Source organism: Chenopodium quinoa, unplaced genomic scaffold, assembly GCF_001683475.1.
Source record: "Chenopodium quinoa cultivar QQ74 unplaced genomic scaffold, ASM168347v1, whole genome shotgun sequence".
NCBI lineage: Eukaryota > Viridiplantae > Streptophyta > Magnoliopsida > Caryophyllales > Amaranthaceae > Chenopodium > Chenopodium quinoa.
In genome coordinates this window covers 2,771,159-2,915,337 of record NW_018744301.1, presented here as the reverse complement: position 1 = coordinate 2,915,337, position 144,179 = coordinate 2,771,159, and positions in this window count along the sequence as shown.

The window sequence follows — 144,179 nt, the reverse complement described above, 5'->3', positions numbered from 1 at the left end:
AACAAGCTTATCTCAGACGACATGAAAAAGAAAATTGAAAAAGCCGGTGGCTTATGGGCAGAAGAGCTTATTCATGTCTTATGGGCCATCCGGACAACTACCAAAGGGGAAACTGGTGAAACCCCATTTCTTATGCTATACGGTGCCGAAGCCGTCTTGCCCATTGAACATTACGAGCCGACTCTCAAAGTCATGCTTTATGATGAAAGAGACAAATTGGGAGGCTATGCGGCTAGCATTGGACTCCTCCCGGAACGTAGGGGCAATGCTGCCTTGCGCCATGAGATATACCGTTTGAGAATGACGAGAGCCTATAACAAGAAAGTACACAAGCGTCCTTTGAAAGTTGGCGTCTTTGTGTTACGAAAAATGGTGGCAACCGGTAGGGATAATGAGGCTGAAAACTAACTCCTAATTGGGAAGGCCCATACCGGATCTATGAAGAAGTCAGGGATGGCACCTACCGTCTTGAAATTCCAATCGGCAGACGTCTACCTCGAACTTGGAATAGTCCATCTAAGAAATGTAATTTTTTTGTAAACAATGAGTCCATCAATGAGAAATCAGGCTTTGTTTGCAAAATTGTTTTGTTATTTTTATGATTACTTATCCGTCTAGGTTATACTCACACGGAACTTTTGTTTAGCTGTCTAAGTTTGATACTTAGTGTAATTTAATGTTATAATTACTTGTCCGACTAGGTAATACTCAGATGGACTATTTGTTTAACCAACTAAGTTTGATACTTAGTGTAATTTAATGTTATGATTACCCATCCTCCTGGGTAATACTCAGACGGACTAATTGCTAAACCAACTAAATTCAACATTTAGTGTAAATTCAATGTTACAATAACGCGTGACCAATGGCCTGATTGAAAAAATTAAGCACAAAAACGCTTAGTGGCTATACAACCGATCGAAAACAAGACCAAAGGGCAATGGCCGGATGGTTGCTTATTTTATAAAACCGCCTGTCCCAACATGGACAATGGCGTCCGGCGACACCCCTCCGGGTGCAATCGTCGCAGAGAGCAAACTCTTCGTCAGTTCTAAGTACTTATGCAGACGGCAAAGATTGAACGACCAAATTGGTCAACTCATAGCCGTCTGACCAGAATAATCTACAAGAACGATTAAGTTTTCGAATACCGGATGCCTTGAGGCATCAGTCGGTTGCCGGCTGAAGTTTTCATTTAGATTATTTATTCCAAAGTTACACTCCCTCTCCCAATTAGGGCAAAAGAGTTTGTGTAATGGCTATGAAATAATCCAAGACGGAATATTACCGCCTGGGTAAGAGGCTAGAAGCACCTGTTCTAATGGCCGAATGTGCACTTAGTTTGGGGCAATCAACATTGTGATTGATTTTCCTAAAAATACTTCATACTTGTAATACCCCTCATTATTGCTTTAAAAAGGATTTGATATACTACTCATATCAACAAGGTGCATCTTCTTTTTAGGGAGCTCATTTGCTAAGATACTCCACAGTTAAGCGTGATTGGCTGGGAGTAGTTTTGGGATGGGTGACCTCCTGGGAAGTTTTCCTAGGGCGTGCATGAGTGAGGAAAAAATGTGCCGAAAGGACTCGTGTTGGTTTGTGAGGACAGTTGTTGGCCCTTGATGTGCATTTCGTGGCAAAAGGCCCCTCCCTAATTTGTTTGGGGTCGGGGTATTACAATACTTCTCCAAGTATCATGTGTTTTCAAGCCATTCAATCTATTTGGAATAAAACCAATTACACAGCCGTCCAGGGGCAAGAGTAGTCGGAATACAAATTGCTGCATGCTTTTTAAAGTTAGGCAAAATATTAAAGAATTGCAGTATGTACGTAAAATTCAAATTGAAAAAATTCAAACACAAATGTATATAACATATATATATATATAAACAACCGATTGAGTCGTATTACTTCATTAATATTTGAAATGGCACAAAGGCCAGAATAATTGTTAGCTGAAGTCACGTCCAGTGAAGAAGCAAAAGAAATAAATTTTTTACCCAACTCCATAGTTGGTAAAAATACAACATTACTCGGCATACAAGCCGATTAAGAAAAGAAGTTGGCATACTGCTGCTAAATTTGGGGAGGCTGATTCAAGGCTGAGGGGGAAGCTTCTGCTCCGGCTGGTTCTAACAGGTTGGGAGGGCTTCTGGTTGGCCGTCAGCCACTTGAGGCTGGTTTCCTTCATTTTCCTCTTCCTCTGCCGGCTCCTCATTATGTGAGACTTCATATCCCAACTCTGCAACCCAATCTTGAAAACGAGGCGGAGCTGCCTCTCCCAGCACTTGGGCATCATAAACCGTAGTGGCGTAATCATACCTAAGTTTGTAGACTTCAAAGTCCACATCTGGGCAGAGGATCCCCCACGCTATCTTCAGGCGGGCTGCATTGTCCCGCTCATTCTATTCCATTAGCTGCTTCTGCTTTTGGGCGATCTCATCCGACTGCTTGTTCTGCATATTGGTGATCTCCACCCCCAGTCGGAGACGTCTGCCCGGAGCTTTGTGTTATCCTTGTTAGCATCCTATAATGCCTTGAGTTAAGATTGAGCATCCTTCAGTTTTTGCTCAAGGTCATTAGCCCGGCTGGTGGCTTCATCATTTGCAGCCATCAAGCTCCGGATCAGCTCCTCCTGTTTCAACTCTAGTGCTTTAATCTCTAAATCACACATATAATTAGCATATTCAACAGAGTTGAGGTTTTCTAGGGCCCTCCATTTGGCGTCATTTACCTCTTCTTGCTTCCGCCTGAAGGGACCTCGGAGCCCATCCACCTTCAGCATTACATGAGAAAAGAGCAGCCGGATTATGACATACTTTAAAAATGAAGAAAGGAGAATTAAGTTAAGGATTCTTTACCTCAGCTAGTTGGCCCATTATCCGGTCAAATTCCACTACCTGCAGATCAGGTATGGAATTTTTCTCCGATCGAGTGAGGGTCCACAACATCCGTTTGGAAAACCCTACAAGATCCGGCTTGTCGGATGTTAGATCTGCACCAAAAGAAGTAGCATAGTTGGCATTCATCCATTGCCGGCTGCTGACTGAACCCCCGGAGGGGTCTACCTTAGTCTTGGCTCTCATGAAGTGAAGTGGCCAAGGTATTTCAATGTTGCCCTTACCTTAGGTGTCCGGATGGGGCGTAGGAATCTCCTCCCCAGTTGTTGCCTCACCGGCAGCAACATTAAGTGGCTGGCCACCCTTCGATGCCGTAGAGACATCCGGCGCATTCTTTTGTGAGCGTTCGGAGCTTTCGCTCAAAATTTTCATTGCAGAAGGCGATTTGCCATCAGTCGTGGGACGATCGGTTTCGATAGTAGAAGTTGACTGGGGGGGTCCCTCCTGGCGGCCTTGGAAGCCGGGGCCTTTTCCAGATCCTCCCCTTGCCTTTTAAAAAGCTTGGAGAAGGAGCGTGGAACGCGTTTAATAGAGTCCTGTAAATTAAGAAGTTAAATATACCCAACCGGCAAAATGCCTTTGCAAGAAATGTAAAGAAAAATGCTCAAGTCAGGCGGTCTTACCCCGCCTTTCTTGGGCTCCTTGGCTTCGACGGCTGCTCTCTTTGCGAGAGCAGCTTCTTTGCGCAGCAGCGCTGCTGACTTAGCCGGAGTTTTGGCTGGGTCAACCATTTTCAAAGCGTCGGCTGCATGAAGAAAATAAAAGTTAGAAAAAATCATGAAAAGTTTGTAGTACAAAATAAAAATTACAAACATGCCGGATGCAAGTGGATCTACCCTTGGGAAACATGGGACTTAACCCACAGGCGGACAAAATGCATTCTTCTTTGAAGTATTCCGGGTGGGGGATCCAGTTTTTTAGAACAATGATATGAGTCCCATCCCCCATGGGCTCCGAAGTTGATTCAGAGAAACCCAGCTCCATTATCTGCTCCCGGGCCGTAGTAGAGAGTGCCGGGAGGGGGAATTTCCTGCCCAGAAGAACCGATTCCTAATTGTATTGACGCAGTGTCCGGTTGTGTCTTAGGGTTGGAGAAGAAATCAAATAAAAATTATCTTTCCACCCTGACCACTTGGACAACTTGTCCAAACTCATTAAGTACTGGGGCAAGGTGGAGAGAGTGTACCGTGCCCCATGATCGCCTGGTGCCTTGCTCAAGTAATGCATATGAGCAAAGGCGGAGAAGTTGGGAGCTATGTTCTGGAGCTTGCAAGCGGCAATGTAGCTTAGGATGTTCACCCATGAGTTGGGGGTGAGCTGTCAAACTCCCAGACCATACACCTTTAGGATTTTCCTTATCCCGGTATGGAGGGGGAACCGGAGGCCGGCCTCTATTACCGCCTCGTAGCAGACAAAATAATTGTGTGCATTCTCTATGTTGTCATCCCATGCCATCACTGCATCAGCAGGCGGGATGATAATGTCCCACCCCTTTCCAAAGGGGTGCTTTTCCTTGAAGGCCCTGAAGCTACTTTTCAGCAGGGCAATGTCACCCGGAAGCATCCTAATTTTCTTTGGGTTGGGGTTGTCAGCAACTTTCGCCGGCTGCTGGTAATCAGCCGCGAAATTATCTTAATCGGAGCCAAAAGCCTCAGCCCCCGATCTTTCAGCTGCCTCAGTACTGCCGGATCCTTCCCCGGATCCATTAGAGGAGGCAGCCTCTTCTCCGGCTACCTCCCGCACGCTAGAGCTCCCGGAAGAAGAGGGAGCCTCTGCATCAGAGTTTCCGCTCTCCTCCAAATCCTCATGTTCCCCATCTGGATCAACCACATCGGCTGACACTTCCATAGTGCGCCGACTCTTAGATTTTCTGGCCGTCTGTTTGACTCTTGCCATTGTGTCCTGCACAGACACAGAGAGGGAGGAATTTAGAGATGAGCACAGCAGTTCCGACAGTCCAGAAAAGGCACCCCCTATTCTAGACTCAGCCATTCCGGGAGACCGGCTGAGTATCCTAGGCAGTGTCGAGTGTGTGGATTGAGAACTCATTTTATTTCTAATACTATGTATACAGGCGGAAAAAGAATGTATACAAGTTAAAAAAGAAAAACTAATTTAAAAATGGTACAGGCGGTTACCTTGCTTTTAACTCTGAAAAATATGAAAACAACTACAGACGGTGACCGGGCGTTGCAAGGTTAGCACACGGAAATCCTGAAAACTCTGATGCATACGGAAGCAGAGAATCTCTCTCTAAAAATCTCCTTTTTCTCTATCTAGAAAAGTCAAATGAAAATGAAGTGAGAAAAAGGGGGGGGGGGGTAAACTTCTATTTATAAAAGGTGAAAACGGGGGCATCCCCGTTTGAATTTCAAATTTTCCTATCCATTATTACTGTTCACCCTTGATAGGTGGACACGTGTCACAAGCGTCACGTGACATGCACGTGACCCCTGTGAGGGGCAAATGTTTAGGGTAAAAATACCCTAGACATGGGACCAATGAGAGGAGGCCACGTGGCAAGTCCAGGATGGCCCAAGTGGCCCGATGCCCTTTTGACACGTGGCCCCTTCATATAAGCTCCTGAAATGGCGGCCTTCAAGGGCCCAAATCCCAAGAAGCGCCGTAAAACGGCGCAGCCCACTAAAATCTAGGTCAAGTGACCTAGATAGGGGCATACTTTCCAATGACCTTATAAATAGGGAGATATTTCCCCATTTTAGGGAAACAATTGAATCATATTACACCTACTTTCTCTCTCATCAGAGAAACACCTGAGCTTGGAATCCAAGCAGATCCCCACCTAAATTTCCGCACTCTTTATTCTCTTTCAACTTACTTTCTTGATCGTTAGAGGCGGAGCTCCATCAACCGGAGTCTCCGTTGTTTTTGCAGGTACAGCTCAGCCGGACCAATCTTTGTGACGTAACTCTCCCGAGGGACAAATACACCCAAAACAATATATGTATATATGTATGTATGTATATATATATATATATATGTATATATATATATATATACATATATATATATATACATATATACATATACAATTACTACTTAAAAGTATCCAAATATATGGTTAAGTATTTAGGAAACTTTAAAAAGAAATAACTTAAGGTTGAGTATTTAGGAAAACTTAAAAAAAAGTAAAATAAATAATTAAGCTAAAAATAAATAAAACGTCATGATATATATATCAAGTGTAAATATTACGTAAGTATGAATAGTGTTCCTTTTGTGTTAGATGAATTTTATTTTGTACGGAATTGTCAAGTAACATTTTCCGGTTTCCAGTTTGCCGGTTTTCAGTTAAATATTATGGTATATTGTACTTATTTGGCCGGTTTTTAATTCCAATGTTTATTTTCGGTTTGTGTTTCCATGTACAACATTTAAATTAAGCTTGTGCTTTTTCCTGACCTTACTTGATTGATTTGTATTATTTACTTCCATAACAAATATTTAAATGCAACGCCTCTACGTTTAACTTGTACAATTACTAATATCGGAATATTTAATATTCATAACTGTGTTTGTAAAAAAATAACGGTATCTAAAACTGCCTTTGTTGGACACAATGTTTTATACGCGGATATCATAAATTTATGTAATGGGGATTCATTAATCAATTCAATTGTTGTAGACTGTTCACCCCTAGTGATTTGACAATCAATTCAATAAGTACATAAGCTTCATTGTACTTTCATCAAACTTCGAACCATCAAACTTCAAAATTCAAACTGTGAGGAAAGAGAAAATTTCAAGGGTTGCGAAGCGATGCGAATGTCGTGGTTTGCCAGCAACAAAGAGGACGAGTTGGACTCATGACAAACCGGGAAGGAAATTTCTAGCTTGCAAGTTCTACAATTTTGAAACAGACGCAAAGGGCTGCGATTTTTTTGAGTGGGTTAACGAGGATGTAGTTGATTGGCAAAGAGACGTAACCAACATCCTGCTCGCTAAGAAACACAAGCTAACTACTGATATCAGCATAATGAAGGGAAGATTGGAATGTATGGATGCAAAAAATGATAGGCTTTCAAGGGAAATCCGAAGATTAAATCAAAACCAAAACAGTGCAACCAACGACTAAACCTTAATCCCACTCCGCGTTTTCTTATCTGTTGTGGTTAGTGTAAGTGTTATGAAGTTCCCATTAGTGTACATGTTATTAAGTGGTTAGTGTAAGTGTTATGTAGATCCTTAGCTTTATTATGTATTAAAGGTTATGTAATGAAGTTCCTATTGTATGAATAAATTATTGGTTATCAGTTTCAAACACAGTCCTCTGTGTCTATCATATACAAATATTCCTAAACTATATACAGTTAATCCTAATGTATATAGAGTTATTATATGATCCGACAATAACTACAATAACAATACAATACTACACTCTTAGATGTACTGAAATACAATCTTAGATGTAATAATCACGGTTATTTCTTATCTATATACAGTTTACAATAACATGATACAATACTATGGTGTTAGATGTAATATAAAAGTTTCAAATACATTCATAATGCTAATCAGAACTGTTATTCCATATTTTTATACAGTTTTTCCTAAACTATATACAGTTATTTTATAGTCCTAGAATAACATGACTTAATTATATGAAATCCTACAATAACATGATACAATACTATTATGCAATCCTACAATAACATAATACAATACTATGATATTACATGTAATTCAAAATTTTCATATACAGTCTTAAGTCTAATCAAAACTGTGGTTCTTTATCTATATATTGTTATTATATAATTAAAACTGTTATTATATAATTCTAATCCATAATATTTATTTATGGTCTTATCTATGTAGATGTAATCAAATACAATCTTAATGCTAATTAAACTTGTTATTCTCAATCTATATACTGTTATTCTCTATCTATATAAAGTTATTTTTTTTATCTATATACTATTATTATATAATTCTATAATAATATGATACAATAGTAAGAGTCGTTATTCTAATCAAAACTATTATTCCTGATTTAAATACAGATATTATATGCAGTTAATATATAATCCTACAGTCAATCAAAAAGTTTCACATACAGTCTTATTATTAGTCAAAATTATTATTCCATATCTATATACTGTTATTTCCTATCGATAAACTGTGTTAGATGTAATCAAATACAATGTTTAAGCGTTTGAGTTCATTTATAATATTCGAAAAATTCAATTAAAGAAAATCTTTACGCTTAAATCATATATTTAAATTAAATAAAAATAATATTTAAATAAATAAAGAAATTAAAAAAAATATTAATATTTGGTCTAGAAATGTATTTTCTGTAAGAAATTTTTTGATTGTCATATAATCCGTTTAGATTTCTTGTTAATTCGAAGTTTTTATTCCATTCCATTTTTTTTATCTCGATAATAAGCACTCCTAAAAAAATATTAATGGGGGTGCTTATCGAGTAAGTCGATCACGAGCTGAGTGAGGGGTGCTCGACTCAACTCGAAAACTTTTTACATGTGCTCAACTCTGTCGCTAAAATTTCGAGCAAATAAAACCTACTCGACTCATGCTCGGTAAAGTTTTTGTACTTCTATTATTATATGCCTTTATTTAATTTTGTTCAATTTATATTGTTTTCCTTATTATATATATAAATATTATTAAATATTTACTCTTTCTTTTTTTATGTTATAAATTAAGACTTAATAAGTGTCAAATTTGTTTAAAAATAGTTACTTTAGTTGCAAATTCTATATTAATATTATATTATCAAGTTGCTCAGGAGCATATCGAGTTGAGTTAGAGATTACTGAACTCGTGCTCGTTAACATCTCGATTCGAGTCGAATTTTGATTGAGCGTTGATCGAGTCGATTAGCACCCCTTTACATAACATATCTATTTCTTTTTTGGGTTGCTAACACAATGGTAGAGTACTCAGCTTTTAAGTGCGACTATAACCTTTTACATATTTGGATGAAAAAAGAGCATGTCGAATCATTATAAAATTCAGAGACTTCCAAAAAGATGTTTAATTTCATTTTAATCATTTAATTTTAAAATAATAAGCCTAAAACATCTTTCATTTTTTTTTAAATTTTCCTTCAAGGATTTGTCTAATGAATTAATTTTGATTCCTGAATAATGAATCTTTTTCATTTTTTCTCTTGATTCATGTTTTAAATTTTTATATATTGTTAATCCATAGTTTTTTACTGTAAATTCGTAGGTATATACAGTTATTATATTTTATTCATCTCATTATCATATTCAGCATCTTTTAAACCATAATTACAATAAAATTGCATTTACTTATATTTCTTACAAACATTCAGTACAGAAATAGTTGTCCATAATTAACTTACTACCAATACACATACAAAAGTAAGCAACGACCGTGCACATGACTACCTAAAGCAACACCTCCTTTAGTTTCTACTGTTGTTGAACATAAGATGCTCCACTAATACTCATAGTTGCACCACCACTAGTGAAAGGGAAAACATCCTGGGCAAACCACTCAGGACAAGATGAAATGACCTGGTAAAGTACCTAAGCTTAGCATAAGCTGGACCATACCTAATCCCTCCAACCCACATCGTAGGGATTGTTGTTCCATGTTCCACCTACATATGACCCTGCAATAAAATCGGGAACAAACCAATCACAACAATGACAAGTCTTTATTTTATCTTAAGTTTGAATTTTAACAACATAATGACATACAACCATATCACTTGCAGGCCCTTGCTGTTTCTGCTTGGCCTTTCTTGGCCTTCCTCATATTTTGGTAGCCTTGAGTTTAGGAACACTCACACCACAATTTCCCTACAATATCATTACACCCCTCTGCAAATCAATGAGTTTTAAAACGGTTTACAAAATGATTAAATAATTAAAGAGACATAGTTTTACCACATTTTTTGTTTTAGTACGAGCAAAAACTATTTTTTGGCATATTTCTTTACAAATAAAAGGTAACTCTTAGCCTTGGCTCTATGCGGTTTTTTCCGAGATACAAGTTCACCAACAGACAAGGGCTTGTGCACTGACATGTCCCCTGAAATGTTCTCATTCACATAACTTCCCAAATACAAACCCCTCTCTTGTGGCACTAACTCCACGGGACTTAGAGTGTTATCTTACTAGGTCTATGGATATATCCTCAAGGCCCAATGCAGAGCTCTCATTGACACAAGAATCACCAAAATCAGAATTCAGGATCAAACTCGGCTCCTCTGCTACAGAAGTCATATTCACTAACGGACATGATTCCATGGCAGTGTTCTCACATTGAGTATTTGGATTTCCCTTTTGGACAGCATCAGTATTAGCAATTTCCTATGAATAGCATCATCCAAGGATTTCTCAAGATTGCTTATTGCATCAAATGCAAGTTGAATATACTCTGGACGACTAGCTTCCTTGAGACACACATTCTCAAACATCACCATTATTCTATCATACCTGTAAGAAAGTCTAGTTAAGTCTCATTTGATTTGATTTAATAAGATTAAGAAATAATGTTCCTGGAATAAGGTGTGTTACAATATAACACCAATAGGTGTATTATTAGGATACTTTATATCATACCTGTTTACTTCATCGGTTTTGGTTGGATCATGGTATGCAACCTTAACCCGCGTGTGACGCCTATGCACGTCTTTACGCCACCGCTGCAATATATATTTTAAACGCACTTCTTTTATCCCATTATCATCAAACACTTTAAACTAATGGCTACACATGATTCCATGACATTTGAAAAGCTTGCACTCACAAAATTCATCGTTTATTTCTGAGTTTAAAGTTACTGTGTACACTATCTTCCTATCCATAGGAATTTCCTTTTTCAATACCTTATCGAAGAACCAGACCCTAACTTGTACCAAATGTTCGATAACCTTGTCAAACACCTCCCTTTTCCCAACAACGCCCAAGTACATAAGCCTGGTACATTGTTCCTGTATCTCAACGAACTTCGCATCAGATTAGACTTTCTGAAAGGTTTTCTTATATGGAAAACCAGTGACGGCATGCCTCAATCTCATTGCGCTGTTTGCATCGGCTTCTTTCTCCGCGTTTGCCCTGTTTTCCATGGCATCATAGTACCTCTCTGCAAACTGATATAAACGAGTGTCACTCTTCACGTACTTGTCAAAGAAGTTATTAATGCTCTCTTACCGCTGCGTGGTCTTCATCCCTACCCAAAACAGGTTTTTCATGTACGCTGGGATCCACATATGCCTCTCCTCATACAGACCTATTCACAACAATACATCAACAATAATCTCAACATCACTGCCTATTCAAAAAGGGATGGAAAAACATGACTGATTGAAAGCAAAATGGGAAATTGCAAATTAATACGAGAATGATTGAAAACAAAAAGGCTATTGATAAGTGTCATTTATGACACGTTTTAGGGCATCTTTCTACCTTTGTTCTAGATTTATTTTGTTCTTTCGCGTTTATTTCTTGTCCTTTTAGTCTCGTTTTGGTTAATAATGCTTTAGTCTTTGTTTTTAGGCCTTAGCTTGCAATAATATGCATTTTTCTCGGTTTCTAGCTTGGTTTGCGTGCTTTTGTATATGATATTTCATTCGTTCTCTCTTTTTTTATTTTTGTCTAGGTACTTTTGGTGTTCCTCGTCGTTGATGACCCGAGAAAAGGATGGGGATTTGGTGAAAGAATGCTTTGAAGCAAAGAGAGCTATGAAGCAAGCAACGTGCATCATCGAAGCAAGCACGAGCACCTCCCAAATCTACAGCAAGTGTGTGCAGCCATGAGCAGCCTCGAGCAGCAGCCAAGAGTAGCTAACAGCGCGCCTCCCAGCAAGCCAAACGGTCGCGGGCACGGACTTTTAACTCTCAAGCGCGGGGAAGCCAGCCGCGGGCGCGGATTTCTGTGCTCCTAGTCCTTCTACTTTTCGGTAGATGGCTGGGAGATGCCTACCCGCATACGCGGGCTGTGACCCCACGGGCGCGGCCCTTGTTTTGCAGGCACGGATTTCTGGTTTTACTTCGCGTTTTAAGTTCATTTTTGCTCGATTTTTGGGGAGAGGTAGATGTGCGACCTCTTCAATGAGGGAATGATGAAATTTCTTAGTTTTTCTTACAATTTCTCTATCATCTTATTAGGATTAGGTCTTAGATTACGTTAATCTAGAGAAAAAAAGTAGTGAAGATTCTGATTTTCCTCCATTGTTGCATGCACTTGGATTCTCTTCAAGTTTTGTTAATTCAACTCTTCATTTAGTAATCTTTTCTTCCCTATATCTTTACTTTAAGTTTATTTCTTTTCATTTGGGTTGATTATAGTTTTTTTGATTCATTATTACTTGCTTATTTGTTCTTGTTAGTTTGATTTTCATGTTCAATCTTGTTATTTGTGTTTCCTTACTTTGTTTAGTTTTCATGATTATTCTCCCTTCTCTAGGCTAATTTCTTAGCTAGGGGAAAGGGTGGAAAATATATGTAGATATTGGATGAATGATGATGGTTAGATTGAACCCATGCCATAAATTGACGAAATGTATGATTTTTGGATAGTTTGAGATTATTGTGTCACTTTATTTGATGTTCTCTAGTTTGAATGCATGAAAGTGATCTGGATTAGATTAAGATCATCTCTATTTTGATGATTGCATGAGAATGAGTTGTTAAAGTATATGGATTGTGCACCTTTAATCTCTTTCTTTGATTGTAACTAATAGGATGCATTAGAATGATCCTAATTAGTAAAGACCTATTTCATTGATTTGCCTAGACTATTGCATGAGTATGAATTGTTCAGGTAGAATTTAGTGTTTTTTGGCATGTTCATCATGATAACCATCGTTGTTCCCCTCTTTCTAATCATGTTTGACACCCCCCGTATCCCTAGTGTCGTTCTCGCTTGATTTAATCTATTTTATCTTTCTTGTTTGTAGCTTTAGTGATTTCAATCTAAAAATCAACAAAAATATACTTTCCTTGACTCTTGCATAGTGAATTTGATGTCTAGCTTGCATGCTTCCTTTTGGGTTCGACCCTATGCTTACCCCTATATTTGTATTAGGGTAGTCTAGGTTTAAAAATGATTAATTTGATTAGGGAAGTAAACCAACAACCTATCTCATCCCGATCAGCCATGAATTGATACAATATATTCAATATACTTATTCAACACAAAGAATTCATTGCATATCAAATTCAAGACAAAGTATTCATTCCATATCATATGATAACACATACTCAATGTCAAAGCAACCAAAAACTTCAATTTCAGACCATTAAGTGGTCACACCATTAAGTAGAGGCACCCATATATATTAAGTAGACCTTCTGATCATTCAAGCTATAAAGGTCCTAGAAGTAGAGTTGTCAATGTGATAACTTAAATAAGAAAAATAATTTTCTCTTCAATATAACTTAAAGATTAACTCTTTATAAAAAAGATAAGTACTACAAAAGAATTACAAAATTTCAAAGGGATTAGGAGAGAGAAATAAATATCACCTGAAAGCCACTCATCCAATCCTAGCCCATAAGCCTCCAAATCTAATGTCCAATTCAGCCCCAACTCATCCTCGCTTAAGCTGTCGTAAATAACATTCAGCAAAACATCATGAAATTCCTTGTACTTTGAATAGCTTCTAAGCTTGGCACCAAACTTAATCACAATATGCCATAAACACCACCTATGCCTGGCATTTGGTATAGCACTACTCAGAGTTGTCCTCATTGCAACACATTGATCTTTCAAGAAACCAACATGTTCTTTCCCACCCATGCAATCAAGCCAATTGCTAAACAACCACTCAAATGTTTTTGTGCTCTCATGGGAAACTAGAGCACAACCAAAAATAATGGTCTGTCCATGGTGGTTTACACCCACAAAGTTTGCAAATGGAAGTTCGTATTGATTGGTAACATATGTCGAGTCAAGGCACATGACATCCCCAAACTCTTCATAAGCTACCCTACTGCGAGCATCCACCCACATCACATCAGTTAGCCGCCCCTCTTCATGTAATATGTACTTGTGAAAAAAAATTATGATTATCTGAACACATCTTGTCAAAATAGGCAAGCATGGCATTAGCATCACCACCTAACATCTTCAGCTCTTCTCCTGAGCTAATACATTCCTCAAGTCCCTCTCCGTAAGGGCCATATTCCCAACACACCCCGCTCCTTTGCTAAACTACGATGGACTTGTGTTACCTTAGTACCAGCACTACAATCATTAAACAACCTCATCCTAACCGCATTAGTAATTTCTTTCTGCCGGTACATTGAAACATATCGAGACTATCTAGGAGTTGGATTATGATATTGATGTTCTATGATTGCCTTCTTCACTTCCTAACAACCATCAGGTTTACACACAACCCTCATTTCCATAGGAAACCAAAACTTCTTTGTCTTCCTCCTATTTAATTCCAAAGATAAGCCACCACCATACACCCTTTTCCCATTAAATCTTCTACGCAGGTCTGGCTTACCGGCATATTCACACGCCAAATGTAGCTCCTCCTCTTACTCTTATTTGTTTTCCCATTCTCTGTCGTGAAATTCCCAGTATCTCTGTATACTCCAAATCCCCTTTGTTTACCATATTTCCTATAAAATTTATCATCATCCTCCCGAGTACTAAACACCATACCCACTTGAGGATGTTCCAGCAACTCTTCATAAACCCCTTCATCACTCTCAACAACACACCAAACCGGTGTTGCTGCATTTAGACCATCCTTAAAAACATCACACCCCAACACATCATTCAATGGGGTGTCCTTCACAACAACCTGTAACAATCATATATCAATGGGGTAGCAACTTTAGCTATGTAAACACCCTAAACCATGGTGTAGCAACTTTAGCTATGTATTATAACTTCACCAACATTTAAACACATCACACACCAAATTCATCAAAATGTCACTGTTATAGCTAAACCACACTAGTAGAAAAAATGCTATTTGTAACTGACATAGATAGTGCTGGTTAAAAGTAAAATAGTATTAGTAACTGACATTACATAGTTCAATTACAAGTAGTAGGTTAATGATAGGCTAACCAACTATTAGTAATGGACTCAAAGAAGGCCAGTTACAAATAATAAGTCAAACTTTGTTGACGTTATTACTTGTAATGGACTTATTTAGGTCGGTTACTAATTTCACTCTTTTTATTTTGGAAATTATTAGAAGTAGTCCGCGGCTCCGCGCTTCCTCCTTCACCTTTATTTTTTTCCATCTTTTTGACATAAATTACAACTTCTCTCCTCTGAAACTGCTCTCGATCAAAGAACATCAAGAATATCATCAAGGTATGGCGGTATGCTCTCGATCTCCATCTAATTTGTAGATTTTTGATTAAATTCACGTGATTATTTGATAAAAGAACTAAAATATTTATAGGGTTTGTACTTTTGTTTGTTTAAAATTAATTTAATGGAAGTTTTGGGGTTTTATTAAATGATGCATGGTTGCAACTCGCGTTTCAGAGTAAATTGGAATCAAAGAACATCTATTCTTGAGAAGCTGGGTGGCGATAGTTTCGAGGGCTAGAGATCAAGAAATTGAAACTTGTAATTTCTAAACCACTTATTCTCAACCTCATAGCCGATACCTCCTACATCATCATCACCACCGCCTTAACACCTCTGGCCGTCGTCGCCTTTCTCCGACCATCCTGCATCATTCTTCACATTTGTCTCTCTCAAGGTTACTTTTCTCTTTTTTACATTTTCCTATTTAGAGTAATATAGTTTTAGGGTTTTTTGATTTCATAATGTTAGAATTCATTTGTTGATATTCGATGTTGAATTTTGTTGAAATGTAGACTGATTTTGCCCAAATTAAGGCATTTTATGCAATTTAAGGATTTTTTTTTTCAAGTAGTAAGCTATTACGGAAATATAGAGTATTAGTTTCTTTGCACTATGTTTCTGGAAATTTGATTATATATTTTTTTTAATTTTCTATTAGGATCATGAAAGTGAAATGAGTAACTAAGTATTGGAATTTTGACTAGTAATCTGGAAATCGATGTATATTTTTCTAGCAATTGTATATGAGACAATTATTTTGATGTAGAAAATAGGAAAACTGTAAGAAGATTATGAGAATTTGTATGTGATACAAAATAAGAAGAGTCGTTGCTCTACCTATGCGTATCTCGCCGCTCACATCTAGAAATGTATGAACTTTGTTTTCAATGTTTCATCTCTCTTTGGATTTTGTAAACCTTGATCATTTTTTGGTTTTTTCTAAGAAAATTGGTTAAGATTTGAACTAGGTTTTATTATTTGGGTATGGCTAGATCTTGATTATTTTGCTAGGAATTTATTTTTGTGTTGTACTTTGATTAGTGTGTATGTTATTTGGCCGGTTAGTGATTAAATAATTGTTAATATTTATCAAGTTTATGTTGATTTATTATTTCATTAATATGGGTTATTTTCTATGTTTGAAACTTGCATTATTGTTGAATGATTTTCTATATTATTGGGATTGATATAGACCCACTTGTACTTGCAATTGGCGGCCACAATTTCTGGTTATTGTCTTGGTTGATTTCCTTATAGTTTTTCATGGCATGAGTATTAGCTTCTTATAATCAAGTTGTGCCATGTTAATTGATTAACTTTGTTTTGCTTTGATTGATTGTTTAATTGCTGGAGCTTATATTGATATGTGGCGTTTTGGGGGAGTTTAGATAACTGTAGTTAGAAGGCAATCATAGTGGTTAATATGGATACTTCAAGCATCTAACTCCCCTTTGGCATCTTTAAAGTGTTTAACTAGCCTTTTTAATTATTATTTTTTTTTTAGAATTTGGAGATATTGTACATTTGTATTGTGATAAGAATGGTACACTAGTTAAATGATCGATGAGATTATTATTAGTTCAAAAAGAATTATTTTGTAATAGGATTTTGTATATACATAGTTTCGATTCTTTTTTATTACCTTTTTGTATATACATATATAGTATAGATTAAGAGAAATTAGTTCTTATTATACACAGGATTTACAATTTACACTTAATGAAAGATAACTTCTTTTGGTTCTTGTACAATACTTGCTTTCAATGTGATTATCTTAGCTGCATTCAATAAGAAAAACTTGGTAAGGAACACATCTAGACTGTTCTACTTTTCACCTATTGAACTTCAAATTAAAGGCCTACCTATAATAAATAGTCTTGTTGAACATTTACTAGTTGAGCTAAATAAGCTTGTGAATCTTATAGAATTGTAGGAATATCCTTTAGATACTTATATTATTCATTTAAAAATTGTTTTTTTTATTATTTTTTTTAATTTACTTTCGGAAACGTTGCCCCTTTTAAATTGTATTTTACTTAGTTGTCAGTAAGATAAGTAATAATAATTTCAACAGGGAGAAAGTTGAATTTACAAGATGTAAGTATTCTACTTTAATATTTGTTGAATTGCAATTTGTATGGTGATATCTTTAAAGTTACTTGAATTTGTTTATTTGCCTACAAATTCAAGCTAGTGGTTTTGAAGGACCAATACTATTTTGAATACAACAAACTATGGAGTGGCTACAACTCTCTTATGGTGAATCAATTATTTGGTCCAATTTCGAAGTTTATTGGGAACATCATAGCAACTCACTTGTTTGTATAACTCTTGTGAGAGACATGTTTGTATTTTACAAGTATGTACTTCATATATCATTTTCTATATTATAGATTAGATGATTTATTTGTAGATGTCATTTAACTTGTGCCTTATATGGTTCATAACTTCAGATTGGTAATCATTATTGTATTTAGTATAAAGTTGATAAATAAATTATACTGCTTCACATACAAAAAAAAAATGCATTGTAGGGGTGGTGGCAGTAGGGCATTTGCTACTGCTGCCATTTTTTTTAATAATATACAAGGTTATTCGTAACCGGCGTTAGGATATGCCAGTTACAAATAATACCCTATTTGTAACCCGCATAACTTAATGCCAGTTACAAATAGTATGCTTTCTAACTTGGAAATCGAATTTTTGTAACTGGCGTTAGGTTAAGCCAGTTACGAATAGTACATTATTTGTAACTAACATAAGCCGGTTACGAATAATTTTCACTAGATGTAACGGTGGCATTCGCAACCAACAATGCCAGTTACAAAAAGTCAATGTCGCCAGTTACAAATAGCACTTTTTCTACTAGTTCCATTCAAACACATCAACATTTCAAACACATAAGACGATAATAAATTCTTTAAAAACATAAATTCAAACACAACAAACACTAAATAAGTGGTTTAACTGAAACATTCAAACAATTATACCAGTGCTTCACTTAACACTCCAATAGAATACAACAATAGAATACAACAACAGCTACATGCTTTCGAAGACCATTAATTCATTAGTTAATTACCTAATAAACAAATACGCTAGTTCATTACTTCATTAACTAAGTAATACAATTAATTAATACCTCAACAACTTCCACATCCAACACCTCTATTTCATGGTCAGCGACTTCCTCGCAACTTCCACCATTTCCTTCATTCACTTGCATTGCCAATTCTTCCTATAAAAAACATAAATCCAACAAATTAATTATTTCCCAAACCCTAACTTTCAACTTTTACAAAAATTGGAAACAAAACAGCTGAAAATCGACACCTGCTTCAAGGGTAATTGTTCCAGCTTTTCCCGACAAATTCCATAGTAATTCACCACAAATGACGCGGCACATCCTATCTCTCTCTTCCTGCGGCACCAGAGTTTGATTTCGCGGGAAAATGAACTAAAAAAGGGGGAAAGTAACTTCATTCATAATAGAGAAGGTCTCCAACACAATTGTCACCATTGAATCTTCAATCTCTCAATCACCATTGAAATTCCTCACTTTCTCTCTAAACAATCTACTCCTAGACTAACCCTAAAACTAGAGAGAGAAGCTCTCAACTAAGCTAAGAAAAATGATAAAAAAAATGTGAAATGAAGCTTATTCTAAACTTGCCCCAAAAATCGGGTTTACAAAGGTATTTATAGAGGTGCGAAAACAAAAACTGAGCAAACAAATACCCAGGAAGGCGCGCCCGCGCTACAGGGGTGGCACGCTTGCGCCAAGGGGTGGCGCGCCCGTGCCCGTGCCTTGCGCGTCTGCACATCTCTAGGTTTCTTCGATCTTCTCGCGGCTTCGTGCGTTTGCTACGGTCTTCGAATGAACGCACAATCATGATGATGATGAATACTAAGTAAGGCTGTCCCAAAAGCACTTGATTGTGGGTTCAACACCCCATATTCATGAGAGCACGGCTTGAGAGCACAAGGGCTAGAACTTGGAGAACCCACTTCCTTGCATCTTGGGCTTTCCAATTGCCATGAGCTTGCTCCAAAAGCTTCCTCCACCTTAGTAAATCACCAATATCAAGACCCGAGCCTCGTACAATACCTACAACCACGAAAATAGAGAAAACAAAGGAGAAAGGAGTAGAAAAACATAGAAAAGCATAAAAGCTACAAAATAAGAGAGGAAAGGTAACACTAAGACCAAATACATAAAACTAAGTATTTATTAAGCATGAAATCTCTGAAAATAAGGTAAAAACAACCTAAATGCTCATCAAATGGGTGCCATTTACGACACCCATCAAATACCCCCAAGCTTACCTTTTGCTCGTCCTCAAGTAAAACAAAACCAAGGGAGAAATGATGAGCTTATCCAAGCAAACAAAAAGAAGAGAAGAGATAAGAATATACACTAACTCACTTTCGTAGGAATCACGGTCAATTTTAGCAACTAAAGACAATCCATTTAAACCCTAGATCGCTCTAGAGGACGAGTGATGCTCTCATAAAGGTTTCCTAAGAGGTTAACCTATAACTCTCGTAATAATACAAACAAGGCAAAGCATGAAGAAGAAACCAAAATACAATAAAAGCAAACAAATGTTCATGAACGGACTTTTCAAAATGTACAAGCACAAATGAATGCAAATCTTCCTAAACAAGTAAGGGAGTGCACGTTTCAAGATACCCAAGGTTGATTGAAACATAAATATGCTAAGCATAGGAACTAGAGAAACGCAATCCACTTTCATCCCAAATGGTCTTACTGCATTCTCCTTACTAGTCTCATATCTTTCCCTAGTGAGCATCTAAAACGTTCCACGAAGGAACCGAAAAAATTTATAATTTTTGGCTACTCGACATCTTGACAATGCATCCCCTTTCCTTTGGAATTAACTCATAATGCCCTCCCCCGATATATGACTCAACCTCTAGGTCGAAAGATCTTTCCAAATGGTTGTAACGTAAGGGCAAAAAGGGTGAGGGTAGGCTTAAAATTTTAAAATTTGGCGGTATTCCTAATTAGTGAAGCAAAGGGTGATCAAACCTTCTCCTCATAACCAAGCAATCGCCAAACAAAAACAAACTAACTCCCCCAAGCTTATTCAAAGCTATAACCACAATCATATTTACAAAGAGCGTAAACGCTTCTCCCCCAAGCTTAAAGGAAGCATTGTCCTCAATGCTTGAAAGGGGGAAAAGAATCACATCAATTTTTTTTTTCTTATTTTCCACTCGTTTTTTTTTTTTGTATTTTCATTTCTTTCAAAGCAATTGTCCATGCCTCTTTAACTTAGGACGGCTTTTACAATTTTTGCATTTGCATTGTCCTTGCCTTTTTTACTTTGGACGACTTTTTTAATTTATTCATTTTCCATTATTCACACAGATATCACAACATAAACTTGCTTTCAAGAGAACCAAATATCCAAACTCCTCCACCACAAACTTCAACAATAATGATCAATTGCTTCACAAATACCAAGAACAGAAACGAAAATGAAACAAAAGACTCAAGATCTAAGGATGTGGCTTGAAAAGAAGGGAAAGGGCTCAAATTGTTAGCAAGAAGGCAAATGTAAACCCAATGAACTAAAATAAAGAAGATTAAACCTAGGAAAAGAAAAATTACCACCCCAAAAAGATGCCTTTGTCCTCTATAGATGGTCCGGTCTCAAGTTTTAAAATTATGAGTCAAGATTCTAGATTAGGTCCACAATAGTCAAGGATCCATGCCGCTCATGCAAATATATGTTGAAGGCTTGAAAAATAATGAAACTCACATGGATGTAGCAAAAACTCACTATTGGTGTCAATTTGACTATAGGAAGCAACTACCAACATGCCACAAACAAGTATAACCCGGTTTCATGGTCCCACTAGTTCTAACCAACTACCTTCGCATGCTTTATCCTATAATCAACCAAGCGTACTCTCAACCGTGCACACCGTTACCATTTAAGAAGAAAAGCATTCATCTATACAAGTCCAAAAGTATTACGTACAAAGCAAGAACAAAACAAAGATACATTGCAAATTTTCCTTGATAGAAACAAAAATCTTTTTGGAGTTTTTCAAAATATAAGAACATGGAAAAACATATACAAAGGTGCATAGAATATGTGAATCAACATCCCATCAAACATGATAGAATACCCTCCCCCAAGCTTGAATGAGACAATACACTCAAACTTAAATCATAGAAACCATGGGAGGAGAAAACAAGGAGATCAATCCAACAAACCAACATATATCCAACAAGTCATCATTCACTTGAGAAAGAGCAAGGAAGGATATTACCGGATATTAGGTGGGTGTAAATACCCGCAAATGACCCAATTAAACCTTTCAAAGCTAATTTCCTCAAGAATTGAACCTTGCCTTCCATATGCTAGCAAAAATAGGAGTCAAACTTCCTTGATTCTTGATCCAAATCGAAGCACCAAAGTATCAAGTCATGTGCCTAACAAAAGGCACACAAATATTTCTATGAGAGAAAATCTATTCTAAAAAGAAAATAAAATGAAAGCAATAAAACACGAGTTACTTCCTTAGAAAGGCTTGCTTAAGGTCCAAGCTTGACCGCTCTAGTAAAATAGTAATTCAACGCACTCAAGAGCTTGTCAAATGCACTACTACACATTTCATAAGAAATTAAGCGTACACATGACAAAAATAAGGCATGCAACAAGCTTAGTTCACACTATGAGTAGAGAGATGCCAAGAGAAGGAAGAAGAATCAAAAGGAAATTCAACAAAATAGAAAAGGAAAAAGAAGAAGAAGGCAAACTCTCCTCTCAATATTTTTGGGTGGAAACATCACTCGTTTCCTCAATTGGGGACAAATGAGCCACATACAAATCATCATAGACAAGAAGGTCCCCAATAGGCTTATGGAAAAAAGAAGGGAAGGAAATAGGAATGTAAGGGATATGGTTGAATCTCCTTGAAAAAGGGACATGAGAAGAATGAATGGGGGCTATGGTCTCACAAATGAACTCTTCATCACCACCATACCTCAAATCACCAATAAGAGCATGGAAATCAATTATAGAATCCTCAAAAGAAGAACACTCATTATCTCCATCTCCCTCAAACATACAACTTGTAAGAGGAACTACATAATCCCCTCCATCACAGCTATGAACACCAATTCCCTCAACAACTTTAAAGCCCAAGGTCTCAAAACCATGCATGAATGGATGCAAATTCATTTCGAACTCATCACTCTCCCATGAAGCATCCTCAATGAACTCATTTAAAAGGCTATGGATTTTCTTTTGACTATCAAAGAACGCATTAAACATAACCTCAAACGAGTCTAAATACTCCTAGATAGAAAAATCACAATCATGCACAAGAGACTAATCAAGATGGGAAGGAAGGTTAGGATAATCAAATTCAACACTCACTTGGTTTTCAAATCCTTCACCATCAAATGCTCACCAAAGGGATCCTCACCCTCTCTTGGTTGCTTAAAATCATTATAATCATCCTCAAAACACACATTGGATAGGGATTTTTCACATACAAGCATCAAGGATGACAATTAATTTTCCAACTCTTCTTCTCTTTTCAATTCTTCATTAAAAGATCCTCTCCCTCTCTAATAATCTTTAATTGTCTCCTTAAAGTTTCCATCATTTGTCTCTCTAAGGGCCTAAGATTAGGATTCATCTCTAACTCCCTCAAAGATTCATCAATTTGGCTTTAGGGGACTAGAGACTTATCACAAGAGTTTGGAGAATGAAAAGGCAAAGAGGGTTGATCAATAGTATAAAAAAAGAGTCACAATCAAAGGTAGGACCATGCACATTAAAATCATGATCATTTTCGTTAAATAAGGTAGAGGGGGCACAATTAAGCATATGAGTTACGTTATTAAGGGAACGAACTACATCACAAGAAGACATGGCAAATAATGAAGAAAATTGAAACACACCATTAGCATCCACTTGAGCATGTACTTCATCATCATGAACAAGAGAGGAAATAGAATCGAAAGCACTTGTTCTAGGTTCACTCATGGGATCATTTGACAATTCATGGGAATTCATGCTAATAGAAGAAGAATAAAGACATTGCACATCAATATTAGGATCATGAATTCCCCTATTATAAACATCCCTAGCTAACCAAACATAAAAATCCCAAGCAACATCAATTGACAATGCTCTAAATCTACCATTATGCATCCATTCAATTTTATTCCTAGTTGTTCATTTAAACCAAAATAATAAATCTCACAAGTCTCCCACAGACTACAACAATGATAGTTAAGAAATTCCTCAAGTCTATGGAAATATTCACAAAAAGGCTCATTATCATATTGAGGAAAAGATAGACATGCCATTTTTTTCACAAAACAAACAAAAATCAAATAAAAGAAAACTATATATAGAAAAATAAACTCAAGCAATCAAAAACACTGAAACATAGACAACGTTCCCCAGCAACGACGCCATTTCGACGAGGGGTGGAACTAGGTCGTTAAAACTAATCCTCCCTCGGTCAAACTAAATTTATAAACACTTAACACACCTATATATTATTATAGAGGTAAGTTAAGGATCAAACCCAAAGGAACGATAATGTTTAAGCACTCTCAATTATGCGCCTAAGCTAGGTCGAAGACAAAGATAAAGAGAGAACACTAACAACTAATAAACAAATAAACCAAACAAATAAAGCACTAGGAATGGGGATAAAAAAGGAATCATGAAAATTATAGCAACTCGGGAAAAATATGTAAATCAATGGTTGTGAAGACTAATGGCAAGCTCAATCAAAAGAGTCTACAAGCTATCTCCTAGAGGTCAAACTAGCGCCAACTACGAGAGACTCTAACTAGGAGCATCACTAATCAAGCTCAATCGACAATGGCAATTCCTAAATCAATTGTCCGTATCATTAGAAATTACAATGCAATTTAGCATAATTCTCAAGGCCTAATCGAATTACACACATGCAAACTTCCATTAATCACTTTAATCTCAACAAATAATTAACACGATCCCCAAATTAAGCACAATCAATCAATCATACAAGTTTCATCCAATTCCTAGCAAACAACTACTCTAACATCATCATCAAATCAACTCACAACTAAAGAAATTAAGAATCAAAAATTTATGAAGAACCACTACACTAATCAACAATCAAACATCAAAATCAAACCAAACAAATATGAAATCAAACAAAGCAATAAAATGGGATAGAGTTAAGAATGCTCATTGATAATAGAGAAGATCTCCAACACAATTGTCACCATTGAATCTTCAATATCTCAATCAATACTGAAATTCCTCACTTTCTCTCTCTAAAATCTACTCGTAATCTAACCCTAAAACTACAGAGAGAAGCTCTCAACTAAGTTAAGAAAAATGAACAAAAATGTGAAATGAAGCTTATTCTAAACTTGCCCCAAAAATCGGGTTTACAAAGGTATTTATAGAGGCGCGAAAACAAAAACCGAGCAAACAAATACCCAGGAAGGCGCGCCCGCGCTGCAGGGGAGGCGCGCTCGTGCCTTGCTTGCCCGCGCATCTCTGGGTTTCTTCGATCTTTTCGTGGCTTCGTGCGTTCGCTAAGGTCTTCGAATGAACGCACAATCATGATGATGATGAACACTAAGTGAGGCAGTCCCAAAAGCACATGATTGTAGGTTCAACACTCCATATTCATGAGAGCACGGCTTGAGAGCGCAAGAGCTAGAATTTAGAGAATCCACTTCCTTGCATCTTGAGCTTCCCAATTGCCATGAGCTTGCTCAAAAAGCTTCCTCCACCTTAGTAAATCACCAATATCAAGACTCGAACCTTGTAAAATACCTACAACCACAAAAAATTGAGCAAATAAACGAGAAATGACTAGAAAAACCATAAAAATGCACAAAAGCTACAAATTAAGAGAGGAAAGGTAAGACTAAGACCAAAAGCATAAAACTAAGCATTTATTAAGCATGAAAGCCATGAAAAGAAGGTAAAACAACCTACATGCTCATTAACGGGTAAGCCCCTGAGCTTCCTTGACAGTGCGAGGTGACTTAATGTCAATCACCGCCTGTATATTCTCGGGGTTAGCCTCTATCCCCCTTTGATCATTCAAGAATCTGAGAAACTTCCGAGACTCAACACCAAAAACACACTTTTTGGGATTTAACATGACATTATGCCTCCTGAGTGTGGTGAAGGTTTCTCGGAGATAAGCAAGGTGATCAGTCTGTAGCTTGGATTTGACTATCATGTCATCAACATACGACTCTACATTCCTCCAAATCTGATTAATGGAATGTTTATTAATCATCAGTTGGAAAGTAGGTGGCGCATTCTTCAAGCCAAACGGCATCACATTATAACAAATAACCCCTGATCAGTGACGAAGGCCGTCTTTTCTTGGTCTTTTTTCCACAGGGGTATCTAATGGAAGCCGGAATAGCATCCACAAAGCTCATCAAGGCATGACCAGCTGTGGAATCGACCAGACTTTTAATCTTTAGGAGCGGATAACTGTCCTTTGGACATGCCTTGTTGAGGTCTGTGTAACCAACACACATACGCCAGGTACTATTTGACTTCCTTACAAGAACAGAATTCGCAATCCAGTTGGAGAAGTTACATGGCCGAATGAACCTAGTGTCCAACAACTTTTTTACTTTGGCAGCTACTGCCTGACTACTTTCCTCGCCATGGTTTCTTTTCTTTTGTCGGATGGGCTTCTTTTTTTGATCCATGGCGAGTTTGTGGACTGCGAGATCCGGGCTGATGCCGTGCATCTTTTCCACTTCAAAGGCTAAAATGTCTTTGAATTCTTTCGGTAGATGGTGCAAGTCTGCAACAAGCCTTTCAAAGGCAGCCATCCCCACCTTAACCATTCACTCTGGACGACTGTCGCCCAGAGGGATATCAATGTGCTCACCAACCGGCTAGGGACGGAGATCATCTAACTGTTCCACGACCAGTGATTGCTATTTCTTTTCCTTCTTCACCTCTACCAGCTTTTCAGTTTTCCTCTTCTTTGCGATTGCTAGAGGGGATGAATCAGGATCCTTGACATCGTCAAGGTCTATTGGCTCCTTCAGCTGACCGGCTGCTGCAGCAGTCGGCTTGACGTCTAAGAGATATCACTCCCTTGCCGTCTCCTTATCCCCGTTTAGGGAGCCAATAGTGCCATCATACCATTCATATTTGAGAAGCATGAGAGTTGGGATGATGACGGCCTTACACTCGTTAAGAGTAGGTCGTCCAAGAATGATTTGTAGGCACTCAACTCTTTAACCACTAGGAACCGGACAACCATGTGTCGCCCTTGCCCCTTCTCTCCCATCCGGAAAGGAATGTTAATTTGTTCGACTGGGTGCACGACCCCTCCCCTAAAGCCAACTAATGGGTGAGAGACGTCGCGTAGACCTTCCCGCTTGTAATTAAGCCAGGACAAACACTTGTAGTTGATTAAATTAGAGAAGCTACCCGTGTCTAAGGATCCGGCCAACCAGCTGGTTGGCGACCTTGCACTCAATGACGACTGGGTCGTCATGCGGTCGACAAACTTTTCCCCAATCCTTCTCAGTGATGAGGACGTTTGGGAATGTTCCACTTGAGGACCCCTTTCTATCATCAACTGAGTGGATCGTCCTCTTTAGATGATTCTTGGTGCCCGTATGGTCGGCCCACCGCTTGTGAATCCACCTGCTATGGTGTAGACCGGATCCTTGTTGGTATCTGAAGTACTAGTAGGCTAGACAGTTTTTGACGACTGCCCCGGATTTGTCTTAGAAGTCGCTTTGGACTTCAAGACATAGGACTTCAACAAGCCCTTGTCAGCCAGACAGTCCAACGTCCACTTGAGACTATATCAATCATTGGTGTCATAGCCCACCTCCTGATGGAAATGGCAGAATTTATTCTTGTTCCGCAACTAAACGGAACTCTTCATAGGATTTGGTTTCTCAATAGTCAGACGGTCCTTCACCTCTGCAAAGATGGTGTAACAATCTTTATTGAATTCGTACCGCGAGACATACGGTTTGAACTCTTTCATCTTTTTCTTGGACGGTTGATCATGTTCCTCAACCGCCCAAACTTCTTTTCTCTTTTTGCTCTCTTCATCTTTCTAAGCCGGCTGAGCAGACCGACTCTCCTTTAGCTTGTCGGACTTCTTGGAGTCCGACTAATGATTGGATGAGCAGAGGTCGGTAGCCTGAATTAAGCTCTTTGCCTCTATTAGCACCTCTTGAAGGGTGAAAATCCTCTTTTGGACAAGGTCAAAATTAAACATGGACCCGTCCTTCAAACCTGTAAAGAAGTCTGTATAAGCTACTTCGTCAGTCAGCCCCTGGATTTGAATTCTCACCAGGTTTAATCGCCTGACATTGGAGCAAAGCCCTTCTCTATCTCCCTGTCGGATGGTGCTCAAATCGAGACTTGTCTTTTTGGCAGGGATGTTCATCGAGAAGTTGGAGGCAAATAGGAAGGCAAGCTTCCTGAAGCTATCAATGTACTCGGCTGGCAGGTTGCCAAACCATTGTTGGGAAATGCCCTTCAATGTAGCAGGGAAGTACCGGCACCACATGACATCCTCCAACCTTTGCATGTGCATGAAATTATAATAGGAAATGAGGTGATCCTCCGAGTCGGTGGTACCATCATAAGCACCTATCACCACATTCTTAAACTTGGCTTGATGTACGGACTCGGTTATCTCCTTGGTGAACGCAAGAGTTTGTTACCCAAGTTTTCGCAGTCGGAGCTGCCAATCCAATGGTTGGGCGTTATATGCCGCCTGACCCCTAAAGAGGGCCAGCTACATGAAATGAGGGGAATACATAATGTAGACCATAGGGGTACATACGGTGCATTCCCGATCATCTGAGGGCTAGAATGGACAGTATTAACGCCTGTATGGCTCTCATGCATGGATTAAGTATTCCCTGCTGATGTATTCTTGAAGCTGTCTGGAAAGCTCGAAGTAGAGGCTGACTCAAACAGCTGCTGACTTCTCCTACGGGTGATGATTTTCCGGGCGTCAGGAGTAGATTTTTTGTTTCCCACCGGCTGTTCACCCCAGCGGGGGTTTCTTGTATTCTTCTAGGGCAGAAGAATCTTTGACCAGTCAAGGGTCCCAGCTTCCTTGTCCTTTGGATGCGGAGTGGGCTGCCTGTCCCTGATTGGCTTTCTCCTCTCTAGGGGAGTCTTCCTTGCCGACTGACCCTTGCTTGGGCCAGCCGTGCTCTTGGTGATCAGATCCTTGATTTCACTTTAAGAGTGAATTAATCAGGGGCACATTTTCCAATGACCCTATAAATATGGAGATTTCCCCCATTTTTAGAACATCTACAATTATTACATCATACCCTACATTCTCTTACATTTGAGAATCACCCGATCTCGAAATTTGAGAAGATCTCATCTCTTTTTTCGCGCTTTCTCCCATTTATACTCAAGTACTAACTTGATCGACGGAGGTGGAGCTCCAACCACTCGGAGTCTCCGTTGTTTTGCAGGTACAGGCCGCGCGCAACCAGTCTCTGAGTTGTAACTCTCCCGAGGGACAAAAATACCTAAAACATTAGGCGCCGTCTTTAGGGAGATTACCTCAATGATGGTTCAAGAGTCTGTACCACCTCCTGAACACCAGGTTAATAAGCCAGAGGTCTTTATTGACCATGAGGATGATGATCCTCAAGTCGAAACCTACATAGCCAAGGATGGCTCTCTGATCATTAAGCGCATCCATCCTAGAGACACTCTGGAACGGAGTGCAAGCCAGGCGGGTACAAGCAGACCCCCTGGTCAGCCGGTAGGGGGAACCCACACGGCAGGTGGATCCGCCCCAGTGACCCGGGACGAACTCATGAAATTTACGGCTTTTTCTGGATTTGGGCCATTGAAGGTCGCATTTTTCTCCTAAGTTCTAGGAAGGACACGTGTCGAATAGAGGTTGGCCAATTCGGACCAACCAGGGTATGACACGCGTCGAGGTTTGATTAGACCACGTGGCATAGGTAAAATTACCCAACCCATTGCCCGATCGGGCGCGCCTTTATACCTAGGTTTACTTGTTCTTTAATCCCCCTTTTATTTTCACTTTCCTCCTTTTCCACCTCTTTCATTCACTCTTTCTCTCCCTAAACTCCGTTAAAACACCTTCAACCTCACTTTTCGAATCAAGATCTTCCCAAATTCTCCCATCAAAACTCAAAATTTTTTACATATTCTTTATCTCTCACTTTCCTCTACATTTTTCATCTAGTTTTCACTATTTTTTCTCAAATTTTTAGGAAACCCTAAAAATAGAAAGCTTCAATTTGTCAAGAAATCAAATCAAATGGCATTCAAGAGATCAAGGACTCAAAGGGGTGAGCAATCAAGGCAACAACAAACACCCACGGTCGACCCGGAGCTTTAAATTTCAAGATGGAGCGAGGTGGCGGTAACAAGCATTGAGCAAAAGACTAAAATGCTCAATCTCATCGAGAGGAAGGTAATTTCTAGTCGTTTGTTCATCACCAAACCTTGTCTAGATTAGGAATTGACAAGAATGTGGAAAAATGGTTTAAAGGAATTGGAATGAGTGGTTTATTCAACTTGCATTATGATACTTATGATACTTGACTATGGAATTTATTTCAAAATTTAATTTTATGAAGTCTAGTGCGTCTGTGTATCATGTTCAATTCCGTTTTCTTAACAATGATGTTATATTGTCGTTGAAAGACTTTGGTAAAATATTTGAGCTAAAATCCGACAGGCCAACGAAACCACCTAGGCACTATTATGCCGAAATCTACTTGGCTTTGACAGGAAATGTGCTAGAAAACCTCCAACTTGCCAAGGGAACTTGGATTCAACAACCCGTGCCAAAATTTTTGCAACGCTTTTTTGGCCTCACCATCTTTGGGAGGCATGAGCCGAAAAACGTGAGGAGGGATGAGTTAGAATTGTTAGCCACCTACTTGATCCCTAGGAGTGAAAAGCTAAACAACCCACTTAGGATGGCTCAACACTTCAAAAGGAGTGCTAATCAAGGGTTGGAACTAGGTCGTTGAAACTAATCCTCCCTCGATCAAACTAAATTTATAAACACTTAACAAACCTATATCAAAGTATAGAGGCAAGTCAAGGGTTGAACCTAAAGGAACGGTAATGTTCAAGCGCTCTCAATTATGTGCCTAAGCTTGGTCAAAGACAAAGATAAAGAGAGAACACTAACTAATTACCAAATAAAGAAACCTAACAAATAATGCACTAGGGACGGGGATCAACAAGTAATCATGAAAATTATAGCAACTCGGAAATACATGAAAGCCAATGGTTGTGAAGACTAATATGGCAAGCTCAATTAAAAGAGTCAACAAGTTATCTCCTAGAGGTCAAACTAGCGCCAACTACGATAGACTCTAAATAGGAGCATCACTAATTAAGCTCAATCGACAATTGCAATTCCTAAATCAATGGTCCTTATCATTAGAAACTACAATGCAATCTTGCATAATTTTCAGGGCCTAATCGAATTACACACATGCAAAATTCTATTAATCACTTTAATCTTAAAAATTAATCATCATAATCCCCAAATTAAGCATAATCAATAAATCATACAAGTTTCACCTTATACCTAGCCAAACAACTACTTAAACATCATCATCTAATCACAAACAACTAAAGAAAACAAGAATTAACAATCTATGAAGAACAATTACACTAATAAAAGATCAAACGTCAAAATTAAATCAAACAAAGATGAACTAACTAATCAAAGCAATAAATGAGATAGAGTATAGAAAATCTCATTCATAATAGAGAAGATCTCCAACACAATTTGACCATTAAATCTTCAATCTCTCAATCACCATTGAAATTCCTCACTATCTCTCTCTAAAATCTACTTCTAACTAACCCTAAAACTAGAGAGAGAAGCTCTCAACTAAGCTAAGAATATGATCTAAATCTAAAATAAAACTTTCTTCCAAAAATTGGGTTCAAAAGGGTATTTATAAGAGGCGTAAAACGAACTAGAGCAAAGCTGGAACCCGCAAAGGAGCACCCGTGCAGCAGGCTGCGCGCCCGCGCAAGGGGGCTATGCGCCTGCATAGCAGGGCAACTCGCCTGCGCTCTTCTGGGTTTCTTTGGATCTTCTCGCGGCTTCTTGCGTTTGCTAAGGTCTTCGTATGAATGCACAAAATGATGATGATGATGAACACTAAAAGAGGCAGTCCCAAAAGCACTTGATTGTGGGTTCAACACCCCATCTTCATGAGAGCCTCTCCCACCTTAGTAATTCACCACTATCAAGACCCGAACCTCGTACAATACCTAATACCATGAAAATAGAGCAAATAAAGGAGAAAAGAGTAGAAAAACCAACAAAAAGAATAAAAGCTACAAAATAAGAGAGGAAAGGTAAAAAAAAAGACCAAATGCATAAAACTAAGCATTTATTAAGCATGAAATCCATAAAAAGAAGGTGAAAATAAACTTAATTCTCATCAAATGGGTGCCATTTATGACACCCATCAAGTGCTAAGGTTGTCGAGGCCGGTAGAGCTAGGACCCCTATTTACTTTGGTAGGTTAGTCACCCATATTACGATTAAATTGATGGGTTTTACACCCAATGACCATAGGAAAGTAAATGGCCCTACCCTTATGGACCTTTCTTACTTAGGAAGCCTCAACTAGATCCAACCTACCCCTAGTGAGATATGGTGAATAATTCATAGAGAGTCGGGTAGGAGGGATTAAGCCTTCACATTGCCTAACCAAAACTTGTCCAAGTTTGAAAAGGGTAAGTCCTCTTATACTTTTGAACTAGGAAACCAAGGAGAGGCTAGAGAGGCTCACCACTCACCACTCACCACCTCAACCACAACCCCAATTCCAACCTCCTCCATAAACCCAACCCTACATGTATGATATCCCTACTTCTTCCGTTGACTACAAAGTCGATCCCAACGCACCATATGACTTCTCGGCTTTTAGGAGCCAACTTGGTAGGATCGAGAGGGGCCATGGAAGGGTGGAGGGTTTAGTTTGAAACCTTGACTCTAGAATAGGTTCTCTAGATATGCGGGTTGGGCATGTGGAGAGAAACCTAGGGAGGGGTTTATACCCCTTAGATGATGATTATGCCCGCCGAGGGGATATCCCCCCCGAGGCTTTTGTTCCCGATTGGTTTCAATACCCCCAAGGAGGGTATTTGACCCCCGGTGCATTTGGTAGTTATGTGGATTATTCTTTGGTCCATGGTTATGGGGTCGATGTCCCTTTTCGTGGGCCTGGGGGAATATATGTGGACCCTAACTATTTTGCAGGTGTTGGTTCGAGTCACGGAGGCATTGGCTCTAGCCATGGTGGTGGTTATGCTAGGATGGAGGAGGATGAGGATGATGAGGAGGAGTAGCTAGTCCTCGCTACACTCCAAGTCAATGAGGGCATTGCTTGATTTGGCTTAGGGGGAGATGATCTAGTATATACGGTATTACTCTCTCTCTCTCTTTTCTTCTTTTTATTGCTTTCTAGTATAGTTTCTTTATTTTTTTTAGAGTAGCTTTATTGCTTTGGAAAAAAACAAAAATACAAAAAAATTGAAAAAATAAAAAAAAAATACAAAAATACGTTCCAATGAAGAAAATAAATCATGCTTCCCTGTGCCCCTTGATGAAAATTTTTTGAAATTATTTTTATTCTTGGTTATTGATGATAAATATTGTGGATTAGTTGATCATGATTTGATGTTTTATTGCCTTGAAATCTTGTAAGCGTCATTCTATGTGCGCCCACGTTAAAGGCATGTGTGAATATGCTTGGCACTCTTAGGAAGTGGAAATTGACGTATACAATTAGGGACAAGGAAAGTAGGGAGCCCCCAACAAGTTTTTATGGAACTTGTAAACCGTTCACGGATCATTTAAGGCAACCACGAATAAAGGGACAACGAAGGAAACAACGGTTGACCCGTGAAGGTTACACCTCATTCATAATCCATGAGATTACTAACTCCATATGGTTCGGAACCACGAAAGGAGGATCGAGGATGATGGTACAAAGTGAGTCATGGAGTCACATTCGCCCGTATTGGCCTCTACTCGATTCTTATAGTGAAAAGTGATTCCTGCGATCTCAAAGGCATACAAACAAAATATTCAATTTGCTCCAAACTATTATTAAGCTAAATTGGTTGAATATTAATGCAACACATAATTCTAAAATAATAGTGACCATTTGATTAAGAAACAAGATTAAAAAGGAACCTAAACCGGTCGTCCAAATTATCTTATTAGGCGTGATTTTCAATTATATATTCCCTTTAAACATGCAAAATGGTGATTATAAAATAAATAATAGAATCAACATTAATATTGGATGCAATTTAACAATAATTCCAACAATATAAAATTGTTAGAAAAATAATAGAAATAAAAGGAACATAATTCTTACTTTGATTATGTTTGCTTGCAACTATAAAATAATAAACGAGTTAGTAACTTCAAGGAAATAAAAATAAAACAATAATTAAATTAAATTAAATAGACTTGATTTGAGGCCAAACCCTCAAAAAGTTCTATCTTTCACGCCTTGGCATAAGGACAGAACCACAAGTAAAGTATGGACTCCTTGGAGTGCTTGAAGAAGGAATTTTGAAAGAAGAAGGGTAGGCTAGTGTTTATGCTAGAGCATAGAAGAGAGGAAAATAGAGAATTAATTGATGCCCTGTACATTAGAATGAGGGGGTATTTATAGAAAAAATGTGTTGAGGGAACACACGGAACCCTAAAGAGATAAAAACCCTAAAAAAGTACACCGCGACATGGCAAAGTGTACCGTGACACGAGAATCCCCACCGTCAGATGGGGAACATTCCCGTGACACGGTGTACAACTGTGTGACGCGGGAAATATTTAGTGAACGGGGGAGAAAACGCGTTAAGGGTTTAAGTGGAAAGGACACGGAAACCCCCGTGTCACGGCAGGTGCCCCGTGTCACGGGGAACCCCACCGTCAGACGGGACAGTTTCCCATGACACGGTAGACTATTGCCGTGACGCGGGAGTTTTTAGTCCTTTTTCCATCTAAATTCATTTTTAACCCTAATTTCGTTCAGCATTTTATGTTTCGATTGAGAACTTCGGGGTGTTTCTGATTTATTATTATTTGGGCAAAAAAAAAAAAGGTAAATAAAAAAAATAAAAGGTTCGGGCCAAAATAAATAATGAAACAATAAAATAATAAAATGGTTTGGGCTGAAATTAAAAACTATGCTTTGACTAAACATCAAGACTGATCCATAAACTATTCAAAAATTGAATTTAATTAAATACGATTTTTTTAAGCACTCTCGGGATTAAATACTGAACCCGACCAATAGTGACGGTGAAAGGTTGTTCATCATCGGGTTTGGTTTTGGGGAGACATTTTTAGGTGTCTATAGAAGCCCCCACTTTGACTGAATTTGCAAAAACGTTAGTTTTGAAAACGATAGTCAAAGTAGCCGATTGGGACGGAGAATGATTTAAGACATTCTGCGATCCTAAATTACTCTGTATACGCCGATACCTGCAGAAAAATGTTAATTCCACAGATAAAAGAGTAAAAGGATAGAATATGTATCTGGCACCAGTGTATTGGTGACGAATGAGTTTGGCAGCTTCCTATGCTTGAAGGAATCCACCGGATGACGTTCATTGAAACGCTTTCCATGCATAAGGAAAGCCGACTGATGAATTTGGTAGCTTTCTAAGCCTGAAGAAACCTACCGGATGATACTTTCCATGCCTGTGGAAAGTCCACGTATGAATTTGGTGTCATTCTATGCTAGAAGAATTCCACCGATAATGCCTTCCATGCTTGAGGAAAGCCGACTTGGCGGTTTTCTATACTTAAAGAAAAATCCACCGATAACGCTTTCCATGCTTGAGGAAAGCCGACTTGGCGGTTTTCTATACTCATGCTTGAGGAAAACCAAACAACTGATATAATTGCTGAAACTTGTAAGTGTATGATGGTTCGATTATCCCCGAACGTGGGATGTAGATGATTCACACCTTCAAGTCGACTATCCGACCATATTAGGTGTTTAAAACGTCGACAAATTGACTTTGACGCTTGCTAGGGAAAATAGTAATTTTGATACCCTTTAAATGTCAGTTAGAATTTTCCGCGTAAGTTTACTGAAAAACTAACTGTCCAATTTTTGTGAAAAATCGTGCAATTTTGGTCAAAATGCCAGGAATATTCGCTGACAGCTTCAAGGAGTGTGCAGGACACGCGCGAGACCACCGTGTCACAAAGAACAATTCCCGCGACACGGCAGTGGTCTCCGTCACGCGGAGTAACATCCCGTGACACGGGAATTTTTGTGGCTGCAAATTGATCAACCGGTGTTTTTGACCAGCCCAATACACGTGCGCCACATCAATACTTTACCGTTACACAGTAACGAACACCATGGCACGGGAAACGGGATGTAACAGGATGCTTTTTGTCTTTAAATTCGAGCTGATCTTCACCATTTCCTTTCTTCTTCTGCTCTTTCTCCTCTCCATTTTTTTTATTTTAAGCTTCTCAGAGTACCGTGTCATGGTTTTACTGCACCGGCGGACAGTCGTGTTCACCGTGTAACGATTTTGGTCACCGTGACACGACGGTTTTGCTGCCCCTTTTTTTATTTTTTCCTCTGATACTGTTGTTGCTGCTGCTGTTCCGGTGCTCGCCGCTGCTGGCCAGAGCTCCGCCATTTCCCAGAATGACCGTGACACGGGACCTGAACACCATGTCACGGCTTTGACTAACCGTGTCGCGGCGGCCGGTACTGTTATCTTCACGTTTTTTCGAGCTTTGGAGATCAAATCCTCATCAATTTTGCTCTAATCTTTTGCTATTTTCTTCATTTTTGATTCTCCACAAGGATCCATGTAAGTTTCCTTTGATTTTTGTCTCGAATTTTGCTTTAAGTGAGTAATTTCATGTAAAAACCCTTGAAAAATCAATTTAAGGATTTTTGATTTTGAGGTTTACGTTGAAATTTTTGGCATGAAGCAGCTTGTATATGTATGTATGCGTGTTTGTGAGCGATTTGAGACAAAAATTGCGTGATTTGATGAAGGATTGAGCAAATCACCATTTTTTTGGTACTACTTTCGTGAAATGGTGTTCTTGTTGTTCATGTTGTTCTTTTGCACTTGAAATGAAGATATATTGGTTTTAGATCTTGTAAAATATGCCATGATGTGTCGATCTATTATTTTCGTGCAATTTTGAAACATGTTTTGTTTTGTGTATGTACTACATTGTCATGGAGAACATAGAATCATGTAATTAGGAGAACATAGTATTAGTTTGTCATTGAGAAACGAAATACTAGAAATAATTCCACTATTTTGCTAATTTTAGCCTTGAGGTAAAAATTTAGCGTATAATGCAACTTCAAATAACCGTTAAGCTGTTTGAACTAAATCACTTAGGAAATGATGCTAAGCATTTAGATTTTTACTTTTGTAATAGCATGCCTAGACGACGGGATCACGATCTTTCCACTCATGGCCGACGTCAGGCTTTTCGGCAGGACACTCCCACGATTCCCGAGGGTATGGATGACGACGCTTAGAGTATGAGCCTCAACCCTCTACGGGTAGGGGTAGGTGGGCTCCACCTCCGTGGACACCAGACTAGTTGGTTTTTTGTCGTGAGAACCACGTTTCTCATCATCCACTTGTCGGCATAGTCGATGGCACGCTTTGCCATCACGGTTCTGGAGCCGGAGATTTGATTCCTCGACTTCATGGGATTATGACGAGGGATCCTGTTACAAACGCCTTGTGGGAATCTGCTAGTTTAGTAGATTTTTATTCGGCGATCGTAGGGTTTTGCAGCCCCCGGGGTTGTGGCGCGACACTCGTTCGCACGTTGTTGGAGTATTTTTCGGATACTACTAACACTTTTCACTTTGCTTGGGGGGAGATGACAGTGACCCCTTTGGATTTTAGCATGATCAATGGTCTACATTTCACCGATCGGGTCGTACAACAGATGTCTGATCTTTCTTGGGGGGAGGCCGAGGTAGCCGATTTGTTAGGTTCGGTCGTTTAGCACATCAGGACTCAGCCGGTGTCTCGAGGTGGTCCTAGGAGTGGGTGTAGACACCTAAAAATGTCTCCCCAAAACCAAACCCGATGATGAACAACCTTTCACTGCCATTATTGGTCGGGTTCAGTATTGAATCCCGAGTGTGCTTAAAAAATTCTGTTTAATTAAATTCAATTTTTTGAATAGTCCATGGATAAGTCTTGATGTTTTGTCAAAGCATAGATTTTTTTAATTTCAGCCCTAACCTTTTTTATGTCATTGTTTTATTATTTATTTTGGCCCAAACCTTTTATTTATTTTATTTACTTATTTTAGCCCAAATAATAATAAATCAGAAATGGCCTGAAATTATCAATCGGCACTTAAAATGCTGAACTAAACTAGGGTTAAAATTGAATTTAGACGGAAAAACGGACAAAAAATTCCCGCGTCACGGCAATAGTCCACCGTGTCATGGGAAACTGTCCCATCTGACGGTGGGATTTCCCATGACACGGGAACCCTGCTGTGACACGGGAGTTTCCGTGTCTGTTTCATGTAAACCCTTTGAGCAATTTATTCCCCGTACCCTAAAATATTTCCCGTGTCACACAAAAGTGCACCGTGTCACTGGAATGTTTCCCCTCTAACGGTGTGAATTCCCGTGTCACGATCATAGTGCCGTGTCGCGGTATACTTTTTTAGGGTTTTTTATCATTTTAGGGTTCCGTGTGTTCCCTCGGCACATTTTTTCTATAAATAACCCCTCATTTCTGATGTATGGGGCATCAATTAATTCTCTATTTTTTCTCTATTCTATGCTCTAGTCTAAACACTAGCCTACCCTTATTCTTTCAAAATTCCTTCTTCAAGCACTCCAAGGAGTCCGTACTTTTCTCGTGGTTCTGTCCTTAAGCCAAGGCGTGAAAGGTAGAACCGTTTGAGGGTTTGGCCCTAAATCAACTCTACTTAATTTAATTTAATATAATTATTGTTTTATTATTATTTCCTTGAAATTACTAATTCGTTTATTATTTTGTAGTTGCAAGCAAACGGAATCAAAGTAAGAATTATGTTCCTTTTATTTCTATTAATTTTCTAACGATTTTATATTGTTAGAATTATTGTTAAATTGCTTCCAATATTGATGTTATTCTATTATGTTTATTGATCACTATATTGCATGTTTAAAGGGAATATGTAATTGAAAATCACGCCTAATAAGATAATTTGGACGACCGGTTTAGGTTCCTTTTTAATCTTGTTGCTTAATCCAAGTGATCACAAATATTTTAGAATTATATGTTGCAGTAATATTAAACCAATTTAGCATAATAATTGTTTGGAGCAAATTGAATCTCTTTTTGTATGCCTTTGAGATCGCAGGAATCATTTTTCACTACAAGAATCGAGTAGAGGCCAATACGGGCGAATGTGACTCCATGACTCACTTCGTACCATCATCCCTGATCCTCCTTTCGTGGTTCCGAACCATATGGAGTTAGTAATCTCATGGATTATGAATGGGGTGTAACCTTCATGGGTCAATTGTTGTTGCTTTCGTTGTCCCTTTATCGTGGTTGTCTTTTGTGATCCGTGAACGGTTTACAAGTTCCTTAAAAACTTGTATATGTCAATTCCCACTTCCTATGAGTGCGAAGAATATTCACACATGCTTTAACGTAGGCACACTTCGAGCGACGCCTACAATTTGGCGACTCCACTAGGTAGGTTTCTTGGCTATTTATAGATTTGAGTGATCGGTATTTAATTAAGATGAGTGGAAGAGACTTGAAAGATTCTTGAAAAAAAATTCCTGTGATTAATTTGGCATTTTTGCATAAGCATAGTCGTTTTAACATCGCGTTTAGGTCTGTCCCATTGGAAAAATTGAATAACTTGATTGACTACGAAGGAAAACAGGGCACCAGTCAGACTTTCCGACTGCCGTGCCACGGCAGAATCTGTCGTGTCACGACAGTCCTAAAATCAATCTGGTGGCGTCTTTTCTCTTCTCACAGTCAACTTCCTTCGGTTTTTCTGAAAAAACGTGTGTGTTCTACATGCGTCTTAAGCCCGGGGGATTTAAGCTCTATCAACCAAAAAACGCTCATGGGAATAAGGGTTCATCCGAGTTATGAAAAACACCCAAACCATGGAGTCGAGTTCGATTTCATCACGAACTCGCGGAGCCGCCCGTTTGCATACACCCTTAAGGGAGGCTGCCTTGCTAACGCGTCCAAACTCTTAACCATGGTACCCTTTTGACACCCAAAGCTTGACCAATAGTTGAACATAGATCTTGACCCTAGGTTGCGAACTTTTGTTACATCATCGTGACTAAATGCTACATGATTTGTTTGGTGCTAACCTTCATGTGTTTACTCTGTTTTGTTTAACCCATAACCGAAGGTTTTTATTTCCACATAGTAATTAGTACGGACCTAAAATCGACGAAAATCTGGAAAAACACACAAAAAAGACCTGGAACTGAGCACCGTGTCATGGCAAGTCCTGCCGCACCACGGTGAACAGTGCCGTGACACGGCGTTTTCTACCGTCTGACTGTAGACTGCACCGTGTCACGACAGTCAGTACCGTGACACAGTGCCAAGGGGAACTGTCCTGTCAGTTTTTTTTTGGTTTTTTGTGCGTACGTATGTGGTTTATGTGTCCACTTTGGTGTCAAGTCTAGCTGTATGGTGATGAGTGCCATTTATTCCACTCTTTTATCCTTTTTCTCTAAGGATTCTCCCCTCATTTGCACTTGTTTGGCCCTTTTTCTAAGCATTTTTACTTAGTTTTGCTTCCTCTTTTCTTTCTCCTTTATCCTCCCTTTTCTTAGTCTTCCCGCTTTGTTCCTATTGTGATTTTCATGCTTATGCTTTGTAGGAACCATCGGGATTATCAAGAGGAGGAAGCTAAGCTCAAAGGAAGCTAGAGGAAGCATGATTCAAAAGAGGTTCGGCCGAACCTTCTGATGATGTGGCCGAACCAAGGTGTGGCCGAACCTGCTCAGTGGTTCGGCCGAATGTTGAGGCAGGGGCAAGATGAAAATTGGCAGTTTTGCAGGAGTGGTCGAACCACAGGAGGTCGACCAGACCAGGATCAGGGAGGTTCGACCGAACCTACCCATGGTTCGGCCGAACCTACCCTATAGTCCGGCCGAACATTCCCATTTGTTCGGTCGAAGCTGTCCTTTTATCAGCTGGCTCTGTACGGACTATATAAGTCCCATTTTTAGAACGTTTTGGGGAGGAGATGAACTTAGTTTTAATTTTCTACATTTGAGCTTAATCTAGGGAGAGAAACTTCATTAGTAGAGAGAGAAAGTGTGGATTTTCATTGATGAACTTGGATATTGAAGAAGGAGCTTGATTGAATCTTTGTAAATCTTCATCTTCAATTAATGAGCAATCTCTTACTCTCTTTCTTTACTTTTGTATTTAGTTTTGTTTGCTTATTTTGATTTTCCTTCTTTGCTTATTGATCATGTTGATGCTTATTAATTTGATGATTGATATTGTCTTCAATATGATTTGTGAGTAGTCACCTAGCCAAGGGTGTGGGGATGGTGTAGTTGTTAATTGATTCATGCTTATGATGTTGGGGTTATGTCAATGGTGATTAAAGTCTTTGTATGCTTGATATTCTTTGGTCTTTCTTGCAAGTGCACATTGTTAGTTGATCAAAGATGAGTCTTTACTAACAAGTAACGGAAGTTTACTTAGTTGAGATTCATTACTATCGATAATTCTTTGTTTGCACCTTCTAATATATGGTTCTAATGTGGAAACATAGAGGCTATGTTAGGAGAAATCGATTAACCCCGGAAGGCGGTTAGATCGAGCTTTATTTTGATATTCTTGCATGCTTAGTTTGCCATTGCTTTGCTTCCGTGTTATTGCATGATCAAGTGACATCTACATCAACCCACTTCCCTTGGTGTTTAGTTATATTGATCTTTAATCATTCTTAATCCTTAGTTTAATCTCTTAGTTATTCACACTTCTTGTCCCGAGATAGCTTAAAGTCTTAAGTAGTGAATGCGGTGTTTATACATGTCTCCTTATGGTTCAACCCCTCTATTTACCCTATACACGTATTAGGTCGGTATAGCGTTATAAATTAATTTGACTTAGGTGTAGTCGCTCAACGACACGATTATTGCCTTGTCAAATTAGCCGGGGAGGTGAGGCATCTTCTTCTTCTTCCATTCCTCCTTTTGATTTCAATGCCCTTCGTAGTACCCTTGATGATATCCGTCAAGACAATCAAGCTTCCATTGAGCAATGGGGGTACTACGCGAGGGCAAATTATGACAATCTTGTGCAAGCGGGCGTTCAAGCGCCCTATGTGAACTACCCCTACCACCCTCCTCAAGAGGGTCTGGTCAATCATTGGGGACCCTATGACCCTCAACACCCTACCCCCCTTTGCTACGCCTATTGGGAAGGTCCCATCGACCCTACCAAACGCGTTGGCACCCCCCCAAACGACCTCTATCGTCCGGGTGGATGTGATCTGGCTTATGACCCGACATCCACATCCACCCCCGCTCCTTTTGATGGTGGTTGGGGTGCCCAAGGGTGGCCCTATGAGCACTTTAACCAACCCTTCCACCCTTTCATGGACACTCCCGGGTTTGATCCTAGCAACCCCCCTCAACCTAGGGGGCGAGGAGATGATAACCAGTGATGATGTGGGAACTTTTCCCTTCCCCCCGATCTTCTCACTTGTCACTTTTTCTCGGGACGAGCAAAATAATAGTGTGGGGGAGGATGTCCTTTTGGTTGGTTGAAGTGTACATAGGAAGGTAGAGTGGTAGGGTAGTTGCTTGCACATAAGGAGGATAGTGGGGATAGTGGCCTTATGGTATTGATGTGCTGTTGTGATGGTGATGTGATGAGATGGTGATGTCTTATGATGGTGATGTGATGATGATAATGATGTTTTATGATTATTTTTGCTGATTTCTGATGATTTTCTTTGATGATCCCTGAGTGTTTGTAGGTGGAGATGCTCCCGAAAAAAAAACTCCAAATTTCCCGAAACTCCAAATCCCCTTAATCCAAACTTTGTAGATAGCTTTTTATCTTTTTATTTTTTTTTTCTTCTCTTCGTTTATTTCTTTAGTCTTTTTCTTTGTTTTCTAACCTTTTCTTGTTTTGTTGTAGTTTCTTTTGTTTGGCTTATCTTTATTGAAGCTTGAAGCGGAGATGTAGGACGTTAAGGAGCAACACTAGCTCCCTTGGTGAGATTGGATATATTACCTTGTCTTGTATTTCAAGCGGCATTCGGTGAGACCTTTCCTCTCTTTCTTTTTATTTTTCTTTGAGTGCTTAGTTTAGGTCTAGTTTAGGAAGATTTGAATGGTTCGAGGTTGATTGATTTTGGTTCCAAGGAACCTGGGGTCGTTGATGTTGATATCAACGATCACTTGTATGTTGATTGGGATTGATTTGATTTACATGCCTCGATTATGAACCTTTTTAATTTCTTCCTTCTTTTTTGTGTGTTTTTCTTGTTCTCTTTTGTGTAACGAGCATGACTATGGCAAGTTGAAATATTTTTGATGTGGATTTGCTCATTCATTTGGATTCAAGAATTTGTGTGCCTTTTTGATGACATGGCTTTGAATGCTTACCTTCCTAGTTAATGAGGGTTTACACGGTTTAAGAATGCTTAAGGTTGAATTAGACACATTATAAGCTAAGGATGAGGATTTGCTAGTTAATGAGGAGGATTTGCTAAGGAAGCCCGGTTTAGAGCTCTTGATGACGTTTGAACCCCCAAGTTCACGGGAAAGTGGTAAGATGGTGTTGCTCTCCGTAGTGAATAGGATTCCCTTGGTTGGTATTTGCTTGTTTTTATCCCGTGTGAGCGTCATTTGTTCTAGCCTTCATCACTCTTGTGAGCGGCGTTTTGGATCCTTAACTATGCATGTCTTAATATTTGTGTTGGTATTTAGCTCCTGAGATCGTGACCAAGCATTTTTAAAGGAGGAAGAGGGCATTTCTTCTAATTTTTCTTTGTTTTATTTGTGTTTTGTTACAAATTTGGTTTTCACTTTTACATCCACCCACTTGCTAACCAATTTGGGCCTCATCCCCCTTTCTTGATTTAGCCGTATTACAAACCTATCGGCCTATGTTCTACCAACCCTTGTAGTTAGTGAAGCATTGGCTTTTGAGGTTCGAATTCGAGAGTGTTGGTTTTAGGGCAAGAAAGTTGTGAATATTGGTTCAAGTGAGATTTTGAAAGTTGTTCATAAAAGGAAATATTTGCAAAAAGTTTGTGAGGAAGGATGCAACGTATGAAATCCAAAAGAAAAAAAAAGGGGGAAGGAAGAGAAAATGATGAGAGAAATGAAATAATGTTATGAAATTTTGTATTGAAGGTTGTAATTTGAATTTAGGTTCAATTCTTAGGTGGTTCTTGAGAGATGGCCACTCTTTTGCTTCACTTAGGATTTGTCACCAAAAAATTTCCAAATTAATTCCCAACCTTAACCCCTAGCCATGACATTACAAGCCAAGTTAAGACCCTTGGACTTGGAGAAGTGCGGTCAAAGAACGGTGGAGGGAGGTAGATTTCAACCCTATGGAAAGAGTGTGCATAGTTGAGATGTCGGGATAACCCAATGACTCCACAATAAATTTCTTTTTCTGGTTCCCTCGAGGAATCATGAGGAGCTAACTTGGGGATGATTTGAAGCTAGTGGAGAGAACGCGGACCGTCTTTGTTGGAGCTAGGGAAGAGGATGAAATCATTAGTTCTCTACGCTTAGCTTAGGTTTGTCTCCCTCAACCATGAGCATCTTAGAACGTGTTCCCCCTCTTTGAGTTGAGAAAAGTAAGAATTATTTGATTCATGTCCTTATGTTAGAGTCCATTTGGAGAATTTCCCATCGTGAAACTTGATTGATTTTCTTAACCCTTGTCATATTATGCTTGTTGTGTGTGTTGTCTTTTTCTTTTTGTTTTAGTATTCCTTGCTTGAGGACAAGCAAAAGGCAAGTGTGGGGGATTTTGATGAGTTCCATTTATGCCACTCATTTATCCTTTTTCTCTAAGGATTCTCCCCTCATTTGCACTTGTTTGGCCCTTTTTCTAAGCATTTCTACTTAGTTTTGCTTCCTATTTTCTTTCTCCTTTATCCTCCCTTTTCTTAGTCTTCCCGCTTTGTTCCTATTGTGATTTTCATGCTTATGCTTTGTAGGAACCATCGGGATTTTCAAGAGGAGGAAGCTAAGATCAAAGGAAGCTAGAGGAAGCATGATTTAGAAGAGGTTCGACCGAACCTTCTGATGGTGTGGCCGAACCAAGGTTTGGGCGAACCTGCACAGTGGTTCGGCCGAACGTTGAGGCAGGGGCAAGATGAAAATTGGCAGTTTTGCAGGAGTGGCCGAACCACAGGAGTTCGACCAGACTAGGATCAGGGAGGTTCGACCGAACCTACCCATGGTTCGGCCGAACCTACCCTGTAGTCCGGCCGAACCTTCCCATTTGTTCGGTCGGACCTCTCCTTTTATTAGCTGGCTCTGTACGGACTATATAAGTCCCATTTTTAGAAAGTTTTGGGGAGGAGATGAACTTAGTTTTAATTTTCTACATTTGAGCTTAATCTAGGGAGAGAAACTTCATTAGTAGAGAGAGAAAGTGTGGATTTTCATTGATGAACTTGGATATTGAAGAAGGAGCTTGATTGAATCTTTGTAAATCTTCATCTTCAATTAATGAGCAATCTCTTACTCTCTTTCTTTACTTTTGTATTTAGTTTTGTTTGCTTATTTTGATTTTCCTTCTTTGCTTATTGATCATGTTGATGCTTATTGATTTGATGATTGATATTGTCTTCAATAAGATTTGTGAGTAGTCACCCAGCCAAGGGTGTGGGGATGGTGTAGTTGTTAATTGATTCATGCTTATGATGTTGGGGTTATGTCAATGGTGATTAAAGTCTTTGTATGCTTGATATTCTTTGGTCTTTCTTGCAAGTGCACATTGTTAGTTGATCAAAGATGAGTCTTTACTAACAAGTAACGGAAGTTGACTTAGTTGAGATTCATTACTATCGATAATTCTTTGTTTGCACCTTCTAATATATGGTTCTAATGTGGAAACATAGAGGCTATGTTAGGAGAAATCGATTAACCCCGGAAGGCGGTTAGATCGAGCTTTATTTCGATATTCTTGCATGCTTAGTTTACCATTGCTTTGCTTCCGTGTTATTGCATGATCAAGTGACATCTACATCTACCCACTTCCCTTGGTGTTTAGTTATATTGATCTTTAATCATTCTTAATCCTTAGTTTAATCTCTTAGTTATTCACACTTCTTGTCCCGAGATAGCTTAAAGTCTTAAGTAGTGAATGCGGTGTTTATGCATGTCTCCTTGTGGTTCGACCCCTCTATTTACCCTATACACGTATTAGGTCGGTAGAGCGTTATAAATTAATTTGACTTAGGTGTAGTCTCTCAACGACACGATTATTGCCTTGTCATATGGTCATAACACGCGTCCATAACCTCACTTAATCACTCACATGTCGTGTTCACACACTTTATTCCGTTAGTCGTGCACCATCTCATTACCGTATTTTTGGGTAGTCTTTTGCGTCGTTTTTTTCCGGAGTAAGTCGGATAGTATCCTCCCATATTTTTTATTTTAAAACAAAAAAAATAAAGAAAATTTACAAATTATATATTTTTAAAATTCATTTTTTTTATCCAGATGGGTTAAGGTGAAGTTTGGTCATTAAAGGTGTGTTTGTTTCGGTGTCACAACAATTGGTCAAGAAGAAGGGGTACATTATTACGGTTCGAGTCAATACCTCAACAACCTCTTATACCAAAAAGGCATACAAGGAAATCACCACAATCATCTCCACAAGATCCATCTCCAGTCTACTTTCAACCAATGGCTACTAAGGAAGATATCGAGAACATCAACAAGACAATTGAAATGTTGTCTAACATGATGCAAACACTCACTACTAGAATCAACACGGTAGAGCAAGACAATCAGAATAGTGTCACTACCACTGTAATGGACAAGATTAAGGATCAAATAAGTAAGATTTCTGAAGAATTCACTTATGTGGAGCAACATGTCGCCTCTTCATCCATAAGGGACAAGCTTCCTGAGAAGTTTTCCACTGCTGACATTCCCAAGTTCAAGCCTACTGATAATCCGCTTTTCTATTTGAAGGCTTTTTTTGCAACCATGGATCTTAAGGGAGTAGATGTGACACTCTTCACTACAGTGTTCCCTCTTTCTTTAGAGCACGCCTGTTAACAATGGTTCTACTCTTTGGAATCCAAGCATGTTGCGACCTGGGAGGGTGTTGCTGACAGCTTCATGAATCATTACAAGTGTAACATTCAGGCCAAGACTTCTGAACGTGAACTCTCCATTTTCAAACAGAAAGAGAATGAAGGCTTCACCACTTACTTAAGCAGATGGAGGGAAACAGCTGCGCTCTTGGTAGATCCCCCCAAGGAAAAAGAGATGGTTCGCTTATTCATTGCCAATTTGACTCATAAGTACAAGCAACACTTGAATTTTCTGCCTCTGAGTACCTTTGAAGCTGTATACAATATTGGAATCAATATCGAAGATGAACTGATGAAGACTGCTGGTAGCAGCAATAGTAACAACAACACTTGGAAAAACAAGAAGAATGACACTCCTTCTTCTTCGTCTTCCAAGCCCAATAACGCTACCAACAATATCAATATCAATGATGTGCTGGCCCTTAATGCTCCTCCTCAAAGATTCCAAAGGAAAAGGAGGGTTTACACGCCTTTGGGAATGACTTATAATGCTGCTTTTGACCGTTTGCATGGTCAATGACTGATTATGCCAATTGGACCATTTCCAGAACCTCGACTAGAGAATAGAACCGCTAGTTATGACCCCAATTCTTTTTGCAAGTTCCATCAAGGCAAGGGTCATAATATTGAGGAGTGTTGGAGGTTGAAGGATGCGATACAAGATCTAATTGATGCTAATCAACTTCCTGTCCCTCTAGGGGGCAAGAAGCCTAACATTCAAACAGGTCCTCTTTATGATGCTTTGGCTATCATGGGAGATGAAGTCTCCTTTGATCCGTCAATACTCATTCAACCTGTGAATGAACCTCTGCCGGAAGTTGTATTTGTCTCGAGTTATGAAGAAGTGAATGGAATTTGGGATAGTGATGATGAAGACGTCTATCTCAAGGATATAGCCTGTTCATCTCGTGGAACAAGTGAAGATGTTTGAGGAGACCTTGAGGTCAAGGTTCTCAACAGAAGTGGACGGTTACAACAACCTACTTAACCTCCACCTCCACCGCAATCACATCCAATAGTTGATCCCATCGACCCTATGAACAACAATGTGGTCAAACAATTACAAAAGACCAAGGTGGAAATGAATGTAAGGAAGCTTTTAGCCACCTCTCACGAGCATCGAAAGGTTGTGATGAATGCTCTGGTGAAAATAGGAGTTGATGATGATATAACTCCTCAAGGACTGGTCAACTTTCTCACTACTGAATTTCCAAGTACTAGCAATTTGATTTTGATTTCGAACAAGGATTTGCCCCCGGAAGGGGTTCAACATAACAAGGCCTTACACCTCACTGTGTTGTGTAGGCAGATAAATGTTTCTATGAGCCTGGTTGATAATGGCTCTACAATCAATATATGCCCACTCCGTACTGCAAAGAAGTTGGGCATAAAGAATGAAGAAGTGAATCCCTCTACTCAAAGGATTCGCACTTATGATAATACTCGCCATCAAGCCGTGGGTTTTATCACACTAAACATAACTACTGGGACCATTGAACGTCGCACCAAGTTTCAGGTGGTGGACATTAAGTCCTCTTTCAAGCTTTTGTTAGGACGTCCTTGGCTTCATGAGCTAAAGGCGATCCCATCATCGTTGCACAAGAAAGTGAAAGCCATAATTGAAGGGTTCCAATTACAATTGATGCCTCTCCCATGCGCATTCAAGTTATCGACACTCCTATCGTCCATGTCGAACATGACGAAGAAGATGAAGATCTTTGGGGTTTTTCACTCGATGATGTTCTCATGATCGAAGAAGAGGAGAAGTGCCATCTCGACTTCGATCCCTATTCAAACACCAATATTAATGCCATTATGAAGAAGCAAGGGAATTTTCCTGGAATGACCCTCGGACTCAAAAAGAAAATGGCTGAACTTTGGGGCTATCCTAGTGCACTCAAGAAAGATACCTTTAGCTTGGGATTCAAGCCAACAAAAGAAGATGTGAAACAAGCTCTCTTGAAAATGAAGGCTCGCAATAACGCTCGAATCATGAAGACGGAAATGGCCATGGATCCATATCCATTCACCTTTAATGGCCAGTACATCAAAGAAGGGGAAGACTTCCCATGCTATGAATTCCCTGAGCCTTTCGTCCACGATGGGAAGCGTGAACAAGGATTCGAGATGTTCCTCGATTGTGACTTTGTCGATGAAGGCGAAGAACTCTTCATAACTGAGAAACAAGTTAGTCCAAGCTCTGACGATCTAAACATTAACCTCCTTTTTTCACTAGAAAAGAATGAATCCAAGTCTACCTGCAATGAGGATTTCGAGCTCGTTCAAGTTGTTATACCAAACAAGGATTTTGACCCCTCCGAGTTAATCTTCTAGGCTGATTACATTTGGCGCAAGACGTTGAGGATCACTACGCCAAGCGGAGAGAAGTTGGAAATAACCGCTGGCGAAGGTCCTATGTTTGATGAGTTTGAGTCGTCTGGTCCGAGTCCGAGTCTAAGTCTGTAGACGAGTCCTTAGGGTCTGAGGGCGACCCTCTTTCTGCTATAGAGTCCAATCCTGAGTCTCTTGTTGAGTCTTCTCTTTACGGTGAGGTCACAGCTGACCTTGCCCCTCTTGATGTATTAACCGATGAATTTAATAAAATGAGTACCTTTGCTTACGATGCGTGTCATTCCCCTAACCCTGATCAATATTGCTTTGCTAATGGTCAAAATGACAAAGAAATAATAAAAGCAATGGAAGAACACAAAAATAAAACTGCAATTATCGAAGATACATAAACAATTAATATTTTCAATGATACGACTATTAAAGAAGTAAAAATTGGATTAACACTAAGTCAAGATGAACGCAAAAAACTAATTAACTTGCTTAGTGAATTTGTTGATGTATTTGCTTGGTCATACCAAGATATGCCAGTAATTGACAGGGATATAGCCAAGCATACGATACCACTCATTCCAGGTATGAAGCCTGTCAAACAAAAGCTGCGCCGTATGAAACTGGATGTGGCTCTTAAAATCGAGGAAGAAATTAGATAGCAATTAGCCGCAGGTTTCATCAAAGTATCCAAGTATCCAAAGTGGATAGCAAATGTGGTTCCAGTTCCGAAGAAGGATGGAAGGGTCAAAATGTGTGTTGATTACAGGGACCTCAACAAGGCAAGCCCGAAAGATGGGTTCCCTCTACCTCACATTGACATTCTGGTCGATAACACAGCAAACCATGCACTCCTATTGTTCATGGACGGCTACGCCGGATATAATCAAGTATTAATGGCCGAAGAAGATATGGAGAAAACCACATTCATCACAAAATGGGGCACATATTGCTATACAGTAATGCCATTCGGGTTGAAAAATGCGGGTGCCACCTACTAAAGAGCAGCCACAGCATTGTTACATGATATGATGCACAAAGAGGTGAAGTTATATGTCGAAGATATGATCGTTAAGTCTAAAGATCGCCCAGGCCACATCATTGCACTTCGCAAGTTCTTTGAAAGACTCCACAAGTTCAACATGAGATTAAATCCAACAAAGTGTGCATTCGGAGTCACATCAGGCAAATTACTTGGATATGTGATCAGTTCTCGAGGGATTGAAATAGATCCCACAAAATTCAAAGCGATCATGGCCATGCCACCGCCAAGTAATGAGAAGGAAATTCGAGGTTTCATTGGAAGGTTGCAATATATAAGTAGGTTCATATCAAAACTCACGGCGATATGTGAACCTATATTCAAGAAGCTTAAGAAAAATTTCCCAGTCATATGGGATGATGATTTCCAAAAAGCTTTCGACAAATTAAAGAATACCTGGAAAACCCACCTATGCTAGCGCCAGCAATACCTGACTTTCCTCTTCGACTCTACCTTACGGTCACAAGAGAAAAGATGGGAGCAATGCTAGCATAAGATTTCCAAAGCAAGGAGAATGCAATTTACTATTTGAGAAAGAAACTTCAAGGATATGAGACGCGATACACGCCACTTTAAAAGTTTTGTCTCGCACTTGTATGGGCCGCATAGAAACTAAGACATTACATGCTCACCCACACAGTGCATGTCGTGTCCAGGATGGATCCTCTCAAATACTTGTTCGAAAAAGCAACACTCAATGGTAGATTATCAAGGTGGATAGTCAACCTTGCTCAGTTTGACTTGAAATTTGTACCACAAAAGCCATCAAACGTTCTGCGGTTTCTAACTTCTTAGCAGATTTTCTGCTTGAAGAAGTTGAGAAAGAAGAAGATGAATACGATTTCCCTATAAAGATTTACTCATGACCGAAGATGATAGCTGGACTCTCTATTTCGATGGAGCTTCAAACCAAAAAGGTTGTGGTGTAGCAGTCTTGCTTGTATCACCCAATAAAGAGCATATCCCAATTTCCATGAAGCTCGACTTTGATGTCACCAACAATGCCGCAGAATATGAAGCATGTATCTTGGGATTAGAAACAATTGTGGCCTTGGGAATTAAGAAGCTCAGAATCTACGGTGACTCATCACTAATCATTAACCAAATCTTCAAGAGATGGAAAATGAGAAGTGAAAGTCTCGCTACGTACCAAGCTCATTTAGAAACTCTCACGGAGCAACTAGATGAAGTGGAATATACATACTTGCCTAGAGTAGAAAACCAAGTCGCCGACGCACTAGCTAAATTAGCATCAATGGTGCAAATTCTAACGGATACGATCAGAATGCCGTTGACCATAGAAAGAAGATATGAACCGGCTTATGTTCACGCACTTGATGATGAACAAGAATCGCAAGAAGAAGACGAAGAGCCATGGTATACAGATTTCCTTAACTACGTGACAAGAGGAGAATACCCTCCTAATATTCATAAAAGGGCACGCCGTGGTTTGAGGCTCCTGGCCTCACATTATGTTCTCATCAAGGGAGAACTCCACAAGAGGACTGCAATGGGGAGAAATCTCTTATGCAGAGCCAAGAAAGAAGCACACAGAACCATGGAAAACCTTCATGCCGGTATATGTGGAACGCACATGAATGCGAAGATGTTAGTCTAAAAGATTCAATGACAAGGTTATTATTAGACTACTATGGAGAGAGATTGTCACGAATACGTCAAGAAATGTATGAAGTGTCAAGTCTACGCAAATTTACAACACGTTCCACCTTCGCTTTTCTACACATATACTTCTCCATGGCCTTTCTCTACTTGGGGCATCGACATCATTGGGAAGATAATGCCACCAGGACAAGGGGGGCATGAATTCATCCTCGTAGCAATCGACTATTTCACCAAATGGTTGAACCTGCCTCATATGCTAAGCTAACGGCGAAACACGTAGCTCAATTCATTGAGAAAAATATCATATGTCACTATGGGGTACCTTATGAGATGATTAGTGATAATGGAACGCATTTCCAAGCCGGATGCGCGGAATTATTACAGAAATATCATATCAAGCATCACAGATCATCACCCTATAGACCACAAACAAATGGTGCGGTCGAATCGGCCAACAAAAATGTGAAAAATATCATCGAAAAGATGACGGAAAATTACAAAGATTGGCCAAGTAAGCTACATTTCGCCCGTCGGGGTTATCAAACCTCTGTTCGTACATCAATGGGGGCTACCCCTTTCTCTTTGGTCTATGGAGTTGAAGCAGTACAACCAATAGAGCTTGAAATACCTTCTCTCCGAATCGCGTTGGAAAGCCAACTAGATGAAGTCGACTGGATTAGGGCAAGATATGATGAATTAGTTTTACTTGACGAAAAACGCTTAGCAGCTTTGCATCATTTCTAAACCTACCAATAACGTATGGCGCAACATTTCAATAAAAAAGTCAAGACTAGGAACATCAAAGAAGGTGACCTGGTGCTTAAGGCACTTCGCAAAAATGTGTTGGATCCAAGAGGAAAATTCAGACCAAATTAGTCAAGTCTTTATATTGTTAAAACCATCTTGTCTGGTGGAGCAGCACAATTGGTAGACATGGACGGTAACGGTTTCCACAACTTAACCAACTTGGATCAACTCAAGAAATTCTATGCTGATTTGCATGGGTTCATGACCCAATAGAGCTATGTTTGGCCTGATTCCTTTTTAAGGATATGTAGGCAACCCCTCAAGGGGCCCGGCCATTTTTTAAAAAATAAAATCCTTCCTCCGTCGATCAAGTATACGCCCAAGTTCAGCATTGCGTCACGACAAAACCGAGTAAAAAAAAAAACAAAAAAAAGGGAAGGGTTGCCGCAACACGGGACTATCCACCGTGTCACGGCATAGTCCATCATGACACGGTGGAATCGCTGCAAAAAAAAAAAGTTAGTCACGCCACGGCAAACTCTACCGTGTCACGGCAAATTTCCACCGTGGCGCGGTGGACCTTAAGCAAAAAAAAAAAATAAAAAAAAAATTGCCGCGCCACGGTAATTTCCAACGTCGCATGGCATTTTCCACCGTGGCACGGTGGAATTTCAGATTTTTCGATTTTTTTAGTGATGCAGTCTTTGTGAATTCAGTTACTCGTTCGACTTTTTTTATTTTCATTCTTCCATTGCGTCAGACTTCTTGACTCGGATATTAAAAAAAAAAAGTCATTTTAATTTTTATTTAAGGCGAAAATAAATATGCTATTATTATTGAATTAAATGTGACTACAATTATTGGCATCATGCGCCTTAATTTAAAAATTATAAATCATAAAAGCAAAGCAATACTGATCTAATCTTTCTTCACTTTAGGAACCTCCTTCTCTTTTTCAACTAGGTCGGCCTTCACCATTAATGTGTCTTTTGTAGCCCGAACCGTCACACCCCTAGTCGAACTTTCACCCCTTTCACCTTTCTTAAAATTCTTTGGTTGTTTCTCTCTATAAACCATCTTCTCCTTACCCTTCCCTTTCACATAATTCTTCCTTTACGGCATTATAGGAGTCTTAAACTCAATCCCTTGTGTTCTTGGACCTAGAAGATCTTTAGGAGGCGCGTTCTTATTTCCAAGATGGCTCTTCACATCAGATTTGCGTGATCCGACTCGTTCCCTCCTACTTCTAGGATTCAACCATGCCTTGTATGCACTAGATAAGGGACGAGGAGCTTGGTTACTTGCAGAAACGGTCCACAAAGGTCTTCCAATCCAATAAGTCTCGTATTTGTGAACGTTACTTTCATGCAACGATATTTCACGAGGACTATCATTATAGCGTGGAACTACTTGTTCAAGTCCATACTGTAGCATCAGTCAAGAAGGATAATAAAAAGTCAGTCTTGAGATGCTAGGAACACGGCAATACGGAGTATCCTTCGTACCAACCATCCTAGTAAGCCTCCACTAAGGCACCACCCAACGAATGGAAAATTCTCTCTTTGCAAAGAAATTCTTCCAATCTTCATACGACATGTTCACAGAGTAATTCTTCTTCCTGCGGACTAGATCGTTACGGCCATATTTTTCAATATCGTCGGGGGGCTTCAAAAAGTTCTAAATGCTCCATCAACCAAATCTGCAAAAAAAAAAAAAAAAAAAAAAAAACAGTCGAAAAAATAATAAATAAAATAAAATAAAATAAAATATGCAGATTCTACCGTGACACGGCAGAATTCACCGTGTCACGGTGCCTGTTTTGTGTCACGGGGGCTACTCGGAGCATGTTTTTACCTGCAGCAGTACTAGAAAGCCCTTCCTGATGGCTTTCCGGTCAGCTTTTGCTTCGTCAAGGCCACGAAATGTTTCTCCAAGGCACGTAGGCATAGGAGACCTCCCAGATTCAACATGTTCAAGCACAGATGCTAGACAAGCATGTCCTACCCTACAATTTGCAAATAAAAGCTTGCTTAACATGCAAAAAATATATGCCCTTCTACTGTATAGATGATAAGACTCAGAGACAGGGCTATTGAAATATAAATTTGCAAGCTTTTCTAAGTCTACCTCATTATCACATACAATTCTATTTAAATCTGGATCTGTTAGATTCAGATGGCGTTCAAATTCTTGGTAATAATACTCACGTAGGGTAGGCATGGCAATAAGATTTCTGGCGGGAAATCCAAAGATGGCACCGAATTCCTCCGGCAGGGGACATATCTCATCGTAATCAAATTTAAAACAATGTGTTTCTTGACTCCAATAGTCTAAGGCTGCCCTAAGAAAATCATGTTCAATCGCTACATGCCCCAGGGGTAGTAAACCCTTGACACGAAACAATTCCAACTCTCTTTTGTAAGCATTGGTCAAAGAATAAGACCAGTCGCGCAATGTATTATCAAAATTCTGAGACATTATTATTGAAATATGAAATTCTAATTATTTTGTGTTTCGTAATTATGCATATCACGAATATACTGGTCCTATTTTATAGCAAAAACGCTCGGAACTACTCAGAATCTATCTTTCTTTACGCGTAAACCTCACCGTTGTAGAATACACGCCTCATGACACGGGAATTCCCACCATGTCACGGGATTTTTTGCCGCGACACGGCATATTTTGTCGTGACATGGTGTACAGTGTCGTGTCGCGGCGCCCACGCGTTTTCTTCTTTTATCCTTTTCCTAAATCTATCCGGATTTTTTTTATTGTTTTATCTTCACCGTGTATTTTTTTCTGTTTTTCGAGAGTTTCACCCCTAATAAAATTTTCAACTTTTTTTTTATTAATATTTTAAATTTTTATTTTTATAGTTTTATTTTTTCTTTTATTTCATTCATCTTCATTATTTTTTTATTTTATTTTTTTATTGGGGGAAGTTATAAACCTCGTCCCATTTCCAAATATATTTATTTTGGTGTAGTTGTAAGTCTTTTTCATATTTTTCATTTCTTTTTATTTCTTTTCTTTTGGGGAAGGTCGGTACCCTCCACTTATTCTACTTACGTTTTTTTGTCGCGTCATTAATAACTACACAATCACACACAGTGAGTCTCAAGCACACACTAACACACACTAATAAATACATAAACTGTAAATAATAAACAAAATGATTCATAATAAATGAGCAGCGTCAAGTGCCATCACAATATGTACAAATAAAATCTGTAGAACTAGAAGAGTTAGGATCAGTGTCATCTCCAGCCCGTGAATATGGGAACGGTGAGCCAAAGAGTCCCGCCATCATCCGAGTACGAGGAGTAGTATCCCTACTAGTCCCTGTAACTCCAGTAGCATTCAAACTCAAAGCAGGACCCGTCCAACTGGCATGGCAAACGGTGTAGACTGACTCAAAGAAATAGGAAGCGTCGGTGGAGGCATCGTTCCATACACTAGAACTGAAAACAAGCCCGACACCGGTGGAGGAACCCAGACGATGGAGCTGAATATAGGCCCTGATCCACGGGAGTGATAACTGGCCTGAACTCAGGCTATGAAGGCTGTGAAAACGACTGTCGCTGCCACTGATCCTAACCTTAAAAGCGCTGGGACGACTGAGACTGCTGCCACTGAGACTCTTGAAATGGATGAGAAATCTAAGGCTCCCGCTGAGACTGAGAATGCCGGTGAACCTCTGGAGATCGTCTTCCACGACTAGGCTCCCCTCGTCTGAGCCTCTATGCCTCGGGCGCGAACGGGACCTCCGTCGCTCCTGAAAGACACAAAATCAAAAGATGCCAATGGCAAAAGATAGAACAAATGTTGAAAATAAAAAAAATGTGAACATACCTCAAGAAAATCGCCTGAACCGCCTCGACAACTCACGCCACGCCGAAGCTTGATGATACAGTACTTCAAAGCATTAACAAGCTTCATGAAGCCCATCATCTCCGGGTGAGTAGGCTGAGAACAAAGCAAAGAAAAAAATCAGTAAAAAGCGGTATTAAAAAGATGAATAATATATCAAAAGCTTACTGGCTCAAAAACATCAGGTAGAGACTCCTGCGCCTGTCTGAAACCCTCCGGCGCGTCATCAATATGGTCCTCGGTAATACCAATCGGCCTGGGTAGCGGACAGATTGAGGCGGAATCTCAATCCTCCCCACACGGCGAACAATCGTCTGAAAATACGATCTTATAATCAAGTTATTCGACTATTTAAACAGAGACTAGCAACAAACTCCTCAAAAGAAATCATACCTCAGGAAGACGGGGTGGGGGAGCCAAAGGGGAAGCAAGTCCTACGCATAATCGCCCTCCATACGCACAAGCTCTTGCCAAGGAAAACTGTAGCGCTCTCCCCTGTTTATGAACTCCCTAAGCAAGCACGAGTCCGGCATCGACTCCGGCGTAGACAAGGGCACCACAGCGATCACCACTGTGCTGACAAATCACATGCTCCCCAAGATACCAGACAAAGCGGTCGGTGCCAACAAAAACAGTGCGGTACGCTGAAAGCTACAAGGCCTCGGGAAGATTAGTCATCCCAGCCCAAGGATGATACTAGACATCAATAGCAACCTGAAAACCATAAAAAGTTGCAATGAAGCGCCGAAAATAACGTCAAGATAGAAAAAAACGGGCTACAAAAGTAATTCTTACACCAATAGAAGAAGTGCCTCGGCGTAGCAACCCGCGTAGCACAGAGACAGACTCCACCTGTGACTCTCCTTAGTCACGTCAGCTAGCCCCGACAGGGAAGTCTTGAACCGCTCCACGATGCCGTTGAGGGGCCAATCCCGGAAAGTACTTGTAGAACCATAGCTGCAATGAAAAGTAATCTTTAAGCACGTGAGTCGAACAAGAAGAGGAAATAAAACAAGAAGAGGAAAGGATCGTCACCTCTACGACTCTCCATAAACCGTAGACAGTGACAAGGGACTTGTCGTTCAGCTGCCTGCAGCCATGACATAACGACAAGAGAAGATCGGCATATCCAAGGCTGGCCCAGCCATAGGATCCTATCTCACTGATCCTAAGCAAAGAAGGAAGGTAGCAATGGAGCGCACGCGAACTCCTTTCAGGAGAAAGAGTCATGGAAATGAGAATCAAAATGAAGATTCGCACTCGCTGCTCAGGTGATGTTTCCTCTATGTCAAAACCACGGGCCAGAATCGAAGCCAACTCTGATCGCCAGCTCCTAGGACCCTTTTGAGACACCGGCTGAGTCCTGATATGCTTAACGATCGGACCTAACAAATCGGCTGCCTTAGCCACTCCCCAAGAAAGATCATACATCTGTGCTACGGCCAATTCAGTGAAGCATAGACCACTGATCATGCTAAGGTCTAGAGGGGTCACTTTCATCTCCCCCCAAGCAAAGTGAAAGGTGTAGGTAGTATCCCAAAAATACTCCAACAACGCGCGAACGACTACCGCACCACAACCCCGGGGGCTGCGAAACCCTACGATCGCTGAATAAAAGTCTTCTAGACCAGCTAATTCCCATAAGGCGTTCGTAGCAGGATCCCTCGTGATAATCCGATGAAGTCAAGGAATCAAATCTCCGGCTCCAAAACCGTGATGGAGAAGCGTGCTGTCGACTATGCCGGCAAGTGGACGATGAGAAACGTGGTTCTCACGACAGAAAACCAACAAGTCTGGTGTCCACGAAGGTGGAGCCCACCTTCCTCTACCCGTAGACACTCGAGGCTCAGACTCTAAGACGTCATCATCCATACCCTCGGGAATCGTGGGACTGTCCTCCCGAAAAGCCTGACGTCAGCCATGAGTGGAAAGATCGCGATCTCGTCTAGGCATGCTATTATAAAAAAAATCTAAATGCTTAGCATCATTTCCTATGATATTTAGTTATTTATATCGAGTTGCATTTTAATAAAAACCTAAATGCTTAGCATCATTTCCTAAGTTATCTAGTTATTTATTGCATTTTCTATTATACGCTAAATTTTTACCTCAAGGCTAAAAATTAGCAAAATAATGGAATTATTTATAGTAATTAGTTTCTCCATGACGAACTAATACTAAGTTTTCCTTTTTTCATAATACTATGTTCTCCATGACAATGTAGTACATAAACAACACAAAACATGTTTTAAAATTGCACGAAAACAATAGATCGACGCGTAATAGAGGAATAATTGCGTCGTTAGACAACTACACCTACATCAAATACAATTTTTAACACTAGACTTATCCTAATACAAGTATATGGTAAGAAGAGGGGTCGAACCACAGGGAGAAGCACATAAACACCGCATTCATCACTAGACTTTAAGCTATCTTGGGACAAAGGATAGGAATGACTAAGAGATTAAACTAAAGATAAAACGAGTTAAAATCAATATAACTAAACACTAAGGGAGATAGGTAGATGTAGATGCCGCTTGATCATGCAATAACATAAAAGCAAATCAATAGTGAACTAAACATGCATGAATATCGATGTAAGGTTCAATCTAACCACCTTCCGGGGTTAATCGGTTTTTCCAAACATAGCCTCTATGTTTCCACACTAGAACCATATATTGGGAGGCGCAATCAAAGAACAATCGATAGTATTAAATCCTAACTAAGTCAACTTCTGTTTCTTGTTAGCAAAGATTCACCTTTAATCAACTAACAATTTGCACTTGCAAGAAGATCAAAGAGTATCAAGCATGCAAAGATTTTAATCACAATTAACTTAATCCCAATATTATAAGCATGAACAATTAGCAACTACACCATCCCCACGCCCTTGGCTAAGAGACTACTCACAAATCATGTTGAGAACAATATCAATCATCAAATCAATAAGCATCAACATGATTAATAAGCAAAGAAGGAAAATCAAAGTAAACAAGCAAAATTAAATGCAAAAGTAAAGAGAAAGAGTAAGAGATTGGTCATTAATTGATGTTGAAGATCTACAAAAGATTAAACAAGGTTTTTCTTCAAAATCCAAGTTCATCAATGAAGAAATCCACACTTTCTCTCTCTACCAAATGAAGACTAATAGTGTTTCTCTCTGTAGATTAAGATAAAAGTGCAGAAAATTAAAACTTAAGTTCATCTAATTACCTCAACAACGTTGTAAAAATGGGACTTATATAGTCCGTACAGAGCCAGCTGAAATAGAGGAGTGGTCCGACCGAACACTGGGTAGGTTCGGCCAAACTACAGGGTAGGTTCGGCCGAACCATGAGTAGGTTCGACCACTCCTGCAAATTTGCCAAATTGCTTCTTGACTCTACCTCGTCGTTCGGCCTCTTCATGTTTCTTTTGATCCTCCTCACGCATTTTCAATAGAGCATCTATTTTAACCATCACTGGATCATTTGGAGGGGCTTCAAGTTGAAGAGGTTGTTGAGGTGGAGGAAATTAGGGTTGATGGAAACCCGGAGGCCTATTAGTTTGGGCATAGTTAGAAACATATTGACCCTTATTACCTCTGGTGCCTTGGTTAGGAACATTGCTTTGTTGATTATTTCCCATGTTACCTTGGTCACCAAAATTTTGATTTTGATGGTCATGGTATTGGGAATTAGGTTGTTAGTTTTGATTACCATACCCCCTTTGGTTAGAGTAGCCTCTTCCATTGAAATTTGAAGGGCCTCCCCTACCATGGTATTGGTTATCATAACCACCACCACTTTGATTCCAACCACGGTTTCCACCTTGATTCCAATTCCCCATTTGATTGGAGTTTGGCCTCAAGTTCCCTACATTTCCCATTCTAGGAGCAAAATTCATAGCATTGACATTTTTCATATTATCATCTTGTTCATGGGAAAGGGGTTGAACTTCACAAGCATATACACAATGGGAGGTATCATGATCATAGGTTTCACAATTACAACAAAACATGCATCCTTGGGGCATTGTATTGTAAGAAGAGGAGGAAGTATCCATACCATTGCCTCCCTTGGTTGAAGGGGAGGTATTACCATGAGGATTGGACCTTTATTTCATCAATTCATCTATTCGCTTGGTCATTTTGGAGATTTTGGTAGAGAGGTTGTTGATTGCGTTTGCTTGCTCCAATGCATAAACAGCCTTACTAGAAGTAGCATCCCTTTCTCCTTCATACCAATCATCATAGTTCTTTGCGGCCTCCTCTATAATACACTCCACTTCATGCTCTCCTTTGTTCATGATTGGACCACCGGCTGCGGCGTCTAGGCTTGTTCTTCCTTAAGGTGTGAGACCTCCATAGAAAGTGTGAATGAGTTGATACTTTTGTATCCCATGGTGTGGGCATTGACGTTGAAGCTCTTTTTATCGTTCCCATGTCGCACTTAGAGACTCACCACTCTTTTGGCGAAAACCTTGAATCAAAGACCGAGCCTCGGCGGTCTTCTTATTGTTATAATACCTCCTTAAGAAAGTCGTAGTCACTTGGTCCCATGTTGTGAGAGAATTAGGGGGCACCTCCTTCTCTAACCATTCTAGACCTCTCCCAATTAGTGAAAATGGAAACATCTTAAGGCGAATATATTATTGAGTCACTCCATTGGCCTTTATTGTGTCACAATATTTCTCAAACTCTTTTAAGTGCTCATGAGGACTCTCAAACTTTCCACCCGAGAATTGTTTCCTCTCAATCAAAGCAATCAAATTAGGCTTGATCTCGAAATTGTTGGCTTGAGTAGTAGGAGTTAGGATCCCACTTTGTTCTCTAAGGCTTTAGGAGCCCCAAGACGACTCAAAGGCGTATTCTCTCCCATTTTAGGACCTTCTTCACTCTCAAACTTATAGGTTGAGAAAGGGTTGATTTCCGGACTCGATGATGAGTTAGGGCTATCTAATTCTTCACTTGAGGGTGAAGACGGTGGAGTATCTTCTAATTCTCTTACTTCTCTCGTCGGGGTGTGAGAATTTCTACTCCTCGCTCTTGCTTCTCTTCGAAGTAGGGACAAAGACCTCTTTAGCTCTGGATCAATGGGAATCAAAGATCTTGAGCGAGTTCATCCTTTGTTCATACAACAAAGCTAAGAAGAACGTAAGCACTGACAAGTAACAAAAGTAGCAAACATTAACAAGTAAAAAAAATGAGATAGTCTCAAACAAGCAATGAAATAGAAATGGAAGCCGTCTCCCCGGCAACGGCACCAATTTGATAGAGTAATAATTGCGTCGTTAGACAACTACACCTAAATCAAATACAATTTTTAACACTCGACTTATCGTAATACAATTATATGGTAAGAAGAGGGATCCAACCACAGGAAGAAGCACATAAACACCGCATTCATAACTAGACTTTAAGTTATCTCGGGACAAAGGATAGGAATGACTAAGAGATTAAACTAAAGATAAAACGAGTTAAAATCATTATTACTAAACACCATGGGAGATGGGTAGATGTAGATGCCGCTTGATCATGCAATAACATAAAAGCAAATCAATAGTGAACTAAACATGCATGAATATCGATGTAAGGTTCAATCTAACCACCTTCCGGGGTTAATCGGTTTCTCCAAACATAGCCTCTATGTTTCCACACTAGAACCATATATTGGGAGGCGCAATCAAAGAACAATCGATAGTATTAAATACTAACTAAGTCAACTTCTGTTTCTTTTTAGCAAAGATTCACCTTTAATCAACTAACAATTTGCACTTGCAAGAAGATCAAAGAGTATCAAGCATGCAAAGATTTTAATCACAATTAACTTAATCCCAATATTATAAGCATGAACAATTAGCAACTACACCATCCCCAAGCCCTTGGCTAAGAGACTACTCACAAATCATGTTGAGAACAATATCAATCATCAAATCAATAAGCATCAACATGATTAATAAGCAAAGAAGGAAAATCAAAGTAAACAAGCAAAATTAAATGAAAAAGTAAAGAGAAAGAGTAAGAGATTGGTCATTAATTGATGTTGAAGATCTACAAAAGATTAAACAAGGTTTTTCTTCAAAATCCAAGTTCATCAATGAAGAAATCCACACTTTCTCTCTCTACCAAATGAAGACTAATAGTGTTTCTCTCTGTAGATTAAGATAAAAGTGCAGAAAATTAAAACTTAAGTTAATCTAATTACCTCAACAACGTTGTAAAAATGGGACTTATATAGTCCATACAGAGCCAGCTGAAATAGAGGAGTGGTCCGACCGAACACTGGGTAGGTTCGGCCAAACTACAGGGTAGGTTCGGCCGAACAATGAGTAGGTTCGACCACTCCTGCAAATTTGCCAAATTGCTTCTTGACTCTACCTCGTCGTTCGGCCTCTTCATGTTTCTTTTGATCCTCCTCACGCATTTTCAATAGAGCATCTATTTTAACCATCACTGGATCATTTAGAGGGGCTTCAAGTTGAAGAGGTTGTTGAGGTGGAGGAAATTGGGGTTGATGGAAACCCGGAGGCCTATTAGTTTGGGCATAGTTAGAAACATATTGACCCTTATTACCTCTGGTGCCTTGGTTAGGAACATTGCTTTGTTGATTATTTCCCATGTTACCTTGATCACCAAAATTTTGATTTTGATGGTCATGGTATTGGGAATTAGGTTGTTAGTTTTGATTACCATACCCCCTTTGGTTAGAGTAGCCTCTTCCATTGAAATTGGAAGGGCCTCCCCCACCATGGTATTGGTTATCATAACCACCACCACTTTGATTCCAACCACGGTTTCCACCTTGATTCCAATTCCCCATTTGATTGGAGTTTGGCCTCAAGTTCCCTACATTTCCCATTCTAGGAGCAAAATTCATAGCATTGAAATTTTTCATATTATCATCTTGTTCATGGGAAAGGGGTTGAACTTCACAAGCATATACACAATGGGAGGTATCATGATCATAGGTTTCACAATTACAACAAAACATGCATCCTTGGGGCATTGTATTGTAAGAAGAGGAGGAAGTATCCATACCATTGCCTCCCTTGGTTGAAGGGGAGGTATTACCATGAGGATTGGACCTTTCTTTCATCAATTCATCTATTCGCTTGGTCATTTTGGAGATTTTGGTAGAGAGGTTGTTGATTGCGTTTGCTTGCTCCAATGCATAAACACCCTTACTAGAAGTAGCATCCCTTTCTCCTTCATACCAATCATCATAGTTCTTTGCGGCCTCCTCTATAATACACTCCACTTCATGCTCTCCTTTGTTCATGATTGGACCACCGGCTGCGGCGTCTAGGCTTGTTCTTCCTTAAGGTGTGAGACCTCCATAGAAAGTGTGAATGAGTTGATACTTTTGTATCCCAAGGTGTGGGCATTGACGTTGAAGCTCTTTTTATCGTTCCCATGTCGCACTTAGAGACTCACCACTCTTTTGGCGAAAACCTTGAATCAAAGACCGAGCCTCGGCGGTCTTCCTATTGTTATAATACCTCCTTAAGAAAGTCGTAGTCACTTGGTCCCATGTTGTGAGAGAATTAGGGGGCACCTCCTTCTCTAGCCATTCTAGACCTCTCCCAATTAGTGAAAATTGAAACATCTTAAGGCGAATATATTATTGAGTCACTCCATTGGCCTTTATTGTGTCACAATATTTCTCAAACTCTTTTAAGTGCTCATGAGGACTCTCAAACTTTCCACCCGAGAATTGTTTCCTCTCAATCAAAGCAATCAAATTAGGCTTGATCTCGAAATTGTTGGCTTGAGTAGTAGGAGTTAGGATCCCACTTTGTTCTCTAAGGCTTTGGGAGCCCCAAGACAACTCAAAGGCGTATTCTCTCCCATTTTAGGACCTTCTTCACTCTCAAACTTATAGGTTGAGAAAGGGTTGATTTCCGGACTCGATGATGAGTTAGGGCTATCTAATTCTTCACTTGAGGGTGAAGACGGTGGAGTATCTTCTAATTCTCTTACTTCTCTCGTCGGGGTGTGAGAATTTCTACTCCTCGCTCTTGCTTCTCTTCGAAGTAGGGACAAAGACCTCTTTAGCTCTGGATCAATGGGAATCAAAGATCTTGAGCGAGTTCATCCTTTGTTCATACAACAAAGCTAAGAAGAACGTAAGCACTGACAAGTAACAAAAGTAGCAAACATTAACAAGTAAAAAAAATGAGATAGTCTCAAACAAGCAATGAAATAGCAATGGAAGCCGTCTCCCCGGCAACGGCGCCAATTTGATAGAGTAATAATTTCTTCGTTAGACAACTACACCTAAATCAAATACAATTTTTAACACTCGACTTATCCTAATACAATTATATGGTAAGAAGAGGGGTCCAACCACAGGAAGAAGCACATAAACACCGCATTCATAACTAGACTTTAAGTTATCTCGGGACAAAGGATAGGAATGACTAAGAGATTAAACTAAAGATAAAACGAGTTAAAATCATTATAACTAAAAACCAAGGGAGATGGGTAGATGTAGATGCCGCTTGATCATGCAATAACATAAAAGCAAATCAATAGTGAACTAAACATGCATGAATATCGATGTAAGGTTCAATCTAACCACCTTCCGGGGTTAATCGGTTTCTCCAAACATAGCCTCTATGTTTCCACACTAGAACCATATATTGGGAGGCGCAATCAAAGAACAATCGATAGTATTAAATCCTAACTAAGTCAACTTCTGTTTCTTGTTAGCAAAGATTCACCTTTAATCAACTAACAATTTGCACTTGCAAGAAGATCAAAGAGTATCAAGCATGCAAAGATTTTAATCACAATTAACTTAATCCCAATATTATAAGCATGAACAATTAGCAACTACACCATCCCCACGCCCTTGGCTAAGAGACTACTCACAAATCATGTTGAGAACAATATCAATCATCAAATCAATAAGCATCAACATGATTAATAAGCAAAGAAGGAAAATCAAAGTAAACAAGCAAAATTAAATGCAAAAGTAAAGAGAAAGAGTAAGAGATTGGTCATTAATTGATGTTGAAGATCTACAAAAGATTAAACAAGCTTCTTCTTTAAAATCCAAGTTCATCAATGAAGAAATCCACACTTTCTCTCTCTACCAAATGAAGACTAATAGTGTTTATCTCTCTAGATTAAGCTAAAAGTGCAGAAAATTAAAACTAAGTTAATCGAATTACATCAAAATGTTCTAAAAATGTGACTTATATAGTCCGTATAGAGCCATCTGAAATAGAGGAGTGGTCCGATCGAACACTGGGTAGGTTTGGCCGGATTACAGGGTAGGTTCGGTCGAACCTCCCTAATCTTGGTCTGGTCGAACTTTTGAGGTTTGACCACTCCTATAAAATTTCCAAATTTCTTCTTGACTCTTCCTCGACATTCGGCCGGACCACTGAGCAGGTTCGGCCACACCTTCAGAAGGTTCGGCCGAACCTCTTCTGAATCTTGCTTCCTTCTTCTTTCCTTGAGCTTAGCTTCCTCCTCTTGAAAACTCCGATGGTTCCTACAAAGCATAAGAATGGAAATCAAAGTAAAGAGTAGGAAAAATGGAAAAATCTAGGAAATAAGATGCATAAAGGGAAAGGGAACTAAGTGCAAAGAAAAGGATACAAACAAGCCGCAAATGTGGGAAAATGACCATCAAAATGAACCTTAATCGTGGCATAAATGCCACTCATCAACGCGTCATGGCATATTTTACAAGATATACAACCAATACATCATCATTTCAAGTGCAAAGAACAACATGAACAACAAGAACACCATTTCCCACAAGTAGTACCAAAAATGGTGATTTGCTCAATTCTTCACCAAATCATGCAATTTTTGTCTCAAATCGCTCACAAACACACATACATACATACATATACAAGTAAATTCATAGAAAGAATTTCAACATAAACCTCAAAATAAAAAAATCCTTACATTGATTTTAAGGGTTTTTTCATGAAATTACTCATTTGAAGCAAATTCGAGACAAAAATCAAAGGAAACTTACATGGATCCTTGTGGAGAATAAAAAATGAGGAAATTAACAAAAAATTAGAACAAAATTGATGAAGATTTGAGCTCCAAAAGCTCGAAAAGCCGTGAAAACAGCAACACAACTGTCGTGACACGGTCAGCAGCAGTCGTGACACGGTAACCAAAGCCCGTGTCACGGTGAGCCTGGGACTTGACGGAGCTCCAGCGGTAGCAACGGCGACCTCAGGTGGCGGCGATAGCAGCAACAGCAACGAGCAGTAGCGGAAATTAAAAAAAAAAAAGAAACAAGAACCAGCAGCGCCGCCGTGTCACGGTGAGAGGATTCGTGACACGGTATAAACGGCCCTGCGCCGGTGACGAGCCGCCGTGGCATGGAAATCTGAGCAAAAATTGAGAGGAGAAGTGAGAGCAGAAGCAGAAAGAGAAATGGTGAATGAAAAAAAAATGGGAGAAACTTAGCAAAGTCTGATATTTAAAGCCAAAAAAATGACCGTTACACGACCCCGTTACCGTTCCACGTTTCCCGTTACTGAGTAACAGTGTTCAGGCGCATGATACGGGGCACGTGGGAATTCCTCCCGTCTGATGGCAATTGAGCACCGTGTCGAGGGATTGATCCACGTGGCACGTAGTTCAGGCTTCTGTCCTGCACACTTTTTGAAGCTGACAGCGAATATTCATGGCATTTTAACCAAAATTGCACGATTTTCCGCGCAAATTAGACAGTTAATTTTTCAGTAAAATTACGCGCAAAATTCTAACTGACGGTTGAAGGGTATTAAAATTATTAATTTGCCCCTAGGAAGCGTCAAAATAAATTTTGTCGATTTTTTAAACACCTAATATGGTCGGATAGTCGACTTGAAGGTGTGAATCATCTGCGGCCCACGTTCGGGGATAATCGAACCATCATACACTTGCAAATTTCAGCGATTATAGTAGTTGTCGGCTTTCCTCAAGCATGGAAAAAGTTATTGGTGGTTTTTTCTTCAAGTATAGAAAACTACCAAGTCAGCTTTCCTCAAGCATGGAAAGCGTTATCGGTGGATTTTTCTTCAAGTATAGAAAACCGCCAAGTCGGCTTTCCTCAAGCATGGAAAGCGTTATCGACGGATTTCTTCAAGCATAGAATGACACCAAATTCATGCGTCGACTTTCGTCAGGCATGGAAAGTATTATCCGGTAGATTTCTTCCGGCTTAGAAAGCTACCAAATTCCTCAGTCGGCTTTCCTTAGGCATGGAAAGCGTTTCAACAAACGTCATCCGGTGGATTCCTTCAAGCATAGGAAGCTGCCAAACTCATTTTTCACCAATACACTAGTGCCAGATACATATTCTATCTTTGTACTATTTTATCTGTGGAATTAACATTTTTCTACAGGTATTGGCGTATACAGAGTGATTTAGATCGTAGAACGTCTTAAATCATTCTCCTTCCCTATCGGCTACTTTAACTATCGTTTTTGAAACTGACGTTTCTACAAACTCAGTCAAAGTGGGGGCTTCTGTAGACACCTAAAAATGTCTCCCCAAAACCAAACCCGATGATGAACAACCTTTCACTGCCATTATTGGTCGGGTTCAGTATTTAATCCCGAGTGTGCTTAAAATGCTGAACGAAATTCGGGTTAAAAATGAATTTAGGCGGAAAAATGGACAAAAAATTCCCACGTCACGGCAATAGTCCACCGTGTCACGGGAAACTGTCCCGTCTGACGGTGGGATTTCCCGTGACACGGGAGTTTTCGTGTCCGTTCCGCGTAATCCCTTCACGCGTTTTATTCCCCGTACCCTAAAATATTTCCCGCGTCACACAAAAAAGCACCATGTCATGGGAATGTTTCCCGTCTGACGGTGGGAATTCCCGTGTCACGGTACGCAGTGCCGTGTCACGGTATACCTTTTTAGGGTTTTTATCATTTTAGGGTTCCGTGTGTTCCCTCGGCACATTTTTTTCTATAAATACCCCCTCATTTCTGATGTACGGGGCATCAATTAATTCTCTATTTTTTCTCTCTTCTATGCTCTAGTCTAAACACTAGCCTAAATTTATTTTTTCAAAATTCCTTCTTCAAGCACTCCAAGGAGTTTGTACTTTACTCGTGGTTCTGTTCTTAAGACAAGGCGTGAAAGGTAGAACCGTTTGAGGGTTTGGCCCTAAATCAACTCTACTTAATTTAATTTAATTTAATTATTGTTTTATTATTATTTCCTTCAAGTTACTAATTCGTTTATTATTTTGTAGTTGCAAGCTAACAGAATCAAAGTAAGAATTATGTTCCTTTTATTTCTATTATTTTTCTAACGATTTTATATTGTTAGAATTATTGTTAAATTGCTTCCAATATTGATGTTATTCTATTATGTTTATTGATCACTATATTGCATGTTTAAAGGGAATATGTAATTGAAAATCACGCCTAATAAGATAATTTGGACGACCGGTTTAGGTTCCTTTTTAATCTTGTTGCTTAATTCAAGTGATCACAAATATTTTAGAATTCTATGTTGCATTAATATTAAACCAATTTAGCATAATAATAGTTTGGACCAAATTGAATCTCTGTTTGTATGCCTTTGAGATCACATGAATCATTTTTCACTATAAGAATCGAGTATAGGCCAATACGGGCGAATGTTACTCCATGACTCACTTCGAACCATCATCCCCAATCCTCTTTTCGTGGTTCTGAACCATATGGAGTTAGTAATCTCATGGATTATGAATGGGGTGTAACCTTCACGGGTCAATCGTTGTTGCTTTCTATGTCCCTTTTTCGTGGTTGCCTTTTATGATCCGTGAACGATTTACAAGTTCCTTAAAAACTTGTTGGAAGCTCCCTACTTTATTTGTCCCTAATCGTATATGTCAATTCCCACTTCCTATGAGTGCCAAGCATATTCACACATGCTTTAACGTAGGCGCATTTTGAGCGACGCCTACAGCGGGCGATCAAAGTTGGCTTCTGTTTTGGCCCGTGGTTTTGACATGGAAGAGACATCACCTGAGCAGCGAGTGCGGATCTTCATTTTGATTCTCATTTCCATGACTCTTTCTTTTTATAGGAGTTCGCGTGAGCTTGTTTGCTACCTTCCTTCTTTGCTTAGGACCAGTGAGATATGATCCTTTAGCTCGACCAGCCTTGGATATGTCGATCTTCTCTTGTCGTTACCTCATGGCTGTAAGCAGCTGAACGATCAGTCCTCTGTCACTGTCAACGGTTTATGGAGAGTCGTAGAGGTGACGGTCTTTCCTCTTCTTGTTTTTTTGTTTAATTTGTTCGACTCATATGCTCAAAGATTAATTTTCATTGCAGCTATGGCTCTATGAGTACTTGCTTTCCTTGGCTCTTCCACCTCGTCTTCCTCAGGTATGATTTCTTTTGAGAAGTTTGTTGCTATTCGATGTTTAAACCGTCGAATGACTTGATTATTCGATTGCATTTTTAGACGATTGTTCGCCGTGTGGGGAGGATAGAGATCTCGCCTCAATCCGTCCTCTACCCGAGGTCGTTCAGTATTGTTAAGGACCATAATGCTGACGCGCCAAAGGGTTCCTGATAGGCGCAAGAGTCTTTGGCTGATGTTTTTGAGCCGGTAAGCTTTTGATAAATTATTCATCCCTTTTAATACCGCTTGTTACTGATTTTTTTCTTTGCTTTGCTCTTAGACTACCCGCCCGGAGATGACGGGATTCATGAAGCTGGTTGACGCTTTGAAGTACTGCATCATCAAGCTTTGGCGTGGTGCAAGTTGTCGGGGCGGTTCTGGCGATATTCTTGAGGTATGTTCACTTTTCCTTATTTTTACCATTTGTTCTATTTTGCGCTGTTGACATCTTTTGATTTTGTATCTTTCAGGAGCGACGGAGGTCCCACTCGCGCTCGAGACATAGAGGCTCGGACAAGGGAGAGCCTAGTCGTGGCAGACGATCTCCTGAGGTTCGTCGGCATTCTTAGTCTCATCAAGAGCCTCAGCTTTCTCAACTGTTTCAGGAAGCTCAGTGGAAGCAGCCTCAGTCTTCCCAGCCGTTCCAGCACTTTCATGGTCAGGGTCAGTGGCAGCGACAGTCGTTTTCACAGTCTTCACAGCCTGAGTTCAGGCTAGTTATCACTCCTTTGGATCATGGCTTATACTCAGCTCCATCGTCTGGGGTGTTTCCTCCACCAACGCTTCCTACCTCTTGGAGTCAGTCTACACCATTTGCCAGTTGGACGGGTCCTGCTTTGAGTTTGACTACTACTGGGGTTACAGGGACTAGTAGGGATACTACTTCTCGTACTCGGATGATGGCGAGAATCTTTGGCTCACCACTCCCGTATTCACAGGTTGGAGATGACACTGATCCTCATTCCTCTAGTTCTACGGACTTTTAACCGAGGGTCTTTTTTTGTACTTTAGTTGGTGACACTTGACACTACTTATGCATCATAACTCATTTTGTTCATTATTCACAGTTTATGTATTAGTGTGTGTTAGTGTGTGCTTGAGACTCATTGTGTGTGATTGTGTACTTAATAATGACGCGAAAAAAAACGTAAGTGGCGTAAGTGGAGGGTACCGACCTTCCCCAAAAGAAAAAGGAAATAAAAAGAAAAGAAAAAAGGGATAAGTTTTGCATCTCCTCCAAAATAAATAAGTATGGAAATGGGACAAGGTTTAAAACTTCCCCAAAGACAGAAAATAACAATAATAGAAACAAGAGTAAATAATAAAGTAAAATAATAAATAATAAAGATAAATAGAAACAAGAATAAAGTAGTAAAAAAAATAATAAAATAAAATAAAATAAATGAGAATTTTATTAGGAATTAAACTCTCGAAAAACAGAATTACAAGATAAACGGTGAAGATAAAATAATAAAAATCCAGATAAATATAGGAAAAGGATAAACAAAAAACGCGTGGGCACCGCGACACGGCACTGTACACCGTGTCACGGCAAAAGATGCCGTGTCACGGCATAAATTCCCGTGACACGGTAGGAGTTCCCGTGTCACGGTGCGCGTATTCTGCAACGGTGTGGTTTACGCGTATAGAAAGATAGATTATGAGTATTTCCGAGCGTTTTTGCTATAAAATAGGGACAGTATATTGATGATATGCATAATTACGAAACATAAAATAATAAGAATTTCATATTTTAATAATAATGTCTCGGAATTTTGATAATACACTGCGCGACTGGTCTTATTCTTTTACCAATGCTAACAAATAAGAGTTGGAATTGTTTCATGTCAGGGGTTTATTAGCCCCAAGACATGTAGCGATTGAACATGATTTTCTTAGGGCAGCATTAGACTATTGGAGTCCTGTCGATACCCATTTGTGTCTCCTCAAAACCAAACCCGGTGGTGAGTACATTTCACGTTGAATCATAATCGAATGAAGTGAAAGTGTGAAAAGTCTAGTGTTGCGGATAGTTTTAATTTCTTTTCTTTTCTCTCTGTTTTTTGAAAACCTATTTTAAGAAAACAGGAAATCCAGTGTGGTTTGTCCATGATATAGGTTCAATAATGGTGTAGTTGGATGGGGCTAGAAAAGAGCTTTCCAACGATATATTATAAGCCCAATTCCGATGAGTAATGAGGAAGTTATGGCCAAATTACTAAACTGGGCTCGGTTTGAGCTGTATATGCGGCACAATGATCTAGAGGAGGGCCTAATATGGATTTATCATTCCTAAAGCAATTAGGAATGGTTTTAGTCTTCTAGATTCTTCTAGAAGATTCTTTTCATTCCTAATTCAATTAGCATTGATAAATTGACTTTTGTTGAATTTTTAGAGTTTTAATTAGAATAAAAGAGTGTTTTTAAGGAAAATACGATTTTTGCCCTTATGTACGGCTAAATTTTATCTGAATTTAGAAAACGCGTGAAGAAATTGATTAGCGCCTAACGCCAGACATTAGCGCCTGACGTTAATCCTGGCGCTAACTTGTGTTTTCCTCGTCGAAACTCTGATTCGTTTTCCTATCTTTTTGGCAGATTTTCTCTATAAATAGCCTCTTAAAAACTCCGTTTTTCATCACCAACTCTCAAGAGTTCTCTAATTCTCTTCTCTCTCTAAGTTATAGCTTTCTTTCTCTTTTTTTAACCAACCTTTTGCATACAAAATTCCGCTTTCACAAGACCAAGAAACACCTAGCATCGTTCGAAGTTGCCTTCGCCCTAGAATTGAAAGGTTTTAATTTCTGAGGGTTTGGTCCCTAATCTTTATTTCAATTATTTAATTTAATTTTTTGTTTATTATTTTCCTTGAAGTTACTAACACTTATATTTTGTTATTAGAAAGAGGTACGAGGCATCCAAGTAAGTGCTTTATTGGTTTTTATTGATATTATGATGTAGAAATCATGCTTAGCATGTTGTTATGATTCCTAGCGTCATGTTAGGGTGTTTTTATCTTCCTAGTATCATGTTTAGGGTAATAACTAAAAAATCCTAATATCAAGTATGATTAAAAGCATGATGCCTTTTATGTTCTTTCCTAATATTTATGATGTTAGTATCATGTTAGGGCTATATATTTGATTTTTGATTCTTAGGGACATGCTAGGGTTTGTTATTAATCTTGTTAGTATCATGCCTAGGATCTTGCTATTATTATGCTTTAACATGAACATGTTTATTTCTATGATTATGGTTATTATAATTATTTTAATTATTATTATAATTATTGTTATTATGACTATTATGTTGCTTGAGTTATATATTATTGTTATTGCTTGATCACGCATTTTATGCATGTTTAAAAGGGAATTATTACTTGTAATCATGCTTAATAAGATAATTAATAATCTTGCTTAAGGTTAATATGATTATAATTCAAGTGATCGCCAATAATAGTTTTATTTGTGCATTAATATTCAACCAACATAGATTAAACAGGTTTAGGGTTAATCCTATTGATTGCATGTTAGTAAGAAAGTGCACATTAATTCGATCAGAATAAAGTAGAGGCCTATTATTAGGGCAGGTTCAATATTTTTTAGGTTGGATTTGTACCTTCATCCCCGAACTACCAGTCAGGGTTCCAGACCTATTGGAGTTGACGATCTTCTGGATCGTTAAGGGGTGTAACCTTCACCTCGTGAATGGTTTACAAGTTCCTAAAACTTGTTGGCGACTCTTTTGCTCTAGCTTCCTTCCCTTTGGACGCCACCGTACTCTAGTAGATGATCACAGTTGGGTTCAAGCTTGGGTTAATGCTTGAAATATTCCCTACAGTTTTTGGCGACTCCATTGGGGAGGATTTCTATTTTAATTCCTGAAATTTATTTCGGCAATGATTTAGAATGAGTGGATGAGACTCGAAAAGTTCTAAGTATTTCATGTGCGTAATTTTGATTAACATTATTGTCATATGCATAAAAAAGATCTCATTGGAAAGACCATCCGTAATGAGTTAAAATATAGGATTTTTACACGTAGGAAATTTAAAGAATATCTTTCACAACTAGGATCGAAATAATGCTGCGCGAAACTAGAAAATTTTATTGAGCACAGAAAGCTGCTAAGGCATGTAGGAACTAGCGTCAGCGAACAAAGACTAGCGCCAACAATTTGGCGTTAGCACCAGGCGAGAGCTTTTGTCGCCAGGTGCTACAGCCAAAAGCTGGCGCTGGACTCTGTTTGCTGGCGCCAAGTTCTTCCAATACCGAGCCAGAAATATGAGTTCTAATTTCGACCAGTTTTTCGCACTGTTTAGGGTAAAAATACCCTAGACACGTGGACCAATGAGAGGAGGCCACGTGTCGAGCTCAGGATGGCCCACGTGGCTTAACATCCTCTTGACACATGGCGCCCTCAGATACACCTCTCAAATGGCGGCCTTCAAGGGCTCAAATCCCTAGAAGCGCCGTTTTACGGCGCAACCCACTGAAAGTTAGGTCAAGTGACCTAGATAGGGGCACACTCTTTAAGGACCCTATAAATAGGGAGATATTTCCCCACTTTGGGGATAGATTGAATCATTGATTACACCTGCATTCTCTCTCATAAGAGAAAGACCTGAGCTTGGAATCCGAGCAGATACCCACCTAAATTTCCGCACCTTTTTCTCTCCCTTCAAGTTTCTAACTTGTGCGTCGGAGGCGCGACACCACCCAACCGGTGTCTCCGTTTGTTTTGCAGGTAAAACTCACACCGGATCAATCTTCGTGTTGTAACTCTCCCAAGGGACAAAAACACCCAAAACATTTGGGACCGTCTGTGGGGAGAGTACCTCGAAAATGGTTCAAGAGTCTGTACCACCCCCTAACCGTCTGGGTGATGACCCATAAGTCTTTACAGACTAGGATGATGAGGATCCTCGGGTCGAAACCCTTACATCCGATGAAGGCTCGCTCAGAATCAAAAGAATCCGGCCCAGAGATATTCTGGAGCGGGGTGCCTCCCAGGCGAGTACAAGTCGACCCCTTGGGCAGCCGGAAGGGGAAACCCATACGGCCTCTAGATCAGAACATGTCACCCGAGACGAACTCGTGAGGTTCATGACAAATTTCAAGGGTGAAATTAAAGAGCTGATCAACCAGAGCCGGGCTGGCCAAGTAAAGGTCAGTCGGCCAAGAAGAATCCTCTGGAAAAGGGGAAGTCAGTCACAGAGCGCCAGCCCACTCCTCACCCAAAGGAGAAGGCAGCCAGGACCATTGATTGGTCGAAAATTCTTCTCCCAAAGAAGAATACCAACAACACCCACCGGACTCAGCAGCCGGTGAGAAGTAAAAAATCAACTCTTGATGCCCCGGAGATTATCAATAGGAAGAGAAATCAGCAGTTGTCTGAATCAGCTTCTACGTCAAAATTTCCAGAGAGCTTTAACAATACTTCTGCGGGGAATTCACCTTCCTTGCATGAGAGTCAGACAGGCGGTAATACTGTCCACTCTGGCCCTCATATGATTGGGGCTGCACCGTACGTACCTTCTCAGGTCTATGGTCAGTACCCACCTTACTATATGCAACCGGCTCTCTTCGGAGGTTAGGCGGCATATCACAATTTCTAGCCACTGGACTGGCAGCTTCGTCTGCTCCGCCTGGGTGAACAACCTTCTGCGTTCACCCGGGAGATAACCGAGGTGGCCCAGCTGGCCAAGGTTAAGAATGTATTGGTTGGTACCTATGATGGTACCACCTATCCGGAAGATCACCTCATGGCTTACACCAACCTCATGTATCTGCAGGTGTTGGATGATGCCACATGGTGTCGTTGCTTCCTGGCTACATTGAAGGGCATTGCCCAACAATGGTTTGGTAATCTGCCAGCCGGGTCCATCGATAGTTTTAGGAAGCTCGCCTTCCTATTTGCTTCCAACTTCTCAATGAACATCCCTGCTAAGAAAACAAGCTTGGACTTGAGCACCATTAAGAAGGGGAAGAGAGAAGGGTTGCGCTCCTATGTCAGGCGGTTCAATCTGATTAGAATTCAGATTCAAGGACTGTCTGATGAGGTAGCTTTTACAGACTTTTTCAAAGGTCTGAGAGACAGGTCGACTTTCAAGTTCGACCTAGTCAGAAAAGGGGCTTTCACCTTACAGGCGGCTGTGAGGGAGGCGGAAAGCTACATTCAAGCTACTACCTCTACTCGCCTGGTAGCCAATCGGACTCCAAGAAGTCCGACAAGCAGAAAGACAGCCGGCCTGCCCAGTCGGCCAAAAAGAACGGAGAGAGCAAGACGAGAAAAGAAATCTGGGCGGTTAGTGATTCTGACCAGCCGTCCCAGAAGAAGAATAAAGAATTTAAACCGTACGTCCCAAAGTACGAGTTTAACAAGGACTGCAACTCCATCCTCATGGAGATTAAGGACCGCTGTCTCTAGAGAAGCCGAATCCAATGAAATGTTCCATTCAATCAAGGAACAAAAATAAATTTTGCCAATACCATGAGGAAGTTGGCCATGATACCAATGACTGCATCAGCCTTCAACGGGCGTTGGACCGCCTGGCCGTTTGTTTCGTCCTGGACATTGTGTCCTGCAGAGACACAGAGAGGAAGGAATTCGGAGATGAGCATATTGGTTCCGACAGTCCAGAAGAGGCACCCCCTGTTCTAGACTCAACCGTTCCGGGGGATCGGCTCAGTGTCCTAGGCAGTGCCGAGTGAGTGGATTGGGAACTAATTTATATTCTCTAAAAATCTAGGTATACAGGCAGAGAAAAAAATGGTATACAAATTGAAAGGGAGGAAAGCTAAAATGGTACAGGCGGTTACCTCGCTTTTTCTTTGAAAAATCTGAAAACCGCTACAGCCGGTAAACCGGGTGTTGAACTTCTAGCACTTGGAAGTTTTAACTTGCTGTGACGCAGAAGGAAGCAGAGAACTTATAGAATCTCTCTTATTCTCTCCCTAAAAAGTCAAATGTGAACGTAAGGTGAGAAAAAGGGGGGAGGTAACTTTCTATTTATAGAAAGTGAAAACGGGGGGAAATCTTTGATTTAAAATTCAAAAATTTTACCCGTTACTGTTCACCTATGAAAGGTGGACACGTGTCATAGGCCCCACGTGATATGCACGTGCAACCTGTGAGGGGAAAATGTTTAGGGTAAAAATACCCTAGACACGTGGACCAATGAGAGGAGGCCACGTGTCGACCTCAGGATGGCCCACGTGGCTTAACATCTTGTTGACACATGGCGCCCTCAGATACACCTCTGAAATGGCGGCCTTCAAGGGCCAAAATCCATAGAAGCACCGTTTTACGGCGCAGCCCACCGAAAGTTAGGTCAAGTGACATAGATAGGGGCACACTCTCCAAGGACTCTATAAATAGGAAGATATTTCCCCACTTTGGGGACAGATTGAATCATTGATTACACCTGCATTCTCTCACATCAGAGAAAGACCTGAGCTTGGAATTCGAGCAGACACCCACCTAAATTTCTGCACCGTTTTCTCTCCCTTCGAGTTTCTAAGTTGTGCGTCGGAGGCGGAGCACCACTCAACCGGTGTCTCCGTTTGTTTAGTAGGTACAGCTCACACCGGATCAGTCTTCGTGTTGTAACTCTCCCAAGGGACAGAAACACCCAAAACAAGCACTGTTTCCTCGATCCTACTTCCTGATTGAGTTTTTCTCACTTTTCTGAAACCCATATGTGTTCAACATATGGACATAACCCCCTGGGAATTCATGCTCCATCTACCTGATTGAACGCTCTGAGCAACAAAGGGTACATCCGAGAATGTTGAATTCACCAAACCATGGAAGCGAGTTTTTCTAAACTCGCGGTGTCCCATCCACTCGCGCCAACCTTTCACGGTTAGGCTTTGCGCGGTGCATCTGGAAAATTAACCATGGACCCTCTATTGACTAACCCATATCCCGAAATTTAGAGAACTAGAGCCATGGTTAGGTTGCAAACTCATTGCATCATGTTGTGCCTACTTGACTAATTTTGCATTATTGGTTATGCATACTCTATGTGTTTTTCCTAACTGTTTGTTTGACTTGTGTTAAGATTAAATAAACTGATTTATTACTAAAAGAACTTTTCCTAATTAATTAATTAATTAATTTGGATAATTAAAGTTTCATAATTTAATCAGAGTTGACTTAGTACGACTTTAGGCATACCCTGTAGAGTAATAATACTAAAAGCAGTTTCAGATCGATGTTCCAGCAATGGCGCTAAGATTTAAACTGCAGCGCCACTCTATGGAGCATAGCGCCTGGCGACAGTCCCGTCGTCTAACGCTAGACTACAAAGAGAGGCGCCAGTCCTGTCGTTTCGGCGACAGCTCGGTTTGTTGCTCGAGTCGTCACCTTATGTCTAAATGCACAGTTTTCTAATCGCTTCATTTAATTTTTACTGGTAATAATACCTTGACAAGTCATTAATCGAGTCTAAGCACTAAGTTCCATGGTCTTACACAAGAATCAAAGCATGTCACTAACACTCACCACATAAAGCACACACTAATGTACACTTTGACCATGTCTAAGGGAGTCTTGTATCCGCATATTTTCCGTCATTTTTTTAGAGGGGTAAGTCGAATATTAATCCTCCAATTAAACCACTTGTTTAAACCCTATACTTAACTCCCAAAAATGTATACCTTATTTTTTGTATTTTTCTTTTTTAAAAACTGTAAAGTCAAAGTCAATTTGAGTCAACTAATAAAACAAAAATGGTTTAATTTACAGCGCGTGGTCAAGAAAGGAAGGGCGTTTGATCAAAGACAACCTTTTTATTCAAGTCCAACTTTTCGATAAACCGATTTCTCGTAAAAGAAAAGCTTAGACTATAATGGCAACTCAAGAGGAAGTTAATGAGCTGAGGAAACAACTGATTACCGTGACTAAGGCGTTAAAGGTTCTTACCCTCAAGATTGATGATCCTATGAAACAACAACAGATGGACCTCATGCAAGAGAGTCTGACAAACTGTTTAGTGACTATAAGTTTCAAGGGATTAGCTCACAAGGGGTCTCAGTGGACAAGGATCTTCTTCTGCAGAAGTTCTTAGCCAACGACATCCCGAAATTCAAAGCGACGGACAACCCTTATTTTCATTTAAGAGCCTTCGAAACAATAATGAGTATTAAGGGTATTGACAAGAAGGTGTATCCCTCTTTGTTCTCACTATCTCTCGAAACCTTTTGCCAATAATGGTTCTTTTCTCTTGAGAAAGAAAGAACCTCTACTTGGGAGTCCATAGTAAACGCTTTCATTGATAGATACAAATGCAATATTCAAGTTGAGACTAACTATAGGGAACTTAAAATCCTCAAGCTGAAGGAGAATGAAGGTTTTACCTCTTTCTTCAACAAATGGAGAGAAACCTCGGCTAAGATGATTGAGGTACCAACCGAAAAAGAATTTGTGAGGCTATTCATCTAAAACCTTCAAGAGAATTATTCCAAGCATCTCAAATACCAGAATAATCTCCACACCTCTAAGGTCGTCTACGACATTGGAATCAATATTGAAGACGGCCTGGCTAAGTTGAAAGCTGCTAACAATAACTCCAACAGTGGCTGGAAAGGCAAGAAGAACGACAATCCTTCTTCTTCAAAAACCACCCACTCGAACAATGTTAGCACCTTTAACTTAAGTGAAGTCCTTGCTATGAATAATCAAGGACAAAAGAAACCATTTAGGAGGAACTTTACTCGTATTGGTATGAGTTATGACACTGCATTTGACCGATTAAATGCAAAAGGTCTTATAACTCTTATTGGACCGTTTGGGGGACCCACCAGTCGAGAAGAGGACGGCTAATTGGAATACCTATGCACATTTCAAGTATCACCAAGGTAGGGGCCATCTTACCGAGAATTGGTGGAAGCTTAAGGAAGCTATCCAAGATTTAATCGACAATAACAAACTGCCATTGCCCCCTGCCAGTAAGTAGCCGAGCATTGATAGTGCACCTCTCGCTCACTCCTTAGCCATCTCTGATGAGGAAAACGAGGTTGACCCCTCATCTCTCATCAAACCTATCGAAGAAATCCATGCTATTGAAGAAGAGGAGGAGATCTTTTTCGATATCATAGATGATTTTCCAGAATTAGCAAGTAAAGAGGATGTACGGTTACTTACATTATCCATGTTAGAGGGATCAAACTTGTTACGTGAAGCTCTCAAAGTTGCGAAGAAACAATTAGAGGAGCTTCAAAAAAAGTGTGACGAGGTTCTAACCACAAAAAATAAATCCAGGAGAGAGTTCACACCCATGAGAATGACCTATGATGCTACTTTTGATCATATCTTTGATCAAGGATTAATCAAACCTTTTGGCCCTACCGAGGATCCAACACCAGAAAAATGATCTTCAAGATAGGATCCCAATTCCTACCGCAAGTACCATTCAGGAAATGTCCATACACGAATGAATGCTACAGGCTTCAAAACCTCATTCAACATCTCATGGAAGCAAACAAGATCCCATTTCCTCTAGCTAGCGAGAAAACGAAGAAACCCTTTTCTCTGCAAGTAATCGATAAACCCAAGAAGAGTAATAGACTCTATACTCCAATTAGGATTCCATATGCTCAAATGTTTAAAATGCTCTCCGAGAGTGGCGAGGTCAAACCTCTCGAACCGAGAGAATTTGAATGATTGAAAAGAACAGAACGGTTTTATTGTCAATATCATCAATCATGGGGTCACACTATTTAAATTTTTTTTAAATTTAAGGATCTAATTCAGAAGATGATTTGATGATAAAAGACTAGTCCAAACTCCACAAGAGGAAGACATAAGTATTAATGGAGTTTGGGACAGCGACGAAGAAGACGTTTACTTAAAAGACATGGTAGGACCTCCATCTTCGGTGTCATATGCCATGGATGATTTCTGGGTGGAAGAAGATTCATCAATAGACGTCCTCACAAGATCCGGGAGAATGCAACCTCCTATTTCGACACAACCTATGCCAACCACGCAGCAAGTTTCCATACCTATCATAGAAGACAATGACATTGTCAAACAGTTCAAGAAAACCAAGGTTGAAATGAACGTATGGAAGCTTTTAGCAACATCTCGAGAACATAGGTTGGCAGTAATGAATGCCTTGGATAAGATAAGGATAGATTCTGACACCACTCCTTAGGGTTGGCTAACTTCCTTACGAGTGATCTCCCTAGTCCTATCAACTTGATCACCTTTTCTAACAAGGACTTACCTCCAGAAGGTGACAAGAATTATAAGGCATTAAACCTCACAGTGGTTTGAAAGAGAATGAACGTCCCTATGACTCTTGTAGACAATGGATCGACCATTAATGTCTGTCCACTTAGAACTGCGAGGATGCTAGGCATAAGGGATGAAGACCTACCCCTGTCAACGCAAGGAATAAGAGCTTATGACAATACTCGTCGTCAAGCTCTTGGCAAGACCACTATAAATATAACGGCGGGAGCAATAGAACACGCTACTTGTAGACACCTAAAAATGTCTCCCCAAAACCAAACCCGATGATGAACAACCTTTCACCGCCACTATTGGTTGGGTTCAGTATCAAATCCCGAGAGTGCTTAAAAAATCGTATTTAATTAAATTCGTATTTTTGAATAGTCCATGGATTAGTCTTGATGTTTGGTCAAAGCATAGTTTCAATTTCAGCCCAAACTTATTATTTAATTTTAGTCCGTAGACACCCATTTGTGTCTCCCCAAAAACCAAACCCAGTGATGAGTACCTTTCGCGTCGAATCATAATCGAATGAAGCAAAAGTGTGGAAAGTTTAGTGTTGCGGATAATTTTAATTTCTTTTCTCTTCTCTCTGTTTATGAATATTTATTTTAAGAAAACAGCCAATCCAGTATGGTTAGTCCAAGATATGGGTCCAATAGTAGTGTCTTTTGATGGGGCTTGACAAGAGCTTTCCAACAACATATTATAAGCCCAATTCCGATGAATATTGAGGAAGTTATGGCCAATTTACTAAACTGGGTCCGGTTTGAGCCTTATATGCGGCCCAATGATCTAGGGGAGGGCCTAATATGATTTATCATTCCTAATGAAATTAGGAATGGTTTTAGTTTTCTAGATTATTCTAGAAGGTTCTTTTCATTCCTAATTCAATTAGCATTGATAAATTGACTTTGTTGACTCTTTAGTGTTTTAATTAGAATCAAAGACCATTTTTGAGGAAAAATACAATTTTATCCCCCTGTACAGTAATTTTGATCTGATTTTAGAAAACGCGTGAATTTCTGAAATCAACGCCAAACGACAGCTGTAGCGCCTGGCGCTACGCTTGGCGCCTGGCGCCAACAACCATCGTTGGCGCTGGTTCGGTTTTTCGTGCGTCAATGCTTTGTTTTGTTTATTTTATCTTTTTGGCTGATTTTCTCTATACATAACGTCGTAAAAACTCCGCTTTCATTCACCGATAACCAATTTTCATCAATTCTCTCTTATTCTCATCAATTCTTATTTCTAAACCAATTCTCATCAAGATTTTCTTGATTGCTCTTTCTCTCTCTTTTCTTCTAAACTAGCTTTTACATACAAAATTCCGCATTCTCTAGACTTAGAAACACCTAGCCATATTCGAAGTTGCCTTCGCCCTAGACGTGAAAGGTTTAATTTCTGAGGGTTTAGTCCCAAATCTCTCTTTCAATTATTTAATTTAATTGTTTATTTATTATTTTCCTTGAAGTTACTAAAGTGTGTATTTTGTAATTAGAAAGAGGTATGAGGCATCAAAGTAAGTACTTTAATGGTTTTATTGATGTTATGATGTAGAGATCATGTTTAGATTGTTATTTTGATTCCTAGTATCATGTCTAGGGTAATTTTAATATTAAGTATGATTAAAAGTACGATGCCTTTTATGTTGTTCCTAATATTTATGATTGTTAGTATCATGTTAGGGATAAAGATTTGATTTTTATTTCTTAGTGACATGCTAGGGTTTGTTATTAATCTTGTTAGTATCACGCCTAAGATCTTGCTATTATTATGCTTTAATGTTGATATGATTATTTTAATTATGATTATAATTGTTATGATTTATGATGATTATGAATATTATTATTATTATTATTATTATTATTATTATTATTATTATTATTATTATTATTATTATTATTATTATTATTATTTTGATGATAATTATTATGATTATTATTATGTTGCTTGATATTTATTTTTATTTCTTGATCACACCTTTTATGCATGTTTAAAGGGAATTAGTACTTCTAATCACGCTTAATAAGATAATTAATAATCTTGTTAGGTTTAATATGATTATAATTCAAGTGATCGCCAATAATATTTTTATTTGTGCGTTAATATTCAACCAACATAGATAAACAGGTTTAGGGTTAATCCTATTAATTGCATGTTAGTCAGAAAGCGCACATGAATACGATCAGAATAAAGTAGAGGTCTATTATTAGGACAGGTTCAATCTCTTTTAGGTTGGATTTGTACCTTCATCCCCGAACCCTTATTTGGTTCATGACCTTATGGAGTTGACGATCTCTTGGATCGTTAAGGGGTGTAACCTTTACCCTGTGAATGGTTTATAAGTTCCTAAGACTTGTTGGCGACTCTTTTGCTCTATCTTCTTCCCTTTTGGACGCCACCGTACTTTAGTCTATGATCACAGTGGGGTTCAAGCTAGGGGTTTAACGCATGAAATTTATTCCCCACAGTTTTTTGCGACTCCACTGGGGAGGATTTCTATTTTGATTCCTGAATTTGTTTCGGCAATGATTTAGAATGAGTGGATGAGACTCAAAACGTTCTAAGTATTTCATGTGCGTAATTTTGATTAACATTATTTTCATATGCATAAAAAAGATCTCATTGGAAATACCATCCGTAATGAGTTAAAAACATAGGATTTTAAACGTAGGGAATTTGAGAAATATCTTTCACAACTAGGACCAAAATAACACCGCGCGAAACTGGAAAATTTTATCGAGCACAGAAAGCTACTGAGGCATGTGAGAAGTAGCGCCAGGGGCCAGAGCATTGGCGCCATGATTTGAACAGTAGCGCCAGACGCCAGCATTGGCGCCAGGCTCTACAGCTAAAATCTGGCGCCAGTCTCTGTTTGCTGGCGCCAACTTCCCCCAATACCGAGCCAGAAATATGCATTCTAATTTCGACCGGTTTTTTGTATTGTTTGTTCGATCCTACTTCCTGATTGATTTTTTTCTCACTTTTCTGAAACCTATATGTGTTCTACATATGGACATAACCCTCTGGGAATTCATGCTCCATCTACCTGATTGAACGCTCTGTGCAACAAAGGGTACATCCGAGATTGTTGAATTCACCAAACCATGGAAGCGAGTTTTTTCTAAAACTCGCGGTGTCCCATCCACTCGCGCCAACCCTTCACGGTTAGGCTTATGTGCGGTGCATCCAGAAAATTAATCATGGACCCTCTATTGACTAAACCATATCCCGAACTTTAGAGAACTAGAGCCATGGTTAGGTTGCAAACTCATTGCATCATAATGTGCCTACTTGACTAATTGTGCATTATTTGTTGTGCATATATTCTATGGTTTCTTAACCATTTGTTTGACTTGTGTTGAGATTAAATAAATTAATGACTTAAAGAACTTTGCCTGATTAATTAATTAATTTGAGTGAATAAATTCTAATGTCTCAATCAGAATTAACCTAGTACGACTTTAGGCATACCCCTGTTGATTAATAACACCGAAAACAGTCTCAGATTGAAGCTCCAGTAGTGGCGCCAAAATATGAACTATAGCGCCACTCTGTGGAGTGTGGAGCCTGGCGACAGCTCTGTCGTCTGGCGGTACACTACACAGTGCGATCCTGTCCTGTCGTTTGGCCGACAGTTCGGATTATTGGTCGAGTCATCACCTAGTATCTAATTAACCAGTTTACTAATTAATTCGGTTAATTTTCGTTGTCAATAATACCTTGTCGACTCATTAATTGAGTCTAGTCACATAGCCTTGCCACATGGTCATGACACGAGTCTTAACATGTCACCTACACTCACTAATCCTAGCACACACTTTGAGTATATGTCACCATGACCACGTCTTAGGTTCATGCATGAGTCGGTCTTTTCCGTCATTTGAGTTGGGGGGGTACATTCTATTCCTAATTCTTCATATCACTCCATCTAAATCTTCTTTCACATTTTATTCCAATCTTTCTTCACTTCCTCCATCCATTTCATGTTGAATAGAGTTTGAGTCAAATAGTTAACAATAAATATCCCCAAATTCTTTTTCCACAGTACTTGGTCGAGGAGAGAAGGGCGATTAATCAAGGACAACCTCTTTATTCAAGTCTCACATTTTGATAAAACAATTCGTCAAAAGAGGAAGGCTAAAAAGATAATGGCAAGTCAAGAAGAAGGCAATGAGTTTAGGAATCAATTGACTGACGTGACTGAGGCGTTAAAGGCTTTAACCCTCAAAATCGATGATCCCGTGAAGCAAAAACAAATGAACCTCATGCAAGAAAGTTTGAGCAAGCTATCTAATGACTATAAATTTCAGGGCATGAGTTCACAAGGGGTCTCGCTGGACAAGGAACTTCTTCCGCATAAGTTCAATGCCACTAACATCCCAAAATTCCAGGCATCCCCTCTCTGTTCCCACTATCTCTCGAAACCGTTTGTCAACAATAGTTCTTTTCTCTCGAGAAAGAAAAAACCTCTTCTTGGGAGTCGATAACAAACTCTTTCGTTGATAGATACAAGTGAAATATCCAAGACGAAACAGACCACAGACAACTTGAGATGTTAAAACACCATAGAAACGACTTACAATGAAGCTTTTGACTGTCTACATGATCAAGGTCATACTCGCTCCATTGGTCCCAGTCAAGAGCCTCCATCTGAAAAACGTTTTCCCAATTGGGATCCAAATTCCTATTGTCGATACCATAAAGGTCGCGGTCACACTATCGAAAAGTGTCTCTCCCTCAAGGATCGTGTTCAAGACTTCATTGATTCAAATCTCCTTCATGTTCCTCCGCGCGACAAGAAGGCCAAGATTAGTAACAATAGTAACAGTGGCTGTAAAGGGAAGAAGAAAGATTATCCTTCTTCTTCCGGAAACACTTACTCTAGTAATAGTGTTGGTACTTTCGACCTTAGTGAGATCCTAGCCATGGGTAATCGAAAGCAACCGAAAAGGGAATTTACTCCTATTGGAATTAGCTATGATGATGCTTTCGATCGACTCCATGCCAAGGGAATCATTAGTCCTATTGGACCTCTTCAAGATTTCCCACCTGGAAAGAGAGTACCTAGTTGGAATCCAGACGAACACTGCAAGTACCGTCAAGGTAGGGGTCATGCTACTGAGAGCTGTTGGAAGCTAAAGGAAGCTATCCAACATTTGATTGATAATAACAAGCTTCCCATGCCTCCAATTAACAATAAGAGCGAGTGATGATAAAGGAAACAACACAAGACAAGAGGCGAGCTTCAATGACAAGATTTCGTGGCCTTTTTTTCTCTATTTCTTTTTTTATTTACCCTTTCCCCAATACGTCTAGCATAGGCACCTTTTTATTCTCCTTAGATTTATTTTGTAGGATCATTATATATTTTCTTTTAATAAAATGAGCATTTATTTCCTTACATACGATCATTTCATTACATTGTATTAAAATAAATAATAAAATAAATAAATAAAAAAAACAAATAAATAAAAATAAATAAATAAAAATCCACGTCGAATTAAGCACAAGTTATACCAATGATTTGAGGCACCCCTCGTAGCCACATCATATCTCCTTTCACCTTTCAAATTCATAATCCTTTCTTCATAAACCACTTTGAGCCTCGTCTAACGATAGACCTTTCTTTTTTCAACCTACATCTACCTAACCTTGGGATGGGATGGTGTGTAACTTATGCAATCCTAAAAAGGCTTGAGTGATTTCAAAAGATCAAAATAAAAATAAATAAATAAATAAATAAGAGTGTACAAAAGGGTAAGTGTTCCAATGTCTTTGATATGAAAATATCTTTGATAAGAGCACGTCTCAGATTGCGTCTCTTATCGAGTGCTCGGTAACGTGCCTGAGAAACATGAATGCCAAGTGAGTGATAGACCGCATGATCGGGATTGCCCACACTTATAAAAATAAAATAGATGCTAAAGCAAAAGATAAAAGAGAGCTAAAAAAGAGTAGAAACTCAAGCATAAAAATATAAAGATTCAAAAGCGAGGTTGCACACCTTGGGGGCTTATCTAGGGTCTTGAGCCTTTATCCACCTTCTTCTTCAAGCCTTTAGCCTAACCATGTTACAACCCTTAAAAAGACCTTTTTGAGGTACACACACTTGTGCGAGGTTCGGCTAGAGCTACGTTCGGCCTGATTTCTAACGAATACGTAGGCAACCTCACATCGAGGTGCGGCCGTAATAAACATGCATTCATATTCACATTCACACATCATGGTCATATCAAGCGATCTCCTATGCTCATCCCTATTCATGTAAAGCTAGACTTTGGGGCTTGATCCTTATATCATTAGCTTACCTAGCCTAAGAGTCACCATCATTTGACTCTTTTAAAAACAATATTTTCCCACACACTTAGCTCTTGCGGCCTAACTTTAGTGTCACTTTCACACACCGCACGGATACATGACCAAATATACTTCCCTTAGGAACCCTTTGTCATGAAATCTTAACATTGAAGCATGCCTTGTCATATCCACATCACTTATCAATCATAATTGTCATTGCGTCACGAAGTATGAAGTTCTTAGCCTCCGTGCCTAAGTTACCTAAATACTTTCATCATTGAGTCAACAATTGGCATAGCCTAGGATGGGTTAATCCTTGCACCTTTAGAGATAGTATTAAACAACATTTGACTAAGCTCATTCAACATGCAACTTCAAAACTTCGATTCTTTTTTCGCGTCTTTCTTTTTTTGGGAGAAAGTCGGTACCCTCCACAAAAATGACGGAAATTTTTTGCTTTTTTGCATTTTTCAAGTTGCACGATCACATTACAATGCACACACGAGTTATGTACACATTGAGTCATGTCGTGTCATATCTCTTTGATTTGAGTCTAACACATGTGTCATTTCACTTCGAGTCGAGTCAACCTCGAGTCAGTCAATCATATCGAGTCGAGTTTATACCTTCAGTCGTGTCAAGTCAATAAGTCAAGCGATGCTAAACCTTAGGTCAACCCTAAGAAAATTAAAGAAATTGGCAAATTTCTATAGTCAAAAATAAATACAGGTGCAGTAGAACAGGGAAAACCCTACTCCAGCGCCGGAAGAAAACATTTAGCGTCTGGCAATAGCTTCAGCGCTTGGCGCTAGATCACGATGTCTGGCGACATAGTCAAATCTTGGCGCCAGAGATATTTCAGCAGCGACAGAGCTCGAAGCCTCTCAGAAAGGTGATTTCGACCTCATACGGCAATTTCGGGTTCCTTGGTACGCTAGTTAGCCCCTATAAGCAATTTGACATGATTAAGTAGTCAGATTGATTACAATCACAGTAAGTGGTCGACCTGATGAAAGATCGTCTTACTTAGCTTAAAGCGCCTAAGAATTGGCTCATCACGGAAACACCGACATACTGGTTTTAGCGGAAGCAAAGTTCAGGCGAGCTTTAGAGATCGACAAACGTTGGTCTTCGGAAATTTTTCTTCGGAATATAATCGCAACAAACATTCAATCATCGAATCTCTTTGCTCCAGAGACGCGTGGGCATATAATTCAAGCTCTTTTGTTCAGAAAGGCGTGAACATCTCCATTCAAGCTCTTTTGTTCAGAGACGCGTGAACATCTCCATCAAAGCTCTTTGCTCCTGAGACGCGTGGGCATATTATTCAAGCTCTTTTGTTCAGAGACGCGTGAACATTTCCATCAAGCTCTTTTGCTTCAGAGACGCGTGGGCATATCATTTAGAAGCTCTATTGTTTAGAGACTCGTGGACATATTCAAAAAAAGAAGCTATATTTTTCAAAGACGCGTGGACATATTCAAAAAAAGAAGCTCTTTGTTCAGAGACGAGTGAACATTGAAACAGCAAGGTGGCGTTCCCTAGATTGTGGAGAGTTGTGACGAACAACTGAGGATTTTTTCAAGAGAATCAATCTTCAATAGTATTCCCTTGGACGTGGAATATTATCAAAGCGGAGGAGGTTCGTTTCAGGCGAAGCAATCTTCTATATTGGAAGCAGTTACAGGCATAGCGGTTTTCAAGCGGGATGTCATTCTCTAGCTTACAAGAGGTCATCAAAACAGTCGGTTACTTTCAGAGACGTGTGCTCGACGATGCAAGATACGCGTTTCTTAACTATTTTATGTGTTTAACTAATGCTAGTTTTGCAGGTATCGGCGTTACAAGAGTGATTTAGGATCTCTAAACATTCTAAATCATTCTTCGTCCCTATCGATACTTTGACTTTTGTTTTCGAAACTTGCGTTTCTCCAAACCTCAGTCAAAGTGGGGGCTTCTGTAGACACCCATTTGTGTCTCCCCAAAAACCAAACCCAGTGATGAGTACCTTTCACGTCAAATCATAATCGAATGAAGCGAAAGTGTGGAAAGTTTAGTGTTGTGGATAGTTTTAATTTCTTTTCTCTTCTCTCTGTTTTTTAAAACTTATTTTATGAAAACATCCAATCCAGTTTGGTTGGTCCATGATATGGTTCCAATAGTAGTGTAGTTGGATGGGGCTTGACAAGACTTGCCAACAATATATTATAAGCCCAATTTCGATGAATATTGAGGAAGTTATGGCCAATTTACTAAACTGGGCCCGGTTTGAGCCTTATATGCGGCCCAATGATCTAGGGGAGGGCCTAATATGATTTATCATTCCTAATGAAATTAGGAATGGTTTTGGTCTTCTAGATTCTTCTAGAAGGTTCTTTTCATTCCTAATTCAATTAGAATTGATAAAATGATTTTTGTTGACTTTTTAGAGTTTTAATTAGAATCAAAGAGCATTTTTGAGGAAAAATACGATTTTATCCTCCTGTACAGTAATTTTTATCTGATTTTAGAAAACGCGTGAATTTCTTAAATCAGCGCCTGGCGCCAGCATTGGCGCTGGTTCGGTTTTTTCGTGCACCAATGCTCTATTTTGTTTATTTTATCTTTTTGGCTGATTTTCTCTATAAATAACGTCGTAAAAACTCCGTTATCATTCACCGACAACCAGTTTTCATCAATTCTCTCTTATTCTCTTCAATTCTTATTTCTAAACAAGTTCTCATCAAGATTTTCTTGATTGCTGTTTCTCTCTCTTTTCTTCTAAACTAGCTTTTACATACAAAATTCCGCATTCTCAAGACTTAGAAACACCTAGCCATACTCGAAGTTGCCTTTGCCCTAGGCGTGAAAGGTTTAATTTCTGAGGGTTTGGTCCCAAATCTCTGTTTCAATTATTTAATTTAATTGTTTGTTTATTATTTTCCTTGAAGTTACTAACTTGTGTATTTTGTTATTAGAAAGAGGTACGAGGCATCAAAGTAAGTACTTTAATGGTTTTATTGATGTTATTATGTAGAGATCATGTTTAGATTGTTATTTTGATTCCTAGTATCATGTTTAGGGTAATTTTAATAATAAGTGTGATTAAAAGTACGATGCCTTAGCTTTTATGTTCTTCCTAATATTTATGATTGTTAGTATCATGTTAGGGTTAAAGATTTGATTTTTATTTCTTAGTGACATGCTATGGTTTGTTATTAATCTTGTTAGTATCATGCCTAGGATCTTGCTATTATTATGCTTTAATGTTGATATGATTATTTTAATTATGATTTTATGATTATAATTGTTATGATTTATGATGATTATGAATATTATTATTATTATTATTATTTTGATGATAATTATTATGATTATTATTATGTTGCTTGATATTTATTTTTATTGCTTCATCACACCTTTTATGCATGTTTAAAGGGAATTAGTACTTCTAATCACGCTTAATAAGATAATTAATAATCTTGTTAAGTTTAATATGATTATAATTCAAGTGATCGCCAATAATAGTTTTATTTGTGCATTAGTATTCAACCAACATAGATAAACAGGTTCAGGGTTAATCCTATTGATTGCATGTTAGTCAGAAAGCACACATGAATACGATCAGAATAAAGTAGAGGTCTATTATTAGGGTAGGTTCAACCTCTTTTAGATTTGATTTGTACCTTCATCCCCGAACCCTTATTTGGTTCAAGACCTTATGGAGTTGACGATCTCTTGATCGTTAAGGGGTGTAACCTTCACCCTGTGAATTGTTTACAAGTTCCAAAAACTTGTTGGCGACTTTTTTGCTCTATCTTCTTCCCTTTAGTGTATGATCACAGTGGGGTTCAAGCTAGGGGTTTAACGCTTGAAATTTATTCCCCACATAGCCCAAACCTTTTTTTATTTTAGTGTTTTATTATTTATTTTGGCCCAAACTTTTTTATTTTTTTTAGCCCAAATAATAATAAAATTAGAAAATAGCCCGAAATTATCAATCGGCACTTAAAATGCTAAACGAAATTAGGGTGAAAAATGAATTTAGACGGAAAAGCGGACTGAAAATTCCCGCGTCACGGCAACAGTCCACCGTGTCACGGGAAAGTTTCCTGTCTGACGGTGGGATTTCCCGTGACACGGTAAACCTGCTGTGACACGGGAATTTCTGTGTCCTTTCCGCGTAAACCCTTAACGCGTTTTCTCCCCCGTTTACTAAATATTTCCCGCGTCACACAAAATGTGCACCGTGTCACGGGAATGTTTCCCGTATGACGGTGGGATTTCCCGTGTCACGCTACACTTTGCCGTGTCGCGGGATACGTTTTTAGGGTTTTTATCATTTTAGGGTTCCGTGTGTTCCCTCAGCACATTTTTTCTATAAATACCCCCTCATTTCTGATGTACGGGTCATCAATTAATTCTCTTATTTTTTCTCTCTTCTATACTTTAGCCTAAACACTAGCCTACCCTTCTTCTTTCAAAATTCCTTCTTCAAGCACTCCAAGGAGTCCATACTTTACTCGTGGTTCTGTCCTTAAGACAAGGCGTGAAAGGTAGAACTGTTTGAGGGTTTGGCCCTAAATCAATTCTATTTAATTTAATTTAGTTATTGTCTTATTATTTCCTTAAAGTTACTAACTCGTTTATTATTTTGTAGTCGCAAACAAACAGAATCAAAGAAAGAATTATGTTCCTTTTATTTCTATTATTTTTCTAACGATTTTGTATTGTTAGAATTTTGGTTAAATTGCTTCCAATGTTAATGTTTTTTTATTATATTTTATTGATCACTATTTTGCATGTTTAAAGGGAATATGTAATTGAAATCACGCCTAATAAGATAATTTGGACAACCGGTTTAGGTTCTTTTTTAATCTTGTTGTTTAATTCAAGTGATCACAAATATTTTAGAATTATGTGTTGCATTAATATTTAACCAATTTAGCTTAATAATAGTTTGGAGCAAATTGAATATTTTGTTTATATGCCTTTGAGATAGCAGGAATCACTTTTCACTGTAAGAATCGAGTAGAGGCCAATACGGGCGAATGTGACTCCATGACTCACTTCGTACCATCATCCCCGATCCTCCTTTCGTGGTTTCGAACCATATGGAGTTAGTAATCTCATGGATTATGAATGGGGTGTAACCTTCACGGGTCAATCGTTGTTGTCTATCGTTGTCCCTTTATTCGTGGTTGCCATAAATGATATGTGAACGGTTTACAAGTTTTTTAAAAACTTGTTGGCGGCTCCCTACTTTATTTGTCCCTAATCGTATACGTCAATTCCCACTTCCTAAGAGTGCCAAGCATATTCACCACATGCTTAACGTAGGCGCACATCGAGCGACGCATACACTACTACATTCCAAGTAGTAGATATTAAGGCTTCGTTCAATCTATTGTTGGGACGCCCTTGGCTTCATGACCTAAAGGTCGTCCCTTCATATATCCACCAACAAGTAAAGGCCATAGTTGGAGGAATTCCCATTACGATCGATGCTTCACCCATGAGGATTAAAGCTATAGAGAATCCAATAATTAATGTGGAGCACGATGAATATGATGAAGATTTTTGGGGCTTTAATGTAGAGGTCTCCTTGATCAAGGAGGATGAAAGGGCCCCTCTCTGCCACGACCCCCACTCCAATATGATAGTGAACGCTATTCTAAAGAAACAAGGACATTTTCCTGGGATGACCCTAGGAAAGAAGAAAGGAATAGCAAAACCGCTGGAATCACCTGGCCTCCCTAAATTAGACACTTTCGGACTTGGTTTCGAACCGACTCGGGAAGATCTCAAGCGAGCCCAGGAAAAGTCAAAAGCACGTAAGGACGCTCGCATCCAAAAGAAAGCAATCCCAATGGATCAGTATCCTCTTACCCTCAATGGACAATTCATAAAAGAAGGAGAGGACTATCCATGCTACGAATTTTTCGAACCGTTTGTCACAAATGGCATAAGGCAACTGGGATTCGAGATTTTCCTAGATTGCTACTTCATAGATGAAATCCCAACTCCTGTCCACAAGGAGAAAGCACCCCCATGCTTTGACTTTAATGTCATGGGATTACTATTTGGGCGAGAAAAAGATGAGCCAACATACAAAGAGGATAACTCCTCGCTCATCCAAACAGTCCTACAAAGCGAAATATTTGATCCCTCAAAGCTCATCACTCCAGCGGAAGGACCGTCAAGGTGACTACTCCAAGTGGACGGAAAATCTCCATCACAATTGGGCAAGGACCGATGTTTGAAGAGTCGTCAGAGTTAGAGTCTCTCCCTATAGAGTCATCTAAGTCTTTAGTTGTAGCGCCTCCTCCTTCTATCTCTTCCCCTAGGATAGTTAGTGATCAAGTCCCTGAGGACATATCCCTCTTTGATGTAATGATCTCTGAATTTAATAACATGTCTTCTACTCCTTACTCCTTGTGTTCTTCTTTAATCCAAGATGACGAGCATTGCTTAAATAACAATGAAAATGACAAAGAACTTATGAAAGCAATGGAAACACTTGAAAAGAAAACATCGATAATTGAGGAAACTGAGACGGTTGATATCTCAAAATGATTCAACCAATAAAAGAGAAGTTAAAATCGGATTAACACTTAATGAACAAGAAAGAACCGATTTAATTAACTTGCTTAAAGAATTCATCGATGTATTCGCTTGGTCATATGAAAATATGCCAGGCATTAATAGAGAAATAGCTCAATACACCATACCGCTAATCCCAGTAATGAAACCTGTAAAACAAAAGCTATGTCGAATGAAACCCGACGTAGCTCTTAAAATAGAAGAAGAAATTCAAAAACAAATAACTGCAGTTTTTATCAAGGTATCCAAATACCCTGAATGGGTCGCTAACGTCGTCCCAGTTCCGAAGAAGGATGGAAGGGTAAGAATGTGTGTCGACTATCGAGATCTAAATAAGGCAAGTCCAAAGGACGACTTCCCTTTACCACACATCGATATTTTGGTAGATAACACGGCGAATCATGTACTTCTCTCGTTCATGGATGGATACGCGGGCTATAATCAGATTCTCATGGCGGAAGAAGACATGGAGAAAACAACCTTCATTATACCATGGGGTACTTACTGCTACATGGTAATGTCATTCGAGTTGAAAAACCTGGGTGCTACTTACCAACGAACTGCGATTGCCTCGCTCCATGACATGATGCATAAAGAAGATGAAGTATATGTGGACGATATGATTGTGAAATCAAAAGATCGCCCAGGACATCAAATAGATTTGAGAAAATTCTTCGAAAGGCTAAGAAAATACAACATGAGGTTGAATCCATCCTAGTGTGCTTTTGGAGTCACCTCAGGTAAGCTTTTAGGTTATGTCATAAGCTCTAGAGGGATAGAGATAGACCTAACCAAGATCAAGGCAATCATGTCGATGCCACCGCCCAAAACCAAGAAGCAAATTCGAGGATTTATTGGCCGGTTGCAATATATAAGCAGGTTCATATCAAAATTGACAACAATATGTGAACCAATTTTCTAAAGCTAAAAAATATTGTACCAGTAATATGGGATGACGAGTGTCAAAAAGCCTTGAAAAGATCAAAGCCTTTCTCGCAAATCCTCCCGTATTAGCACCAGCACTTCTGGGAATACCTCTTAGGTTGTACTTAACAGTCACCAAAAAGACAATGGGAGCTATGTTAGCGCAAGAAGTAGAAGGAAAAGAAAACGCAATCTACTATCTAAGTAAAAAGATGCTCGAGTATGAAGTACGCTATACACCACTTGAGAAATTATGTCTCGCCTTGGTGTGGGCCACAAGCAAGTTAAGACATTACATGCTCGTGCATACAATCTTTGTAGTTTCCCGATTGGATCCACTCAAATATTTATTCGAGAAATCTACACTCAATGGGCGCATATCAAGATGGATAGTCAACTTAGCCCAATTTTTCGTAAAATTCATGCCCCAAAAGGCTATCAAAGGATTCGTGGTTTCGGATTTTCTAGCAGACATTCCAATAGAAGATTCGACGCCAATACAGGACAATGAATTTCCAGACGAAGACTTGATGGTCACCGAGGACAATACTTGGACCTTATACTTCGACAGAGACTCAAACCAAAAGGGATGTGGCGTTGGAGTATTACTAGTATCACCTAAAGAAGAGCATATTCCAATCTCCATAAAGCTTGATTTCGACGTTACCAACAACGCTGCATACGAAGCATGCGTGGTAGGCCTTGAAACAGCTTTGGCATTGGGAGTGAAAAAATTACGAATATTTGGAGACTCTTCATTGATCATCAATCAAATCTCTAAGAGATGGAAAGTAAGGAGCGAAAGTCTAGCCCCTTACCAAACTTATGTGGAAACTCTCACTAATCAGTTAGAGAAGGTGGAATACACATATCTACCTAGAGAAGAAAATCAATTTGCTGATGCCTTGGCAAGACTAGCCTCAATGGTTAGGATTCCAACGGAAATCGAGCAAATGCCTCTAACTATAGAAAAAAGGCACAAACCGGCCTATATTAAAGCTATAGAAGACGATGAAGCGATCCAAGATGAAGAAGAAGAAGAAGAACCGTGGTACACGGATATACTCAATTATGTCACCAAAGGAGAATACCCTCCCCATGCTGACAAAAGAGCAAAACGAGCATTAAGGCTCTTGGCTTCCCAATACGTACTCATAGACAACGAGTTACACAAAAGGGTACCTAAGGGTCGAGCTCTCTTATGTGTAGGAAAAAAGGATGCTCAAAGAGCAATGAGGATAGTCCACGAAGGAAATTGTGGAACTCACGTAAATGGCAAAATGCTAGTCCAAAAGATAATGCGAGAAGGGTACTATTGGACTACCATGAATAGGGATTGTCATAAATACGTAAAAAAAGATGCCCTAAGTGCCAAATCTATGCTAATTTACAATATGTCCCTCCATCTCTACTCTACACCTACACTTCGCCATGGTCATTCTCTACATGGGGAGTTTACATCATTGGCAAAATCACTCCCCCAGGAACAGGAGGTCACGAATATATTTTAGTGGCAATTGATTACTTCACAATGTGGGTCGAAGCACAATCATACGCTAAACTCACTGCAAAACATGTAGCACTCTTTATCGAAAGAAATATTATTTGTCGATATGGAGTCCTACATGAAATGATAAGTGACAATGGAACTCACTTTCAAGCTGAGTGTGAAGAATTGCTACAAAAATATGGCATTCAACATCATCATTCTTCTCCTTATAGACCTCAACCAAATGGAGCAGTCGAAGCAGCTAATAAAAATTTAAAGACTATCATCGAGAAAATGACGGAAAATTACAAGGATTGGCCTGACAAACTCCACTTCACATTGTGGGATTATCGCACATCAACAGGAAATACGTCGTTTTCCTTGGTTTATGGAATGGATGACGTACAACCTGTAGAGCTAGAGATACCATCTCTACGCATTGCATTAGAAATAAAACTCGATGAAGTTGAATGGACTAAGGCGAGATATGAGGAGCTAATTCTACTTTAGGAAACGCGACTAGAAGCTCTACATCATACTCAATGCCATCAAACTCGTATGGCTAGGCATTTTAATAAGAAGGTCAAGACAAGAAACATCAAAGTAGGAGATTTGGTGTTAAAAGCATTAAGGAAAAATGTTTTAGATCCAAGGGGAAAATCTAGGCCTAATTGGTCTGGACCCTACATTGTCAAAACAATCCTGTAAGGAGGTGCAGCAAAATTAACTGATGTGGATGGCAATGAGTTCTCGAACATGACAAATCTTGACCAACTTAAAAATTACTACCCATAATTACTTGAGTAGGACACTCAAGAGAGCTACGTTAGGCCTGATTCCTTAAGAAAGGATACGTAGGCAACCCTTTACGGGTGCGGCCACTTTTTTTTTCAAACCTCGCATCCCAGACTTAATAAAAAAATTGACAGAAAATCGACGGAATATCGGCGTCACAGAAAAAATCCTGGCGCCAGACGATGAACCCTAGCACCAGATGACAGCGTCTGTCGCCTGACGCCAGACTCCCACAGCTAGCGCTAGTTGTAAAAACGCGACGCCAATTTTCTGCAAAGTACCTGGGAATATTTTGGTGTTTTTCGGAAAATTTTCGACTTCCGTACTCGAAAAAATTTCTGGAAAAATTAAATTTTCAGTTTTCATTGCTTTCATAAATTAAATATAAAGAAGATAATTTAATTATAAAAAAAGCTGCAGTTTCATTAATAATATAACAATTACATTATTGATGGAATTTAAATAAAATTTAAATAAATTTACTTTGAATTTAAAACTAAGTCTATAATTGAAAGTTAAGCAATGCTTTAATCTTTTTTCTCTTTCTTTGCCCTCTTCCAATTTTTGTCTACATCCTCTTCTTCATCCATAACTTTAGCTAGTAGGCATCGTTTAGAGGACCTACATTAGATTTTGGAGTAAATGGTTTCTCCTTTAGCTAGGACCCCATGTTTCTTTTCTACCCAAACCTTCTTCTCTGAAGTTTCAGCTTTCTCTTTCTTTTATCCTTCGTAGAGCTTTTCTTCTTAGGCATTGTAGGTGTTTTGAACTCAACTCTTTCACCCAAGCGTTCCTTAACAGGAATCACTTTGTCACCTAGACGACTCTTCACATCAGTTTTAATCTGATTTTTCTTCATGTCCTTTTAAGGTTTCTTTAGAAGTTACTTCTTCACATCATTGAGCAGGGAAGGAGGAACCTTTTGGGTGATCACTTCCCATAAAGGTCTAGCGCTCCAATAAGCATCAAATTTGTCTACTTCCTAAGAGACAGGAAATTCATAGGGACGACGAAGATCCCCTGAAGGAATTGTTTGAAATAGGCTGTACTGTCTTTTTACCCTGCAGGGATAATAAAAAGTCATTCAGGACAAGATTGGAAGACGGCATAAAGGTTGCTTGTTGACACCAACCATCTTTTCTATTTTTCACCAAGGGATGACTGTAGGGAATATTTTCAAGCCTTTAAAATCCCACTAGCTCGAACCCCACTATGATCATACACTAAAGTACGGTGGCGTCAAGAAGGGAAGAAGATAGAGCAAAAGAGTCGCCAACAAGTTTTTAAGGAACTTGTAAACCATTCACAAGGTAAAGGTTACACCCCTTAACGATCCAAGAGATCGTCAACTCCATAAGGTCATGAACCAAATAAGGGTTCGGGGATGATGGTACAAATCCAACCTAAAAAAGATTGAACGTGCCCTAATAATAGGCCTCTACTTTATTCTGCTCGTATTCTTGTGCGCTTTCTGACTAACATGCAATCAATAGGATTAACCCTAAACCTGTTTAATCTATGTTGGTTGAATTTAATGCACAAATAAACTATTATTGGCGATCACTTGAATTATAATCACATTAACCTAACAAGATTATTAATTATCTTATTAAGCGTGATTGCAAATACCAATTCCCTTTAACCTGCAATAAAAGGTGATCAAGCAATAACAATATATAATAATATGCATATCAAGCAACATAATAAATAATCAACATCATTAATAATAATAATCAATCATAAATATTATGAAGAACATAAAAGGCATCGTACTTTTAATCATACTTAATATTAAAGATACCCTAGACATGATACTAGGAATCAAAATAACGATCTAAGCTTGATATCTACGTCATAATATCAATTAAACCATCAAAGTACTTACTTGGATGCCTCGTACCTCTTTCTAATAACAAAATACACACGTTAGTAACTTCAAGGAAAATAATAATCAAAACAATTAAATTAAATAATTGAAATAGAGATTTGGGACCAAACCCTCAAAAATTAAACCTTTCACGTCTAGGGCGAAGGCAACTTCGAATATGGCTAGGTATATCAAGATCTTGTGAATGCGGAATTTTGTATGAAAAAGTAAGAAAGAAAGAATGCTAAAAGATTAATGTTATTGAAAATTGATGAATGAATGATGAAGATGAAGAGAGAATTAATTAAAAGCCTTGATGAATGAAGATAATTGATGAATAATTCTGTAAAGAGATTGTTGATGAATGATGATTGTAGATGGAGAAGATAGATGGTGAATTCGTGAATGAAAACGGAGTTTTGATAGGATATTTATAGAGAAAAACATCCAAAAAAAGATAATTTATCAAAACAGAGTCTGAAGACCACAGAACCACCTTGGCGCCAACCCTGGCTCATTGGCGCCAGGACCAGTGGCTAGCGCCAGGTGCCAATGGCTGGCGTCTGGCGCCAATCCTGGTTCCAGGCGCCAAGGCCTGGGGTTGGACGCCAAACCGGCTTTTAACGCGTTTTCGAAATTCTGATAAAATTCTCGTACTGGAAGATAAAATAATATAATTTCAGTCGAAAATGCTATTTGATCTAATTAAAACTCTAAAGAATCCTAATTGAATTAAGAATGATAACAACCTTATAGAATGTTCTAGAAGACCAAAACCATTCCTAATTACATTAGGAATGATTAATCATATTAGGCCCTCCCCTAGATCATTGGGCCGTACATAAAGCTCAAACCGGGCCCAGTTTAGTAAATTAGCCATAACTTCCTCAATATTCATCGGAATTGGGCTTATAGTATATCGTTGGAAAGGTCTTTGCAAGCCCCATCCAACTACACTACTATTGGACCCATATCATGGACCAACCAAACTGGATTGGCTGTTTTCCTTAAAATAAAGTTTTCAAAAATAGAGAGAAGAGAAAAGAAAAGAAATAAAACTTTCCGCAACACTAGACCTTTCCACACTTTCGTTTCATTCGATTATGATTAGACGTGAAAGGTACTCATCACCGGGTTTGTTTTTGGGGAGACACAAATGGGTGTCTACAGAAGCCCCCACTTTGACTGAGTTTGGAGAAACGCAAGTTTCGAAAACGAAAGTCAAAGTAGCGATAGGGACGGAGAATGATTCAGAACGTTCTGCGATCCTAAATCAATCTTGCAACGTCGATACCTGCAAACTAGCGTTAGTTAAACAGATAAAAGAGTTAAGAAACGCGTATCTTGCACCGTCGAGCACACGTCTCTGAAAGTAACCGATGTTTTGATGACCTCATGCAAGCTAGAGAATGCCATCCCGCTTGAAAATCGCTACGCCTTGTAACTGCTTCCAAATTAGAAGATTGCTTCGCCTGAAACTATCCTCCTCCGCAATGATAATATTCCACATCCTAGGGAACAACATCAAAGATTATTTCTCTTGAAACAATCCTCATTCGCATTGATAATATTCCACATCCAAGGGAATACCATCAAAGATCATTTCTCTTGAAACAATCCTTAGTTTTTGTAACAACCCTCCACGATCTAAGGAACGCCATCTTGCTGTTTATTTTGACGATCTTCCGCAATCTAGGGAACGCCGTCGATCAATTTTGTTACATCTTGAGCCTTTTCTTGAATCATAGTGACAACCTTTCCAATCATAGCAAAAGTCGTCGAAAACTGCCCATCTCGTGCTATCTTCTCAAATCTTGGGTGACAACCTCCACAATCTTAGCGAATGCCGTCGAAGACTGCCCATCTCGTGTTATCTTCTCAAATCTTTGGTGACAACTTCCACAATCTTAGCGAATGTCGTCGAAGACCGCCCATCTCGTGCTATCTTCTCAAATCTTTGGTGACAACTTCCACAATCTTAGCGAACGCTGTCGAAGACCGCCCATCTCGTGCTATCTTCTCAAATCTTTGGTGACAACTTCAACAATCTTAGCGAACGCTGTCAAAAACAACTTTACCTGAAGTTATCCTCAGTTGTTGAGATAATATTCCAAAGAAAATTACCGAAGACCAACGCTTGTCGATCTTTAAAGCTCACTCGAACTTTGCTTCCGCTATGCCTGTACGTCGGCGCTCTCGTTGCTTTGAACCTATACGTCGGTGTCCTTTTGCGAATGAACCAGTATGTCGGTGCTTTTGTTAATGAGCCAATGCTTAGGCGCCTTAAGCTAAGTGAGACGATCTTTCATCAGGTCGATCACTTATTTGCTGTTGTAATCAAATCGACTACTCAATCATGTCAATATTTCTTATAGGGGCTAACTGGCGTACCAAGGAACCCGAAATATATTGCAGAAGGCTAGCACAACCCCAACAGGTGGCTAGCTGCTTTGGCGTCGCTGAAAATCAATCAGCGCCAAACATATGGCATTAGCGCCAGGCGCTGGAATTGGGTCTGGTGCCAAGCACAGAAAGTGACGCCAATGCCTAGGGACTGGCGCCAGCACGAATTCTCCTTTAAATTCAATTTTCCGTTTTATTTCTTGCTCTGTTCATCACGAACGCTGCGATAGGGTCTTCCCTGTTCTGCTGCACCTATATTTATTTTGACTATAGAACTTTGCCAATCTCTTTAATCATCTTAGGGTTGACCTAAGGCTTATCATTGTTTGACTCATCGACTCGACACGACTCAAGGAAAAAACTTGACTCGCTGTGATTGACTCGAGGTTGACTCGACTCAAAGTGTTTGACATATGTGTTAGACTCAAATCAAAGTGATATGGCATGACATGACTCAATGTGTACATGACTTGTGTGTGCATTGTGATGTGATCGTACGACTTGAAAATGCAAAATAGCAAAAATTTTCCGTCAATTGTGTTGAGGGTATCGACTTTCTCCCGAAAAAGAAAGACGTGAAAAAGAAGATCAAAAGTTTGAAGATGCATGTTGAATGAGCTTAGTCAAATGTCATTCGATACTATCTCTCAAGGTGCAAGAATTAATCCATCCTAAACTATCTCAATGGTTGACTCCGTGATGAAAGTATTTGGGTAACTTAGGCACGGAGGCTGAGCACTTCATACTTCGTTATGCAATGATGAATTATGAGTGATTTCGACGAAGCATGCTTCAGCGTTAAGATTTCATGACAAAGGGTTCCTAAGGGAAATATATTTGGTCATGTATGTGTGCAGTGTGTGATAGTGACACCAAAGCTAGGCCGCAAGAGCTAAGTGTGTGGGAAAATATTATTGTTAGAAGAGCCAAATAATGGTGACTCTAAGGCTAGGTAAGCTAATAATGTAAGGACCAAGCCCCCAAGTCTAGCTCTAAATGAATAGGGATGAGCACAGGGGATCCCTTGATATGATCATGGTGTAAGTGTGTGAATGTGAATATGAATGCATGTTTATTACGGCCGCACCTCGATGTGAGGTTGCCTACGTATCCGTTAGGAATCAGGCCGAACGTAGCTCTAGCCAAACCTCGCAAAAGTGTGTATACCTCAAAAAGGTCTTTTTAAGGGTTGTAACGTGGTTAGGCTAAAGGATTGAAGAAGAAGAAGATAAAGGCTCAAAACCCTAGATAAGCCCCCAAAGTGTGCAACCTCGCTTTTGAATCTTTGTATTTTCATGCTTGAATTTCTATTCTTTTTTAGCTCTTTTTGCTTTAGCATTTATTTTATTTTTATAAGTGTGGGCAATCCCGATCATGCGGTCTATCACTCACTTGGCATTCATGTTTCTCAGGCACGGTACCGAACACTCGATAAGAGACACAATCTGAGACGTGTTCTTATCGAAGATATTTTCATATCAAAGACATTGGAACACTTACCCTTTTGTACACTTGTTTTGGTTTTTATTTTTTATTATTGCTTATTTTTTGCTATTGCTTTCTTTTGAATTTGCTCAAGTTTTCTTTAGAATTGCATAAGTTGCACGCCATCCCATCCCAAGGTTAGGTAGATGTAGGTTGAAAAAAGAAGGGCCTATCGTTAGACGAGGCTCAAAGTGGTTTATGAAGAAAGGATTTGTAAAATTGAAGGGTGAAAGGAGATATGATGTGGCTACAAGGGGTGCCTCAAATCATTGGTATACCTTGTGCTTAGCTCGACATGGATTATATATATATATATATATATATATATATATATATATTTTTTTTGCAATGCAATGTAATGAAATGATCATATGCAAGGAATTAAATGCTCATTTTATTAAGGGAAAAAGGAAAAATCTACAAAATTAATCTAAAAGAAAATAAAAGGTGCCTATGCTAGACTTATTGGGGAAAGAAAAAATGAAAAAGAAATAGAAAAAGAGGCCATGAAATCTTGTCGTTGAAGCTCTCCTCTTGTCTTGTGTTGTTTGCTTTATCATCACTCGCTCTTCTTGTTAACTGGAGGCATGGGAAGCTTGTTATTATCAATCAAATGTTGGATAGCCTCCTTTAGCTTCCAACAGCTCTCAGTAGTATAAACCCTACCTTGATGGTACTTGAAGTGTTCGTCTGGATTCCAACTAGGCAATCTCTTTTCAGGTGCGGGATCTTGAATAGGTCCAATGGGAGTAATGAGTCATTTGGCATGGAGTCGATCGAAGGCAGTATCGTAGCTCATCCCAATGGGGGTGAAGTCTTTCCTTAGTTGCTTCTTAGATCCTTGGTTATCTATGGCTAAAACTTCACTGAGATCAAAGGTACTAACATTGTTACTAGAGTGGGTGTTTTCGAAAGAAGGATTGTCGTTCCTCTTTCCTTTCCAGCCACCGTGGTTACTATTGTTAGTAGCTTTTTGCTTTGCCAGGTCATCTTCGATTTCAATTCCAATGTCATAAACGGCCTTGAAAGTATTCAAATTGTGTTGATATTTTAGGTGCTTCGAATACTTTTCTTGGAGATTCTTGATAAACATCCTCACATATTCCTTTTCGGTGGGGACCTCAATCATCTTGGCAGAATTTTCCCTCTATTTATTAAAGAAAGAAGTAAAGCTTTCATGTTCTTTTTGTCTTAGCATCTCAAGTTGTCTATGATCGGTTTCAACTTGGATATTGCACTTGTACCTATCAACGAAAGCGTTTGCTATTGATTCCCAGGTAGAGGTTTTCTCCTTGTCAAGGGAGAAGAACCATTGTTGGCAAACGGTTTCAAGAGATAGTGGGAACAGAGAGGGGAAAACCTTCTTATCGATACCCTTAATGGTCATTATAGTTTCAAAAGCTCTTAGATGGAAGTAAGGATTATCTGTTGCCTTGAATTTTGGGATGTCGTTGGCATTGAACTTCTGCGGAAGAAGATCTTTGTCCACCGAGACCCCTTGTGATGTAAGCTCTTGAAACTTGTAATCGCTAGACAACTTGCTTAGGCTCTTTTGCATGAGGCCCATCTGTTGTAGCTTCACGGGATCATCAACCTTGAGGGTGAGTAGCTTTAGTGTTTCAGTCATGGTAACCAATTGGTTCCTAAGCTCATTGACTTCTTCTTGAGTTGCCATTATCTTCTTAGCCTTCCTCTTTTGATGAATCGGTTTATCAAAAAGAGAGACTTGAATAAAGAGGTTGTCCTTGATTAATCGCCCTTCTCTCCTCGACCAAGTACTGTGGAAAAGGAGTTTGGGGATACTTATTGTTAATTATTCGACTCAAACTTTATTCAACATGCAATGGATGGAGGAGGTGAAGAAAGATGGAAGAATGTGACGAAAATTTAGGTGGAGGGATATAAAGAATTAAGAATAGAATGTACCCCCTCAACTCAAGTGACGGAAAGACCGACTCATGCATGGACCTAAGACATGGCCATGGTGATGTGTACTCAAAGTGTGTGCTAAGACTAGTGAGTGTAGGTGACATGTTGAGACTCGTGTCATGACCATGTGGCTAGACTATGTGACCAAGACTCGATTAATGACCTGACAAGGTGTTATTGACGGCGGGAATAACCGAATTAATTAGCAAACTGGTTAATTAAACCCTAGGTGATGACTCGACCAATAATCCGAACTGTCGACCAAGCGACAGGACTGGCGTCACAATATGGTGGTTGGCGCCAGACTTTTTAGTAAATGTTTGACGCTACACACTATACAGCGGCGCTACAGCTCAGACTTTGGCGCTAATATTGGTGCTTCGGTTTGGGACTGTTTTCGGTATTATTAGTCAACTGGGGTATGCCTAAAGTCGTACTAGGTCAATTCCGATTAAAAAAAAGACTTTATTGACTCAAATTAATTGATTAATTAATCAATTAGGCAAAGTTCTTTAAGTCATTAATTATAATCTCAAAACAAATCAACAAACGGTTAAGAGGATCATAGGATATATATGCACAACAAATAATGCACAATTAGTCAAGTAGGCACAACATGATGCAATGAGTTCGCAACCTAACCATGGCTTTAGTTCTCTAAAGTTCGGGATATGGTTTAGTCAAATAGGGTCCATGTTTAATTGTCCAGATGCACTGCGTAGAAGCCTTACCTTGAAGGGTTAACGCGTGTGGATAGGACACCGCGAGTTTTTAGAAAAAAACTCGCTTCCATGGTTTGATGAATTCAACCTCTCAGATGTACCCTTTGTTGCCAGGAGCGTTCAATTAGGTAGATAGAGCATGAATTCCCAGAGGGTTATGTCCATATGTAGAACACATATGGGTTTCAGAAAAGTGAGAAAAAATTCAATCAGGAAGCAGGATCGAGCAAACAATACGAAAAACCGGTCGAAATTAGAACGCATATTTCTGGCTCGGTATTGGGGGAAATTGGCGCCAGCAAACAGAGACTGACGCCAACTTTTAACTGTAGCGTCTGGCGCCAATACTTGCGTCTGGCGCTACGGCTAAAAGTTTGACGCCAAGCTCTGGCCCTTGACGCTACTTCCCACATGCCTCAACAGCTTTCTATGCTCAATAAAATCATCCAGTTTCGCGCGGTGTTATTTCTGTCCTAGTTGTGAAAGACATTTCTCAAATTTCCAACGTGTAAAAATCCTATGTTTTTTACTCATTACGGATGGTCTTTCCAATGAGAACCTTTTTATGCATATGACAATAATGTTAATCAAAATTACGCACATGAAATACTTAGAACTTTTCGATTCTCATCCACTCATTCTAAATCATTGCCGAAACAAATTCAGGAATTAAAATAGAAATCCACCCCAGTGGAGTCGCCAAAAATTGTAGGGAATATTTTCAAGCCTTTAAAATCCCACTAGCTCGAACCCCACTATGATCATACACTAAAGTACGGTGGCGTCCAAAAGGGAAGAAGATAGAGCAAAAGAGTCACCAACAAGTTTTTAAGAAACTTGTAAACCGTTTACGAGGTGAAGGTTACACCCCTTAACGATCCAAGAGATCGTCAACTCCATAAGGTCATGAACCAAATAAGGGTTCGGGGATGATGGTACAAATCCAACCTAAAAGAGATTGAACCTGCCCTAATAATAGGCCTCTACTTTATTCTACTCGTATTCATGTGCGCTTTCTGACTAACATGCAATCAATAGGATTAACCCTAAACCTGTTTAATCTATGTTGGTTGAATTTAATGCACAAATAAACTATTATTGGCGATCACTTGAATTATAATCACATTAACCTAACAAGATTATTAATTATCTTATTAAGCGTGATTGCAAATACCAATTCCCTTTAACCTGCAATAAAAGGTGATCAAGCAATAACAATATATAATAATATGCATATCAAGCAACATAATAAATAATCAACATCATTAATAATAATAATCAATCATAAATATTATGAAGAACATAAAAGGCATCGTACTTTTAATCATACTTAATATTAAAGATACCCTAGACATGATACTAGGAATCAAAATAACGATCTAAGCATGATATCTACGTCATAATATCAATTAAACCATCAAAGTACTTACTTGGATGCCTCGTACCTCTTTCTAATAACAAAATACACACGTTAGTAACTTCAAGGAAAATAATAATCAAAACAATTAAATTAAATAATTGAAATAGAGATTTGGGACCAAACCCTCAGAAATTAAACCTTTCACGTCTAGGGCGAAGGCAACTTCGAATATGGCTAGGTGTATCAAGATCTTGTGAATGCGGAATTTTGTATGAAAAAGTAAGAAAGAAAGAATGCTAAAAGATTAATGTTATTGAAAATTGATGAATGAATGATGAAGATGAAGAGAGAATTAATGAAAAGCCTTGATGAATGAAGAGAATTGATGAATAATTCTGTAAAGAGATTGTTGATGAATGATGATTGTAGATGGAGAAGATAGATGGTGAATTCTTGAATGAAAACGGAGTTTTGATACGATATTTATAGAGAAAAACATCCAAAAAATGATAATTTATCAAAACAGAGTCTGAAGACCACATAACCACCTTGGCGCCAGCCCTGGCTCATTGGCGCCAGGACCAGTGGCTAGCGCCAGGAGCCAATGGCTGGCGTCTGGCGCCAATCCTGGTTCCAGGCGCCAAGGCCTGGGGTTGGATGCCAAACCTGCTTTTAACGCGTTTTCGAAATTCTGATAAAATTCCCGTACTGGAAGATAAAATAATATAATTTCAGTCGAAAATGCTATTTGATCTAATTAAAACTCTAAAGAATCCTAATTGAATTAAGAATGATAAGAACCTTCTAAAATGTTCTAGAAGACCAAAACCATTCCTAATTACATTAGGAATGATAAATCATATTAGGCCCTCCCCTAGATCATTGGGCCGTACATAAAGCTCAAACCGGGCCCAGTTTAGTAAATTGGCCATAACATCCTCAATATTCATTGGAATTGGGCTTATAATATATCGTTGGAAAGGTCTTTGCAAGCCCAATCCAACTACACTACTATTGGACCTATATCATGGACCAACCAAACTGGATTGGCTGTTTTCCTTAAAATAAAGTTTTCAAAAATAGAGAGAAGAGAGAAGAAAAGAAATAAAACTTTCCGCAACACTAGACCTTTCTACACTTTCGTTTCATTCGATTATGATTCGACGTGAAAGGTACTCATCACCGGGTTTGGTTTTGGGGAGACACAAATGGGTGTCTACAATGACCCACTTGATGGTAAAATTGCAAGACCCGAAGACCTTCTTCCATTCATGGCGCCCCATCTTAGAGAAGTGTTTCTTCCTTCTCACAAAGCAGTTTGGAGTGTACTTTTCAATGTTGTCTGGAGGACTAATTAATTCTAGTCTTTCCATTAGCCAAATCTGTAAAAACGTTCAATGCAAAAAAATTATTATTACTATACAAAAATATGTTTCTGATTTCTGTAATTAAAAATATTATTTTTCTACCTGTAATAAAATTGGAGAGCCCCGAAAAGGTGCTTTTGGATTCCTCTTTAATTCGTCAAGACTAAGCATACTCTCTCCAACAATTAATGGCATTGGATTTCTCCTAGATTCAATCTGCTCCAAAACAGTTGATATGATCGCTTGACCCTCATTAGTTCCACAACTAGTGAGAAGATATTGATTAAGCATGCAAAAAAGAAAAGCCCTTCTTCTATAAACATGAAAAGACTCAGAATAAGGTTTATCAAAATAATGGCGAGCAAATTCTTTCAAATTAACTATGCTACCATCTACTATTTTTGTTAGATCTTTGTCTTTTAGATTAAAGAAGCGCTCAAAATCCTTATAATAATATTCATTTATTCTAGGGATTACTACAAGATCTAATGCATGGAAGCCTAAAATAGCACCGAATTATTCCGGCAGAGGGCTAATTTCATCATACCCTAATCTAAAACAATGTGTGTCCACATCCCAATATTCTAAGGCGGTATGAATAAAGTCTACATCAAGAACTACTCCCTTGACACCGTAAATAACCCCCATATGAAAAACATCTAACTCTTTTCTCTCCTTGGCAGTTAGAGACCGACATCATTCATGAGTGAAGTTGGTAAAACTTTTAGAGACTAGACACATGATTATTTTTTTTCAAAGGCTAAGGATATATTTAATCTGCTGAAATTATGAAGAAAATCGGCTGGGCAGGGGGCTATTTATGCAAAAAATCGGCGTAGTTTAATCCGGAAAGGATTCGGAGTCAGCGCTCATCAGTACCAGACGCCAGACATTTGCGCCTGACGCCAGAGTCTGGCGCCAAACGCTAAGAGTAGCGCCTGGCGCTAACCCAAAACGCGTGGCGCCAGGTGGCGCTGACGTATATTATCATATAAGCTTTTCAAAACCGCGTTTTTTGGACTGATTCGAGTCTGACAAATGACTTTCAATCTTTTATTCTTTTTATATCCTTTTTCTAATTATATATTTTTTTCCTTCTTCTTAATTAATATATCAATCATATTAATTATATTATTTTTTTGGATTCTATTTAGACTTAACTTTTAAGTTTTTATAAGTCCGATATTTTTACTTTTATTTTTTTCATTTTTTCTTTTGGGGGAGAAAGTCGGATACCCTCCATCAATAATAAAAATGACGGAATTTTTGCGCAAAATTAATTATCACAATTCTTTGCACACAAAAACATACACATAAAAATAAAAAAATAAAAAAATGATAAATAATAAAAACTAAATATTAAATAAACTCATAATAATATGTATATACAAATATGTCTAAATAATGAGTCTAAATAAAGGCAAAGTTCTATACAAAGTTAAAATAAAAAAGCACAACAATAAACTACGGCGCCGGAGGACGTACACCTTTCATCTCATAGAACTGCGCTGTACAAGGAGTAACCTCTCCACCAGCTCCAGCTCTAGCTCCGGTCTCCTCAGGAGGTGGAAAAATCTGCACAGGAAATGTCCACCCGAGATCAACCTGAGGCTGAGGCTGCTGCGATGACGAGCCGACCTCGTACATCCCACCATCTCTAAGAGCTGAGGTAGCCTCTCCCTGGCCTACCGGCGCAGCATGTGCACCCTCAGATAAAGAGCCTGAGCCCTTTACCGCCTCGGTGCGGGCAGCCTCAGACCGACCACCTCGACCGCTAGAACAAGTACGGCGACGTCTCGAGCCAGACCTCGCCGGCTCTCTCCGCACCTCAGGTCTCGTACGGGTACGAGAAGGAATGGGCTGAATCTGCAAGAAGAAACTAAATCAGAAACAAACAAAATAGAAGCAGTGATGCAAAAATAAGAAAGGAAATTACCTCTTGAACGGCGTCATCGCGACGAAACGTAGCCACGTTCCTCATCCGAACGAGTTGGCTCCGGAAGGCATCTATGCACCGTGCCATCGCCGTGACCACCTCGCGCGAGAACTTTCAAGGAAATAAAGTCAGTAATAATGCATAACATATATGGACAAAAATTGCAAATAAATAAAGCTTACCCGAGTCTGATGACGAGGAATCGACCGCTCCACGAAGCGCTCACGAGGCGTTGAACATGTGACCCGGTGGAGGAGCAGGAACCACAAAAGTGTCTAAGGAATGCTGAATAGCAACCCTCTCTCCAAGATACGCGATCGCTCAATATGTCCCAAAGAAATAGCGACGCTCAGCAGTATACTGCGCGGCTAACCCAGGGACAACCAAGGCGACCCACGGCCTGTACAGCATGTCAGGCTCCTGTAAATAATGCCTACCAGATAAGAATCCATCGAAGGTAATGCAAAGTGTTCTAACATATAAAAGAACCATACCGAGATGTTCCAATCTCGGACATAAGCAGTAGACATCCCAGCATGGCGACTTCCCCAGGAGGCATTCACTGGAAACCTGCGCGGCGACGGTCTCGCCGGCACAATCGAGGGAATTTACTCGTAAAACCTGATCTACAAAAAGGCAAAAATTATCAACATGTACTAATCAAAGCTTAGAGTTAAACTTTATGGGAGATAAAGTATACCTTTACGACCCTCTAGAAGCCGGATAGAGCGACGTTCCCCGTGAAGGACGGATGTCGACACGAGTGTAGACACCCATTTGTGTCTCCCCAAAACCAAACCCAATGATGAGTACCTTTCACGTTGAATCTTAATCGAATGAAGTAAAAGTGTGGAAAGTTTAGTGTTGCGGAAAGTTTTAATTTCTTTTCTCTTCTCTCTGTTTTTGAAAACCTATTTTAAGATTAAAGCCAATCCAGTTTTTTTTCTCCATGATATGGGTCTAATAATAGTGTAGTTGGATAGGGATTGAAAAGAGCTTTCCAACGATATATTATAAGCCCAATTCCGATGAGTATTGAGGAAGTTATGGCCAAATTACTGAACTGGGCCTAGTTTGAGCCTTATATACGGCCCAATGATCTAGAGGAGGGCCTAATATGGATATATCATTCCTAATGCAAATAGGAATGGTTTTAGTCTTCTAGATTCTTCTAGAAAGTTCTTTTTCATTCCTAATTCAATTAGCATTGATAAATTGACTTTTGTTGACTTTTCAGAGTTTTATTTAGAATCAAAGAACGTTTCTGAGGAAAATACAATTTTATCCTCCTGTACGGAAATTTCTATATGATTTTAAGAAAACGCGTGAATTACTGAGTCAGCGCCAAACGCCAGTTTTAGTGCCTGACGCTATGCTTGGTGCCTGGCGCTAGCCTTAGCGTCTGGCGCTAAGGTCAGCGTTTGGTGCTAACTTGGCTTTTTGCATCAGAACTCTGTTTTTGATGTTTTATCTTATTGGCTGATTTTTTCTATAAATAACATCGTAAAAACTCCGTTTTCATTCACCAACTCTCATCAAGATTTTCTTGATTACTCTCTCTCTCTCTTTTCTAAACTAGCCTTCTCTCAAATATAAAAACTCCGCATTCATTAGACTTAGAAACACCTAGCCATATTTGAAGTTGCCTTCGCCCTAGACGTGAAAGGTTTAATTTCTGAGGGTCTGGTCCCAAATCTCTCTTTAAATTATTTAATTTAATTGTTTTGTTTATTATTTTCCTTGAAGTTAATAACGTGTGTATTTTGTTATTAGAAAGAGGTACGAGGCATCAAAGTAAGTACTTTAATGGTTTTTATTATTATGTAGGAATCATGTTTAGGTTGTTATTATGATATTCCTAGTATCATGTCTAGGGTAACTTTAATATTAAATATGATTGTTATGGTGTCTTTTATGTTCTTCCTAATATTTATGATTGTTATTATCATATTAGGCTAAATATATGTTTTTTATTGTTTAGTGACATGCTAGGGTTTGTTATCAATCTTGTTAGTATCATGCCTAGGATCTTGTTATGATTTTAATTATTATTATGATTATAATTATTATTATGATTATGATTATGATTTATTATTATGTTGTTTGATTATATTTATTATTATTGCTTGATCACACCTTTTATGCATGTTTAAAGGGAATTTGTACTTGTAATCACACTTAATAAGATAATTAATAATCTTGTTTAGGGTTAATTTGATTATAATTCAAGTGATCACCAATAATAGTTTTGTTTGTGCATTAATATTCAACCAACATAGATAAACAGGTTTAGGGTTAATCCTATTGATTGCATGTTAGTCAGAAAGCGCACATGAATACGATCAGAATAAAGTAGAGGCCTATTATTAGGGCAGGTTTAATCTCTTTTAGGTTGGATTTGTACCTTCAGTCCCGAACCCTATTTGGTACAAGACCTTATGGAGTTAACGATCTCTTATATCGTTAATGGGGTGTAACCTTCACCTCGTGAACGGTTTACAAGTTCCTAAAACTTGTTGGCGACTCTTTTGCTCTATCTTCTTTCCCTCTGGAAGCCACCGTACTTTAGTGTATGATCACAGTGGGGTTCATGCTAGGGGATTAATGCTTGAAATATTCCCTACTACGAGTCTCGTAACGCTCGAATGAAGTCACCATGGGCCAAGATGGCCCAGTCAGAAGTCCCGATCAAGTGTAGATCATGGATTGCATGCAGGTAGTAAAGCAGCACTCTACTACCCTTGTCAGGGGAGAACGTCCCTGACAGCAAGATAAGCACAAAGATGCACACCCGCTGCTCTAGGGTGGTCGCATCATCATCAAAAGCCGTTGCTAGAGTCGAACGGCGAATCCCCTTCGCGCTGAACTGAGTCGACTCCACCTCACCACGAGCCCGAACAGCAATCGGTCCCAATAGCTCCTCGACCTCAGGGGAAAACACGCTGATCTCGTTGTCGAACAGCAGCGCAACAAAGCTAAACTCTAGTCCCGTAATGAGACTGAAGTCGGTCGGGGTGACCATCATCTCACCCCAAGGAAAGTGGAAAGTGTTGGTGGTGTCCCAGAAGAACTCCACCAGAGCACGAACCACGTGATAATCCCCGCTAGAGGCAATCATGGCCTCTGAGGTCTCAAGAACTGCAGTCAGTCCGCAAGACTCCCACAGAAGTCTCACCTCTCCGTCTTTGCCGATGTACATCTTGTACAGGTCGCCCAAGGTGTCGCAAACTAAACCATGGCAGTGTGTCCTACCAAATGTGATCCCACGTCGCACCCTCTCCAAAATGTGGTGGACAAGGGAGAAGTACAGGGTCCGCTCATCCCACTTTGGGAGAGGGCCGAGAGAATTGGACGGGTCGGCGTCGTCCTCTATGGGCTCATGCTCCCGTTGAACGTCTCGGGACCGTGAACCCAAACCTCGCTGTCTAGCCATGCTACATTGTGCAAAATTATCATAAATTAAGGTTCTATAGTATCTAAGGTTCGCCTAGCCGCATGATACTATGTTCGCAAAAAACAGAGTACGTAATACTAAAACAGAGCGCAAATTAAAATTGAGCATATACAACATTTTTCAAGCATTCAAACAATTTCTTGCAATACTATAGTAATTATTGTGACAAATTGAAAAAAGAATTGCTAGCAAAAACATCAAGAACAAGCCACATTGTCTTCCCGACCTTAATAGGTCCAACAATGGTGATTTGTTCGTTTCTTCACCAAATTAAGTCAAACAAGTCTCAAATTACTCCCAAGGCAATATATAAACATAATCAAGTAATTTTATGGCATAAAACTTGACAAACAAAGTGAATTAAGCAATTTAAGTTTCGAATTTTCAAGAAATTCGTGAACAAACTTATGCGAAATTCATGGAAACCGGAGTGAGTTTGAAGAAAACATACATAGATCGGGAAAATGGATGGAATAAGCTTTTATTTGCAACAAATTTGAGCGAATTCGGTTGAGAAACGAGCAATAACGAGTAAATTGAAGTTCCGAACAATTTCTCGAGCAAAAAACGAGCAGCAGCAGCGGAAATGAAGAAGAAAGGGGTATTTATGGAAAACCCGACTCTAGCGCCAAGCGACAAGCTTTGGCGCCAAAAGTTAAATCTTAGCGCCTGGCGCTAGTGCTATCGTCTGGCGCTAAAGCCATATATGCGGCGCTAGCATTATATCAGTGGCGACAGACTATTCAGCCACTTAGTGCGGTTGTTCCAATCTCTTGCAATATATTTTGGGTTCCTTGGTAAGCCAATTAGCCCCTCTAAGCAATTTGACATGATTTAAAAATCGAGTTGATTACAATTACATAAAGTGACCGACCTGATGAATGATTATCTCAATTAGCTTAAAGCGCCTAAGCATTGGCTCATCGCAAGGCACCGACATACTGGTTCATACATTAGAAAGGCATCGACATACTGGTTCATACAGCGGAAAGGCACCGACATACTGGTTCATACAGAAGAAAGTCACTGACATACAGGTTCAAAATTCAGCAAAAGGCACCGACATATAGGTTCAAAAGCAGCAAAAGCGCCGACGTACATGCATAGCAGAAGCAAAGTTCAAGCGAGCTTTTCAAGATCGAAAAGCGTGGGTCTTCGGTAATTTTCCTAGGAATATTATCGTGATAAATGAGGATAGCTTTAAGCGAGGATATCTTCGATAGCGTTCCCTAGCTTGCGGAGAGTTGTCACAAACAACTAAAGGTGATTTCAAGCGAAGTTTTCTTTGATCATGTTCCCTGGCTTGCGGAAGATGGTCATAAAGTGCTAGAAGGTGGTTTCAAGCGAAGAAATCTTCGATGGGGTTCTCTAGCTTGCAGAAGTCTATCATGGGGTAATTGGAGGCATTTACAAGCGTAGCAATCTTCAGGCGGCATTCTCTAGCTTGCAGGAGGTCGTCAAAAATACAGAAATACAATAGTTAACTAAAGCTAGTTTGCAGGTATCGGCATTACAAGAGTGATTTAGGATCGCAGAACGTTCTGAATCATTCTTTGTCCCTATTGATACTTTGACATTTGTTTTTGAAAATTGCGTTTCTCCAAACTCAGTCAAAGTGGGGGGCTTCTGCAGACACCCATTTGTGACTCCCCAAAACCAAACCCGATGATGAGTACTTTTCACGTCGAATCATAATCGAATAAAGTGAAAGTGTGGAAAGTCTAGTGTTGCGGATAGTTTTAATTTCTTTTATTTTCTCTCTATTTTTGAAAACCTATTTTAAGAAAACATCCAATCCAGTTTGGTTGTTCCATGATATGGGTTCAATAATGGTGTAGTGGGATGGGGCTTGAAAAGAGTTTTCCAACGATATATTATAAGCCCAATTCCGATGAGTAATGAGGAAGTTATGGCCAAATTACTAAACTAGGCCCGGTTTGAGCCTTATATGCGGCCCAATGATCTAGAGGAGGGCCTAATATGGATTTATCATTCCTAATGCAATTAGGAATGGTTTTAGTCTTATAGATTCTTCTAGAAGGTTCTTTTCATTCCTAATTCAATTATCATTGATAAATTGACTTTTGTTGACTTTTTAGAGTTTTAATTAGATAAAAGAGTGTTTTTAAGGAAAATACGATTTTTGCCCTACTATACGGCTAAATTTTATCTGAACTTAGAAAACGCGTGAAGAAATTGGTTCGCGCCTAAGGCCAAACATTAGCGCCTGACGCTAAGCCTGGCGCCTGGCGCTAATGTTCAGCGCATGTCGCTAACTTGTGTTTTCCTCGTCAAAACTCTGATTTGTTTTTCTATCTTTTTGGCTGATTTTCTTTATAAATAGCCTCCTAAAAACTCCATTTTTCATCACCAACTCTCAAGAATTCTCTAATTCTCTTCTCTCTCGAAGCTAAAGCTTTCTTTCTCTTTTTTCTAAACCAACCTTTTGCATACAAAATTCTGCATTCACAAGACCAAGAAACACCTAGCATCGTTCTAAGTTGCCTTCGCTCTAGACGTGAAAGGTTTTAATTTCTGAGGGTTTGGTCCCTAATATTTATTTCAATTATTTAATTTAATTGTTTGTTTATTATTTTCCTTGAAGTTACTAACGCTTGTTTTTGTTATTAGAAAGAGGTACGAGCCATCAAAGTAAGTGCTTTATTGGTTTTTATTGATATTACACTAGTAGAAAAATACAAAAAGGCAACCCCCAAATGACACCGGTTCAGGCCAAACCGTTGCCAAAAACCGGCCTAAAAATGGGCGGGTTTTTAGAAAAAGAGCAATGGCACCGGTTCAGCTCAAAAATGACGGAAAATTTTTGCTTTTTTGCATTTTCGAGTCGCACGATCACATTACAATGCACACACGGGTCACGAGTCACACGTGTCATTTCACTTCGAGTCGAGTCAACCTCGAGTCAATCACAGCGAGTCAAGTTTATGCCTTGAGTTGTGTCAAGTCGATGAGTCAAGCAATGCTAAACCTTAGGTCAACCCTAAGATAATTGAAGAGATTGGCAAAGTTCTATAGTCAAAAATAAATACAGGTGCAGTAGAATAGGGAAGACCCTACTCCAATTCTGGGCGCCAGAGATATCTCAGCAGCGACAGAGCTCGAAGCCTCTCAGAAAGGTGATTTCGACCTCATACAGCAATTTCGGATTCCTTGTACGCCAGTTAGCCCCTATAAGCAATTTGACATGATTGAGTAGTCGATTGGATTACAACCTCAAATAAGTGATCGACCTGACGAAAGATCGTCTCACTTAGCTTAAAGCGCCTAAGAATTGGCTCATCACGGAGACACCGACATACTGGTTTTAGCAGAAGCAAAGTTCAGGCGAGCTTTAGAGATCGACAAACGTTGGTCTTCGGAAATTTCTTCTTCAGAATATTATCGCAACAAACGTTCAAGTCTCGAAGCTCTTCGTTCAAAGACGCGTGGAAACATCATTCAGAAGATCATATCATCAAAAGCTCTATTGTTCAGAGACGCGTGGACATAAAAAAAAGGAACTCTTTTGTTCAGAGACGAGTGAACATCGAAATAGCAAGACGGCATTCACTAAGATTGTGGAGGTTGTCACCCAAGATTTGAGAAGATAGCACGAGATGGGCGGTCTTCGACGGCATTCACTAAGATTGTGGAGGTTGTCACCCAAGATTTGAGAAGATAGAACGAGATGGGCGGTCTTCGACGGCGTTCGCTAAGATTGTGGAGGTTGTCACCAAGATATGAGAAGAGTGGTTCATGATGAGGCGGTCTTCAACGACTTTTGCTATGATTAGAAAGGTTGTCACTATGATTCAAGAAAAGGCTCGAGATGTAGCAACGTTGATCGACGGCGTTCCCTAGATTGCGGAAGATCGTCAAAACAAGCAGCAAGATGGCGTCCCCTAGATTGTGGAGAGTTGTCAAAAACAACTGAGGATTGTTTCAAGAGAAGAAATCTTCGATAGTATTCCCTTGGATGTGGAGTATTATCAATGCGGATGGGGATTGTTTCAAGAGAAGCAATCTTCGATAGTATTCCCTTGGATTGGAGTATTATCAATGCGGATGGGGATTGTTTCAAGAGAAGCAATCTTCGGTAGTATTCCCTTGGATGTGGAGTATTATCAATGCGGATGGGGATTGTTTCAAGAGAAGCAATCTTCGGTAGTATTCCCTTGGATGTGGAATATTATCAATGCGGAGGAGGATTGTTTCAGGCGAAGAAGTCTTCTTATTTGGAAGCAGTTACAGGCGTAGCGGTTTTCAAGCAGGATGGCATTCTCTAGCTTGCAGGAGGTCATCAAAACAAGGAAGCGGCAGCAAATCGGTTACTTTCAGAGACGTGTGCTCGACGGTGCAAGATACGCGTTTCTTAACTCTTTTATCTGTTTAACTAACACTAGTTCGTAGGTATCAGCGTTACAAGAGTGATTTAGGATCGCAGAACGTTCTGAGTCATTCTCCGTCCCTATCGCTACTTTGACTTTTGTTTTCAAAATTTGCGTTTCTCCAAACTCATTCAAAGTGGGGGCTTCTGTAGACACCCATTTGTGTCTCCCCAAAACCAAACCTAGTGATGAGTACCTTTCACGTCGAATCATAATCGAATGAAGCGAAAGTGTGGAAAATCTAGTGTTGCGGAAAGTTTTAATTTCTTTTCTCTTCTCTCTGTTTTTTAAAACTTATTTTAAGAAAACAGTCAATCCAGTTTGTTTGGTCCATGATATGGGTCCAATAGTAGTGTAGTTGGATGGGTCTTGCAAAGAGCTTTCCAATGATATATTATAAGCCCAATTCCGATGAATATTGAGGAAGTTATGGCCAATTTACCAAACTAGGCCCGGTTTGAGCCTTATATGCGGCCCAATGATCTAGGGGAGGGCCTAAAGTGATTTATCATTCCTAATGCAATTAGGAATGGTTTTAGTTTTCTAGATTATTCTAGAAGGTTCTTTTCATTACTAATTCAATTAGCATTGATAAATTGACTTTTGTTGACTTTTCAGAGTTTGAATTAAAATCAAATAGCATTTTCGAGGAAATTATATGATTTTATCCTCCAGTACGGCAAACTTATCTAATTTTCGAAAACGCGTTAAAACCAGGCTTGGCGCCTGATTCCAGGCATTGGCACTTGGAACCAGGCCTGTCGCCTGGCGCTAGTGTTGGAACCTGGCGCCAGTTAGCCGGGGCTTGCGCCAGCTCTGGTTTTTGGGCGTCCGACTCTGTTTTGTTTATTTTATCTTTTTGGCTGATTTTCTCTATAAATAACATATTAAAAACTCTGTTTTCATTCACCGATTATCATCATCATTCACCAATTCTCAGGAATTCTCATCAACAATCAGCTTTCATTCGCAATCATTAATTCTCTCTTAATTCATTCATCTCTTTCTCTTTCTTTTTCTAAACTAGTCTTGTACATAAAAAATTCCGCATTCATTAGATCTAGAAACACCTAGCCATATTCAAAGTTGCCTTCGCCCTAGACGTGAAAGGTTTAATTTCTGAGGGTTTGGTCCCAAATCTCTCTTTCAATTATTTAATTTAATTGTTTTGTTTATTATTTTCCTTGAAGTTACTAACGTGTGTATTTTGTTATTAGAAAGAGGTACGAGGCATCAAAGTAAATGCTTTAATGGTTTTAATTGATATTGTGATGTAGAAATCATGTTTATATTGTTATTATGATATTCCTAGTATCATGTCTAGGGTAATTTTAATATTAAATATGATTGTTATGATGCTTCCTATGTTCTTCCTAATATTTATGATTGTTAGTATCATGTTAGGGCTAAAGATTTGATTTTTATTGCTTAGTGACATGCTAGGGTTTGTTATTAATCTTGTTAGTATCATGCCTAGGATCTTGCTATTGTTATGCTTTAATATTAACATGAACATGATTATGATTATAATTGTTATACTTTATGATGATTATGAAATTATTATTATTGTTATTTTATTTATGATTATTATTATTTTTATGATTATAATTATTATTCATGATATTGATTATCATTATGTTTCTTGATGATGCTTATTTATTTATTGCTATGTTTAAAGGGAATTTGGTACTTGTAATCACGCTTAATAAGATATTAATGATCTTGTTAGGGTTAATATGATTATAATCCAAGTGATCGCCAATAATAGTTTATTTGTGCATTAAATTCAACCAACATAGATAAACAGGTTTAGGGTTAATCCTATTGATTGCATGTTAGTCAAAAAGCGCATATGAATACGATCAGAATAAAGTAGAGGCCTATTATTAGGGCAGGTTCAATCTCCTTTAGGTTGAATTTGTACCTTCATCCCCGAACCCTTATTTAGTTCTAGACCTTATGGAGTTGACGATCTCTTGGATCGTTAAGGGGTGTAACCTTCATCCTATGAACGGTTAACAAGTTCCTTAAGAAACTTGTTGGCGACTTTTTTGCTCTATCTTCTTCCCTTTTGGACGCCACTGTACTTTAGTGTATGATCACAGTGGGGTTCAAGCTAGTGGGATTAAAGCTTGAAATTATTCCTTACAGTTTCTTGATTTTTTTTTACTTGATTTAGATCCGTTAATTATCTTCTATTATTACCCTCAATCTTTGTAGAAATTTTGGGTTTTATTTGAATGGCAACTGGCAAGTCATAGAAATTTTGGGTTTTTTTTTCTTTTCAACTGATTTTCTTTTTTATTTTTCGATATAAATTCGAAATTTTTTTATTTTCTGAGTTTTTTTTTCCTGATTTTCAATTTTGGTTTTTAATTTCTAGGTTCAATTTTGGTTTTTAAATGATGTTCTGGGTTTTTTTTTCTTTTCAACTGATTTTCTTTTTTATTTTTCGATTTTTTTTATTTTATTCGATTTAAATTCGAAATTCTTTAATTTTCTGGGTTTTTTTTTCCTAATTTTCGATTTTTGTTTTTATTTTTTGGGTTCAATTTTGGTTTTTAACTAATCTTCTGGGTTTTTTTTTTCTTTTCAACTGATTTTGTTTTTTATTTTTCGATTTTCTAGTTTTTATTTTTATTTTTTTCGTAGCTTTATTAAATCATTTTAATTGATTTATTTTGGTTGTTTTAATTGGTGCAAGTACACTTAAATCAATGAATCAAGATGCAAGTATATTGATTTAGATGTTGTATGGGTTTTTTTTTATTGTGAAGTTATAATTTTTTTTTTTATTTATATTGTAATTTTTTTTTTATTTATATGTTGTAATTTTTTTTATTGATCTATACTGTAAATTTTTGTTGATGATTATATATATATATATGGAACAGAGTATATTATATTGATTGTGATGTTCGATTTTTTTTATTCTCATTTTATTTTAGTTTATTTAATTAATAAGTAAAAAAAAATTATTTTTGGCACTTTTGGCACCGGTTAATCGGTGCCAAAAGCAATGAATTAAATTTTATTGGCATTTTTTGGCACCAGTTAACCGGTGCCAATTTCGAGTTTTGGCACCGGTTTGAACCGGTGCCTTTTTAAACCACTGTTTGGCACCCCCCACATTGGCACCGGTTCAAACCGGTGCCTAAGGCCGGGTTTGAACCGGTGCCAATTTTATTTTTTCACGTAGTGTTATGATGTAAAAAACATGCTTAGGTTGTTGTCATGTTAGGGTGTTTTGATCTTCCTAGTATCATGTTTAGGGTAATAATTAAAAAATCCTAATATCAAGTATGATTAAAAGTATGAGGCCTTTTATGTTCTTTCCTAATATTTATGATGTTAGTATCATGTTAGGGCTATATATTTGATTTTTGATGCTTAGTGACATGCTAGGGTTTGTTATTAATCTTTTTAGTATCATGCCTAGGATCTTGCTATTATTATGCTTTAACATGAACATGTTTATTTCTATGATTATGGTTATTATGATTATATTAATTATTATTACAATTATTTTTATTATGACTATTATGTTGCTTGATTTATATATTATTGTTATTGCTTGATCACGCCTTTTATGCATGTTTAAAAGGGAATTAGTACTTGTAATCACGCTTGATAAGATAATTAATAATCTTTCTTAAGGTTAATATGATTATAATTCAAGTGATCGCCAATAATAGTTTTATTTGTGCATTAATATTCAACCAACATAGATTAAACAGGTTTAGGGTTAATCCTATTGATTGCATGTTAGTCAAAAAGCGCACATGAATACGATCAGAATAAAGAAGAGGCCTATTATTAGGGCAGGTTCAATCTCTTTTAGGTTGGATTTGTACCTTCATCCCCGAACTACCAGTCAGGGTTCCAGACCTATTGGAGTTGATGATCTCCTGGATCGTTAAGGGGTGTAACCTTCCCCTCGTGAACGGTTTACAAGTTCCTAAAACTTGTTGGCGACTCTTTTGCTCTAGCTTCCTTCCCTTTGGACGCCACTGTACTTTAGTGTATGATCACAGTGGGGTTCAAGCTTGGGGTAATGCTTGAAATATTCCCTACAAGTCCAGAAACACATTGTTTTAAGTTTATTTACAATGAAATCTGTCCTCTGCCGGAGGAATTCGGTGCCATCTTTGGATTTCCTGCCAGAAATCTTATTGCCATGCCTACCCTACGTGAGTATTATTACCAAGAATTTGAACGCCATCTTTATATTTTTTTTATCCAAGTCAAGAAGTCGGACGCAATGGAAGAATGAAAATGAAAAACGTGGAATCCAAACGCTGGACAAGCAATTTTTTTATTTTTTTTATTTTAGCTCCATTTCGTCGCAATGCTGAACTAGCGCGTATACTTGATCGACAGAAGAAGGATTTTATTTTTTTAAAGTGGTCGGGCCCCCTTGAGGGGTTGCCTACGTATCCTTAAAAAGGAATCAGGCCAAACGTAGCTCTATTTGGTCATGAACCCATGCAACTAGGCATAGAGTTTCTTGAGTTGATCCAATTTGGTTAAATTGTGGAAACCGTTACCATCCATGTCTACCAATTGTGCCGCTCCGCCAGACAAGATGGATTTAAAAATGTACGGGCCTGATCAATTTGGTCTGAATTTTCCTCTTGGATCCAACACATTTTTGCGAAGTGCCTTAAGCACCAGGTCACCTTCTTTGATATTCCTAGTCTTGACTTTTTTATTGAAATGTCGCGCCATTCGCTGTTGGTAGGTTTGGACATGATACAAAGCTGCCAAGCGTTTTTCGTCAAGTAAGACTAATTGATCTTATCTTGCTCGAATCCAGTCGACTTCATCTGTTGGCTTTCCAACGCGATTCAGAGAGAAGGGATTTCGAGCTCTATTGGTTGTACAGCTTCAACTCCATAGACCAAAGAGATAGGGGTAGCCCCCTTTGATGTACGAACAGAGGTTCGATAGCCCCAAAGGGAGAAATGTAGCTTACTTGGCCAATCTTTGTAATTTTCCGTCATCTTTTCGATGATAGTTTTTACATTTTTGTTGGCCGATTCGACCGCACCATTTGTTTGTGCCCTATAGGGTGATGATATGTGATTCTTGATATGATATTTCTTTAATAGTTCCGCGCATTCAGCTTGGAAATGTGTTCCATTATCACTGATCATCTCATGAGGTACCCCATAGCGGCATATGATATTTTTCTCAATGAATTGAGCTACATGTTTTGCTGTTAACTTGACATATGAGGCAGCTTCGACCCATTTGGTGAAATAGTCTATTGCTACGAGGATGAATTCATGCCCCCCCTGTCCTGGTGGCTTTATCTTTCAATGATGTCGATACCCCAAGTAGAGAAAGGCCATGGAGAGGTGTATGTGTATAGAAGCGAAGGTGGAACAAGTTGTAAATTTGCATAGACTTGACATTTCATACATTTCTTGACGTATTCGTGACAATCTCTTTCCATGGTAGTCCAAAAATAACCTTGTCGTTGAATCTTCTGGACTAACATCTTAGCATTCATATGTGTTCCACATATGCCGGCATGAAGATTTTCCATGGTTTTGTGTGCTTCTTTCTTCGCTATGCATAAGAGGTTTCTCCCTAGTGCAGTCCTTTTGTGGAGTTCTCCCCTGATGAGCACATACTGTGAGGCCAGGATTCTCAAAGCACGGCGTGCCCTTTTATCAGTATTGGGAGGGTATTCTCCTTTTCCACGTAGTTAAGGATGTATGTATACCATGGCTCTTCATCTTCTTCTTATTCATTATCAAGTGCGTGAACATAAGCTGGCTCATATCTTCTTTCATGGTCAACGGCATTCTGATTGTATCCATTGGAATTCGCACCATTTATGCTAATTTATCCAGTGCGCCGGCGAACTCGTTTTCTTCTCTAGGCAAGTACGTATATTCAACTTCATCTAGTTGCTCCATGGGAGTTTCCAGATGAGCTTGATACGTAGCGAGACTTTCACTTCTCACCTTCCATCTCTTGGAGATCTATTTAATGATTAGTGAAGAATCACCATAGATTCTGAGCTTCTTAATTCCTTAGGCCACAGATGTTTCCAATCCCAAAATGCATGCCTCGTACTCTACGACATTATTGGTGACATCAAAGTCGAGCTTCATGGAAATTGGGATATGCTCTTTGTTGGGTGATACGAGCAAGACCCCTACACCACAACCTTTTTGGTTTGAAGCTCCGTCAAAATAGAGCGTCCAGCTATCATCTTCGGTCATAAGTAAACCTTCGTCAGGGAAATCGTACTCATCTTCTTCTTTTTCAACTTCTTCTAGCGGAAAATCTACTAAGAAGTCAGATACCGCAGAACCTTTGATGGCTTTTTGTGGTACAAATTTCAAGTCAAATTGATCAAGTTTGACTATCCACCTTGATAATCTGCCATTGAGTGTTGCTTTTTCGAACAAGTACTTGAGAGGATCCATCTTGGACACGACATGCACTGTATGAGTGAGCATGTAATGTCTTAGTTTCTGTGCGGCCCACACAAGTGCGAGACATAACTTTTGAATCGATGTGTATCGTGTATCATATCCTTGAAGCTTCTTGCTCAAATAGTAAATTTCATTCTCCTTGCTTTCGATCTCTTGTGCTAGCATTGCCCCCATCGTTTCTCTTGTGACCGTGAGGTAGAGTCGAAGAGGAAAGTCAGGTATTGCTGGCGCTAGCACGGGTGGGTTTGCCAGATACTCTTTGATTTAGTCGAAGGCTTTTTGACAATCATCATCCCATGTGACTGGGACATTTTTCTTAAGCTTCTTGAATATAAGTTCACATATCGCCGTGAGTTTTGATATGAACCTACTTATATAATGCAACCTTCCAATGAAGCCTCGAATTTCCTTCTCATTCTTGGGCGGTGGCATGGCCATGATCGCTTTGACTTTTGTGGGATCTATTTCAATCCCTCGAGAACTAATCACATATCCAAGTAATTTGCCTGACATGACTCCAAATGCACACTTTGCTGGATTTAATCTCATGTTGTACTTGCGGAGTCTTTCAAAGAATTTGCGAAGTGCAATGATGTGGCCTGGGCGATCTTTAGACTTAACGATCATATTATCGACATAGACCTCCACCTCTTTGTGCATCATATCATGTAACAATGTTGTGGCTACTCTTTGGTAGGTGGCACCCGTGTTTTTCAACCCAAATGGCATTACCGTATAGCAATATGTACCCCATTGTGTGATGAATGTGGTTTTCTCCTTATCTTCCTCGGCCATTAATACTTGATTATATCCGGCGTAGCTGTCCATAAACGATATGAGTGCATGGTTTGCTATGTTATCGACCAGAATGTCAATGTGAGGTAGAAAGAACCCATCTTTCGGGCTTGCCGTATTGAGGTCCCTGTAATCAACGCACATTCTGACCCTTCCATCTTTCTTTGGAACTGGAACCCCATTTTCTATCCACTCTGGATACTTACATACTTTGATGAAACCTGCAGCCAATTGTTTTCTGATTTCTTCTTTGATTTTGAGGGCCACATCCGGTTTCATACGACGCAGCTTTTGTTTAACAGGCTTCATACCTGGAATGAGTTGTATCGTATGCTGAGCTATATCCCTATCAATTCTTGGCATATCTTGGTACGACCAAGAAAATACATCAACAAATTCACTAAGCAATTTAAATAGCTCTTTGCGTTCATCTTGACTTAGTGTTAATCCAATTTTTACTTCTTTGATAGTTGTATCATTGGAAATATTAATTGTTTTTGTATCTTCAACAATTGTTGTTTTATTTTCGTGTTCTTCCATTGCTTTTATTTTTTTGTCATTTTTATCATTAGCAAAGCAATATTGATCAGGGTTAGGGGAATGACACGTATTGTAAGCAAAAGTATTCATTTTATTTAATTCATTGGTCATTACATCAAAGGGGGGCAAGGTCAGCTGCGACCTCGCTGGAATTATTTGGGACAGAAAGAGAAGGCTCAACAAGAGACTCAGGATTAGACTCTATAGCAAAAAGAGGGTCGGCCTCAGACCCTAAGGACTCGTCTACAGACTTAGACTCAGACTCGGACTCGGACCCAGACGACTCAGACTTATCAAAACATAGGACCTTCGCCAGCGGTTATTTCCAACTTCTCTCCGCTTGGCGTAGTGATCTTCACTGTCTTGCGCCATTCCTTTGAAATATTATCAGCACGTACGATTAACTCGGAGGGGTCAAAATCCTTGCTTGATATAACAGCTTGAATGAGCTCAGAATCATCATTGTAGACAGGCTTGGATTCATTCTTCTCTAGTCCAAAAAGAAGGTTAATGTTCAGATCATCAGAGCTTAGACAAGCTGATTTCTCAATTGTGAAGAGTTCTTCACTTTCATCGACGAAGTCATAATCAAGGAACATCTTGAAACCTGGCTCGTGTCTCCCATCGTGGACAAAAGGCTCAGGGAATTCATAACATGGGAAGTTTTCCCCTTCCTTTATATATTGGCCATTGAGGGTGAATGGATATGGATCCATTGCCATTTCCGTCTTCATGATTCGATCATTATTGTGAGCCTTCATTTTCAGGAGGGCTTGTTTCATATCTTCTTTTGTTGGCTTGAATCCCAAGCTAAAGGTATCTTTCTTAATTGCACCAGGATGACCCCAAAGTTCAACCATTTTCTTTTTTAGTCCGAGGGTCATTCCAGGGAAATTCCCTTGCTTCTTCATAATTGCATTGACATTGGTATTTGAATAAGGATCGAATTCGAGATGACACTTCTCCTCTTCTTCGATCATGAGAACATCATCGAGCAAAAACCCCCAGAGATCTTCATCTTCTTCATCATGTTCGACATGGACGGTGGGAGTATCGATAACTTGAATGCGCATGGGGGAGGCGTCAATGGTAATTGGAACCCCTCCAACTATGGCTTTCACTTTCTGGTGCAACGATGATGGGATAGCCTTTAGCTCATGAAGCCAAGGACGTCCGAACAACAGATTGAAAGAAGCCTTAATGTCCACCACCTGAAACTTGGTGCGACGTTCAATGGCTCCAGTAGTTATGTTTAGCATGATAGTACCCACGGCTTGACGGCGAGTATTATCATAAGCGCGAATCCCTTGAGTAGAGGGAGTCAGTTCTTCATTCTTTATGCCCAACTTCTTTGCAGTGCGGAGTGGGCATACATTGATTATAGAGCCATTATCAACCAGGCTCATAGGAACATTCATCTGCCTACACACCACAGTGAGGTGTAAGGCCTTGTTATGTTGGTCCCCTTCCGGAGGCAGATCCTTGTCAGAAAAAGAAATCAAATTGCTAGTACTTGGCAATTCAGTAGTGAGAAAGTTGACCAGTCCTTGAGGAGACATATCATCATCAACTCCTATTTTCACCAGAGTATTCATCACAGCCTTTCGATGCTCGTGAGAGGTGGCTAAAAGCTTCCATACATTCATTTCCACCTTGGTCTTTTGTAATTTTTTGACCACATCGTTGTTCACAGGGTCGATGGGATCAACTATTGTTTTTTATTACGGTGGAGGTGGAGGTGGTCTAGTTTGTTGTAACCGTCCACTTCTGGTGAGAACCTTGACATCAAGGTCTCCCCAAATATCTTCACTTGTGCAAAGAGACGAACAGGCTATATCTTTGAGATAGACGTCTTCATCGTCACTATCCCTAATTCCATTCACTTCTTCATAGCTCGAGACAAATACAACTTCCGGCAAAGGTTCATTCACAGGTTAAATGAGTATTGACGGATCAAAGGAGACTTCATCTCCCATGATAGCCAAAGCATTAGAAAGAGGACCTGTTTGAATGTTAGGCTTCTTGCCCCCTGGAGGGACAAGAAGTTGATTAGCATCAATTAGGTCTTAGATCGCATCCTTCAATCTGCAACACTTCTCAATATTATGACCCTTGCCTTGATGAAATTTGCAATGACCATTAGGGTCATAGCTAGCGGTTCTGTTCTCTAATCGAGGCTCTGGAAACGGTCCAATTGGCATAATCAATCCTTAACTATGCAAGCGATCAAAAGCGGCATCATAAGTTATTCCTAAAGGTGTGTAAACCCTCCTTTGCCTTTGGAATCTTTGAGGAGCAGCATTAAGGGCCTACACATCATTGATATTGATATTGTTGGTAACATTATTGGGCTTGGAAGACGAAGAAGAAGGAGTGTCGTTCTTCTTGTTTTTCATGGTGTTGTTGTTATTATTGTTGCTACCAGCAGTCTTCATTAGTTCATCTTCGATATTGATTCCAATATCGTATACAAACTTGAAGGTACTCAGAGGCAGAAACTTCAAGTGTTGCTTGTACTTATGAGTCAAATTGGAAAAAAACAAGCAAACCATCTCTTTTTCCTTGGGAGGATTGACAAGTGGCATTTATGCCACTATTTAGATCCTCTAATCGCGGTATTTTTCTATGTTTGTCCCTTGTTTGTACCCCTTTTGCTCCGTTTATCTCTTTATTATGTTTTTGTGCTTTTCCTCGTGTTTTGTAAGCTTTTGGAGTTGATTTTAATAGAATGAAGAGCTTGGAGAATTGGAGTTCATTTGAAGAGCTACAAAGGAAGTTAAGGAGCAAGCAAGCAAGACCATGCGGACAGCGCGGGTCGCGCTTTCAGAATGGCGCGGGCGCGCCAAACCCAGCGCAGGCGTGCCTAACATTGGGGTCGAAAATATTGAAGGAGGCAGAATGTAGGAGCGATTTGGGCGCGGATTAGGCGCGGGCGCGCCTAAGATAGGCGCGGGCGCGCCTAAGATAGGCGCGGGAGCGCAAGGGCCTGAACTCCAAAACTGACCTTTGTTCACTCTTTTAGCCATTACTTTTGATCTACACATCGGATTGAGGTGATTCAAATAGCGTTGGAAACTAGACTTGAAGAGCTTTCCAACGATAGGTCGCACGCCACAAGAAACCTCCTAGAACAGAAGTTATGGATATTTGAATTTGAATGTTGCTGCTAGACCGAAACCCAGATTGGCGCGGGCGCGCCATTTTACTGCGGTTCTATTTTTAGCCCGATTCTCTCCTATTTTTGGGGAAGTTTTGGGATGGTGGGTTTCTTTGGGGTTTTCTCTCTCCTCTTTGAGGGGTTAAACCCTAACATCTCTCAATCAATCTTCACATAAATTAGGCTTAGATTTAGTTTTAATCTTTGTTTTTATACTTTGTAATGTAGATTAAGAGTAATTTAGGGTATTTTAGAGAGAGAAAGTGAAGAGCTTCAATGGTGGATTGAAGAAGATGAAGATGCAAAGTGACATTGTTTTGGATTCCTTTTCAATACTTCAATGAACATTCTAAACTCTATCTCATTTATTGTTCTTTCTTAATTTCTTGCTTGATTAGAGTAGTTGTTTAGTTTAATTGCTTATCTTTGTTCTTCTTGTTGGGTTTTGTGTTAGTTGTTCATGATTAGTGAGTAATTCCCTTTACTAAGGGATTGGTGATAGCATGTGGTGAATCTTGAATGTATTAGGCTAGACAAATGTTGGTTATATGTGATTAAATATACCTTGTAACCATGTTTTACTAATTACTCCATGTGAATGGCCAATCATGTGTTGTAATTGGGTGGATTGAACTAAGTTATGACGATAGTGTAACTTAGGGATATCCATTAGGTGATCGATTCTATGCAAAAACCTTAACTTTCATAGCTTATGACGATAGTATGAGCATGTGTTAAGTTGGGAAAGCCTTTGACCCCGATAGGTGGTTAGATGGTATTGTTGGTATTGCCTTATATGAGATATTTGGTTTGCATGTAAACTCATTTCCATTGCCTAACTTTATTGAAGATCATTGTCATGTTTGACCCTCTCCCTTGGTGTTAGTTTAACTTAATATTAATCTCATTTTGTTTATTGTTCTATCCATCCTATCTCTTTGACCTAGCTTAATTGGTGGTGGTGTTGATAGTGTTTATGTCGTCTCCGTGGTTCGACCCTCTACTTACCACTAAACTTGTTTAGTGTAGGTGTAGGTTTATAAATATTGTTTGGTTGAGGGTAGTTAGTCCAACGACCTAATTATCCTTCACCAAAATGGTGCCGTTGCCGGGGACGGCTTCCATTATTGTTGTATTACCTGATTGAGTCTAGGTCTTTGCGAATATTTTCTTTTCTTTTTGTTTATTTTTTTTTTTAAAAAAAAAAGAAAAAAAAAGGAAATTTCAAAAATATTTGAGATTTCTTATTTGGTTGCTATTTGTTTTGCCTCTTTGAGTCATGGATCAATTTGTCCAAAATGAAATGTCATGTCCTTCTTTGCCTCAATTTGAATATGAGCCTTTTTGGGTATACTTTAATAGGTTTGAAGACTTCTCTAATTACCTTGGTTGTACTTTATGGGAGTCTTGTGAGATAATTTATTGGGGTTTGAATGAGTACACTAGGGGGGTGGTTGAAAACATATTTAATGGTGAATTTCGAGCCACATCTTCGGATGAGGCTTGGGATTTCTATTTGTGGTTTGCTCGGGATAGCAATGAGCAAGATAATTATGATAATTGTAGTGATTTTTCTAACTCTTGCATAAACTCTAATGATGATTCTTATGTTCCCCATGATGATCCCTTGATGCATGATGGCAACCCTTCCCTTTTGTATGCTAATTGTAATGAGATGCATCCCAATGTTGATAATGTTCATGATATTTTTCAATGTTCATCAATTATGTGCATGAATTCCAATGATGCTTCACACACCCCAAATTCTCAAATGCATAATTCTTCATCTTCCTTTCCTTTTTCATACACGATTCCTAATGAGTTCCCCTATGTTCTAATGAGCCTTTTTGTGAGGGTAATTCAGTGGGGAGATCGAAGGAAGAAGAGTGTATGGAGATGCTTAAGGAGTTTATGAGAAAAAAAGATGAAGAGAGGAATGAAAGGGAAGCTTGGATTAAAATGATGGAAAGTAAAATTTCCCAACTAGCCTCATCCCAAGAGGATGCCTTTACTTCTTCTCCCTCCTCCCATTTGAGTGAGCCTAAGGGTAATCAAGAGAGTGAGACAACTCATTTGGAATTTAAGAATGTGATTGAGGATGATGATTTTGAAAGTGATGGAGGGAGTATGGATGGTGAGATTTTTCATGACTTCGTGAATACCAACCCCTCCACCCAATTTGAGCCTCAAAACTCTTCGCAACCCATTGACGATACAAAATTGATGCAATTAAACATTGATTTGAGGTTGCTTAGAGAAAAGTTTGGTTTAGGTGATGATGAGATACCAATGTTCATTCATGGTGACTTGGGGAATGTTAACAATGATGATCATGCTCTTGTTGAGAGTGAAATATCCCAATTGGTGATTGAGAATACATCGAAAATCTCTGAGGGTATTGAAGATGAGTTGGAAGAGAAAGCTTGTGATTCAATGCTAGGTGGTGTAATTGAGGTGGTGAGTGCGATCCCAATTCAAACCCCTTCAACTTACATCCCTTTTTCAAGGAAGTTTAGCAATATTCCTTCTTTTCCCATCTCACTACCATATTTTCTCAAAAATAAACCAATTGAGGAGCCCCTTGCCTCTCTATACCACCATGGCCTTACTTTTGATTTCAATGATGAGCTTTCACCTTCCAAAATGCAACTAAATGAGTTTGTTCCCTCTTTTTCTTTTTCTTATTTTAATTTTTCTTTTGATTTTTCTTTTGATTCTTTTTATTTTTCTTTTCCCCCTCCCCTCAAGCATAGAGTTTCTTTCAACTTTGTGCTTGCTTGTCATATGAGCATCACTTATGCTCTTTTTCATGAAATATTTTCCGATGCATATGACAAGCTTTTGCGTTCTTTGTCCGGTTATTTACTAATAAGGTCAATCTTGGACCTTAAACAAGACTTTCTCGGGAAGTAACCCGTGTTTTTATTGCTTTTACTTTTCCTTATTTCTTTTAATTTTGTTTTCCTCTTGTTTCTCTTTGTATATAGTTACTTGATGTCTATACTTTTGCTCATGACCTTGGATCGGGAACCATAAGAAGAAACAAACCAAGGAATGCTTGTGATTGGAAGTTGAAGCATCAAAGAAGAGTAATTAGATGGAAATGATGAAAATGAGTTCATTTGCGGGTTTCACACCCACCTATCATTTGGTTCACTCTTTCCATTTTCTTTTTTTTTATTGCTTTACCTTCTTATTTGCATGTGGTTTGAAAGATACATGTTTGTGGTTTTGTTGTTTCCTTCTTCCCTTTCTTGGTCTCTTGATTGCTTGATTTACCCCCTCCATACATACCAAGGTTTATTTTTGACTTTGGTTATTCTATATTTGGATGGCCATGAGCGCCTTATTGATTTGACTTTTGGTATACATGGATTTGTTGATCATGCTCTCATCTTGCGCAACTGTATAAACATTCTCAAGTTGTTCTTGTCTTGTGAATATTTGCTTGTATGGAGTCTTTTCCTTTAAAAACAAGGCAAGTTTTCGTATGTGTTTTATTCATTCTTGTTTTGGACTTAATGTTTTGAGCTTGTGTCCTTGAAGGCTTTCCTTCCTAATTGGTAATGGTATGCACGGTTTGAGAGTGTTTTGGGTTGAGTTAAACATATTTTAATGCTAAGGTAGCGGTTTTAAGAACTTTGGGATACTTGTAGCCTTAATCCATGGTTGTGGTAAGACGGTGTCGCTCTCCATAGTGGATTTGAACCCCTTAGGTCGGTAATTGCTATACAAATCCCGTGTGAGGTTTATTTGTTCTAGCCTTCATCAACTTTGTTGAGTGGCATATTTGGATCCTTGGTTATGCATTTTTCAATCCAGAGTTTGACTTCTATCTACCCGAGAACGTGACCGAACCCTTTAAGGGAGGACATAGGCATTTTTCATTTTCTTATCCTTCTTTTTGTTTTGTTATAAAATTGGTTTTCTTTTAAATTTGCCCCTCTTGCTAACCCTTTGAGCCTATTTCCCTTTCTTGATTTTGAGCCACATTACAAACCGAATGACCTTTTGTTCCCCTAAACCTTTTGTTTATGTGAAGCATGTTGGTTTGAGAATTGTTTTGTGTTGATTTTGAACGCAAATGAGAAAGTTGTAGTTCTTTGGTCAAGCAAGTGAGTAAACTGTGTTTCTATTCAGTGAAATAAGAGCAAATGCTTATGAAAAGCCGTCCTTACTCAAATAAGGTAAGGACCAAAAAAAAAATAAAAAAAAATTCATATCCCTCGTGTTTGAGCATTGAGGACAATGCTCCGTTCAAGTGTGGGGGAGTCCTGTTTCTTAGTCTTGTTAGTGTGTGTTTATTGAATAAGTGTGGGGGAATACCACCAAATTTTTAAATTTTTCAAAAATTTTCCCACCTTACACCCCAAGCATACCCTTACAACCAATAAAAGACCTTTAGACCCTATAGAGTTTAGTCTTTATCGATGGAGGAAGATAGTTGTCAAGCTTATAGAGAGAGAGTGCATAGCCAAGACGTCGGGATAACCTTCTCATCGTTTTCATTTCTTTATCTTTTTCCGGTTCCTTCGAGGAACCATGAGAAGCCCACCTAATGGTTGACTTGAAGCTAGTGGAGAGAACGCGGCTAGCTAGTTTGGGATGAAAGGTGAATTGTACGGCTCTTAGTTCTCTATGCTTAGCTTAGTCTATGTTTCTTTCAACCCTAAACATCTTGGAACGTGCATACCCTTATTTGTTTAGAAAGTTGTGCATTCATTGGTGCTTGTTTCGTTCCAAAAAGTCCACCAAGAACGTCTTGTTTTTGTGTTTATTTTATTTGTCTATGCATTGCCTTGTTTGTGTTTCTTTATGTGTAGAGTTATGGGTTAAACTCTTTGGAAACCCTTACGAGAGCACACTCGTCCTCATAGGCGACTTTGAGGTTTAAATGGCTTGTTGTTTACGCTAAAAACAACCGTGATTCCTACGAAAGTGAGTTAGTGTATATTCTTTTTCACCCCTCTCCTTTTAGTGTTATTGATCCTTTTTCTTTCTTTTTGTTTCTGCTTTTGTTCTTGCTTGAGGACAAGCAAGAGGCAAGTGTGGGGGAATTTGACAAGTGGCATTTATGCCACTATTTAGATCCTCTAATCGCAGTATTTTTCTACGTTTGTCCCTTGGTTGTACCCCTTTTGCTCTGTTTATCTCTTTATTATGTTTTTGTGCTTTTCCTCGTGTTTTGTAGGCTTTTGGAGTTGATTTTAATAGAATGAAGAGCTTGGAGAATTGGAGTTCATTTGAAGAGCTACAAAGGAAGTTAAGGAGCAAGCAAGCACGGCCATGCGGACAGCGCGGGTCGCGCTTTAAGAATGGCGCGGGCGCGCCAAACCCAGCGCGGGTGTGCCTAACATTGGGGTCGAAAATATTGAAGGAGGCAGAATGTAGGCGCGATTTGGGCTCGGATTAGGCACGGGCGCGCCTAATATAGGCGCGGGAGCGCCTAAGATAGGGGCGGGAGCGCAAGGGCCTGAACTCCAAATCTGACCTTTGTTCACTCTTTTAGCCATAACCTTTGATCTACACATCTGATTGATATGATTCAAATAGCGTTGAAAACTAGACTTGAAGAGCTTTCCAACGATAGGTGGCACGCCACAAGAAACCTCCTAGAACAGAAGTTATGGATATTTTAAATTGAATGTCGCTGCCAGGCCGAAACCCAGATTGGCGCGGGCGCGCCATTTTACAGCGGTTCTATTTTTAGCCCAATTCTCTCCTATTTTTGGGGAAGTTTTGGGATGGTGGGTTTCTTTGGGGTTTTCTCTCTCCTCTTTGAGGGGTTAAACCCTAACATCTCTCCATCAATCTTCACATAAATTAGGCTTAGATTTAGTTTTAATCTTTGTTTTTATACTTTGTAATGTAGATTAAGAGTAATTTAGGGTATTTTAGAGAGAGAAAGTGAAGAGCTTCAATGGTGGATTGAAGAAGATGAAGATGCAAAGTGACATTGTTTTGGATTCCTTTTCAATACTTCAATGAGCATTCTAAACTCTATCTCATTTATTGTTCTTTCTTAATTTCTTGCTTGATTAGAGTAGTTGTTTAGTTTAATTGCTTATCTTTGTTCTTCTTGTTGGGTTTTGTGTTAGTTGTTCATGATTAGTGAGTAATTCCCTTTACTAAGGGATTGGTGATAGCATGTGGTGAATCTTGAATGTATTAGGCTAGACAAATGTTGGTTATATGTGATTAAATATACCTTGTAACCATGTTTTACTAATTACTCCATGTGAATGGCCAATCATGTGTTGTAATTGGGTGGATTGAACTAAGTTATGACGATAGTGTAACTTAGGGATATCCATTAGGTGATCGATTCTATGCAAAAACCTTAACTTTCATAGCTTATGACGATAGTATGAGCATGTGTTAAGTTGGGAAAGCCTTTGACCCCGACAGGTGGTTAGATGGTATTGTTGGTATTGCCTTATATGAGATATTTGGTTTGCATGTAAACTCATTTCCATTGCCTAACTTTATTAAAGATCATTGTCATGTTTGACCCTCTCCCTTGGTGTTAGTTTAACTTAATATTAATCTCATTTTGTTTATTGTTCTATCCATCCTATCTCTTTGACCTAGCTTAATTGGTGGTGGTGTTGATAGTGTTTATGTCGTCTCCGTGGTTCGACCCTCTACTTACCACTAAACTTGTTTAGTGTAGGTGTAGGTTTATAAATATTGTTTGGTTGAGGGTAGTTAGTCCAACGACCTAATTATCCTTCACCAAGGATCTACCAAGAGTGCAGCTGTTTCCCTCCTCCTGCTTAAGTAAGTGGTGAAGCCTTTATTCTCTTTCTGTTTGAGAATGGAGAGTTCACGTTAAGAAGTCTTGGCCTGAATGTTACACTTGTAATGATTCATGAAGCTTTCAGCAACATCCTCCCAGGTCGTAACATGTTTGGATTCCAGAGAGTAGAACCATTGTTAACGGGCATGCTCTAAGGAAAGAGGGAACACAGTAGGGAAGAGTGTCACATCTACTCCCTTAAGAGCCATGGTCACAGAAAAGGCCTTCAAATGGAAAAGCGGATTATCAGTAGGCTTGATCTTGGGAATGTCAGCAGTGGAAAACTTCTCAGGAAGCTTGTCCCTTATGGACGAAGAGGTGACATGTTGCTCCACATAAGTGAATTCTTCAGAAATCTTACTCATCTGTTCCTTAATCTTGTCCATTGCAGCGGCAGTGACATTGTTCTGATTGTCTTGTTCTACCGTGTTGACTCTAGTGGTGAGTGTTTGCATCATGTTAGATAACATCTCAATTGCCTTGTTGATGTTCTCAATATCTTCTTTAGTAACCATTGGTTGAAAGTAGACTGGAGATGGATCTTGTGGAGATGATTGTGTTGGTTTCCTTGTACGCCTCTTTGGTATAAGAGGTTGTTGAGGTATTGACTCGAACCGTAATAATCTACCCCTGCTTCTTGACCAAGTGTTGTGACACCGAAACAAACACACCTTTAATGACCAAACTTAACCTTAACCCATCCGAAAATTAAAAAAAATTATTTATTTTGAAATTTGAAATTCTCTTTAATATTTTTTTAAAAAAAGAATATGGGAGGATATCATCCGACTTACTCCGAAAAAAAAACGACACAAGACTACCCTAAAATACGGTCATGAAATGGTGCACGACTAACGGAAAAAGTGTGTGAACACGACGTGTGAGTGATTAAATGAAGGTTATGGACACGTGTTATGACCGTACAGCTAGACGGGACACCAAACCAGACATACGAACCACATAAGCATGCACGAAGACCAAAAAAAGGCTGATTGGACAAACCTCCTGGGCACCGTGTCACGGTGCTGACTGTCGTGACACGGTACATAGCACTGTCAGACGGGGCAATGTACCGTTCCACGGAATTGTACACCGTGGCGCGGCAGACTTGCCGTGACACGGTGCGCAATTCCAGGCCTAAATTTGCTTATTTTCCAGGATTTAATCAGTTTTAGTCCGTACTAATTACTATGTGGAAATAAAACCCTCGGTCATGAATTAAACAAAAAGTGCAAACACATAAGGGTTAGCACCAAAAAAACCATGTAGCATATAGTCACAATGATGTAAAAAAAGTTCGCAACCTAAGGTCAAGATCTATGTTCAACTATTGGTCAAGCTTTGGGTGTCAAAAGGGTACCATGGTTAAGAGTTTGGACGCGTTAGCAAGGCAGCCTCCCTTGAGGGTGTATGCCAACGGGAGGCTCCGCGAGTTTGTGATGAAATCGAACTCGACTCCATGGTTTGGGTGGATTTAATAACTCGGATGAACCCTTATTGCCATAAGCATTTTTGGGTTGATAGAGCTTAAATCCCCCGGGGCTAAGACGCATGTAGAACACACACGTTTTTTCAGAAAAATCGAAGGAAGATTACTATGAGAAGGGAAAACAAGCCAGCAGACTGATTTTAGGACTGTCGTGACACGGCAGATACCACCGTGCCACGGTGCAGCCCACCGATAGATGGTAAACTTCACCGTGACACGACAAATTCTGTCGTGGCACGGTAGTCAGAAAATCTGATTGTTGCCCTGTTTTCCTTCGTACGCAATCAAGTTATTCAATTTTTCCTACGGGACAAATCTAAATGTGACGTTAAAACGTCTATGCTTATGCAAAAATGCCAAATTAATCACAGGAATATTTTTTCAAGAATCTTTCAAGTCTCATCCACTCATCTTAATTAAATATCGATCACTCAAATCGATAATTAACCAAGAATCCTCCCTAGTGGAGTCACCAAATTGTAGGCGTCGTTCGATGTGCGCCTACGTTAAAGGCATGTGTGGTATGCTTTGCACTCTTAGGAAGTGAGAATTGACGTATACGATTAGGGACAAGGAAAGTAGGGAGCCGCCAACAAGTTTTAAGGAACTTGTAAACCGTTCACGGATCATTTAAGCCAACCACGAATAAAGGGACAATGAAGGCAACAACGATTGACCCGTGAAGGTTACACCCCATTCATAATCCATGAGATTACTAACTCCGTATGGTTCGAAACCACGAAAGGAGGATCGGTGATGATGGTACGAAGTGAGTCATGGAGTCACATTCGCCCGTATTGGCCTCTACTCGATTCTTATAGTGAAAAGTGATTCCTGCGATCTCAAAGGCATACAAACAAAATATTCAATTTGCTCCAAACTATTATTAAGCTAAATTGGTTGAATATTAATGCAACATATAATTCTAAAATATTAGTGACCACTTGATTAAACAACAAGATTAAAAAGGAACATAAACCGGTCGTCCAAATTATCTTATTAGGCGTGATTTTCAATTACATATTCCCTTTAAACATGCAAAATGGTGATCATAAAATAAATAATAGAATCAACATTAATATTGGAAGCAATTTAACAATAATTCCAACAATATAAAATCGTTAGAAAAATAATAGAAATAAAAGGAGCATAATTCTTACTTTGATTCTGTTTGCTTGCAACTATAAAATAATAAACGAGTTAGTAACTTCAAGGAAATAATAATAAAACAATAACTAAATTAAATTAAATAGACTTGATTTGAGGCCAAACCCTCAAACAGTTCTACCTTTCATGCCTTGGCTTAAGGAAAGAACCACGAGTAAAATATGGACTCCTTGGAGTGCTTAAAGAAGGAATTTTGAAAGAAGAAGGGTAGGCTAGTGTTTGGGCTAGAGCATAGAAGAGAGAAAAATAGAGAATTAATTAATGCCCCGTACATCAGAAATGAGGGGGTATTTATAGAAAAAATGTGCTGAGGGAACACACGGAACCCTAAAAAGATAAAAACCCTAAAAAAAGTACACCGCGACACGGCAAAGTGTACCGTGACACGGGAATCCCCACCATCATACGGGGAACATTCCCGTGACACGCTCTATAGCTTTGTGACGCGGGAAATATTTAGTGAACGGGGGAGAAAATGCGTTAAGGGTTTACGCAGAAAGGACACGGAAACCCCCGTGTCACAGCAAGTGCCCCATGTCACGAGGAACCCCACCATCAGACGGGACCGTTTCCCATGACACGGTAGACTATTGCCGTGACGCGGGAGTTTTTAGTCCGTTTTTCCGTCTAAATTCATTTTTAACCCTAATTTCGTTCAGCATTTTAAGTGCCGATTGAAAACTTCGGGCCATTTCTAATTTATTATTATTTGGGCTAAAAAAAGAAATTAAGTAAATAAAATAAATAAAAGTTTTGGGCCAAAATAAATAATAAAACAATAAAATAAAATAAAAGGTTCATCATCGGGTTTGGTTTTGGGGAGACATTTTTAGGTGTCTACAACATGCGTCAATTTTGTCCAACTACTTGTGCATATAGTGCTTCATTACTTGATTTGGTAAGGAATGTGTGTTAGTTCCTGGTATATCAATGAATCAAAGTATTGATTTGTGATTGTGAGTAATGTTTATATGTTTCACTATTATGCACAATGTGGAGGACGAAGGCATTTGTTCTTTTAGATGAGACCTTCATATGATTGTAGATACATTTGTTCCCTTCTTGCTACCCATGTTGTAACCTTGACTTTTTATTGTTTATTTAGCCACATTACAAGCCTATTTTGCCCCATTGGTTACTAGTCCAAAGCTTGGCTTGGGGGAGCTATAGTGAGTGAGGTGAGGGAGTTTTGTGGTGTGAGCACAATTTGGGTGGATATGAGGAGTTATTTGTTCTTGATTGTGGTTTATTTTTGATGAACTAGAATGTTGAATTTATTGGAGAAAAAATTAAAGCATGATAGAAGAAAAAAAAAAGAGAGAAGTTCAAGAAAAAAAATAAGTGAACTTCAAAAGAAAAAAAAAAGAGCAAAAGAAGAAAAAATTGTTTAATGTTCAAATGTTTCAATTGAAGGTTAAGAAAAGAAAGGAAAAAAAAAATGATGAGTTTCAATGAAAAATTCAAGTTTGGAAAATAAAGTTTGTTATCCACTCAATTTTACATTGTTATATTTTTGTGAGTGATATTGTAAGTTTTGGGATTTGTTTGATATGATTGGATTTATTTGGTGAACTTTTGGTGGAGTTGAGTTATTTTGGAGATGTTTGGTCATCATTTATTTTTGACCTTGGGTTTTATTAGGATATGGCTCCCTTTAGCATGGCTCCCTTTAGCATGGCTTTGCTCTCAAATTTTCTCAAATATTTCCTACCCTTTACCCTAGCCTTACATTACAAGCTTTAAAGACCTTCCGACCTTTGTACATAGAATTGTGTAGATGTGAAAGTAGTTGTTTATCAATGCAAAGGATGAATTGATGTATTCCGAATATTAATCGACTATCTAGGTTGAGTGCTATACTCTTTAAACACACGAGTGTTGTGAGTTTGGGAGGGAATTATTCATAATAAAGGGTGGTTGGAGAGCGATTAAGTACATTCTTTACTCGTCACATAAATGAGAGTTGAGTGTGTGAGCACTAGTCTTGAATTTTATATGCTCTTGTGGTTTTCTCTACTTGACAATTGTTAGGGAGGGTAGGAAGTCGAATGGATTGGAATGATTAATTTTGATGCATGTTTGTTAGATTGGCCTTGAGTTATATTGTGGATCTTTGATTTTTTTGGGTGAAGTTAGGGTTTGTTTTGATTCATTACCTTGCTTAGGGACAAGCAAGGGTTTGGCTTGGGGGATTTTGATATGTCTATTTTATATAGTATTTTACCCCCGTCCCTTGGTCATAAATGGTAGTGTTTTTGGCTCTTCAGAGCCACTTTTATTACTAATTGGTGTTTTCTAGTGTTTTCGTAGTTTTGGTTGAATTTTGTAGGAAATTGCACTTTTGGAACATTTTCCCAGGATTTTATGGAGCGACTACGAGTATTGGAGGAGCACGACCACTTTTCATAGCCCGGGGTTGCTTAGAGTCATCGAGCCGGTGATTAAGGGCTCGACATCTGAAATACCAAAGCATTGGACACCGAGTGATCAAGCCCCAAAGTGGAAATCTTGAATGGCTAAGAAGTGAAGCCCAAACCAAGTCCAACCAAAAACCGAGCCCGATCGGGAAACCCTTGGCTCGATAAGGCGACTGCCCAGATTCAAAAGTCGAAGAAAAAGGCGAGCCCGATCGGACGGCCCTTTGCCCAATCGAGCGCGTGTTTCTGAGGAGATGATTTCGGCGATTTACTTGGTTTTAATTAGGGTTAGGTAAGAGTTTTGTATAAGTACGTTTTAGTGTTATTAGGTTTAGTACCTCTTCTCTTAGATTTTCTCTCTGTACTTAGCTTTATTTTCTCTCTCTACAAGTTTATACTTTGTTCTTGATTCAACTCATTATTTCGTGAACCAAGAAATATGGCACTGGTTCACTTCAAACCGGTGGCAAAAACATAAAGCCCATTGGTTTAAACCGGTGCCTTTGTGAGCCTAAGCCGGTGCCAAAAAAAAAAAAAAAAAAAAAAAAAAAAAAAAAAAAAAAAAACCTGCCCTTCATTCGTTCTCTCCTTTCTTCCTTCTCTTTCCTTTTACATTTTTGTTCTCCCATCTACTGTTGCATTCGAGCAAAAACCGTACTGTCCTCCTCCCCTTTTCCCTCCACCACATCTGCCACCTTCAACGGCAGAGGTTCGAAAACCCTCCACCACAACCTTCTTTTTCTCCCTTGTCCTTCTCTTTCTCCCCTCAACCCCCTCCACCTCTCTTCGTTTCCCTCTTTATTTCAGGCTTTGTTAGTCGTCGCACCACCGCCCTGACGTTCGCCACCGCGCCACCACACTGAGCCACTACCCTGAGGGTCCTCCACCACCGAGCACGGCTGCTCCATCACTCCTTCCCTTTAAGCTCTTCAACCACAAGGTTTTATGTATAATTTTTTTTTCTTTATTCACAATTATTTTCCAATTATGTACTTATATTAATTTCTTTTGCATGTTGAATAATTGTTAGGCAAATTAAAATTTAGGTTTGAACATAATTTTACTCCAATTTTTATCAATTTTTGGTTATTTTATTGGGAAATTGTGAAAATATTAGAGATTAGTAACCTTGTTACTCAATTAGTTGGATTTTAGTATGTTTTAATGGTTAATTTAATTTGTTTTAATGGATAATTTAAATAAAGTAGAGAATATTAACCTTGTTACTTAATTAGTTTAAATTTGGTATGTTTTAATGGTTAATTTGAAGTTGTTTTGATGGGTAATTTTGAATAAATTAGAGATTAGAGACCTAAGTATTAAATTAGTTAAATTATGGAATGTTTAAATGGTTAATTTTAAGTTGTTTTGATGGGTATTTTTGAATAAATTAGAGATTAGTAACCTTGTTACTAAATAAGTTGAATTTTGGAATGTTTTAATGGTTAATTTTAAGTTGTTTTGATGGGTGATTTTGAATAAATTAGAGATAAGTAAACTTGTTAGTTTAGAAATTTTGAATAAATTAAATGAATTTTTAACAAATTAGTGAATACATAATTTAGCAATTGTTAGTTTGATGAATGATGTGTTTTAGCTTAGAAAATAAATTAGTGAATTGACATGTTATGAGAAAGAAATAGTACATACATAATATTTAACCTAATTTTTGTATTTTTTTTTAATAGATTCATATGTGAAGCACGAGTTTAGCTTGAGGACTACATATTGAGCTTAAGTGGGTAGTTCATAAGTGCACATCCATTGTACTTGTTATATTGTTATGAATTATAAACTTTACTAAGCTATATTTCTTTCTATTTATCCATTTAATAAAAGTTAATTCATGATATTGCAACTTGTGTATTGTTTAATTGCAAATAAATACAACAATATATATAATTCTTGCATCATTATATGCCTAGATACCCATTCAAGGCTTTCTCAGTAGGAGAAAGTCTTGAATAGTCCCCAGTTGGGACTGTCTTGAATGTGTACTCTCAATTAGGTGGTGAATGCATGTCTTCTTTTAGATTTTAAGGAACATCTTGTCTTACCATTTCCTCACTATGTTCTCTGGGTACATATGTGGGCAACTAATTATCTACATCGTGTGCTTGGAGAACTAGGGAAAAATGCTGCCGGATTTTCCTTAAAATTGGAAAGTTGACATACATTCACTAATGAGAGTAGACATTCAAGAATGGGTTAGGTTAGAGTGATAAAAACCTTTTGGAAACATGCATTTTTTCAATATATGAATGGTATATTCACGATGTGTACTTGAATTTGATTTAAATAAAATATGTAGCTATTACTGTAGGGAATATTTCAAGCATTACCCCAAACTTGAACCCCACTGTGTGTTGGCGTTTGGTAAGTCCAACTTACCGCGGAAACGACCCCGGCCCAAAGAATCACTCACCATTAATAAAACCATAAAGCATAACAAATAAACATAAAAGGATAAAATTGGAATTTACCTTTGACGCGTGCTTCGCCCAACCTAATGGGCTCTTACTTGAAAGCTTTAACTCCGAAAATACCGAGCCTCCAACAGTATCCACCCATAAAGGACGAACACCGACTTTTTAGGTCCGCTACCTTGGAGTTAGCAAGGTCCGAGCAAAACCCAAGTGTTAATGGAGTTTAAGAGTTTTTTCCAAAATGCAATGCTCTTTCTAACTCCCACTCAAGCAAAGAATTCTCAAGTCATGCTTTGGCTATTTATAAGGAAGGATAGCTTGTGAATTCCACTCATCTTTCAATGTGGGACTTTTTCACAAAAAGATCCCACATGGAAAGATAAATGAATTCAATCCTAAGTTAAATAAACTAAGGAACAAGTAACAAGTGTCACATGGTTAGGTGAGGACCATTTCCCACTTGGTCCCCAAGGCATTTCACATGCAATGTGAACTAACCATGTGTCACCCAACCTTGAGCCCCAAGTTGGGTTCGGTTGGGCCATTTTATTTTAGCCCCTGTCCATGACCCGTCACCCGGGCCCACGGCCTCTTGCTACACGTGCCGCCACCATGGCAAGCTGCCACGTGGCACGCTGCCTACGTGGCATGTTGCCTACGTGGCACGCAGCCACATGGCGCTTTGCCATGTGTGCTGCCACGTGGCACGCACCTATTGGGCGCGCTTTCCTAGCCTTTCGTGTGGCTAGGATTTTACTTGTTACTTGAAGCATTTTCCCGTCTCGCCAAATCCTAAATTTTGGCTCGACATTCGAGATTCTCCGATGCTCGATTTCGACGCTCCAAGCTCGAATTTCCGACGTCTAAATATTTAACACTCGGGCAACTAATTAATTTCTTCCGAATTAATTCATTGAGTCAGTTTGTATATTTTCTAGGGTGTGACCCGAAGGGTTCAGTCAAGATTAAGCTGTAATATTAATTATACATTAATATTACTGATCGGAAGCGGCCTCCACCCAGGCATTCCGATCACTTGACCTTACTGAATATATTAGCTTTCTAATAATTTTGAACCCGCTAACAAAATATTACAC